This window comes from Anabrus simplex, chromosome 13 (genome assembly GCF_040414725.1).
Source record: "Anabrus simplex isolate iqAnaSimp1 chromosome 13, ASM4041472v1, whole genome shotgun sequence".
Taxonomy (NCBI): domain Eukaryota; kingdom Metazoa; phylum Arthropoda; class Insecta; order Orthoptera; family Tettigoniidae; genus Anabrus; species Anabrus simplex.
Genome location: NC_090277.1, coordinates 77,160,482 through 77,304,660, shown reverse-complemented (window position 1 = coordinate 77,304,660; position 144,179 = coordinate 77,160,482). Strand labels below are relative to the sequence as shown.

Genomic DNA, 144,179 nt, shown 5'->3' with positions numbered 1-144,179 from the left:
GTTCTCCAGTTTTTCCATAAGTACACTACTATTCATTGTGTCAAACACTCTGCTAGATCAATGAAATGGCAAATATCTTCTTAATGTCCTTAATCATCTCTTGGATATCGGTGAGTAGGTTTCCAATGGCCATCAAGGTGGATCGATCATGTTTAAAGCCAAATTGTTCTTCTGGAAGAAGCGAGTCTGCTATGGTACTCAGTCTTTGAGTCAGTATTCTTGTTATCAGTTTAAAGGGCTCTGATTCTAGTGCTATTCCTTTATTTGAGCCAAGTTTACTTGTGTCACCTTTCCCTTTATACAGTAACTCGATGATAAATTTGTGCCAGTCAAGTGGAATATGGCCTCTTTGAACACACTCATTAAAGAGTTCTGTCCAGATGTGTTTCAGATTGGGCAATGAGAGCTTAAAGTGTTCATTGCAGATTCTGTTTAGACCAGGTGCAGATATTACCTTCCTTACTTCAACTGCTTTAAAGCACATGCCATTTTCCATTATACAAGTATCATTTATCTTGAGTGTCGGCCTCATCTCCATGGCGGTTAGGGCTTGCTTTATGTGCTCTTACCATTTTGCCATTGGGACGTCTGTTGTGAAGCGTGGCTTTTTTGTCCAAGCACTTGGTATGGGTCTTCTTCTGCTTCATTTATCATATTTTTGTCCTCCCATTCTCTGTGCTTGTTTTTATTCTGCTTTAGTATGGTCTTGTACATTCTTCTGGCTACCTGGTATTTTAGCAGATCATCCTTGTCCATGGTTTGCCTTACTTGCTGCAGATATAACAGTGTGAAAGTGTGAAGCAAGATTAGATCTCCCCAATTATTATCATATCATTATTATTGTTTATGAGTATAATCTGTTAGTTTCTCAAATATTTCCATGTCTCTCTCCTCTCTTCCAGGCCTATATGTTCCAATAATTCCCACCTCCTTCATATTATCACAAACTAATTTTACCCTTAATAGTTTATCCCTTTCATTAGTAAACCATTCATGTCAGCAATAAGTTTCCTTCGCCAGAATAAACACTCCCCTTCAAAATCTTATATCCTCAGTCTCTGTGATAGACAGCATAACCTTCTGGAAATACCTCTCTATTACCACCCCTCCACTCAACCATGATCAACAATTCCACTCCTATCACACTAATCCCATCAGATTCCATCAATATACTGAATTTTAATGGATTATTCACAACTCTTTGACCGTTTATCAAGAGCAATATCAGAACCCCTTCCTCCCTAATGTTTGATTGTGGCAATTGGGTAACTTAAAATTCCTTACTTTTCTGGTTTGTTACCTGAATTTTACGGTTCTGTTCTTCTGTACCCCTGTCAGTGTCTTCAATTGGCTTTTAAGAGTATGGAAGTGCAATTATATTCTGTGGTACTGTTAACTCTTAAATACTTGTACATAGTTCCCTCTCCAAGAAATTTCTACCCCTGTTAAAGATATGCATACCTTGTGTTAATATTATTAAAGTGCTTACAGATACTAATAAAAATTTGTGAGTTTTTCTAATTTCCTTATTCACACAAGACCATTCTGGATTTTCATGCCTATGGGGTGATTTCATAAGTAAGAAATTTGTAGACTTTAAGAGGGACAGGTTTGATTTAAGATGTTTAATAATTTCCATAAAGACTCACCATTATCACAGAAATAGTAGCCCCAGAATATACACTACCTTGAATTACCCTGACACTGCATTCCCACTCAATTTGCACAGCAAGTCCTCTGCTGTGACTGTCATTATAAATGACCCATAAAGGCCTTACCAGTATCTTCCCTATTAAATTACTTTCACGAAGTCTATTGCGAACTACATCACTATCACTAAAAAAATCATCTTTGCTATATATTTTTTTGCTAGTTGCTTTACCTCACACTGACACTGATAGGTCTTATGGCGACGATGGGACAGGAAAGGTCTAGGAGTGGGAAGGAAGCGGTCATGGCCTTAATTAACGTACATCCCCAGCATTTGCCTGGTGTGAAAATGGGAAACCACAGAACACCATCTTCAGGGATTCCGGCAGTGGGGTTCGAACTTACTATCTCCCGAATACTGGATACTGGCCGCACTTAAGCGACTGCAGCTATAGTGCTCGGTAGGTGGTGGAGTGATGAAGTGGGAGCAGCTTGTAAACTTAAAAAGAAGGTATATCAGAAATGGTCTAAACAAGGACTGATGAAGACAGGGATCTGTACATTATGAAGGAAACTAAGTGATACGAATAGTTGCTGGGTCAAAGAAGAAGTTGTGGGAAGATTTTGGTAATAACCTGGAATGGCTAGGTCAAACAGCAGGAAAACCTACCTGGACAGTAATAAAGGAAGTGAGGAAAGAAATGTAATGAATGTTAGTTTGAGTAAATCAGGTGAAGTAATAATAGATCCCTGGGAATCATAGGAGAGGTGGAAGGAATATTTTTAAAATCCTCTCAACGTAAAAGGAAAGCAACCTGGTGACTTCGCAAACAAGCAAGCTTCTGGGGAGAAGACAATTGTGATGGCAAAATTAAACTTGAGGATGTGGAAAGGATGGTAAATAAACTCCATTGTCATAAAGCTGCAGTAATAGATGAAATCATACCTGAAATGGTGAAATATAGTGGGAAGCCTTGTAACAACTATCAAGGTATCTAACTAATCAGTAAACCAAGCAAGGTCTTCACTGGCATTTTGGAATGAAGGGTGCAATCAGTAGTTGAGAGTAAGTTGGACGAAAACCAGTGTGGCTACACATCACAGAGGGGCTATCAGGATCAGATTTTAAGTGTGTGTCAGGATGAAAAATACTACAAGAACAAACAGTAATATTTATGTTTTGTAAGAAGGCAAATAATGGAGTACCACTGAAAAAGATGTTCAGCATACTGGGAGACTGAGATTAAGGATAGATTATTACAAGCAATCAAAGGTATTTATGTTGACAGTTGTGCTGCAATGAGAATTGATGGTCAAACAAATTCCTGGTTGAAGGTGCTCACAGGGATAAGACAAAGCTGTAATCATAAGCTATAAACTTAATGTTGTTTTGTATTGAATTGCAGTTACAAGAAGAGGATGAACTATAATGGTCCACCTATTCAATACATTCCAATTGCATAAATATTACATAACACCTATCTCTGTGGTAGTAGTTTTGGTCATGTGTCCATCATCAGCTGAGGGACAATAATTAGATAAAACATATAAAAACTATTAAATGAAGTGTTAAGGCACAAGGTGATATTTTTAAAGTGCTTCATCAGATCGATCAATGCAAACATTCCAATGTTACATGATCCAAAATCATGTAGCGGTATTACTTTAAAGACTAGTAAAATTTACAATGTTTAGACTGTAAGTTCAACAAACTGTCTAAATGTATTTTCCATATAACACCATGCCAAAATTGTCATATCTTATAGCTTCCATGTACAAGGTTAAATGGCACGTAAATGGATCAACTGAATGTCTTCGCATTAAGATAAATTAGATTGTAAGTATAGTCCTTGTAAGGTTCCTATGCTAAAAATGGAGCTTTATGTGGTAAAAGTAAAATAGAAGTAGCATACATATAATATATCTTGATGGCTGGAGCATAAACTTCCCACGTCTGAAGCTTAAATGAGACCATCCCTATATGCCGGATGGTTCGATGATAAACACTGCAGTCAAAATGGAATGACAAAAATGATTACGAGGCTCACCTCTAGTTGAAAAGTGCCGCTGTAAAACTCACACTGCCAAGCCAAGATGGAAGCCAAGGAGAGGTTGGGGGAGATGGAGAAAGGCAGAACAAGGGAAAGAGGGTCTCTCCCCATCTTTTTCTTTTCATTCATTTTCTAATTTTGGCTATCATTTTCCAGATATACTTCATAGTCTACAATCCATTATGAACTGTTTCCAGGCTCCACACTTTCTTCTATCCTATCCAATCCCTATGGTCAACTGTTGTTCTGTTTGAGACCTGGGGAGTATTTTTATGTCTTTCTTGGCCCTTAAATTTTTTGTTTTGCTGATGCCTTAATTTTGGTGGTGGTAGCAACTAATGTTTGAATAAGAAATGCAACTAGGCAACCGTCCTCTCTTAATTCTATTCAGAAGAAACAGAAAAGAAAGAAAGAGGTCCAACTCTTACAACTCTTAGACAAATGAAGAGGCAGGACAGTAAGAATGTGAAAATGAACAACTAAGAATACTAATACTGTTGGAGTCAGAAAAGAACAAGAGTTAACCAAAGGAGGTCAGCTAGCAAAGTTGAAAATAAAAAGCAGGGCACAACTAAGTAGAATTAATCCCAGACTTGGCTAAGGATCTGATGGTAGTAACCCCACACTGAAAACCTTTGGGTTCCCTTTTAAATACCTCATATGGCAGGTAGAAGATAATTAATGATGATGAGAATTCAACCACCACTTGAAGATATTTTAATCTGACACCATGTAGGCTGCCGGTACATCAATTTTGAAACTCTGTTTTATTCAAACAGTTTCCTGCTTCTTCTTCTTCTTCTCCTTCTTATGATGCCGTCTCCCTCCGAAGGTTGGCTATCCAATTGATTATGATTACACGCGAAACGGCAGCACGGAAGATTTCTATCGACGTATGCCCATACCACCGCCGCAAGTCTTTCAGCCAGGAATTTATCCGTCTTCCCACAGATCTTTTCCCATCAATCTTCCCTTGAATGATCAGTCGGAGAAGTTCGTATCGTTCACCTCTCATGATGTGCCCGAGGTAGCTGAGCTTACGCTCCTTGATGGTTATGAGAAGCTCTTCTTGTTCAAGATGTTGAGGATTTCTTCATTTGTCTTCTTTTCTACCCAAGATATTCGGAGTATTCTTCTGTATAAGTACATTTCAAAAGATTCAATATGCTTCTCCAATAAAAGGCTAAGCGTCCACCCTTCGAAATCATACAGAAGGACAGGAAAGACATAACAACGTAGCATTCGAACTCTGAGCTGGAGGTTGAGTTCTCGGCTGGTGAATAAGGTTCTCATGGTATTGAACATATTTTTTGCTTGTCCAATCCTGGATAAGATTTCACATTTTGAATCACAATGCTGGTTCACTAGAGTTCCAAGGTATTTGATAGAAGATACTTGTTGGACGATGTTGTTGTTGATGTAAAGGGAGGCCTGTTTTGGTGTTTTTGAGAATACAATCAGCTTGGTCTTTTTAATATTCAAGGATAAACCGTAGGTTTCACTGGTCCTCACGATGTTGTTTATAATGATTTGAAGATCACTAGGATTGCTGGCTAACACAATAGTGTCAGCAAATCGGATATTATTAATGACAAAGCCATTGATCTTGATACCTAGATTAACATCTTTCATAGCCTCTCCGAACACAGCTTCAGAGTAGATGTTGAAAAGGAGTGGGACAGGACACATCCCTGGCGGACACCTCTTTGTATAGCTATGTCCTCAATAGTAGTTCGTTCTATTTTGACCTCTGCCGTTTGATTCCAGTACAGACGGGAAATGATACGAAGATCACCAACATCCACACCAGTGGATTTTAAAATCTCAACAAGTTTTGCATGAGATACACAATCAACTGCGTACAAAATGCAACTAAGCTTGCTCATGGTTTCAAGTCATGGTGGCACGGCGGTCTACCAGTAGCGAGTCTGCCACTTAACTGGAGAATCGGGTTTGATTACCAGTCACGTCAAGGATTTTTATCTGAATATAAGGGCTGGTTCTAGGTCCACTTAGCCTACACGAGAATAACTGAAGAGCAATCTAAAGGTGAGGTGTTGCCCCAGTGTAAAGAATAATGACACATGCTGAACAAGCATCTCCTCATAACCTGAAGGTTTTGGGCTGGGCAGCAGTCACTTGATAGGCTAAGAGCCAACAGGGCCTTAGCACCATAGAGTTTGTTCCAATAGGCATACATAATTAGAGGATGCAAGGATACTTTTTAAAGCACAAAATTACCATTCTATTCACATGATTTTCATATACATTCCACTGCCAAATCAGCATTTAAATGTTTAGAATATTTGTGGCACATACGACCCAGAGTGGCGTTTTCTCTGAAGCACATATTGGGAAGTTTACACCGTACCTCCGCAATTTCTCCCTCATTGCCACTGTAGTGAAATAGAAGAGTTGTAAAGATCAAGCAGGATCACAAGATGTTTACACAACTGTGGTGTCAGTTGACAGTGTGAGAGATACACATGAGGCGGAAGGAAGCATATCTTGTTAGCAGACAACAAACTTTATTCATCTACATAGTAAGATCTATCATACCAGTGACCTCAGTCTTAATCCTCCTTTGAGATATGTCTCATGAGATGCATCTTAGTTTTACTCCTATACCCAATAGATCGATCTGGAACTGTGATGGCAGTTATCTAATGGATTACTGGTTCAGTTATTGTGCATTAGCTGAGCAAATCGAGGGAAAGGAGAGACAGGTAGATATTATCACAAATGATGAAATAATGAATAAAACTGGTGAGCTGAAAACAAATTTGGTGAAATTTGATAGGAAGAAGGGATAGAATGGTATGACACATACTACCATTTGTTCAGTTAGGTTTCAAGGGAAGTTTATGTGGTAAGAACGATAGGGGTAGACTAAAACATGAATATGAAAAATAGATTAGATTTAGAATGTAGTAGTTACATGGAAATAAAAATGTTAGCAGAGGATAGGTTGGGATGGAAGGGTGCGTCCAACCAGTCCACAGTCTGATGACACAATCAACAATTAATATCTTCAAGAAAACAATCCTTTAAACACAATTAATAAGTGTTACATTCCCACAATTTTTTTCTAAGTAATATTTAATATATCTGAAAAAAGAAATTCAGTTTATTCAGTTGCGTCGAGAACATCTACTCTAGTTTAGGCTGTATACATTGCGGTGCATGTCAACTATACAACCGTCGAAATGTAACGCACTAACTCGAAGTTAATACGATGTCAACATCTACAAGAAACTGGCAATCAGGTTGCCAAACTAGAGTTAATTCAATATTTCTGCAAATGGTAGCAGAGAAGGTTTGAGGTTTTAGGTTTGCAGTGAAAGGTTGCAGAAAAGAAAACAAACTACCTAAAATTCCGTAATGAAACGAACCATGCATAAGAAAAAGAATGATAGGAGTTAAACTGCATGAAGTATGGCGATATGTATTATCGGCACACTTTATCTGGATGCATTTGTGTACGGTGGTGAGGAGTAAGGTGGGAGCTGTCCCGGTTCCGGTAGTTCTGCCAACTGAATGAAAATGAAATCTGAATTGAATCGAGAATATGATCGATCGATATGTAATTTCTAAACCGTTATTATCTTAAGCCAACAAGTGTGTCACATACACATTATATAACATTATATAACATTTCTCGATGCGAATCTTCATCCTAGCATGAATTCTATAGTTTGGCTTTGCTGTGTAAACAACAACAGTACTAGTATGTAAAGTGTACGCCAGATGTCGCACAACGATGCTTAAGCAATTCATAGTTTGTGTTTCAAAGGTTGCCAGTACGAATCTCGAAGATTGCTGAGGTCGACCGATTCAGCACTAGAGTGTAAATGCATCCAGATAAAGTGTGCCGATAATACCAAAAACTTAATATTAAATAGCAATGCTGCCACTTCGAAACCGAACCGGATACAGGTAATTTTATTTGGAATTTTAAAACTATTACGGTAGGTACTCTTGGGCCATACAATATACGGACATTTGAGAACCAGAATAAAGCATCACTGGAGTATAAATCAACGACAAGTTAACCAATGGAAATAAATTCTACACAGTGAGAAACATACTGATGGTAATGCATGCACCATTTCACTTGAGATAAAAGATCTGTACCGTTAAGTTTGTTGGGGAAAGCACTGAATTTTGTACGCCAATTAAACCTCTAAAACATCGCACTGCTAACAGTGTTCGAACATTTATTGTACTATAACTACCGAACGTGTATTTATTTTCAGCTTACCGATCGACAAGTGTGAAGAAATACTACCAATGTATTGTAGGTTACCTGAAGTTCGAAATAATAACCGTTTCTTTCTTCTCCTTTTCTTTCTTGATGTTTATGAGCTCGCTTACTGTTCCCCAGTCACTTAGGTCTTGTTCTTCTTCTTCATATTCGCGAGTAAGTTTTGGGCTCTTTTATTTTAGCCAGTCACAAGACTTGAGGTATAGTGAACACGCTCATAATAACACAAACAACACATATAACTGCAGAGATCAGATCGAGATCACATATACGAATGATAACCACTAATCTTGTAGGAAAAGAGAGAAAGAAAAATCGCAAAATCATACACCAGTGAAATCAGGCGAATATGACACCATAGTCCTTCTTCTTCTTCCTCTTCTTCTGCTTCGATATTGAGTGGGCTCGTCCATATTTCGCCCATTGCGGTAGCCTTTATATCTTATACATTATGTTATAATTATAAACATAAATCAGTTGCACACTAGAGTAAGTACATTCTTCTTATAGAAAATACACTCCGATCTGAAATAAATTATATTACGGAATGTGGCCTATTCTTTCTGCTTCGTAGTTGAACAAGTTATAATGCTAAATTATAAGATTAGGTTGATCAAGGAAAAAGATTAGGCTAATTGCATTATTGAATGCAATAGTAGGTTGATATAATAAACAAGATATACTGGATGGAAATGAAGTATGTAACTTCATTAATTTCTGAATACATTTTTGACGAGGAACTTCGTATAATTTACATTGAAAAAATATGATTTGCGTCTCTGTCAATATCACTACATATACACGTAGAGGAGTCTTGAGGATGAAATCTTTGTTTACATTGTGGAGTTAGTGCGTGATTAAATTGTAAGCTTATAATATTCGTTATATGCCTTCGCGTATAATTACCTGTAAAATACCACGGTTTAGGGCATACATATGGTTGAATATTATAATAATATCGTCCTATTCTTCTGGATGATGACTGCCATATATCATTCTACCGCTGATGGCTGTGCTGTTTAATTAAGGGTAGAAAATCATTGAAGGGGGTAGCGATATTAATTACGGAGTCTTTACCTGAAGCCGCTTCTTTCGCCAGTAGGTCTGCTGTTGTATTGCCTAAAATACCGGGGTACGACTACGTATCCAAACTGGGGTAATACAATGATCGTTCTTTTCTAACTCATATAATAATTTTTTGACGTTGTAAACATAACAATTTATGGGTGTGTTGTTAGAAGTTAGCGACTGTAGTGCACTTAGCGAGTCCGTGGAGATCATGACTTTTATGATGGGCATCTTTAATATATAAAAGTGCCTTCGAATGGCGAAAATTTCTGCCGTAAAAATTTACAATGACGAGGGTAATGAAAACTTATTGGAAATGCTAAGATTGGGGATGTAGAAGGCCGATCCTACCCCATTCTTATTTTTTGATCCATCTGTATAAATGTCAGTACCAATGTCCAGCTTAGTCAAACGAACACGTTTACTAGGTGCTATGACAGAAGGATATTTATTAAGAAGATTATGAAAAGAATATATGGGGGTTTAATGATCTTTGATTAATAATATAATATGGGAAGTGGAAAGGCCAGGTGGGGGAGTGCTATAGCCTACTTTGAAAAAAGTTACGGTATGACAAAAGATGCTCACATACAGTAGCTAGAGCAGGCCATGATATATTACGCGCATTATGTCTTTGAAAGTATTCATATAATAGCTGCATTTTGGGTATTATCGCACTTCGTGTTATAGACAGTTTTTCAAAGGTGTTTTTGGTTAACAGTAATCGCCGTATATTCAACGGTTGCTCGCCGACTTCAATTAATAAAGAATCCGTTGGTGTTGTTTTGAGGGTACCAATACAAGGGCGTATGGCACTAAATTGGTTTATATCTAGTTTTCGTACATTGGTCCTAGAAGAAATTTCAAAATTAGGAGCTACATAGTCCGATCTTGCTCGAACTGTAGCTTTATACTCGTATAATGATAATGCGACTGTGGGATCAACTCCCCATTGCCTCCTTACAACTGATTTAATGATATTGATATAATTATTGTTTCTTTTTGAAGTTTATGGAAATGGGTTTTATATTCTAATTTATTATCAAGGAATAAGCCTAAATACTTATGAACGTTACGAATAGGCACCTCGAGTGAGATAGTAAGATGTGTTTGATTATAGCGTCTTTGATGGGTAAAAATCATCGCTGAGCATTTATTGGTGGACAGATGGAATCCATTGTCCAATAGCCAGGAGTTACTGTCCTTAAAGCAAACGTTATGGTTTGTCTACATACATCTATGTTGTCAAGGCTAGTATATATAAGGATACCATCAGCAAATGCTATGATTCTAGCTGATCTTAAAACAAGATGTCCTAAGTCCTGCATATATAAAGCAAGAAAAGTAAACCAGTTGATATGTCACCCTGAGGGAGACCGTGAGCAGTAAATCTAGTTGGAATTGTTTGGCAAGATGCTTTGACGGTCAGTCGTCTGTATATTAATAAGTGCCTCACTAGGTTAAAAAGTTATTGGGAAGTTTGTTATAGTGGAGTTTCCTTAAAAGAAGATCAATATTGGCTTTACCATAGGCTCCTTTTATATCCAAGAAAATGGCTATCAGGGTATGCTTCCGTAACTTAGCTATATTAGAAATATTAGAAATATTATGAACATCATAAGTACTTCCTCCTTGGATGAATGCATATTGAAGTTTAGGGAAACGATTATAGTATTCCAGATAGCAGAGGAGACAATTTAACAGTACTTTTAAAAATACTTTTCTAATACAAGATCCCAGAACAATTCCTCCCTAATTGAGATGGTTGTTATTTTTCTGTATGGGTATTAAGAACAAATCATTCCATTCAGAAGATGGCTGGGTTGAAAGCAGTATACTATTAAAGAAGACTACTGACTATTAGTATATTTTTAGCTGCATACGGCAATGAAAGGATCATTGAATATGTTATGTAATCTGGTCCGAGTGATGTGCATTTTTTCTTGTTAAGCATCTAGTTCACTTAAGTGGATGGCTGCATTAATGTTCCATATTGATTGTTGCTTGCCTGACTATTTAATTGGAACTCTGCTAGTACGATATCTGGTGTTAAATGATTATAAAACTCCTGGAGTGTGTCTGTATCAATAATTTTAGTACCGTAGTTATGATTAAGGCTAGTCAATGATCTGATGGCTGTCCATATAACTTTGGAATTAGATGATACAGTTAATGATGAGATAAAAGGTTTCCAGGCTTCTCTTCGTTTATTATTAATAAGCTGTCTCATTTTGGCAGTATGATTGTTTAAGATTAAAATAATTTTTTGGTGTAAGGTCACGTCGATATTCTCTGAAAAGTTGTTTCCTTGCTACAATCAATTGATGGCATTGGATATCCCACTAATGTATCTTAGCAACGGGATTTACACATTGAGGTAGTTTTTCTAATATTCATCCAAGTATTGTTGTATAATTGTCATCAAGTGGTAATATGATATCGTGAAGACCCCCAAATATTGGAAATGAGACAAAATATAGGAACTGTAAATGTCTTGATTAAAATTCTTTAGTGATCTAGTATAAAATCTATACTTGCGGCTCATCTGAATCAGGTTAGGTTTGCTGATTCCTACTGTAATATAGATGGGATAGTAATCACTCGTATGAGTATCCTTTATAGTTCTCCAAGTCATTTTGTGAGCCAAGAAGATGTTACACAATCATAAATCGACTGTTATCCTAGTAGGAGACCCATCATTCAGGATTACTAATTGATTCTCATATGCAGTATTTAGGATGTTATTACCTTTGGTTGTGTCTGAAGTACAACCCCAAGCTGTATGGTGGGAATTTAAGTCTCAAGCTATGATTAAAGTCGGATATTCTGCAAAGTGTTTAAAAAGTGTATACCACTGCTGTCTGGTAACATAGAGGTCAGGTGGACAATAGATATTAACTAAACATATATTGAGAAATGTTATTCCTAGTGTATATACAAATTGGGGATATTGGAATTGACAGGTACCATTGGTAAGACAAATTATTGGCAATTAATATAGCTATGCCACAGTGTTGCCAACCCATAAATCTTTTCTCCGCTAAATTTTAGTTGAAAATCCGCTAAATTCCGCTAAATTTCGAACCGAAGCAAAATAGCATATACCAGCTGTTTTAATAAAATAGATTAACACAACACTCACCCGTTGTAGAACAGGAGTTCATCACCTCCGCGCATTATATGCTCTGAACCAGATGTGCTGAGTTGAAATCCTGTGGTTTCATATGAAGCCACACGGTACTATTCTTTTTCAAAAAGAATATGCTGGCAGTGCACAGCAGCAAAGACAATACGGAAATTTTCAAATCTATTTCGAAAGTTATTTTCACTTTCATTATTTTAAATGTTTTTGATAAATGCGGAAAGAATTAATGCCAAACAATTTCGCATTTATATTGCACTGCCAATAGACGCACCATCCGTATTTGACATCACTGGGAAGCTCAACCAACTAGTCTTTTAAAGTTTAATTATTTAACTCCTCTTTACGAAATATCTCACTAGTTTTTAACCTTTTCTTTCGACGTACCAAAAGGAACCTGATGTCAAAAGAAACACGTTATCAAATACGACACTACCCGGCTCATCAAGAGTACAGTAACGATTGTAACAAATACTGTACTGACCGAGGCTGTAGGCCAGAGTTGGTCCCGAAAACGAGTGGTAGTATGCAGCATAAGTTCAATAAAACAGGAATAATTACACAATATGCCATACTAAGTTCTATTTTTGTCTCTCCTGGTGATGAAAGGTGAGATTGTTGCCGCTGAATATCTCTAAAAGAAGTTTTAAAATCCGTCAAAAAATCCGCTGTCCGCTAAATAGAAAATGTATCCGCTGTTCCATTTTAAAATCCGCCAAATTTGGCGGGAAATCCGCTGAGTTGGCAACACTGATATCGTAACTGAAGAGTTGTCTCTTCTTGGACCACATTGAACAACACTTAAAAATTTGACATATGCGGTGCTGTGTTATTTTTTCAATACCTTCTCATTATGCTAATTGAAGATCAGATGTTTACAGTCATGGTATTGCTTGTGGCAAATTTCCATAATCGATCCTTGTCATACAAATTTTCTGAACTCAACTGCAACTGAATCTTCCGAGTATAAAGATTATATGGCTTGCATGATTTCACTCCAATGTTCTGTGTAAAACAAGTCAGTTTTAACTGAAGCGCCTCATCTAGTAAGTGCTACCTGAGTTGGATGGGGAATACGCTGCACAATTTTCGTAAATTGAATATTTTAATTTAATTGTTAATGTAATCACTAATTTTGGACATCGTATTTCCACAACAAACAGCCAATATTTCCATAATGATAATACTGGAATTGAATCAGGAATTGTCCAAATGTAATGGCAGCTAAATCTTCAGCATCGTTATTTCAGAGAGTCGGGAGACAGAAACAGATATTTATTAACCCAAGATTGTCAATTTGTTCGGAGAAATTTCTGTTGCCGATTGTGAGAAGAAAAATGTGAGGTGCTTGAGCGATGAAAACTCCAACCAGATGACTACTATCTGGCATGGGGAGATGATTTATACGAAATAAAAAGAAAAATAGCTAAGATATAACTACAGTGGCTGAGCACAAAAGAGTTACAACTCAAAAATGCGTTTTTGATATTGGATAGTTGGATAGTTTGGATGGAGGTGGCTGTTCTGTGGGCTTGTGAAAGAGGTGGGAATTGGATGTTGGGGCAGGGTTTGTTGGGGCTGAGTTGGATGAATCTTCCATGGCATCCGGTGCGTGGTGCTCAAGAGGAATTTTTCTTCAGGGCGACTTCTTCTAGATTCTGAGTTGATGGGCGTTTAGCTGCTACTTCTCTCCTGTAGTTCCGCTGATGCGCTGGCGGGCGTTGAAGATGACGGTGGATGCTCAAGCTCAGGGCACAAAATCCCAGTGTAGTACGAAGGATAGGTTAGAGTCGATGCAGTAGATGATGCGACGGTGGAGGTTGAAGTTATCGAAGTAGTCGTAGTGGTGACGGTGGTTGCCGTGAGAGGTTTGGCGAAGTAGGAGAGTTCAGAGTGTTGAGTGTAAACTCGCCTGAAGTACAGGCCGAAGGTCAATTGGCAGGTGGTTCTCCTGGGGACAAAGTCCAGTCGCGGTGGGGCGGTGGCTGAACGCGGTAAAACGAGCAAAGAGACCGGGGGTGAGACTGTGACAGTAGTGCTGTGTCCTGAGGTGCAACCTCGTTGTCAGTTTCTTAGTCCACGTGATGGTCCATGTTTTCAAACGGCAATAAACCGTTTTGGCCAAGTTCAGCGTAGGTACTGGCTTTGGACAAGACTTTCGAGCATTGCTCTTGTGGCTTTTCTCGTCGAAAGATCTGCTACACATACTACATACGATCCTATATAACTTGAGGTGTACATGTTCACGGTACGAGAGTTAGAACTTGATTGCTCTGATTCATCAGAATTCTGCTATGTTTGATTGCCACTTAACACTACCGTATCTTCCATTGAAACTTCTTCCACCAATACACAGTCTGTCCTGACCTCCTCTGGAGGCCTGCCTAATACAGGCCTCCGCTACCACTCGCCATAAATCAAAAGGAGAACTACGCTTACCTAAAAAAAATGTAAACGTCTATTTCATGTACTAAGAGGTTATACCCACACCAACCATACACTCACACTATGAGAGGCCAGTGACTGGGCTTTCACGTAAGCTTCACGAATCTTGGCAGGTGACGTAGAAAATACATCATAGTGTATTATACTTAAGGCCAACTTTTGTCGCTTAAGTCGCAAATATCATCTGTCATGCACGCCGTTCCACTGCAGATGTATTGAATTATATCCCACTTATTTATTTCTTCTCGGTTTTGCCAACTTAGGACGCATAAGATAACCAAATGGTATAAGTTTCATGTATTTCTTGAGTACTTTCTTGCTAGCTTCATTATTTCACAGTTTTTTCCATCTCTGTTCTGTTCACTTTTTTCCATTTTTAATAAACCTCCCCAGATTTCTACAATGCGGAAGTTATTGATTGGAGATAATCAACCCATGTGAAAAGAGCAGAGGTAAGTTTTAAGGAATCCGAGAAGCATTGAGAGAACAGGGGCTGTGGTTAGGAGTTCCCTGTATGTTGAAGGAGATGCTCACAAGCTGGGTGTGGTACCCTGTTAAATACTCAATGGAAATCCTTGATTTTCCACATTAATTATGTGAAGGTATTCAGTCATTACTGCTGAAATTATTTGTGAAAGATTATAACACATTGTCAAATTTTACAATGAAAGTGTTCATTGCCATAGAAAAAACACGAAGGACTTATAATTCAGTCGTTTAACTGCAGAGAGTTTTGAATATTATTTGCCTTACTTTAGTTCATAACATTTTTTTCTGATTTACGTGAAATTACCAAAATCAGGTCAATGCCAAAGACCTTCGCCGTGGAGAGGAGTGATCAGTTCAGTTATACTTTCGAGAATAATCTATTGCCGTTTTCATATCGTGTTATAACCACGCTGTTCTTTTAAGAAGGAGACATGTCAAAATTTGTTTGTTTTTTTACAAATATGTTGTAGTGTAATATTTATACGGTATTGAACTTGTGTGTTCGATAGACTGAAAAGATTTTAAGTTACAATTAAAGCTGCACTTGACATAAAACTCCATTCACTCTTGTATGTTACATTTTTTAAAGAAGGTAAGTATCAATTTGTAGTTTCTAGTTGATTGTTAATTATATACATACCGTATCTTTGGGGTAAAACTCAGAAAATATTTCTTAAGAGCAAAGCTTAGTTCACTGTTATCAAATGCACGGTGACCTGTACATCAGAAATACATGCATAACACCACCATAGCACAGAGCAACACACTCAAGAAACTGTCGACAGAGGGCGGTGAAGAACCACCAGTCCAGTTAGTAGTGGAGCTGTGGATAGCATGGTCGTGACTTCCATGTTGCTTTGAATAATTTTTGTTCACTGTCGGAGGCACATCCTCTGATGAAGGGCAATGTAATTTGGTGGAAAGCTCGGCTTTGTTAAATAAATATAAGTGGCTTCAATCCAGTTTGCATATTTATCTATTTTAGTATTGAACTTTCTATAGTTTAATAGAATTGTCCAGAAATGTGTAGAAAGTCACTAAATTTAAAGGTATATAACTACATATGCTTTTGCTTTTCTTAATAATTGTGTAATGTAGCGTGTAATTGTATTACCTAGCTTACGTAATTCAAGATGGAATTCCCGAGCAAGACTAGCTCTTTTGTCATTTATTCTTTTACCAGAAAGAAGAACCTCACTACTCAAAATTCGTAGGTATAATCTTTCTGTTGGGCAGAAACTTGGTTTACTGACTAAATGTACAATTAGGATAATTCTTAGATGCCATGCGGCATTTTGCAGGGTCGTGAAAAGGTATTAAATAGTGTGGAAACGTTTGGAATCAAGAACATTCAAGACTGGAAAACCGAGATGGAATCAGTGTGCAAAACGGGCAGTCGAATGTCTTCAAGATATTTATGACATTTGTAAAAAAAGATAAGTTACATTTTAGATTCACTTTGTCTGACAAAAAATAAAGACTTTGTATTATGTTGTTCTTATTATGCTAAATACTCATTTTGAGATATTACAGCTCGATACATCTATTAGTACTTGTAGAATCGATACATAAGTTTGTGGTTTTGTGATTCTTTGTAATTTTGTGTTTTAATATCTTCAAAACTGCATGTTATACAATTATACCATTATAATTTAAATATCTCACTGTAAAAAATATATTTTTTTCCTGTACGTGTATCAGTATACCGGTATTGTAAAACCAATTTTTGTTTTGGGGCAAATTTTTTCAAACGTCAATTAGAAATAGCGTCTTGTTCTTTACTGTTGATCAAATGTTCATAGATCTATGGCATATGAACATGGGGTCACAAAAAATTCTTAACCCCAGAAAACATACAGGCAGAACACCGATCTAAGATGGTTTTCCAAATTTACTCAGATCATCAGACTTGTAGCCTGGATACTAAGTTTCGTTGCCAGAACGCTGAGGCAGATAAGGTGCGAAAGCGATGGCCTTACGGTTGATGAAATAGAAGATGCTGAAAGAAGAATTCTGAAGCTCATCTACACCGAAGCACCGGGAAATGAAGAAGGTGACAGTATGAAATCACTTCGCACATTCATTGATCGGGACAAGCTTCTAAGGCTGAAAATGAACATTACTTGAAGGGAAGACAATGAAAACTTCAGATACCCTATTTTAATGCCTTCCAAACTCAGAATCACAGAACTTCTGATAGAAGAATACCATGTGAAGCATTCACATACTGGAGTTCAGACGTCATAGGGAGGGCTAAGAGAAAAATATTGGATTCTGAGAGTTAGGAAGGAATTTCGTAGAGTAATATTCAAATGTGCTACCTGGAGAAGATTTGACTCAAACAAGACAATGGCTGAGCCTGCACCGCTGCCAAAGGACAGGGTAAATGATGGTTTGGTTTTTGAAGTAACTGGAGTGGACCCTGCCGGACCACTTTACCTGAAGAGTGGTGAGAAGGCATGGATCGTGCTGTTCACCTGCGCAATCTATAGTGCTGTACATTTGGAGCTGGTTCTGAGTCTCTCTATAGATGCAATCCTCCAGGGTTTGAGGAGGTTTATAGCAAGAAGAGGAGGGCATCATCCGATATATAGTAACAATGGGACGAATTTCACCGGAGCAAATAGTTTGATGACGTCACTAGACTGGAGCAAGCTACAGGGAGTTGCAACCATACAGAGAATCAGGTGGACATTCATCCCACCCACTTCCGCATGGTGGAAGAGGGTGGTGCAGGTGATAAAGAAACTGTTTAGGAGGACAATTGGAAGGGCTCGTTTGAACAATGAAGAGATGTCTACAGTCTTGTGCGATGTGGAGAGTGTGGCTAACACAAGACCTCTGACCTATCTGTCCTAACACCCAAATGACTTGGTATTACTGACCCCTGCAATGTTCCTGCAGGACAATCTTTCAGTTGGGGTGGCAGATCTTGACCACCTGGATACTATAGATATAAGGAAGAGAGCAAAGTACGTCCAATGTCTGAGGGAGCAGCTGAGGAGAAGGATTAGGGAGGAGTATCTTAGTGTTTTGGTGCAATATTAGACTGGGAAGGTGCACAAGGAACCTCTGAAGATTGGTGATATAGTTGGGGTTGGTTCTGATGATAAAAGAAGGCTGGAATGGCCTGTTGGTAGAGGTAATCCCAGAACACGATAGCCACGTGATCGTTTTTATTTTATTGTGTAACAAAAATCAAGGTCGTAGTATCTATAGTATGTCGCATTCTGCCCTCTTGTGGGATTGATAAAACTTTACGTTTAAGAGGCTTCGGTGCACAGACAAGACTGTCAGTTGTTACAGTCTTACTGTTATGTTCTTAGATGTGTTGCAAAAATAACCTCACCTTGAATGAAATATTTTGTTGTTACTGTTTCCGTAAAATAAAACGTGCCTGCATTTTGATGCCAGGTAGGTTTTCTGGTTTGAATAGAACGGCAACTTTAAAGCTTGTGTACCGACAGCCTGGAAATCTTTTAAGTTGCATTATGGGAGTAAAGGGTGCCACCTCCATTTGTCAGGCGACAGACTCCTTGGAAACAACTTGGCGAACAAATGAGATTTGATGAGAAGCTATCAATATTCATGGGGCTTATGGAGGAAAGAAAGTGAAACTGGCAGAGTCAGCAAAGTGATTGCATCTGGATGTGTTAAGTATTAATGATATTAAGGGAAGGAGAAATAAAGGAAAGGAGATAAAAAATGAGAAAATTACGATCAGAACAAATGAAAAAATACTGGGCAGATTATAAGAACCAAACAGTTCAACCTTGAAAGAGAAAGTCAACTTGGAACGGCTCAAGTCGTCGAATGTGGCCAGTAAAGTTAATAAAGACACATTGATGTACAAATCTTAGTACAGTACATTTTCGTCTTTGGGGATGGGTAAAGAGGATAGTCTACAGATAAAAAGATTAACTGGTCCCTTGCATTACACATATTTGAGTGGCTCGGCGTCAGAGGTGACTAAGCGCCATCGCGGCTCATTTTGACATACTCATTGTAATGAGTAAGAAACATTGTATTTTATCTATGCCACTTATGACTAACAACCTTACTGTTTCTGTAATGTGCTGCCACCAGTGAGCAAGTCAGGCATTATAAAGACGACTGTAATGTGTGAGCCATACCTGACTAAATGCTGAGATGGTGGTGAGAGTTCAGCGGTATCTGATGTATCTACTATCCGCAGCGATGATAGAACATATCAGCTGGATGACAATACCTCTACTAACGAATCTGGCACGCCCAATGTTTTACACCAGAAAACTGAATGACTCTCATTGCAACAACAAAAAAAGAAGAAACTTTATTTCCACATTACTCACATTGTCAGCAGAATGCAAACAACTCCACAATGAGATTACTAACAGGAAAACATCTATTGCAGGACAAAAGTACAGTGCTTGCAGATTCGACACATTGTTTTTCATAAAGACAGTTCACAGCTTTCTACAACTTTCAAGAACTTTTTCCAATGGCTGTTGATCTGAATAAGAGAACACCTGGTCGTTAAGTGGATTTAGGGGGATAACCCCACTCTCGTATCTTCGATGGTACAGGATAATGACTACCAAAAAACTGACCTATTGGAACTGTTGAAGTATATCCCTCCCATTCATCATCAGTTCTAGAGTAATCTGGCAACAATGGAGGCAACATCAGATCAGGATGAAGAGGGCATATATTATAGTTTAATTCCTGTGATATTGTATGTGCAATTATCCAGAGAGCAAAAGGTATCTCACCAAACATGATGTCTGTCAGAGGGCATATTGTACTTATTTATTTGAGGGCATAATTTGTAGAATTTGTAGTACTGATACGCATACTAGCATAAGAGTAACTTCGGAATAATTTTCATTATGAAAGAGGATACTTTTCTCATTGTCCAGTGTTGTGGTGCCCTTATCGGACTGCGCGCCACGCGCCTACATCTACAGTCAACACGGCAGAGTGCAGCGCTGGATAATGGCGTCACACCAATTTTCATTATAAATTGGCATGCAGGATGAACTGAGTAGAGATGGGTAGTTCGTGAACGAGCAGTTCAAATTGACCTAGTCACTAAAGTGAACTATTGAACTAGGTCACAATTACATTTGGCAGCAGTTCGAAATGAACTAAAGTTCCTGCCGACTGCTCGTTCTCTCGAACGTAAATAACAAACGAACGATATTCCACGTTGCGACTGCAGTGCCTAATAGCGGCTGAATGTCGGGACTTGGTCTACAGGAGAATAACAGATGGTACAATTCTGTATTACATCTTATTTTGTATATGGCGTCTACAACTACAGCCTGACAAGAGGAAATAAAGGCAGAATCCACAAATTATGTTTGCTACATGCACAGAAACTCATATTTTCTAAAGACTTGCAATACATGTGGATGCTCTGCAGTCGGTACATTCCGTGAGTTGAGACCTATACGAACTGTAAAGAAACAGTTCGTAAAGAACTATTTTGTCTGCAGTTTAGGTCGTTCATTCCGTGAGTTGAGACATAATCGAACTGTAAAGATACAGTTCGTAAATAACTTCTTTGCAGTTCAGGTCTTTCGCTTCTGTATAGAAAACGAACTGTAATGACAATTCGTAAAGAACTATTTTGTTTGCAGTTTAGGTCGGTCAACCTGTTTCCTAAATAATTTATTTTGGCTCATAAAATAAAATAATGCAGTACAATTAACATGCGGATAGGTTTCCATAAAATCAAACAGTAGGCCTATGCTTATTTAAATACTTGGAAAGGTATATTAAGCTCACTTCGTAAGAGTTTTTAAAAATTACATACCGTACAGACAAATATTTACAAAATTAAACCTAAGTATTTAAAATATGACTAAATTTATGATAAACAAGAAATAAGAATATGCCGGCATGGTTGTTAGAAAAAACGTGATGGGCATGTTCATCTTATTATGTGCATTAAAAGCCATCGATGTGTATTGTGAAATAACAATTATGTATTTAGACCTAATCAGTGATTTCGTGTTAAATGTTAGCTGCTGTATATATAAAGATACACAGTCGAACAAATTATATACATGACACGGCATAAGCCCAAAAGCCTATAATTATCATGTCTATATATACATGCGCATGAGCGAAGTTGGAGGTAATGGAGATGTGAACTAGTGAACTAAAAGAACTAGTTTTTCGAACTGTTCCTGGCAGTAAACTAGTTCACATTGACCTGATCGCAAGAAAGAACTACTTTTCCCATCACTAGAACTGAGACACATTGCCGTACGCCGACCTGTCTACATCGTACTCCAGCCACGTAGGGTCTCTCCTGTTTGAAAATGTGGTCTGGACAGGTCATGAGGTTTTACCTCTGCACACGCAAGTGTAACCTTGGAAGGAGCCATTCCCTTTTTCCCTCCTCCCTGCCTCCAGCATAATCGTGACATTTTTTATTGTACAGAAGGACTTAATTCCTTACTCGTGATTTCATGTGCTTTAAGCTAGGACTTCCCTTAATATATGTGTTCTGATAACAAGAATATTAGAGAGATTTAAAGCACACTCATAAGCATCATTTTGTAAATAATGTACATAGTTCATTTTCATGGTCACCAGCGAGAACAACCTTTAGTTTCAGTGAATGAATACTTGTAAGCTGGTGAATCAATAAAAATAAGTTAATGTTTGTACAAGTGTTTGCTTTTGTACACAACATCCAAGTGTTTCGATAAATGAGTTTGAAAGCTGCTGTAATTTTAAATCCCTTATTGACGTTATCCTTCATTTACTCAAAATGTGGCAGATGCTGCTCAGTCACCTTCGGTACCCAGCCCTCCATTTCTGCCTTAATAAAAGAACAACAAGATGATATCCAATGAGCTACATTGCCGAGAGAGCTAAGAAATGTGTTAAAGTTGGTGCTGGGATTTTTGAACATGTACTGTAAACTTTTCCAAAGGATGTGGGTTTGTCATTTGCATTGAACTGTTGCATATTATATAGTGTTACATCAATAAGTCATTTTTGTGTCTTTATTCATTTTTGTAAGGTTATACACACTGCCCATTAGATGCAGACTGCTTCCCGAAATACTCACCATTCCTCCTGAAACATGAAAAGCGACTCGTAACAGGACAGAATCGGAGGAGGAAACGAAGGATTTTACCAGAAGCATACATCAGGTTGAGAGAATGTCAAGCAAAATAATTTAATTTTCAGTTATAGTCTTGCTCTACTTGATACAAAGGGATTTAATCAATGTTGCGACCATTTTTTAATTATTTTTAGTTTATCGTCGTAGGTAATAAAGTTTGTTTTATTTCGTATTGAAGAGCAATATAATGTAAAAAAAGAGCTAAAGAGATTTCCAGCCTAAAAAAGTTACATACATTTGAAAATAGTTTCCGTCTTGTTAGTGACCATCATCAGTCAAAATCATAAAATTAATGAAAGACATAAATTATAATAGATAAAAGTTATAAAAAAGACAAGTAGACCTAAAAGTTTGAATGATAAAAACTCATTATGATCATATTTGTTCTAGTGTAAGTTTGAATTATTCTCAACATTTTCTAATTTGAAATGAAATGGCGTATGGCTTTTAGTGCCAGGAGTGTCCAAGACATGTTCGGCTCGCCAGGTGCAGGTCTTTTGATTTGACACCCATCGTTGACCTGTGCGTCGTGATGAGGATGAAATGATGACGAAGACGACACATACACCCAGCCACCGTGCCAGCGGAATTAACCAATAATGGTTTAAATTCCCGACCCTTCCGGGAATCGAACCCAGGACCACTGTGACCAAAGGCCAGCATGCTAAACATTTAGCCATGGAGCACGACTTTTAATTTGAAGAATGTATTTCTTACAAGACTAGGATAAACATTTGAAATATTAACACTGGGAGCATCTTCTTGAACAGAATGATGTTGATGGGAAAGTGTTTAACCTAGTCTTCGAAGATGTGCGTTCTTCATATTAGAAGGAGACGTTGAGAATAATTCAAACTTGGACTAGAACAAATGTGATCATGATGAGTATTTAACATTCAACTCTACTTGTCTTGCACCGAATGTGAAGAACACTCTTATTTAATAAATTGTGCTTATTATAGTCTGGCTCCATGGCTAAATGGTTAGCGTGCTCACCTTTGGTCCCTGGGGTCCTGGGTTCGATTCCCGACAGGATTGGGAATTTTAACTATAATTGGTTAATTCCGTTCGCAAGCCGAACTTGTCCTCAGACAGTCCCAGCATTTCATTTGTCATGTCTATTATAATTTATGTCTTGCCTTAACTTGACGATTTGGACCGACGATGGTCTGTAGAAAGATCGAAACTAGTTTCAAATATATGTAATTATTTTAGATTGCAATAAATGGGTATTGAATAGGTGGAAAACTTTTAGCTCCTGTTTTACATTATTTTACATTAATTTATAGTTTAATGAAGATGACATTCCTTCAATAATATCAAACTTAACTTTTATTAAATAAAATAAATGTGTTTGTACTTGCAGTGTAGTGCTTTCAAGGACTGTAGTATAATGGATGAAGTCTGCTACATCTTGATATGCTCATACGACAAACAGTTTAGAAAGAAACATTACAGTTTGTAGTCTTTAGCGACACATTTTTCGAAGGATCCAGGCTACTGTGATCAAATTGTCCTCAATCAAAGTTGTAGTTTTCAAAGTTTCTAGATGTTGTGCAAGAAACTGCTCACGTGGCAGTATGGGCAGTGATCCCCTGAACATCACACACTTTCGTAGAAGAACCGGCCGGCTTCTTGTCATCTCGACGTTGACGCCAAGCAAACTCCCAGATTCGTTCACCCTCGCCGAATTCTTCCCCGTCAGCCAAAGTGACCGGTAGCTCGCGATGTAATGTTTCAGGCAGGAGAAGACAGAGAGCAGCACCAATCATGGCAAGCATTCCCAGAAGAAGATCAGGAATGGCACTCCAGTACTCGGCCTAAAAACAGACCAAGGACTTGTAGCTCAAGTGTGGCCGCGAGACAGAGGATAGGTAGTGAGTCACAAGCTTTTCTGAGAGAGCAGACTTGGAACTGAGGAGTAGTGGACTTTTTAGGTATATAAGAAAAAGGATTGAGGTGAAGTGGAACTCCATGGGGCTGTAGAACATGATAACAATATAAACATTTAATGTTTCTTGCACTTCAACATAAGTTTTAATTTTCCTTAACTCATTCAAGTCACAAATAATGGCCACATTGTTGACTGTGGAATCAAATTTAATTTGCCCGCCCACAGTTTGAGCGTATCTGTCATATGTATAACCCTTGTCTAGACGCGCAAAAATTATTACGTTACTAGTCGCGCACGGAGGAAACCTCCGGGGTTGAAAATGCGTGCCATTTTCGTCCTTTGAGATGTTTGTTTGCAGTATTCTTTGGTATAATTAAACGAAACCCTTTTAAGTACTTGGAGGTTATTTTTACACAGTTTCATTGATCTAAAAGCAGAATAGTGTAAACCTTAACTATGTTGAATGATCTTATGATATTAAATTCGTGAGACTCGGCATTACCTACGACGATCACATCATATACAATATGAAATTATTTTTCTAAAATAAGTTTAGAGGAACAAAACAACAAGGTCATCAACCTCCAAAATAAAATATATGCAATATAATATAAGGTAATTTACTTAATCGCACACGGAGGAAACGTCCAGGCGATGTCACTCGTCAACACAATGATCTGACACTCGCACACAGGATGCACGATCACGCCGAAATGCTGACAAGACGAGTCGAAATGAACAAGGAGAAAGGTATAGGCATGGGGAGACCCACAGTTCAACTGGCAAGTACAGTACCTTGCAAAATGTAATCGGCCCGGAGTAAATCTCAGTGAGCGACTAATTAAGGGATAAAATAAAAACTAATGCAGATAACTGACTCACATTTCGTATTCATGCCATTGAAGGTTATGACTTACCCACTCCTCAATCCTTGAGAGACTGCTGGCTGTGGTACAAATGTTTCATTTCAAATCATTTCAAACAGAGTGGATCCGTATACTGTAAAATCTTCGCAATTTTGTACGGTCGGTGGTCTATACATTTTACATTAGTATTTCTGAAACCCCACTGTATTCACAAAATGGATAAACATCAAGATTATTGTCTTTGTTCTCCAAATTCCACTTCATCTGTGTCACCAGCCGCGTGTGTTTGGAAGAACCTGGCGCGACAATTTCCCTCTCACCTTCTATAATATTCTGCCACTTCAGTAACGTTCACTGTTGTTATCACTATCCCCAAACTCGGATTAATTTTCCAAAATGACATTATTGCCATAATCACCATCTAACACAATGTCTAAAAGCGCTTTCAATCTCTCGTTGACATTACCACGAAACCGGCTTTACTGCATAATGAATACTAAATACTGATGAAAATAAACTGATATTTAATAATCCCAGTCATCATCATCATTTTCCCTTATCCGGCTCCTGCCAGATTGGGGTATTAATGGCACATCTCCATCTTCCTCTTTCCTTCCACCATTCCGCTTTCACGATCTTGTCCCAGTCTAAATTTCATCTTCTTATGCCACTCTTTACTGATTCAATCCATCTTGTTGTACATTTTCCTCTTGTTCTCTTGCCTGCTAGTCGAAGTCCAAGTCTCAGCTGCATAAGTTAGTATGGGTACATAGTACATTTTGTACATTATCTCTTTACTTTTCCTTGGTACTTCTTTGCTCCAAACAAGTTCTCTTACACTTTGGTAGAATGCATTACTCTACTGTACCCTCCTGCTAATCTCCATGTCCATTCACTTCCTAGGTATTTAAAGCTGTCCACAATTTCCATACCCTGACTTCCAATTTTCACAGTACGTTCTTCTTGTCTGTCCCCTCTCAACAGGCAGGGGGGTATAGCAGAGTAATGCATTCTACCAAAGTGTAAGAGAACTTGTTTGGAGCAAAGAAGTATCAAGGAAAAGTAAAAAGATAATGTAAAAAATGTACTATGTACCCATAGTGACTCATGCAGCTGGGACTTGGACTTACACTAGCAGGCAAGAGAGTAGAATTCAAGCCGGTGAGATGAAATTCCTAAGAAGTATGATATGAAAGACAGAGTGAGAAATGAAGATGTTAGGAAGGAATTTGGGATAGGAAAGCTAAATGAAAGAGTTGAAAAGAATAAACTAAGGTGGTTTGGACATGTAAAGAGCATGGGGAAGAATAGAATTCCAAGACAGATGCTGGAGGCAAAACACGAGGGCAAGAGATCAAGAGGAGGACCTAGAACAAGGTGTATTGAATCAGTGAAGAGCGGCACAGGAAGACAAAATTTAGACTGGGACAAGATCGTGGCAGAGGAATGGTGGAAGGAAAGAGGAAGATAGAGAAGTGCCATAAATACTCCGACCCAGCAGGAGCTGGATAAGGGAAAATGATGATGATGATGATGATAAGCAACTTTCTTCACTAATATTTCTCGTATTGATCGTGGCGGTGTCGGGTTTATTGTATCTCATTGGTCATCATCATCATCTGGAGCACAGGAACATAAGCCTCTCTATTGTTTTCCATCCATCCACCACTTTCTTCTCTCACTGTTGTCCAGTTCCCTCCTCGTGACTCGATGCTCTCCTTTACACCTTTCAGCCATCTGTTCCTCAGTCTTCCTCTAGGTCTCCTTCCCTTCACCTCCATTTCTAACATCTTTCTTTGTATCCTTTCTTCTGTCATTTGCTTAACATGTCCACACCACTGCAGCCTTGATTTTTCTCTTTTCCTGTTATGGTACCTCATTTACCATTTCCCAAACTCTCTCTCTTCTTACTCTGTCCATTCTTGTTTCCCTACTCGACACCTCTGAAACTTCATTTCCACTGTTTGTATTCTACTTTTATCCCTCTCCTTCATCGCCCAAGTTTCTGACCCATACGTCAAAATTGGCACAAAATAAGTCTTGTAGATAATTCCACTATATCTCTGTGGTACATCCGTGTCCCATACCAGTCCTCCCACACTCTTAAAGAATCCATTTGCATACCTTCCTCTTTCATTGATTTCCATCCTGTTTCCTCCATTTTCATCAATTACACTTCCCTGGTATTTAAAGCTTTCAGCTCTTTTAAACTGCTCCCCTCGTAATGTCATGCCATTACACGCTCAGTTCTTGTTTCGTGTCGTTACCAGCAATTCACACTTTTGGCCAGAGAACATCATCCTATAAGATGACACAACTTCGTCCCATACACTCAGCTATCTCTGCACTTCACTCTCACTGTTTCTCCGTATTAGTAGATCATCTCTTTGGTATGGGTTTTAATTCTAAGCACATCTGGGGCAGTAGATGGGAGATTTTGAAACTCTGAAAAGCAACTCTTTTCTCTCAAATGGATTTATTGCTGCTATATTTCACTTCTTCGAATGACAATTTTCTCAAATGTCCAATATTTGAATTACATTTGCTGCATAAATGTAGAAGCGACTGAGACACTTACCATGCCGGAATCCAGAGCTGGGCGACACTGTGATTTTTGTACCTCAAGATATCAGCACCTACTGACATCAGACTCTTTACAGTGATACTACTGTAACTCTACACTGTCATCATATGTGTTGCCTACATGTTTTTGCAATGATTATCAACCCGAGTTAGACATATCTACAACAAAATTGTAGATAGGCTAATAAAAGTTGTGTTTTACCGTATGAGGAATAATAATGCAGATATCCACTATTACAGTAACTCTCCTGAATGTGAGTCGTTCAACTACAGCTACTCTGTTTAACACTAACAAATGCAAGAACTGCCTTCTATACCGGGATACTTAACTGTAGAAAAGTGAAAAGTGCCAAATTTATGAACAGAAGTTACTACAAAAAAAAATGTCTGTAATGCAGTGTTTTAATTATTTATTCCTCAAACATTTCAGAGTTACAAATGAGAGTTTCAAATGGAAGTCTCATGACAGTTGCAATACTTTGATGCTGAAGGGAATTCAAACTTAGACATTAAGGAAAGGTGTTAAGTCCCATAAAATTATTCTAGGTACTCTGTTCTCAGTCACTCTCCACAGATCAATCAATCACTGCTGATCTGCATTTAAGGCAGTCGGAAGTGGCAGATTCCCTATTTGTTGTTTTATAGCCTTTTGTTAAATGATTGCAAAGAAACTGGAAATTTATTGAATATCTCCCTTGATAAGTTATTGCAATCCCTAACTCCTCTTACTATAATTAAATATTTGCCCCAATTAGTCCTCTTGAATTCCAACTTTATCTTCATATTGTGTCATCTTCACTACTTTTAAAGACACCACTCACACTTATTCGTCTACTAATGTCATTCCACGCCATTTATCCATTGTCAGCTCAGGACATACCACTTTCTCCCAAGTCTTCGCAGCCCAAACTTTGCAATATTTTTGTAATGCTACTCTTTTGTCGGAAATCACCCAGAACAATTGAGCTGCTTTTCTTTTTTACTTTTTCCAGTTCTTCTTTGAATCAAGTAATCTTGGTGAGGGTCCCAACACATTGCAAACATACTCTATATAATATTCTTTATGCTCATTTCTTTCCAGGTAAAAGATCGTAGGATTTAAATCCTTCTTTTTTTATTTTATCTGTAATTGAGTTCATTGAGAAACTAGCTTCAAAGAGAGCAGACTGAATGTTACCCTTTTATGAGGACTTCCACCATACGGTCCCTTTCTATATCAGTGAAACATTCTTTCTCCATTACAATTACTACATCTGATGAATCGTATGTGATGTTGACAGCTTTTGAAATGTACAGATTTTTATAGAGATCATTTTGTCTGCCACAGCTTGAATGTTAAAAAAATATGAACTATTCATGGGAATGTTTGAAAGAGTTAACAACCTTTGCTTCTTCGATCATTTTGCATGGGTCACTGGGTACAAATGCCTTTGTCACTGACTTCCGTCTTTCTATCAAGGCAAATTCAGAGTCACAGAGAATATTTATACACATACCTTATGAACTGAAGAGCAATTATTCACAAAATAGGGCAGAATGAACATTTATGCATACACTTACCAAGTCAGGAAAGAGAAACAAAAACAATTGAATGGTGTGTTACACCATTATTAAGAAATAATCAGTCAAATAGTCCGCCTGTGTAGCGTAACGGTTAGTGTTATTAGCTGCCGTCCTCGGGAGCCCGGGTTCGATTCCCGGTACTGCCAGAAATGTAAGAATGACAGGAGGGCTGGTCTGTGGTTGAAATGGTACATGCAGCTAACCTCCAAAGGCGGTGTGCCTGAAAAGAGCTGCACCACCTCGGGATGAGGACACGAGTTTACTACTGCCATCTAGTGGCATAATTTATAACTGCTTGGAATTCTCAGCGGACATAGCCCATTTCACATGTAATCCTCCTCGGTATCCTGCACCTTTCAAACCAACTATCACATTTTTCATTAATTTGACATTTTGCACTGTCTACAATTATGTATACACTTCAACTACGATTCATGTTCATCAAACGAAAATCTGTTCTGCAGTTATGTAATTCATTTTAAGATCATACAGTAAGTTAAACTGGCAAATTTCTGAATGTGAAGAAGAACTCACTAGATAGAGAATGTAGGGACTACAGAAGGTAGCCCCGTAGCCTGCGACGTGCATGGCCGCCACCCCTTGTCCTCTGACCTCTGTGGGAATCAGCTCTGCAGCGTACTGGACCCCCGAGTTGTAGGCGATGTTCACTCCCAGACGACCAACCACCGCCAGTACCATGGCCACGTGAGCGTCTGGAACAAACACCAGTGGTACAGTAGTGAGCTCCATGAACGATGATGGTACGAGGTACAACGAAATGAAACGACAATTAACTTCAATATGTATCCATTGACTAGAATCTAAAATGAATGATGCAGAAAAAATGACCATGAATCCAAAACAATCAGTGGATCCAGTTCACAATGCCGTATTTTCTGAGATGAAGATTGTTGTCATAAGGGGTCCAAAATCCAGGTCACTGGCCTCTCATAACTACACTAATCTCAGGGAACGAAAAATCATGGTGTTCCTCGCATGGTGGTACTAATCACAACTAATGTAGACCTAGGATATGTCACACATAATGGCACCAGGTATAGATAAAACAGACCCAGGGTGCTCCTCACATAAGAGTACTACTCACAGGCAACACAGACCCATGAGGTTCTTCACATAAGGATACTACTCACAGGCAACACAGACCCATGAGGTTCTTCACATCAGGATACTACTCACAGGCAACACAGACCCATGAGGTTCTTCACATAAGGATACTACTCACAGGCAACACAGACCCATGAGGTTCTTCACATAAGGATACTACTCACAGGCAACACAGACACATGAGGTACCTCACATAAGGATACTACTCACAGGCAATAGAGACCCATGAGGTTCTTCACATAAGGATACTACTCACAGGCAACACAGACCCATGAGGTTCCTCACATACGGATACTACTCACAGGCAACACAGACCCATGAGATTCTTCACATAAGGATACTACTCACAGGCAACACAGACCCATGAGGTTCCTCACATAAGGATACTACTCACAGGCAACACAGACCCATGAGGTTCTTCACATAAGGATACTACTCACAGACAACACAGACCCATGAGGTTCCTCACATAAGGATACTACTCACAGGCAACACAGACCCATGAGGTTCTTCACATAAGGATACTACTCACAGGCAACACAGACCCATGAGGTTCTTCACATAAGGATACTACTCACAGGCAACACAGACCCATGAGGTTCCTCACATAAGAGTACTACTCACAGGCAACACAGACCGTGGGTGTTCCTCACATTGTGGTACTAATCACAGATGATCTTGTGGTTCCAAAAGTATCAACTCTTTTGTTTGCCTCTTACAACAGGGAGGGGATACTGTGGGTGTATTCTTCATCTGCACCTCCCACTTACAGGGAGTAAAGTGAATGGACTATTTCACTTTCCTATCAAAGGAATTATGCAATTTGCTGTAAGAAATGCACAAGCAAAAGAGTTCAAACAAAAATTGCATACTAACAGGAAAACAACAAATTACAAGAAATTAAACATGAAAAAAAATATTACCGAGTAGTGAAAAGAAAGTAAGTTAAAACAAGAAGAAAATGAGAAAATTAAGTTCTAAAATTTTTCATGAAAATATCTTGCATAGAAGAGGTTTATTTAATTATAATAAAATGAAAGAAATATATGAACGAATTGATGAATATTTCCCGTTGTGCTGTTCATTCCAGGTTGTTTCCTCTCCACTATTCCACATTCAATCGTGTGGTCTGAACTCCCAGATGACCAACCACCAGCAGTGCGATGGCCACGCGAGTGTTTGTAATAGACATAATATGGCGGTGGCAATACTAGTTGTCAGGGCTGAAGCGAAACTCAATAAACTCTTCTGCTGCGGCACAACTCGTTTCAGCATTCTATTCGTTGCGACAATCGACTTGGTGTTCTCCAACCAAAAAAGTAATGAAAATCAAGACTTCTCTACCCCTGAATTTTCATCCTTTTGGTTTGTCCAAACTAGAGATAGGTCGAGCAAGGTAGCTCTTTCATTTCCACTGAGTGTTCTTCAAAAAAGCCCTTTGGTCTAGAGATGGAGAATCTGATTCATTTAGAAGAACCGATTAATTTGAAATGCTTCACCAAAATGATTGGTTCATTTAATTCGTTCATTCGATTACCACGTGACGGAGAGCCTAAAGTGAACCATGGACTCAGATGAAGAATTCCTTATGTTCTTTATAACTGCTACTGCTCTACAAGTTACAAGGAGTGAAATGTTCAAGGGAATTGCTGGCATTTTAACAAGGGTAATATCCCTTTTTAGAGGTTACAGTCGAAAAATGCTACACAACTGTCCGACTAATCCTTTCCAAACTTACGTAGCTACCACTCGAAACTATACGACAATCAAATTTGAAATTTATAGTAGATATGATCATTTTTGTGGCCTTATTCCATACCTTAGTTCACAGAAGTTCACGAGAACAAGAATAGAAATGGTTGATGATGATGCTTGCTGTTTAGAGGGGTCTAACATCTAGGTAACCGGCCCCTAATAGTACGAAATGAGATGAAATGCAATGACAATTTAAAAAGTACAAAATTCATCCACTGACCAGAATTCAAAACGTGATGATGAAGAATGAATATGAATTTAAAGCGATCAGTGGATCTGACCCGCAATGCCTCACCTGACCAGAAACAATATTACGGAGCAAGAGACTGTTTCCAAAGCACAATCCTGAATTGCCAATGCTTGTTGTCTGAAGCGGTTCAATATCCATGTCAACAGTCCCTCATAATGGCACTTATCGCTAGTAAGGGAGAACCATGGATTTGTCATGTTGCATTACTAATCAAAGGTACCGGTAGCGTAAACTCATGGTGTTCCACATATTAATGTACTACTCACAAGTACTGTACGTCACACAGGTAACGCAGACCTCTGGTGTTTCTCACTTAATGGTACTAATCACAGGTGCTGGAAACCCACAGTGAACCCCACTCTACTGCTACGAATCATAAAACTATGGAGTACCTAGCAGAGTGGTACTACTCGCAAGTAAAGGCGACCCATGGTGTTTCCCGCATGATGGTACTAATCACAAGTAGTTTCATGGTTCTGATGCAATCATCCCTTGGTCGCACCTTTTAGTCGCCTTTTAAGACAGGCAGGGGATACCGTGGGTATATTCTTCGTCTGCGTCCCCCACCCACAAGAGGAAGACAAAGAGAAAAGGAATCAAAAGTAGGGATCCGTCACTTCGAAAAAAAAAAACAGACGAAGACTGGCGAGGGCCACGAAGGTCGTGAAAATGAAAGACTCCCGAGGCATCGAATGCTGTAATACCGTCGGAGTCGGAGAAGAACAAGAGTTGACGAAGGGAGGTCGGACAGGATAGATGAAAGTGAGGAGCCTGGCACAAGTAATTGGAAGCAACACCAGGACTCAGCTAAGGGCCTCGTGGTCGCCAACCCTGGCTCCCAAGTTGTTGAGAGCCCCTGGGGCTCCTTTTAGTCACCTCTTACGACAGGCAGGGATTACCGAGGGTGTATTCTTCATCTGCGCACCCCCCCACAGGGGGGTGAATGGAATTTTTTTTTGCTAGGGGCTTTACGTCGCACCGACACAGATAGGTCTTATGACGACGATGGGATAGGAAAGGCCTAGGCCTAGGAGCCCCAGCATTTGCCTGGTGTGAACATGGGAAACCACGGAAAACCATTTTCAGGGCTGCCGATAGTGGGATTCGAACCTACTATCTCCCGGATGCAAGCTCACAGCCGCGCGCCTCTACACGCACGGCCAACTCGCCCGGTGGTGAATGGAAATGGGAACCTTGAAGTAAACTTAACATTTCGCAACAAGCTGGAAGTTGAGTGTGATTTGAAACGACGTGATAATTTTTTATTTAAAAATATTGTTACCTGTAAGGTTAGGTTAGGAGTATTTGACTTGTGAACCGGATAATCAATGTACCACTTCAAGCGGTCAACACAGACTGAAGCCTACAGTACCAATACCGCACACTGATCACGTTAATGGTACGCCGTCTGCATTGGAGTTGTTATGAGGGTGTTTAGGGGTTGTAGTAAGGATGTAAGGGAGAGTGCATATAAATCTCTGGTAAGACCCCAGCTAAAGTATGGTTCCAGTGTATGGGACCCTCACCGGATTACTTGATTCAAAAACTGGAAAAAGAAAAAAAGAAGAAAAAGCAGCTCGATTCAGAGTGTGGGGAAGGTGGCAAGAATGTACAGACAACAAGAAGTACCCATGTTAGCGGGCTGGGGAGGGAGGAAGACGGCGCGGTGTATGCATGAAAATTGGAAAGAAAAAAAAAAAAAAGCTACAAAGTGGTAAGTTTTTTGATGCTCTCTGAGCGAATTTCCACAGAGAGGTAAAGGTTTTACTAACTTAAGTGTGGTAATAATTTGAGATTTTGATTCAGTACTAGACTATAGAATAAGACTTTCACCAAAGGAACAATATACACATCTATTACAAATAGATAGAAGAATGACGTGATTATGCAATTAAAATCATTTAGTATTTGACTACACACTAAGAAACTAACAGACATTAAAGAGACTGTCAGACGGTCGAATGCACGCGGCAAGGTGATGAATCCTACCTCAGTGTCCAAAAACTTGGCAAAAAATTATACCCCTGGTACCCTTCCTCACAGAACATGCAAAGTCTCCACTACTTGCAGTGGCGCTACCGTTATCCGCGACGAACGACGTTTTGTGCGTATTTCCGCCAATAATTAAATAATTTTGCCATTGATGCTTTCACGGCCCGTAATTGTAGACATAGGCTTTTGGGCTTATGCCGTGTCACCGAAATAAGGGGAAATTCTTTACGTTTAGCAGAGAACTGTGCTCTGCGTCATCAGAAGAAATCTCGACTGTCCACGGGGAAGGCTTCTTAAACAATGACTCTTTAAAATTTAGAAGTGGAAATGGTACGTTCATTCGCCACCAGATGGCTCCCAGGACGTGGCACAGCGCTAGTTTTCGAAGCGGAAACTGACCGAACCATCAGAATCAGTCTAAGAGGTTCACATAACATGTGTACGTAACATATGACATTGACAGGTGTATGAACACTGACACAAGCCTGGAATGAAACATCTGGCGATGAGGAATGTACGAATTTACAAAACACCGAGACGAAATAACAATAGTGAGGGAACAGGGAAGGGAACTACCTACGTAAATTCTTAATGGCTGTCAACCAGGTGTTACTTAATTGATAGCCAGTGTCCCTGTTGAAATTGTTAGGATTTCTACGTATTTCCACAGTTTCTCGTATAATCCTGGACCTGTAATGTCTAGATTGGGTAAGAGCTCGAGCATCTTGGAACATGACATCACGACCCGACGATAGAGCGTGCTCAGCTATTGCCGACTTGTCTGGTTGGTTGAGACGAATATTACGTTCATGTTCCTTGATACGGGTACCAATGGACCGGCATGTTTGGCCGGTGTGCACCTTACAGCAAGTACAGGGAATTTCGTATACCCCAGGATGTAAAACTATTTGTCCTTGGTTTTACTCAGACTGTGAGCAATTTTAGTGGCGGTGTCAAACACGGTTTTTATACTGTGTTTGCGGAGGACCCTGGCAATTCGATCTGTGGTGTTGTGAATGTAAGGCAGGTAGGCAGTTCCCTTCACTTCTTCCTTCTGTGAGCTTTGCTTGGTCGTTTCTCTGGGATGCAGGGCTCTATGAATCTGCAAATCGCTGTGACCATTACCCTTGAACGCGCCTTTGAGCGTGTCCATCTCCACCTGGATATTTGAGGGCTCACAAATTCATCTCGCCCTCTTGGTGAATGTCGTGAGAATGCCTTGTTTTTGTGCTGCATGATGGTGAGAATCTGCATGAAGATAGCGATTTGTGTGGGTAGGCTTACGATAGACGGTATGTCCCAAGGAACCTCCGGTTTCTTTCTTACTAGAACATCCTAGAAAGGAAGGCATCCGTCCGACTCCATCTCCATAGTGAATTTTATTGAAGGATGTTGCTGATTTAGGTGGTTTAGAAATAGATGAAGTTTCTCAGGACCTTCTGTCCAGACCATAAATGCATCATTAACATACCTCCACCATACCATAGATATAAATAATAAAAAAATAGCTGATAAGACAACAGGGCTTTTTCAAATTGCTTTTTTTTAAAAATAATTCCTACATTAATAGTTTGAGAAGGCTAAAATGGAATAAAAATATGTTTTCTCCAAAATGTAGGGGGTAACTGTCCCATATCGCCCCCCTTAATCACCGCTACTGTTGCCATAGATGAGAGATTCACCCTGAATAGAAGTAAGTATTAATATTACAACATACTGTAATGTGGCACTTTTGAAGAAAAATAATATTTAATTTGTTTCAAAGGAAACTAATATTTTCTCATTTTGAGTCAAGACTGCATTTCATGTTCGCTCAGAACAGCAATAAATTCAACAAAGCCTCAGAACATGGCGACTGACAATCAAGAATATTTTGGTCACATTTAGCAGGAAGGCTAAGAAACCACTGCACCTGCCATTCCAGGCTTCCAGCCGAGCACTATTCCCGCGAGAGCGGTGAAGATTCCAGTCAAAAAGAGAGATCCGCTGGCTAGGGCCTTACGTCCCACTCTGTCCTGTAGTAGTAGGATGACTATGCACGATGGTAGAATAGTGGCCGAGCTGATGCTGAACATGATGAATGGGCTCCAGGGAAGTCCATCGACATTCCGGGAGATGGCGTCGTAGCACAGCGTCAGCACCATCCTGTAAAGCAGAACAGACCACGTGTTGGATGAGAACCTGAGGTGGTGGTGGTGGTTATTGTTATACAACTAGGTAACCGTCCTCTGTATAACACGAACCCAGTACAACAGTGAATTGCTCTCAAACTCAAAATATATCAATTGCCATGTTTTCGGACACGCTAATCATGAAAATAACATTGGTTTTTTGTATCACCTAACTTTGTTGACATATATGTATCACATCCTATTTATATTTTTCGAGAGCGGAAGGCGCTATTGTCTCCCTGTCTGCGCAACTTTCTTACTATAGCTCTTGCTTTCATTACTTTAAAGGAATGTTCAAATCCCCACTTGCCTATTCCGTTAATATGAAAGAAACATATATAGTATAGAAACAACTCTTAAGGCTTTGAACTATACAGAAAACGTGTGGCAGATTTGTGTAGAACTACACGTGATATGTATGCTAACAGGAAAGCAGCTGCGATTCACAAAATTTTGTAGTTTTCTCCGCGAGTGGGACAGTCAAGATAAGCATAATCATTATGAAATTACAGGGTGGTTATCAAGAGAAAGTGTAGTACTAGGACAAAATGTGTAAAAACCTTGCCACTTGTTGATGTCACCAAAATAATTTTCCCCCCTTTACATATAAAACTGGGGTTGATGAAGAACTTTGTTAAGGCGATGGAGATACCAGAAAGGGCATTTTAATATTTAAGGGGAAAATTTCCAAGGTTGAGTGAGGCAAAACTACAGGAAGGCATATTTCCAGGGCCAGAAATACGCGATCTGTTACACGATTCTATATTCGAGCGGACTCTCATTCCTGTTGAAATAAAGCCTACCTTGCTTTCAAATCGGTTTGTTGGAATTTTATGGGAAACTATAGAGCAGAAAATTACAGAGATGAAGATTTGTTGAGGGCTTACAAGACGCTGAGATGCAACATGTCCCTCAAGATTCACTTCCTCCATTTGCACTTGCATTTCTTTCAACTGAACCTTGGTTAGTTCAGGGAAAGTTTCCATCAGGACTTACTAGATATGGAAAGGCGATACAAAGAGAAATCCGTGTCCAACATGCTGGCACCGTATCAGAGCCAAGTCTTCGAGGAAAGGTGAGAGGTTTTACTTTATAGAGTCCTAATTGCAACATAAAGACAATTTTAGAATACAGTACTTAACATAATTCTGTTGTTTTGTATTTTGGATTATGGGTGATTTGGGTTGAAATTACACCAAATATAATAACAGAAAATAGTAGAAAACCGCAAATTAACAGCAGCTAACTATATAGCCTATGGTATGCAGCATGTTGCGGGAAGTTCATCATGTTCACTCAAATAACTCTTAGATTCTTGAATATTGTTCATTAACAGTGTTTATTAATAAAGTTAACGAAAACATCGTGGTGTGGACGCACCTTAATGCAGTGTAGCTCTGGGTTCCAGAATGTTAGCACCTCGTCTGATTCGTCTTACAAGGGAAGGGCGCATACCGAGGAATCACAGATCTTACGTTAAATGAGCCAAGAATAACACAATGGCCAAAACATTTCCATGTTCTATTTGCGGAATTTTACGAAAATTGACCTATGATTTAAGTGCGGCCCGCGATGATACCTAAGGTTTCCAATGTGACCCTAGAGCCCTTACAAATTGGAAACCCCTGGCCTATAACATCACCATTACTACTCTCAAGAAGTCCAGCATGATCTTCAAGAACCATGCTTGTGGACCTCAGATAAATGTTTGATATGCCTCACTCGTTTGCCTTCATACTATCTCGTGTATATTGTTGTTGTTGAGGTACTCTTTGTTTTGGGCAACCTGCAACTGTTGCAGGAAGATTGTACAGTCGAACCTCGATATCTCGAATCACCGTGCGAGCTGAATTCAAGACCAACTACAACCTAACAGACCTCCATGCAGAATCCAACATGGCGGATGCATTGGGCCATTGTCTGTTGTGAGACGCGGCTGGATGTTCATTCTTAATAATATAATTAACGCCGATGACGTTCATAATTTTCGTAAATAAGAATTAGTATATGAAATTTAAATCGTGTTTCGTTAGTTAGAAAACACGGAATTATTTAAAATAATACTGTATTCCAAAATCGAAACAAGTAGTCGAACATAACCCTACGCCAGTACATTTGACAATCATAAAATGCAAGTAATTAATATTCCTTGGCAAAACAACAACGCACAACACATTACAAGAAAAAAACAAAACATCCATGACATCCATCCATGATATTGGAGTTGGTCTTACTGAATTTTATTTCAGGTTATCGAAATTTCGAGATATAGGGAATTCCCGCCTTTGAAGATTGCATGTAATCGAATACCGTCATAAGTGTTATTCAACCAAATAAAAACTAACTGGAAGCATTTTGACATTTCAATTACAACTCTCATTATAGCAAGTTGTTGAAGACAGAACACCTACATACAACATTTATTATAGCAAGTTGTTGAAGACAGAACACCTACATGCAACACTTATTATAGCAAGTTGTTGAAGACAGAACACCTAAATACAACACTTATTATAGCAAGTTGTTGAAGACAGAACACCTACATACAACATTTATTATAGCAAGTTGTTGAAGACAGAACACCTACGTACAACATTTATTATATCAAGTTGTTGAAGACAGAACACCTATATACAACACTTATTATAGCAAGTTGTTGAAGACAGAACACCTACATGCAACACTTATTATAGCAAGTTATTAAAGACAGAACACCTACATGCAACACATATTATAGGAAGTTGTTGAAGACAGAACACCTACATGCAACATTTATTATAGCAAGTTGTTGAAGACAGAACACCTACATACAACACTTACTATAGCAAGTTGTTGAAGACAGAACACCTACATACAACACTTACTATAGCAAGTTGTTGAAGACAGAACACCTACATACAACACTTACTATAGCAAGTTGTTGAAGACAGAACACCTACATGCAACACTTATTATAGCAAGTTGTTGAAGACAGAACACCTACACGCAACACTTATTATAGCAAGTTATTAAAGACAGAACACCTACATACAACACTTATTATAGCAAGTTGTTGAAGACAGAACACCTAAATACAACACTTATTATAGCAAGTTGTTGAAGACAGAACACCAGCAAGTTATTAAAGACAGAACACCTACATACAACACTTATTATAGCAAGTTATTAAAGACAGAACACCTACATACAAGGGAAAAATCCGTTGGTCCCTTCCGTTTTTCACCTTCAGGCTCATTTTCTTCCACATAGGTTTCAACAACAATTATTGCTGTAAAAATATTTAGGCCCGGTTTATTCAATCTCAGTTAAAAGATTACTAACACACTGTTTGTTAACATAGCGTTACAAATTTAGCGTTCATTCAAACATTTCCCGGGAATCTTAGCTAACACGGTGTTAACTCTCACAAGAGTCACGATCAGTGAGAATCTAGAAGGCACTGGCAGTAATATACAGTTTGTGAGCGCGCTTCGATGCGCCTTTGTTTGAATTCAGCTGTAAACCAAGGCGCGTGAAGTCAACATTTATTCAAATTTTCTGTCTTGACCGTGAATTTTCTGTTGCTCTATTGTGGTTGCTCACTAATATAAAATGAAACAATATTAAAATATTCATGAAACAAAATGCTCAATCGTCGGACTATGTCGTCTCACTTACTACTTACCTGATTGTTGATGGGCGCCAGCTACAAATAAATGTAACGATGATAGAATGAGGATCTTGAATATCTCTAGGATGTGAGGTAAATGAAATGAAATGGCGTATGGCTTTTAGTGCGAGGAGTGTCCGAGGACATGTTCGGCTCGCCAGAAGCAGGTCCTTTGATTTGACTCCCATAGGTGACCTGCGCGTCGTGATGAGGATGAATTAATGATGAAGACGACACATATACCCAATCCCCGTGTCAGCGAAATTAACCAATGATAGTTAAAATTCCCGACCCTGCCGGGAATCGAACCCGCGACCTCTGTGACCAAAGGCCAGCTAACTATTTAGCCATGGAGCCGGACACCGAATGTAGTTGCAAGGGGTTAAGTGAAACTCTGCGTTGGCTCACATTAGCGCTCGTAGTGGTAGAAAAAGGCAAACTGCTAATCTACTCGACCGGATAACGATGATTAAGAAAATAATTGTAATTTTAAGGAATAAATAAATAAATGAAAGAATATATTCTCATAGTTCATTATATTTTATTTACCTAAAATTCGTAGCTCATATCCCTAGGATATTTTCACGATTGAGTTGCTTGCCTGTGTTTTTTTTCAGGGGTCGTGGCACATGGTAAAATTGTGTCTACGGACGAAGAAATATTAAATCCGCCACTGACAGGTACACAAATTCGGTAGCTTTAGTAATAAGGATTCATCCACAGATCACCATATTTTGTTTCTTTATGTTTCTTTAATTAATGATTAGGGTAAACTTCAAATGTGTCACGCAGATATCGTCCAACAGAGAGGAAGAACATTGTTACGAGAACTGCTTACTGAATGGAACGGAACGTGGGACTTACTGTTCGCGAGGTAGATGTTACTGCGGCACGCACATATTGCGTAAGGAGTTCTTTGAATACCGAGTACGTCATCGACAGCAGGAATGGTAAATTGATATACGTGCTTTGAACAAAATACTCGATAAGTAAGTCTGAAGTTTGTTTGTTGAAATCAACATCGTCTGTGTTTGTGACTAAATGGTTACTGTGACTTTTCACTCCTTGGAAAACATATAATTACATTTCTTCGTTCTTTCTTAATCCGTTTACCCTCCAGGGTTGGTTTTCCCTCGGACTCAGCGAGGAATCCCACCTCTACAACCACAAGGACAGTTTTCTGGAGCGCGAGAGTTTGAGTCAGGGATACAACCTCTCCCAGGTGGCCTAACCTGCTGTTTTGAACAGGGGCCTTGTAGGGGTGTGGGAAGGAAGCGGCCCTGGCCTTAAGTGAGCATTTGCCTGGAGGAGAAATGAGAAACCACGGAAAACCACTTCGAGGATGGCTGAGTTGTGAATCGAATCCTCCTCTACTCAGTTGACCTCCCGAGGCTGAGTGAACCCTTCCATCCCTTGTACCACTTTTCAAATTTCGCGGCAGAGCCGGGAATCGAACCCGGGCCTCAAGGGCTGGCAGCTAATCACACTAACCACTGCACCACAGAGGCGAAATACGAGATAATTGTCACGGAACATTTAGAGTAATTTACGATGTCACCAGTTGGATTATGATTCGAAATTCGTGAAGTAATGTAACGCCAAAAAACTAGGACGCGTCACCGTATTTTCGACCGGGTTCAGAGATATATGTGTATAGTTCTCAGCGTAGTGGGCCGCTAGCTTCCATCCCCTCATTGGAGTCATCAGTGCGCTTAAACTATTCATCCTTCACGTTCCTCAGTTTCAGCCTGAAAGCCATGCTCGACGGACCCGGTTAAAGCCCCATGCATGTTTATGAGTTATGTTTTATTTTACTTGTCACTTAATGTGGCAAGAATGTGTCCGTTTTGTTTTATTTTCGTGTAAAATAGTGCCTTGGTATACATTGAAGTCCAACACATCATGGATAGAAATAGGGAAAGAGAAATCGAAAGACGTTTAGAAAAGGAAGGGACATTCGCCAAATGTTAGGACTGCCTGAAGAAGAGCAGCCTTCTGCGACTGGACAAGAACTAGAAGGACATGGAAGACGTCAAATGTTTAACATCCAATTTATGTATTGATAAAATACTTTTTAACATTATTTACCAGTTGGTTCAACATTTTCTACTAGTTTTGTAACATTAAAAACAATTTCAGCTTAATTTGTGCAATACTTCCCTGACCCGGTCTAAAACACCGTGCGCGCCTCCTCACGAGATTATTTTTACGCGCCCTCTCCAAGGTTAAACGTGGACTACGGACAGACATATTAAATATCAAGGAGTTTAAATTCATGTATAATAAGATTTATCCCGGAATAAGAGCTGAAATTAAGATCGATTTCCAATGTATTCATTAATGAGGAATTTGCGGAGGCCTTGACTGGACCGAAAATCAAGGAAACATGAAATAGTATTATGGTGGTTAATAGCATCTAAATATACAGATACGGGTTGGAAATGGTAAAAATGAGACTGAATTGCCTTTATTGGACAGAAAATAAGATAAATACGATATTATGTGACATGCGTAGTGGAAATATGTTTTTATTTTCAGAGAATATGTATCTTAGCACATCTTAGGTGCGGTATACTACAAGAATTAATAGTAATATACACTGACTGACAGAGCAAATGCAACACCAAGAAGGAGTGGTCAGAACTTTATGCCATCTGCAGGGTAGACTGACGTCACTGAGGTATGCTCATGATGTGAAATGCGCCGCTGTGCTGCGCACGTAGCGAACGATAAATGGGACACGGCGTTGGCGAATGGCCCACTTCGTACCGTGATTTCTCAGCCGACAGTCATTGTAGAACGTGTTGTCGTGTGCCACAGGACACGTGTATAGCTAAGAATGCCAGGCCGCCGTCAACGGAGGCATTTCCAGCAGACAGACGACTTTACGAGGGGTATGGTGATCGGGCTGAGAAGGGCACGTTGGTCGCTTCGTCAAATCGCAGCCGATACCCATAGGGATGTGTCCACGGTGCAGCGCCTGTGGCGAAGATGGTTGGCGCAGGGACATGTGGCACGTGCGAGGGGTCCAGGCGCAGCCCGAGTGACGTCAGCACGCGAGGATCGGCGCATCCGCCGCCAAGCGGTGGCAGCCCCGCACGCCACGTCAACCGCCATTCTTCAGCATGTGCAAGACACCCTGGCTGTTCCAATATCGACCAGAACAATTTCCCGTCGATTGGTTGAAGGAGGCCTGCACTCCCGGTGTCCGCTCAGAAGACTACCATTGACTCCACAGCATAGACGTGCACGCCTGGCATGGTGCCGGGCTAGAGCGACTTGGATGAGGGAATGGCGGAACGTCGTGTTCTCCGATGAGTCACGCTTCTGTTCTGTCAGTGATAGTCACCGCAGACGAGTGTGGCGTCGGCGTGGAGAAAAGTCAAATCCGGCAGTAACTGTGGAGCGCCCTACCGCTAGACAACGCGGCATCATGGTTTGGGGCGCTATTGCGTATGATTCCACGTCACCTCTAGTGCGTATTCAAGGCACGTTAAATGCCCACCGCTACGTGCAGCATGTGCTGCGGCCGGTGGCACTCCCGTACCTTCAGGGGCTGCCCAATGCTCTGTTTCAGCAGGATAAGGCCCGCCCCCACACTGCTCGCATCTCCCAACAGGCTCTACGAGGTGTACAGATGCTTCCGTGGCCAGCGTACTCTCCGGATCTCTCACCAATCGAACACGTGTGGGATCTCATTGGACGCCATTTGCAAACTCTGCCCCAGCCTCGTACGGACGACCAACTGTGGCAAATGGTTGACAGAGAATGGAGAACCATCCCTCAGGACACCATCCGCACTCTTATTGACTCTGTACCTCGACGTGTTTCTGCGTGCATCGCCGCTCGCGGTGGTCCTACATCCTACTGAGTCGATGCCGTGCGCATTGTGTAACCTGCATATCGGTTTGAAATAAACATCAATTATTCGTCCGTGCCGTCTCTGTTTTTTCCCCAACTTTCATCCCTTTCGAACCACTCCTTCTTGGTGTTGCATTTGCTCTGTCAGTCAGTGTATTACACGACGGATTCTAAGGTAAGTTTTGATCACATCAACCAGTATAATTATATGGTATGTTTCCGTGAAAGTGATGTATTTTGGGTTAGGCTAATACAGTATTTGACTCCATGGGGGTTAATATCAAATGTTCAACGGTGAATTGTGCTATTTCAAGATGAGACTCACTTAATAAACAATATCTATTTAACCTGGTTATCGGATATTAATTGATGTGGCGTTGCTAGGTAAATATAGTATTTTCCCAAATACTCAGATGATAAATATAGCATGTCCGACGTCGTGTAGGATCTTCGAAAATATTAAATTCCATACTGATAAATGTATACATCATCAAATATTGGAAACGACATCAAATAAGATATGGTGACATATAGTATAGGCCTATAAACTGCCAAGGAACACTATGACTGTAATAATAATAATCGTATGGCCTCAGCTACAGTGTGCAGACATTTCAATTTGACGCCATCTAGCTGTCTGCTCGTCAATTTTGACATTCCGTTTTACTCTAGGCCCACTAGATGGCAGACCGTGTAAACCGAAACTCTCTTGGGCGTCTGTGGCTGAGACTTAATGAATTTTGGCGGGTAAACACCAAATGTGTCAACAGAGATCTTTTACATGCCGACATCGTACGACCTGGAGTGTCGAATGGACTTTTTTCCGCCCTTCAAAAATCCGACTACCTCTGCCGGGTTTGAACCCGCAATCTTGGGATCCGGAGGCCGACACTCTACCGCTGATCCACAGACGTAGCTACTATGACCGTTATTTTATTCTTTTCAGATTATCAATTAATTTAATGTCGTAATTATGTAGTATTAGGTTGACATTTGGTTGTTCATGAAAAACTTCATTTAAAATAATAATAATAATAATAATAAGAAGAAGAAGAAGATGAAGAAGAAACTTCGCTTCATGTGAATTTGTTTTATGCTCGTATGTAGCCAATCTGATTCTCAGATATGTTAGGAAGACCTATAAAACAAGGTGCTGTTTTTAAAACATTTGGCCCTTAGAAAGTGTTTTAGAACGTACCTATGGTCACATGTGTATTTCCAATTCATTGTTCGAAGTCAAGCTTAATGCCTGTTGCTTTCCCAGTTTGATTCTCAGATATGTTTAGAAATTGATGTCATGACAACAGTGGGCCACCAGAAAAGTTTTAGAATGCATGTAACATCATATTTTATATATTTCCAATTAGATTTAAGGTTATGTTAAATGGCAGATGATGATCCAACTTTTGGGTCAAAACTAGCCCCATGTGTACAAATATATACACTGAGTGGCCGAAAGTCAAGGGAAGTAGTGTCCCATTAGAAAATGTGCCGTGTATGACCCTTGAGCGTCGCGGCTAGCTGCGGCGTAGCTGAGCAGTCTATCACAGACACCAGTGTCGTGAGTATGGCAACACGTCGCGAGTTAACCGACTTTGAACGGTGCGCGGCGCATAGGTCATAGTATTGCGGAGATTACACGCGAATTCGGGCTTCCGAGGTCAACAGTGTCGAGGGTGGATCTTCAGTATCGCAGAGAGAATGTTGCCACCGGTGTAAACCACCGCACGGGAAGACCACAGGTGTTTAAAGAACGGATATCACGTCACCTCCACAAAACCATACTGGGCGCTCGACGGGCTACTGTGAGTTAGATCACCACCCAGTTGAATGTTGGGAGTCAGGAACCCATTTCTACAAGGACAGTAAGGAGGCAACTGCACCGCATAGGCTTCACGAGCCAACGACCAACCCCTGTCCCTTTGCTGACACCTCGACACAGAGCTCAATGACGTGCATGAGCCCGCGAACAACAGCAAAGGACCATGGAAGAGTGGCAGCGTGTGGTATGGTCCGATGAATCCCTGTTCCAGTTGTATCGAGCTGATGGGCGCGTGAGAGTGTACCGTATAGACCCTGCGTGTCAAGAAGTTTGTATCCAGGCGGGAGGTGGCTCAGTTCTGGTCTGGGCGGCGTTCTCATGGTCGCAATTAGGTCGCGTTGTCCGGCTGCAATGAGCGCTGACAGGTGCACGTTATGTGGACATTCTTCCAGACCATCTGCATCCCTTTCTGGTCCTAGAATACCTTCATGGAGATACCATGATTCAACAGGACAGTGCGCCATGTCAGTACTCTGCGGTGGCACGCAGATGGTTAGACGAGCTCTCCAGTGAAGTTGGCCCTTCAGATCCCCTAAACTTAATCCAATCGAGCATTTATGGGATGCTGTCGATGCTGATGCACGCTCTAGGAACCCCGCACCAACTACACAAGACCAATTGGGGGTAGCAATGCAAGAAATGCGAGATGCATGGTTCAACATCCTTCCAGAACGATTCCAACACCTTGTAGATTTGATTCCTCGCCGTAGTGCTGCCGCTTGGAGGGCTCGTGGAGGAGCAACTCGTTATTAACATAATATTCAGTGTCTTCCCATGACTCAGTGTATATATAATACAAGAATTTTCAAAATAAATTGTTATTGAAATGGTGGAACCAACACCTTTACTATAATCGTCTATCATCAATACGGAGCATGAAAATAGTCACTTTGACATCAGACATAGTCACAACGTTCATCAACAGACGGGTACTTACGATTTGAAAATCAGGATCAGGGTCTTGCGGCGCAGGCGTGGAGTGCGGAACAGTCCCAGCAAGCTGCCTGATGGGTTCTTGTCCGTCTTCACCGAGTTCTGAAAGTAACACGATAAGAAATTAAGCTTCAAGGATCGTTTCACCACGTGAAAATTTGACATAACCCTTGAGCACTTACAAGTAGACTAACACAGTTCAATAATCTATTTTACAACTCTACTTATCGAAACACACGGTGTTTCGTATGTGCCACCACTACGATTGTTTTCTATTGGTAGCGGAACATTTTCAATTATTGTGAAATCCTCGGCAGTGGCTCCATTGTCTTCCTTCCTGTCAGTTTCTAGCGTAGTGAGACTAGGCTCTGGCATACTACAATATCTCAGACCTAATTGCTACTATAGACTGAGAGGAAAATGACGTGATCATGGACATGTGGCTTACACATGGTGGTGGAGTGACAAGTCAAAATAAGCAAGATGATCTGTATTAGTGTTGAATTCATAGTTTTTGGGAGCCGCTGAGATGAATAGTTACGCTCTGGATGACATTTAAGTCCAAGTTCAGCCACCATCAGCATAGGGGTTGAGAAGGGGTTAGAAGGAAAATGTCCAAAATGACCGAGATCAAGTACAGGGTCTCTCACGTAAGTTGAGACTGTCGAAGCGGCTTTTTACTCACCGATTGGTGTTCTGCAGTATGGGAGGCCCGCGCATAGTTCTTGACCTTGCAAGCAGCCTGCACGTGTTCGACCACCTGGCAAGCATCAGTCGCCAGTCTGAACAGGTCTACGAACAATATGGAGAAGTGAGGTCTATCTGAAGAGTCAACCCTCTATGCCTGCGGAGAAGAACAAACCATGGCGCACCTCCTGCATTGCAACTCCTGCCCTCTCGTTTGCACCATGTAAAATTTAGCGAAGACCACACCAAATGGTCGAGATCTCGCCAAATTCTGGTCCGATATGATATTGTTACTTTGAATGTACCTCTAGTGTGTTTTGTTTACCACCGAGCTCGATAGCTGCAGTCGCTTAAGTGCGGCCAGTATCCAGTATTCGGGTGATAGTAGGTTCGAATCCCACTGTCGGCAGCCCTGAAAATGGTTTTCCGTGGTCTCCCATTTTTACACCAGACAAATGCTGGGGCTGTACCTTAATTAAGGCCACGGCCGCTTCCTTCCCACTCCTAGCCCTTTCCTGTCCCATCGTCGCCATAAGACCTATCTGTGTCGGTGCGACGTAAAGCAACTAGCAAATGTTTTGTTTACCATTTAGGCCTATCTAATTATTTCTCATTCTTAAGCAATAATTTATATGATGTATTGCTTGTGATACGAGTAAATAAATAAATAAATAAAAAATAAATAAATAAATAAATAAATAAATAAATAAAACTCGATAATTCGAGGTAATTGGAAGGAGAAGTTACGTCGCATTTGGAATAACTCTGACTATACTGAGCAACACAGGGAAAATCGTGAAACATGAGAAATTCGGCAACGATTGAAGCTATCGTTCTGTATTATCATTTCTTACAGTGTTATGGTATGGATTAAGGTTTTTTTTTAAAGTCCTTTATTGACTTCTGTTTATAATGTTGCATCGTTTCTATGCCAGTTATGACTGTTCACACGACCGTTAAGATGAGACCAGAACTTTTACACGCGAAAATACGTTGCAATGATAACTGTCTCACCGTGTTAACAGCTGGGATTCAGACTGGCGACTGATGCTTGCAAGGTCAAGAACTATGTGCGCGCCTATAATACTGCAGCTTATGCATCGGACAATAAAAACGCCGCTTTGACGGTGTTAGTTTACATGAGAGACCTTGTACTTAATACATGATGTAAATATAGCTACTTTTCATTAAAATAATTACTCATCATTATCATAATTTTCATTTCGCCCTGTCCAGCTCCTGCCAGGTCGGGGTGTTGCCTCTCCTTCCACCACCCCTCTTCAGTAATTGTATTCCGGTCCAGTCTTCTTTTTCTTATGCTGTTCTTGATAGAGTTCATCCATCTTGCTCTGGGCCTCCCTCTTGCCCTCTTTCCTTCTATCCTAGCCTCCAACAGTTGTTTTGGCATCCGTTCCTCCTCCATCCTCATAACATGTCCAAACAATCTCAATTTATTCTTCTCTATCCTATCACTCAGTTTTTCTATCCCTATCTCTTTTCTGACCTGAACATTTCTTACTCTCTCTCTCTCCTTGTCTTCCTTACCGTACTCCTCAGGAACTTCATCTCACTGGCCTGAATTTTACTCTCATTTCTTGCTGTCAAAGCCCAAGTCTCTGATGCATACGTTAATACAGTATAGGGTATAATACATCTTGTACATTATCTATTTACAGTTCATAGGAACTTCTCTGTTCCACACCACATTCTGGTAGAACAATTTCCCGCTTGTACCCTTCTGCTGATCTCCTTATTTGACCTTGCATCTCGCATTATTTCACTTCACAAATATTTGAAGTATTCAACAACTTCAAGGTTTTGTCCCCTGATACTAACAATTCCTCCTCCTTCTCTTGTCATAACCAACGTTTTGCTCTTCTCCACGTTGACTTTCAGACCATATTTCTCAATAATGTCATTTAAAGCCTCTAGTTGTATTTGCACTTCTGTATTGTTAAGTTCCATTATTCCTTCCAGGGAATAATATGGTGGTTAATGGGGGTACAAAAAATAAAGCATACAGAGGGAATAATGATGATACAACATGTTCATTTTCTAAAGAAATGGGATGGGCACATCTTATAAAAGATTTTATAGAGACAAGGGAAATACGGGAGAAATTTATGGATGAGGAGGATAGGAGGAAAATTGATAACGAAACTCAATTGTATTCAGTTGTAAAGTTGTTGAACAGAGAGCGGATGCACCCCGGAAAAACTGTTAAATTATTCAACATTGTTAAAGGAATGTCGAAAATTGCATTGATAGAGATAAGAATTGATATATGCTAGTTAGTTAGTTAGTACCAAATAAATAAATAAATAAATAAATAAATAAATAAATAAATAAATAAATAAATAAATAAATAAATAAATAAATAAATAAATAAATAAATAAATAAATAAATAAATAAATAAATACATTTTTAAATTAACATAGACAATATAACTTCGTTGAAGTCTAGAGCTATTAGGTACGCAGATTATACGTATAGCATATAAATAATGAACCGTCCTATTCTATTTAAATTGTACGTTCTGATAACGTAATATTAATATTCGGATGTGGTATGCAGGGACTGAAGGTGACTTCTGTGGTGACCTTTACTTAGGGGTTACGGGTCACGTTTCCGGGGTATCCAAAGGACCTCTATAGCATGTTCGAGAAGTTGTTTTGTTTCAAGTTCTATTTATTAACAAAATGTTTCTAACATTTATTTCAGGCTATTCTTTCTCTGGCCAATTCCTAAATCATCTAAGTGTTAAAAATGGTTTATAATGTTTTCTGGACACCTCCTTAATGCTGATTTCTTTGTGTTTTATAATAATTATTATTCTACATTAACTTTTGTATACTCCACGTATTAAAAATAAGGAAAGACTACAACAAACAATGCCCTCTCCCTGATCTGTGGTTTCTTAGGTTATGGGAGGTTATTGCCTTACCTTATCTTATCTTATCTTATCTCATCATATCTTATCTTATCTTGCTATTTGCTTTACGTCGCGCCGACACAAATAGGTCTTATGGCGATGATGGGTTAGGAAAGGCCTAGGAATGGGAAGGAGTCGGCCATGGCCTTCAGTAAGGTACAGCCCCAGCATTTGCCTGGTGTATAAGTGGGAAACCACGGAAAACCATCTTCAGGGCTGCCGACAGAGCGGTTCGAACCCACTATCTCCCGGATGTAAACTCACAGTTGCGCGCCCCTAACCGCACGGCCAACATGCCCGGTTTTGTTACCGTACCGACTCTAATCACAAAGATATTCATGAATTTGGATTTTTGTTACTAAGTCCATATCAGTGAACTTTGAACTGTTAGAAAATGTGCGGTTTTTCATTTGATCGAGTATTTTACTACTGACGTTTTTATAATTACCTACGTTGACTTCAGTTAGGGAGAATCCCATAGCGAAGCACGTGTACATCAGCTAGTATATGTATGTACACAGAATGTCCCAGGAGGAATGGTCGTTATTCAGGGATATGACAGGAACGATCATTTTAAGTAAAACACTTCATTAGAACATATGCCATATTCCGACATGGAACACATTTAATGTACATTTGTTTCTGGGCTAGTGTCTTACCCGGGAACCGATCTTACTGAGGTCAGGTTGTTCGACATTTTTGTATTTGGATGAAGATTGAGGTAACTTCCAAGACATCCAGGAGTTTGCTTTCGGGTGATCGGCGTACAAAACCACTCCTCTCCTTTTATGAGGCAATTAACACCATAACTGAAAAGATCGATCTCTACCGACGACTCAACGAGAAGAGTGGACATCAAAGCCGTCAATAAGAAAGAAAATAAAGCGATGGTGTTAGATCCTACCATTCGCTTCGAGAGGGACCTGCAACAAGCTCTGGATGTTAATCTGGAAAAACACGCAATTTATACACAACGTCTGCCATATCTCCTCTTGGTCAATGGGATGTCAGAGGCCACCGGTTTGGACCCAGAGATACCCTGCCCAAGAACAGAGCAACTATCCTTCAACATTTAAAAAATCCTTTTTACGGCATAGAGAAACTCTTATAACAGATCATAAGATATTCTCTGCAAATTATACAGTTGCATTTATACCTGAAATCGCATCTCCTAACGACGAATTTTCCAGGAAAAATATTATTTCATTACTGTAATTACATACTAAGTTATGTTGTTCCGGAATCTTATGGTCACCCACACTGGGGGACGGATGATTTATTTTGTAATGAATCTTACAACTTGCGACAGGCCACTCGTATTCATATACAGAGTGTATCCGTGATGATGTCACAAACTTGCAGGGTTGATGGAGGACTGCAAATGGATCAATTTGAGATAAGGAACCATAGTCCGGAAACGTTCCAATGAAAAGTGATTAATAATCGGAGTTGTTTAACGTCCGTCCGTTGTTAACAGCAGCAGAGTACACAGTCGTGATCGGAGATGTACTACCCACGTTCTACACACATCCCACATCCCCTTCGTCCAACATAATGGAGCCCCACCTCCCCCTGTGGGTGGGGGCGGTAGAATAACACCCACGGTATCCCCTGCCTGTCGTAAGAGGCGACTAAAAGGGGCCTCAGGGGCTCTGAACTTTGGAGCGTGGGTTGGCTACCACGGGGCCCTTAGCTGAGTTCTGGCATTGCTTCCACTTACTTGTGCCGGGCTCCTTACTTTCATCTATCCTATCTGACCTCCCTTGGTCAACTCTTGTTCTTTTCCGACCCCGACGCTATTAGGTTTGCGAGGGCTAGGGAGTCTTTCATTTTCACGCCCTTCGTGGCCCTTGTCTTACCTTGGTCGATATCTTCATTTTTCGAAGTGTCGATCCCTTACATATTTTCCCTCTGATTAGTGTTATATAGAGGATGGTTGCCCAGTTGTACTTCGTCTTAAAACAATGATCACCACCACCACCACCTCACTTTCATCTATCCTATCCGACCTCCCGTGGTCAACTCTTGTTCTTTTCAGACCCCGACGCTGTTAGGTTTCCGAGGGCTAGGGAGTCTTTCATTTTCACGCCCTTCGTGGCCCTTGTTTTTCTCTGACCGATATCTTCATTTTTCGAAGTGTCGGATCCGTTCTCTTTTCCCCTCTAATTAGTGTTAAATAGAGGATGATTGCCTAGTTGTACTTCCTCTTAAAACAATAATCACCATCACCACCACCACCACCACCACCACCCCACCTCACTTTGAACTGAGGGTTCATGAACATCTGGATTATACATTCCCTGCAAAGTGGATAGGAAGAGGAGGCCCTTTTTCGGGGCCCACTCGTTCACCTGATCTCACCCTCTCTTGATTCCTTCTTATGGCGCCATGTGAAAAGACTTGTGAATGATACACCTGTTGAGACTGAAGAGGATCTCTTGGCAAGAATTCTCGCTGCCTGGGCCGCTGTTCAAACGACACCGAGGATATTCGAACGGGTACTACAGAACTTTGTGCGACGATGCCATGACTGCATTGACGCGCGGGGATGCAATTTTGAACATTTGTTGTGAATGCAGCAGCTTGCGGAACTTGTGCAGGTAAACGAACATAAATGAATAGAATTTTGCTTAACTTTTGTCTCAATCGTTTCCGGAATAGGGTTCCTTATCTCGAATTGACCCATTTGCCGCCCTCCATCATCGCTGAAAATTTGTATCATCATCATGGGTACAACCTTTAGATTTGCATTTGGGTAGTCAGATCGTACCTGGAACATCTTGACGTGGACCGCGTCAAGTTCTTTGCCGTTGTACTTGGCCACTCTCTGGAAACACTTGAGGGCATCATTGACCCTCCCTTGTTGTAACAACCAGCGGGCACTCTCGGGCACCACGAACATGTAGCCTGGTACCACTGCGTGCATTGCTGCCACCACCAACATGAGCCTCCTCCACGTGTGGAGCCACAGTGCTGTCCAAGGCACTGCGACACAGCCCAGCGAGTAGAAGACTCCAATCGTGAGGTTGAGTCCAGCGGTCCTGAACTGGGGACGCAGATACTCCATCACTGGAACAGACGAGCAAAACTGAGCATGTAATAATAATTATTTATTTTTCACAAATTGTAGATACAATTCAGGGATGGTGAACGAAGAAAGGGCGTAGTCTAGCACACATGAAAGTGCCTCCATCGCTAATTAAAATCACAATATTAAAAAATGACAAGATAGGCTTGAAATTGTCATTAAAATATCACTCTTTGTTTTTGAAGTTTGATGTAGCCACAAAGACGCACGCATGGCATTCTATTAATTCTGTGCATTATCTTATTTAGAAATTATATATACATATTGTACACACACACACACACATCATGAACAAAACACTACTACGATGAAGAAGAAGACTGCTCACTTGCATGTCAACCAACTACCAACCCAACAAAATTCACATACTTCACTTCAAACACTCGGCTAACAAGACTTCCACACAAGTCTCGTTAAAACAACTCAACTCAACCCTCAAGGCTGCCTCTTTATATACATTGCCGGGCCAGGCTTCTAGAAGAATATAACACAGCATATTTTCTCGTAATTTCGAGAGTCTCCAATAACCTATTTACAATGAAAATAATTTTCTATACAGTTCCAGTGACAAGATGCGCCGTTCCTGGACTATTACCATGTGTTGCACAATATTGCAGTGGATTTATACATCATATGTACAGGTAAAAATGCGATGTATACTATTAATTACGTTTCCTTACATTAATAAACTCATATTAATATACATACAGCAGATGTTCCATGACATAACCTCACAAATAATACGGTCATGATTTATACCAAATAAAGTCCGTACATAACTATGTAAATAATAATAACACTAATACTAATAGATATATACAAATTCATAGCCACACTTCACAAGTAATAATAATAATAATAATAATAATAATAATAATAATAATAATAACAAATCATCGTCATCGAGCTCGGTATTTCCATTATTTATCCATGGGTTAGAGGATATTGTTTCCAACTTATACTAGTCCATTACACTTACATCAAGTTATTAAATTGTTTGTTTATAATAATTAGAAATAAAATAGCTTTTTTTAATACTTGAGTATATACGGGCAGTACAATATGGAGATTACATTAATACTTTTTGTTATTGAGAAACACAGATAATTGTAGAATATTTTTACTTGTAATAGAGAAACAGAATATGTTTCCATTAAAAAATCCCTCTGTTTATAGCACGCAACAGAACCACAAAAAGTGGTCATAAAAGGAACACTCCTTGACCTTGGCTGGACAGCAGACCCTTCATGCTACCGAGATCCTTTGTATGAAGTTGTAGTTTGAATAACCCAAGACTCTGTATGCTTTGCACCTTATTTTCCCAACATGCTTGTTCCATTTCCTCTGAATCGTTTTTCAACTGAAATTTGACCTCATAACCAGGTGCAGAGATCTGTACCCTTTATTTACAATCCCGATTATGTGATTACCCCTTATACTAACACCTAGGTACTTACAGTGATCCACACAAGGAACTTTCACCCCATCGACGCAGTTATTAAAACTGAGAGGTCTTTTCCTGTTATTGAAACTCACAACCTGATTTTTAACCCTGTTTATCGTGATATCATTGCCTGCTGTGCATATAACAACAGTGTCGATATCTAGGTAACCATCTTCTCTGAGCAAATTAAGTCGAGACAAAAATGTAAATACAAAGATTTATTAAACAGAAATAAGACGACATAACACATAATTAAGGCGGAAGCATTCTATGCAGCAGAAACACTAGTCATGGGGAGGAAAGGGCAAATGGAGAAGGTATTTGAAGGAAATTGTGCCGCAACTTGTGCCATTTTTCATCTCCAACGGAGTTGTTTTTTGCTATGTTCATGTAGATTTTTCATGAACTGGGTTTTCTCGTACGATATCTGGAGGCCTGCCTTTGATGATATATTGTTTAATCTCTGTACGGCGTATCTGATTTCATCTCTGCTCTTTGTAATGATTGCTAGGTCATCGGCAAAGGTTAAATATTTCACCTTGATTTTCCTTCCCAAATTTCCGATAATCACACCCTTGACATCCTTTTATTATTATTATTATTATTATTAGTATTATTATTATTATTATTAGTATTATTATTATTATTATTTTTATTATTATTATTATTTTTATTATTATTATTATTATTATTATTATTATTATTATTATTATTATTATTATTATTATTATTATTATTATTGTACCGGGAGGTACACCTCAACGCCGCGCATTCAAAATAAGCGCCTTAATGAACTCCTCTATCGATCAAAAGGTGAAATTGATACCACATGAAGTTGGAACTTTAATCAGAAGATGTCACTACTAAAATATTGAGTAATTTCGTTATTGTGAAGATTCCTAAAACGACTGAAATTCTCCTGGTTTTGTTTGCTGTATATCAAGAAGTTTGCACATTTTTCCACAGATGTCACTGCCGAAAAATTATGATCATGCACTCTGGTGCAAGGTGGAAGAAATTATAATTTAAATAAGTTTCATATTCCTAGGTTTTCCATAACTGAATCTATGTTCATTTATTTTTGGGTTAGCAATACTTCCTTTTCTTTCCGCCAGTTTTGAATCTAGACAATCACGAATTGTTGTGATTAATTTTCAACCAACCCCGCATTTCTTGTTCACTTTGAATATGCCAATAAAAATTAAGAGGGTGTGTCCTGATTGGTCTTGAATGCTCTCGAACCTTTCCTGAGGGCATATAAACTACGGCTTTTCATGTTTCCTTGTCAATTGATCATCGTCTTTCTGTGTGTGTGTTAAGGCAGGAGGCGGGGCCGCCTCTTTTTTCGGTCAGCAGAACATCTATAAGGTAATGGCCACATAAATTCATTCTTTCTTGCTACCTCCGCAGCTTTATTCGAGGGGAAGGTCCGAATCTTTAATTATGTAACAATACTTTTCTAGAATGTAACTTTTCTTTCGCTAATGTAAAAACTTCATAAGATCTTTAACTGGAAATCGGGGATAGAGAGTGAGTTACCCTCTCAAGCTCCCCTTCATCTTGCTTTGATGTAACTACGTTTTGCAACCTTTCTGTAATATGTTAAAGATATTCCCATGCGAGCCACCTCAGTAGTTTGGTAATAGCCCCTGTTTCATCGGCCGAGAGCCCTATAGGTTTTAATATTTCATTACCTGGAGCGCAGTGTTCGCCTCCATTCAGTTTGTGTTCGGGCCGTTTTATTTAACCTGTTCTTTTTTCGCAAAGGCTCTGTAGGTTGGGTACTAGATACCCCTGTATTAAGCAATTTCCATTTGTAATTCGTGGCTTGTGAGGCCAGTGATTGTAATAGTTTGATGTAATATTGCCTTGAGCGGGCTGTAAGAAACTAAGTGCCTGTTAGCTCTTTTCAAGTTTTTGTAATAGTAAGGAGTGCCTCTGGAAGGCTAGATATTGTGTTTTTGGAGCAAGTGCTCTTGAATTAGGGGACTTCTGCCTTTGAGTAAATGATTCCTTGTTTGAATTAAAGTTGCGAACTGGATCCGGTAACTCTGGAATTGTAACCTAAGGGCTTGTAGCCCAGAATTGTCAAGGTCTGAATCTTGAATTTTCCAATTTCTAAAATTGTCATTGTACCTGATGTTTCATTGTTATGAAAAATTGTTAAGTTTGAAGTTCTGAAAGAAATATAACCTTCACTTCAAGTTTTAAATTAATTTTGATATTGTAGATAGACCCATTCACCCCGGCACCTTCTTTAACCGTAACAGTTATTATTATTATTATTATTATTATTATTATTATTATTATTATTATTATTATTATTATTATTATTATTATTATTATTATTATTATTATTATTGCTGTTGTTATGATAGCTCCATCTGTGAACTAGACCCGGCAGAGCGAGTCGGGTGTTGGAAGGGCGTACTATTCAAGCGGGCACGAGAACTTACCAATGATGTACATCATGAAGAAGTTGGCGTCTGTCGCCAGCCCGGCGAGGAAGCGAGCTGCTCCGAAATCTGGCAGTGAGGTGACGAACGCCGTGGCCAAGTTCCCCAGCAGTGCGAGGACATTGGCGACCACCAGGGTCGGGAGGCGACCCGTGCGGTCTGATAGCACTCCCAAGGCTAAAGTACCGATAACCGAGCCCACAAAGAACAAGGACTGACCAGTGGCCACCTTCCAAGCGTCTGCACACACCCAGTGCATCTGGAACAGAGCGAAACGGCCGTTTGTTTCTGAAATGTCTAACCTAATTTTCATAATGAAATATAAAATTAATATTATTCTCTTTGTTTATCAATCACAACAGTTATGTTTGTAACTCATTTTAAATTTGAACACCTTATGGACAAAATACAAGGAGAAAGTGGATGCAGTTATTGTCTGTAGGAAGGTTCCCACAAAGCAGGCTGCAGAGTTGCGGCTGTGGGGATGTCAGAACGCGTGCACTGTGCTCCAGACATTAAGGCCCGGTTTCTTCAACAGCTGTTAAGAAGACTTAATAGACAATTAAACAAAATAACCGTTTCATAAAGAATTATTAACATTAACAAACTGTTAATAGTCATCATCATACCGGGCGAGTTGGCCGTGCGCGTAGAGGCGCGCGGCTGTGAGCTTGCATCCGGGAGATAGTAGGTTCGAATCCCACTATCGGCAGCCCTGAAGATGTTTTCCGTGGTTTCCCATTTTCACACCAGGCAAATGCTGGGGCTGTACCTTAATTAAGGCCACGGCCGATTCCTTCCAACTCCTAGGTCTTTCCTATCCCATCGTCGCCGTAAGACCTATCTGTGTCGGTGCGACGTAAAGCCCCTAGCAAAAAAAAAAGTCATCATCATCATGAGTCGTGTAACTCATTGCTGAGCGTCGTGACTTCACACAATATTCTTGATTAAGCGGCGCCCACTTTGACGGTGTTCAGCTTCTCTTAAAGTCTGCTGAAGAGTCAGACCGGTGGTACGCAGAACTTGATCCTTCCTCGTGGTCTTCCGCCTTCCATGATACACTTCTCCAGATTTTCACTATCCCGTCTTACAATTGGACGATTCTCCTTATGACGCAAGAAGAGAGACGTTCGGAATTATTCAGTTCTTGAATAGTAGATGCATTAGTTCTTCTTTCCGTCCAAGGTACGCGGAGCATCATTCTCAAACACCACATCTGAAAGGCGTCGATATGGTACTTATCTCTTGCCTTGAGGGTCCAGGTCTGGGAACCGTAAAGGAAGAGAGGGAACACAGGTGAGTCAACTAGTCTAATCTGTTAATCCTTGTGTTGAATTAACATGGCACCAGCCCTGTGTTAAACCTCTTAACAGTTGTTAAAATTTCAAAATGGTAGCACGTAGAAATCGTAAGTTTGAGGCTGTATTGCTGTAAGAAGACCATATATGGTGTCACAAACTTTCAGGGATGATGGTGGACAGCAAATGGAAGGAACCATGGTCCGGAAACGATCGACTCAAAAGTTAAATCCGTTTACCTGCACAAGTTTCACCACAAGCTGCTGCGTTTACAGAAAATGTTTGAAATGGTGTCCCTCTGCGTCAATGCAGGCATGGCATCGTCGCACAAAGTTCTTTCATACCCGTTCGAATATCCCCGATGTCGTTTGTACAGCGCCGCAGGCAGCGAGAACTCTTGTCAAGAGATCCTCTTCAGTCTCGATAGGTATCTCATACACATGGCCCCACAAGAAGAAATCAAATGGAGTGACTACTGCGCGACAAAATTCGGACACACCGGCGTCTGTTAAGAAAGGACAGACGTTAAACAACTTGGATTATTAACAACTTTTGACTCTAACTACCGTCCCTTGTCTCAAATTGATCCATTTGCCGTCTTCCATCATCCCTGAAAGTTTGTATCATCATCACGGATACACCTTGTGGAAATTGAAGAAGGCAACGGACGACCAATAACAAGAAAATACTTCTTTTTACAGTTGTCACAAGAAACTTTTCTATAAAGATACCTAACCACAGCGTAGAGTGCCGTACACTACAAATGTAGTAAGATATATCTACAGACGAAGCGTCGATATTTCATTTGATGCGTATATCTATCGAGTTTTTATCGATTACATAGGATTACAGCGGCAATTATAGCAATAAATGACATCTCTCGCCTAAGACTTTTATCTGTAGAAACTGCGATCAAGTTATTCAAACTCAAGATAATTCCAATAGTTACTTATGGTTTAGAACTCACGTGTAAATTCTTAAGTAAGAACGACCTGGTAAAGCTGGAACAAGTAAAATCTTTATACTTAAAGAGAATCCTATGTGTTTCAAAATATTCCCGGGCAAGAGATGGCAAGGGAACCTTTCTTAATCGAGGATTTGAGATATGAAATGGCGTTGCCGTGTACACAGCAAAGCATCGCACTATTACAGACTCCATATGAAAAGAAGAGAAATATTCCTATAGAATTCTACGCCACAGGAGCTATGACATCTAATGATTGGAAAAGCACTAACTATGAATTGAGGCGTACGGTTACCCGTTGTGCGGTGCATGGATTTCACTTCAAGGTGTGTACGAATAAAAAATTCCACGGCCCAACCCCAGATTGCAAGTGTAAATGGTGTGGGGGACAGTGTGACATACACTGACTGACAGTGACAATGCAACACCAAGGAGGAGTGGTTCGAAAGGGATGAAAGTTGGGGAAAAAACAGAGACGGCACGGATGAATAATTGATGTTTATTTCAAACCGATATGCAGGTTACACAATGCGCACGGCATCGACTCAGTAGGATGTAGGACCACCGCGAGCGGCGATGCACGCAGAAACACGTCGAGGTACAGAGTCAATAAGAGTGCGGATGGTGTCCTGAGGGATGGTTCTCCATTCTCTGTCAACCATTTGCCACAGTTGGTCGTTCGTACGAGGCTGGGGCAGAGCTTGCAAACGGCGTCCAATGATATCCCACACGTGTTCGATTGGTGAGAGATCCGGAGAGTACGCTGGCCACGGAAGCATCTGTACACCTCGTAGAGCCTGCTGGGAGATGCGAGCAGTGTGTGGGCGGGCATTATCCTGCTGAAACAGAGCATTGGGCAGCCCCTGAAGGTACGGGAGTGCCACCGGCCGCAGCACATGCTGCACGTAGCGGTGGGCATTTAACGTGCCTTGAATACGCACTAGAGGTGACGTGGAATCATACGCAATAGCGCCCCAAACCATGATGCCGCGTTGTCTAGCGGTAGGGTGCTCCACAGTTACTGCCGGATTTGACCTTTCTCCACGCCGACGCCACACTCGTCTGCGGTGACTATCACTGACAGAACAGAAGCGTGACTCATCGGAGAACACGACGTTCCGCCATTCCCTCATCCAAGTCGCTCTAGCCCGGCACCATGCCAGGCGTGCACGTCTATGCTGTGGAGTCAATGGTAGTCTTCTGAGCGGACGCCGGGAGTGCAGGCCTCCTTCAACCAATCGACGGGAAATTGTTCTGGTCGATATTGGAAGAGCCAGGGTGTCTTGCACATGCTGAAGAATGGCGGTTGACGTGGCGTGCGGGGCTGCCACCGCTTGGCGGCGGATGCGCCGATCCTCGCGTGCTGACGTCACTCGGGCTGCGCCTGGACCCCTCGCACGTGGCACATGTCCCTGCGCCAAGCATCTTCGCCACAGGCGCTGCACCGTGGACACATCCCTATGGGTATCGGCTGCGATTTGACGAAGCGACCAACCTGCCCTTCTCAGCCCGATCACCATACCCCTCGTAAAGTCGTCTGTCTGCTGGAAATGCCTCCGTTGACGGCGGCCTGGCATTCTTAGCTATACACGTGTCCTGTGGCACACGACAACACGTTCTACAATGACTGTCGGCTGAGAAATCACGGTACGAAGTGGGCCATTCGCCAACGCCGTGTCCCATTTATCGTTCGCTACGTGCGCAGCACAGCGGCGCATTTCACATCATGAGCATACCTCAGTGACGTCAGTCTACCCTGCAATTGGCATAAAGTTCTGACCACTCCTTCTTGGTGTTGCATTTGCTCTGTCAGTCAGTGTATATCACGCTCTAGTATGTAATAAAAGGACAATATCAATAAGGAAACTTTGTAGTGAATAATAGTACAATTTGTATTAATATGTATCATGCACATTGTGCGCTTTCTATTTATGATATATCGCGTGTGAAAACCAACAAGTTCTGTTGTTGACATCATGGCAGCTAAACGTATTCTTGTGATCGCGAATTCACAAATTAACGACGTTTTACCGAACGATGATACGGAAAGTTTAGTTTCGTTAAGCAAAGACTACGATATAGGATTTGAGAGTGAAAGTAGTGATCGGGACATTGATGTTGCTTTTGATACACGGGAAAATATCGGCCGTAATGTTATTGGTGGTGGGTTTGTGTGAGAAGACATGGATAATTATAGAGGGCAAAGGGAAATATTTATTGCAAATTATGGGTCTCAGAATGCTGCAAAGAACTGCTTATAGCCTGTGTGAAAATTTTCAGTTGTTTTCTACTGTGGAGTTCGTAAAGATGATAGTGGAATAGGCAGTGGCGGCCGGTCAGTACGTGCTACCGGGCTCCAGCACGTAGCTTGGAACTGTAAGGAATATTATTTATGTACAGTACAATTATCCTGGTGCCTTTTCGTTGTTTTGAGTACGATATGAATTTGTGTTTTGTGAAAATCAGGACGGGATCTGTCGAACACCTAGCGCCGTTCTCCCGGGGAACAAGGCTCGTGCTCATGTGAAGTGAGCCCTTGCCTGTAGCCTGAAGGAAGCAATACGCAGGCGCAGCCAAGCTTGCAACACTCCCCCTAGCCGGCGGAGTATACCGTAAACCGGGATCAACTTTCACTGATCCCGTTTATAGTTACTTCCTCTCCCGCAAGGGGGTAGAATTACTCGATGTCTCCTGCTACCCTTAAGTTCACGGCCGACTTGATGCGTCGCTCTAGCTAGCTCCTTGGAGCGCAGCGAGGGATCCAGTCGGCCGTGTTTATGTTGAACGTGGTAAGCGAATCTGCCACTAGAGAGTAGCATCGTCTGGGCTCGAAAGTAAAGCGTAAGTGGAGGCAATCTATCTCACACATGCTTATTAAAATATCCATCTTCCTTTTGTGTCAAAAATAAGAAATTCGTAAGTGAGTCAAAGAATCTTTGACTGACCCTAAATGTTATCCCGCATTACAATGTAATTTACTCTGGTGAAATGAAATAGCGTATGGCTTTTAGTGCCGGAAGTATCCGAGGACATGTTCGACTCGCCAGATGCAGATCTTTTGATTTGACGCCCGTAGGCGACCTGCGAGTGGTGATGAGGATGAAATGATGATGAAGACAACACGTACACCCAATGATGGTTAAAATTCCAGACCCTGCCGGGAATCGAACCCGGGATCCCTGTGACCAAAGGCCAGCGCGCTAACCATTTAGCCATGGAGCCAGACATTTACTGTGGTAATAGGGGAGGTCTCAATGAATCAGTTGGCAGCTCTTTCAGTTGCTTTGTGCGGTTTTTAATCTGGCGGTTATATTACTGGTGCGTGTTTTTTCTGTCATTGTGTTAGTGCTAAAGTTTATACGAAGATTTATCAAATTATTTATCCACTGCAGTGTATGTAAAGTTAAATAAAATTAGTGTTCTTAGTGGGGATCTATATTCCCACGATTCTATTTGCACTGATATAAGTTGCGCCATTAGGTTAGTAAAAACAATATTTCTCCAATGAATTATTTATATCGTAGACAGTTGTCGAAGAATTCATCTGCTTCCAAATTAATGTTGTTTTTGTTTGTTCTGAGTTATAAATTGTGAGAAAAGTTGTATTATTATTATTATTATTATTATTATTATTATTATTATTATTATTATTATTATTATTATTATTAATTTTATTATTATTATTATTAGTATTATTACCAAGTTTGAAGTATGCGTTGTTCATCATGGCAATATGCAGATTTAAAACAGCGTATTTAGTTTGTTTTTTTTGTAGCACGTAGGACGATTTTTTCACGAGCCGCCACTGGGAATAGGCAGATATTTATACTCAACATCGCATGCGATCACACGGTATGTTATTTCCGTTCCGATCGAGGGTAAATGAATGTGTACCGGTTACTGTGTAGGAAATATATGTAGTTTTTGCATTGTGTATGTTCATGAGCACAGTACAGAAACCTGTATTGGGATTTTATTTCTCAAAAAATCCGGGTACTAGCTACTTCTATATTTGGTTCAGCCATATCTATTGTCCGATTTGAAAGCTCAGAAGATTTCTCCACTTCATTTACCTTGGATAATTTCAGTAAATTATGCTGTTTGTGTGTTTATGTAATAATAACAAACTGGACATTTTGGTAAAATCCATTGAACCGGTTGTCATTTACACCCGATTAACTAAAAGCCTGCACTCATAGCATGCTTAGTGCTATACTCCTCCCGCAGCACAGGGTAGCCAGGTAGTGAAAGTCGTCCCACGCTGAGAGGCTAATTACCAAAATCATAATGAACAAGGTAATAGAAGAAATTAAAAATAGGTTGGAGTTTACAACAGATTGAAACTTATCAGTGTCTTCATAGCAGCAATTCTTCGATATTATGCTTCAGACTCTTTTCATGTAATTGTAGGAGATTATGTTCATGTGTGTAGAATTCTGCAGAGTTTCTGCTGCTTTTGCGGCATTGGGAACGCATTACATAAATTTCCCCGCAGTAAAAGAATGCCCGAAAATCATGTCAATTATCACATGTTTGCGGTGTTGTAGGAGCCTTACATTGCACTCATATAAGAATGTATTGAATGTTGAGATATAATCATACGTCTTTGTATTATCCAAGCACACTCGCATACATTCAAATTACATCTATAATAACCTTTGTCTCGTACTCATTATAATAACGCTATTGTTGCCTCTTACTTGACTTGTCTCCGCTAACCATAACCTACAATAATGTCAACCATGAATGACAAATTCTAGTTCCAATATATCGCTCGGAGCTCTGTACGTAAAGAAACAAAAGAAGCTCACTGGCAAATGCGTTCGGAAATCTCACGGAAACGTGTTAACTTGTCTTTAGCAATAGGGTTATCCTGAACTAGTACCAATAGGTAGCGCGCGTGTACTACTCGGACTACGCCATTCCACCTTCATTTGTTTCAGGGCTTGAAGGTTAGAATATCGCTGTCATTTAATTGACTCATTAGTATTATTGTGGTATCCTGAGATTCAATAAAAATGCCGGATTACTGTTGTGTGCCATTGTGCAAAAGCCGAGGCATGCCATTTTCGTTCCATCAGTTTCCGAAAGATGTGAAACTTAGAAAACAGTGGATACATTCTATCAGAAGGAAGAATCTTAAACTGAGCCAGATTACGAAGAATGATAGAGTCTGTTCAGCACATTTTAGGAGCGATGATTATAGAACGACTTTGTTAGGTACGTAGATAAGTATATAAATGATTACTAGTACGCCTATAGTCTATTTAAAATTAAATGTGTTAAAGTGTGTGTAGAGGTACAGCAGAGAGGTACATGCCACTTGCAATTATATTATCGTTCGAATGACTATGAATATTTTGATTTTTTAGGTGAAAGGTCGCGGTTGAAAGTACATGCAGTGCCATCTGTATTTCCCTGGACTCCTGACACCGGCTCAGATGTAACGATGAGAGAGGTTAGGGCACGTAACAGAGGAAAGAAGGAGGATGATCTGATGACAAGGCAAGACACAGCTGTGCTTCTGGACACCAATGACTTACCTATAGCAGCATTTGAAGAGTGTCAGTCATCTAGTGTTAATGAAAATGTGAACCTTCCATTATCAAGCGGTACTGGTAACTTATTTAGGGATGTTGCATGCCAAACCAAAGACAGTGAGGGTGTACTTGATATTGAAAGACTTCTAACAATATCTGGTGCAGTGCAACTCTTCACAGGTTTTGACAACAGAGATCATTTTTATTTAGTGTTTCAAGCCCTGGGAAGGGATAGATTTAGTCTGCAGGTATTTCCAATTTCACCAGAATACTGTTTCTTTTTAACAATGATGAAATTGAGAATGGCAAAAACAGATAAGGAACTTGCTTATGATTTTGGTTTAAATGTAACAACAGTAGGGCTAATTTTTTCTGTATGGATAAATTTTATGTATTGCCAGTTCAAAGAATTAAATATTTGGGTTGATCAGAAGACTGTGAGGGAAAACTCCCCTATGGAATTTAAGAAGCAATACCCTAACACAAGAGTAATTTTAGACTGTACTGAAATTCCAATAATGAAGCCTAAGAGTTCTAGTGCCCAACAGGAAACATTTTCTACGTACAAAAACTGTAACACTGTGAAGGTACTGATTGGAATAAATCCATCAGGATTTGTGTGTTTTATATCAGATGCGTATGGTGGATCAGTTTCAGACAGGCAGTTGTTCATAAAATCTAATATTATTGACTTGTTGGAAGAAGGTGACTCAGTAATGGTTGACCGAGGATTTCAAATTCAAGACCTACTTTGCTCAAAGGGAGTAAGTGTAAATATTCCACCCTTCTTGAAAGGGAAAAGGCAATTCTCCACCATGGAAAATACCATGACAAGGAGAATTGCTTCCAAAAGAATACACATTGAAAGGGCTATAGGCTTAGGGAAAACATACAAAATTCTACAAACAAAGCTACACATAAGCAAAGTTCCTCTGTCAGGTAGGATTATTTTTGTATGTTACATGTTGTGCAATTTCAGGAGATCAATCATGTGATAGGTAGTATGTATTTATTTACAATAAAATGAAGCCTACTAAAGCAAAATATGGTAGGTAGACTATATTACGTTACAAGTGAGCAATTGCTGGAAGCATGATATAATTGTTCATTTAGTGTTCATTTATACCAAGGGCTCATGGACCTAGTTCTCCATTAAAGCTGGAATAAAGTACTCATAGTAAAATTTCTCAAGCTGTGGTAGCATTTCTTGAATAAACTCCTCATTCCTCTCAATGTTTATGATTACCATATCAACAGCTGTGTAGACAGCAAAACTACAGAACTCTCTATCAGTGATAAACAACTGTCCTTGCACTTGAAAATAATAGTTGTGTGACTGCTTTAAATGTATGCCATCTTTGTCCTCAATTAAATAAGGTGCAATACTGGCAGATACTTTGTCATATTCATGGCTTGGCACACCTTTCAGTTCCAGCACTCTGTCATTCCCAATGAGTCCATCACAACTTGCTGCTAGATAGTTTTTGGTGCGATGAATAATCAACCCACATTTGGATACACTATGATCTGTAATTTCTTCATACCTCCTCCTTGCCAGACATTCCTTATCCAAACCCCACTTCATAAATTTATTTTGGTATTGACTACCCGCAATTATTGTATGGGCCAAAGTTTTGGCATCTTTAGTGTGGCATATTCTACCAAAATAACTTGCAGTTAGTCTGTACTTCCTTTCCTTGTACCATAGTGCACATCTGAATTGCCCTCTTGTTTCCCTTTCTATATCTTTTATGGCATCCTCAGAGACAGACACTAACTCAGATAAATAATTTGAGTTCGTGTCTGTTCCATAAAAATGATCATGTGCAACAGACAAGATGTTAACCTTTGATTTGGGAAGTGATGACAAATAAGACAGTTTTATTCCTGAATTTTCAATTAAATGTCTCACATATGATTCATAACCTTCCTCGTTTCTGAGTGAGGCTGGTCTTGGATCAAAACATAACCGTGAACTTGTTGCTATGGGCAGATTTGACACTTTAACGGGACTTCCATGTACTTTCCTTTTTCGTGCAGGCTGGTGAAATGTTTGTAAAACGTCAGTTGGTGTTTCTGAACATTTTATCAAACCAGTTTTGCTGAAGTATTCAAGGGCATAACAAAGGGAAGCAGTATGCTTACAACAGGCTTTGGGTCCAATACCTGCTACACACTCACAACTTGCTGCTAGAATGCCAGAACCACAGCGATCTAGTATCAACTTAACAGTGTACTCTTTGTTTTTGGTGAATTGTGATCTCACAGAAGACAGTACAAATACCCTATCACTCTCAAACACACACTTAATGATTTTAATGAACTTTTCATTAAATAAATTATATCCGGCATCACATAACGACTTGTAATTCTTCACTGGAGCTCCATCGATCTCGGATTTTCTGAAAACGAAGTAGTCCATCAAGTGAATATGTGATAATTTCACATAAGGCAGAAAGGAGACTGATAAATCTTTAAAGTTCATGTCACTTGGAAATATAGGCCTACCGGTACTGGTAACCCTACTTTCTGTTGGTGTCTCCGTTGTCCGATGTATTCCCATTTTCATATAAGCCCGCAATCTAAATAGAACAAACATTCATAAATAATTATAGTGCCAGTGTGTGCGGTACTGATTATATCCCTGCATTTATTATTTAAAATACTTTCGCACAGACAGCGTGTAAAACATCTCTATCGTACCTTTGACAAAGCTCTTGTTTATTACCACCAACTCTCCCTCCTCGCTTCCTCAACTCTTCTTTTAAAGTGTTCATATTCATTTTATCTATGTTCGGATAAATATTAAATACGGCACTATTCGCATCATCCATATTCTCATTCATAACTTTACTATGCATAACCTAGGCCTAATCTCATTCTAGTCCGAGTAGTACACTCATGCCATCTAGCGGCAAAAGTTTGCATAGGATAACCCTATTGCTCCGTAACAAACGCTGGAAATGTGTTGGTGAAAAAGTGGACTTTGAACCGAAGTGTTAAATTAATAACAATTGTTAGTTAACATTTGTTAAGTATGATTTAACACAGAGTTGGAGAAACGGGGCATAAATGTTTCTTATGTGTTGTTTAGTGCTATCTGGGACAGGATTTGTGCTTTTAAGGTGGAACTCAAGCGGTCGCCGGCAACATGGAGCCTGTTGTTGCCATTCCTCTGGCCACTGCTAGGACGAGTTACAGTTCAATACTTAACTATCCTACAGTCAGTATACTACTGTTCAACCCTGGCCAACTTAAAGTGATACAGCCTACGTATTTGAATCAGAAACAAAACTGTTGGTTGTAATTTCATTAAAGAAAACAACTTTGTGAACTTGTAGATCCGTCTCTGTATGCAGTAACAGCTCAACTGTATTCAACAGTAGTCGCGGCAGCTTGTAGGCACGTTACAAGTAACGGATACTAAACTTTTAGATACAAGCATTTGTCGTGATGAACTCTCCTTACTAAACTGTTCATTATGAAGTACTTACAGTTGAACTGCCACTTTGAAACTTCACGACACCATCGTAATGCGCAAGATTCACCGCGGACGGAACCGATGTTTATTATCAGGCCTTGAGACTCGAGACTCGCGCATGCGCGGCGCACGACTTCTCGTCAGACTACTATAGTCGGATTTTTTAAGGGCAGAAAAAAGTCCACTCAACACTCCATGTCGTACTATGTCGGAATGTAAAAGATCTCTGGTGATACATTTGGTATTTGCCCGACAAAATTAATTAAATCTCAGCCATAGACGCCCAAGAGAGATCCAGTTTACTCCGTCTGCCATCTAGCGGACCTAGAGTAAAACGGAACGTCGAAATTGACGAGCAGACAGCCAGATGGCGTCAAATCGAAATGTCTGCACACGGTAGCTGAGGCAGTAGTAGTAGTAGTAGTAGTAGTAGTAGTAGTAGTAGTAGTAGTAGTAGTAGTAGTAGTAGTAGTAGTAGTAGTAGTAGTAGTAGTAGTAGTAGTAGTAGTAGTAGTAGTAGTAGTAGTAGTAGTAGTAGTAGTAGTAGTAGTAGTAGTAGTAGTAGTAGTAGTAGTAGTAGTAGTAGTAGTAGTAGTAGTAGTAGTAGTAGTAGTAGTAGTAGTAGTAGTAGTAGTAGTAGTAGTAGTAGTAGTAGTAGTAGTAGTAGTAGTAGTAGTAGTAGTAGTAGTAGTAGTAGTAGTAGTAGTAGTAGTAGTAGTAGTAGTAGTAGTAGTAGTAGTAGTAGTAGTAGTAGTAGTAGTAGTAGTAGTAGTAGTAGTAGTAGTAGTAGTAGTAGTAGTAGTAGTAGTAGTAGTAGTAGTAGTAGTAGTAGTAGTAGTAGTAGTAGTAGTAGTAGTAGTAGTAGTAGTAGTAGTAGTAGTAGTAGTAGTAGTAGTAGTAGTAGTAGTAGTAGTATTAGTAGTAGTATCATTAAGTTCTACTTTACACGTTATTTTGAACATCGTAGACATAACATACAATTTGACATGAAGGCATGAAAATATTTTGTTTTATTAATTACCTATTTGCAAATAACAGCCCGTATTACGGCTCACCCTGTGCCAGATCGGTACGTGGGAAGGGAGACATTTGAAAGTCTCCATGTCCTAAACCCTCTACCTGTTTACCAATCAAATTGCATTATATACTTGTAATGAAAGTCTCGAACTAATCAAAGCCGATACAAACAGGAGACGCCTGAGGCGGAACTCACACTTTGATTTTGTAATCAGTATTATTGTCGTGCCCTCGTGGACCTTCAAGGAAGAGACGTGAGGAATTAGCGTAACACACCACGTACTGCGGATTTAGGACTACACCTCAGTGTTGTTCAATGTAGTCATGAGATATTTTAATTCAGATGAGTTTGTAGTGGCTCCATGGTGACAAGGAGATTAAGCAAAAAAAAAATAATACCATCTTGCCCCTTAGGCAAGCAATTCAATGCTGAAAACATCCTAGGGATATGAGCTACGAATTTTAGGAAAATAAAATATAATAAAGTAAGATAATATATTCTTTATTAATTCCTAAACATTACAATCCTTTTTTTAATCGTCGTTATCCGGTCGATTAGATGAGCAGTTCGCCATTTTCTACCACTGCGAGCGCTAATGTTAGTCAATGCATTGTTTCATTTAAGATCTTATAACTAAATTCGGTCTGGATATTTTCAAAAAATCTAAAAATGTCTGAGGATATTGAATCAAGGAACACATTACAGAGAGAATTATTTAAATAAGTTCATATGGCTAGGATTTGAATAAAAAAGAAAACTAGGAAAACAAGCGAGTTTTGGCTGTTTTCCGGAACTGCATTTAGGCCGGAAATGATTTTTGAATTTTTTAAAAAGTTTGACAGAGCTATCCAGTACCTACAATTTCAAGGATCTCCAGGCCCTTTAGCCCTTCAAGGTCCGGCACAATTGAGGAAATTGCTTAATTTTACGTTTTTATCTCTGTTTAAATCCACGTAAAGCGAGATTGCAGTTAAGTTTGTATTCACCAACAACATTATCTCGGTTTAAAATTTTACCGGAGATTGGTTGGCCGGTAAATTGTGAAATCTAAGATAATAGCCTTCCAAGATGGCTGCTCGTAGACGGCTGGAATATCTGATAGAGAAATTCACAGCGACAAGTAATATGTTCAAGATTATTCAATTAATACGTGCGACATATTTCGAGGAATACTGATTTTCAGACACATTTTTGGATTATTTAAAGCTTCGACACTCTCAGTGATGTCCATGATAACATAGGTAGGCCTAAAATGAATTCTTGATTATACACACAGTTCAAAAATAATAGGGGAACATATTTGCTAACCTCTGGTATGTGAACGTTCATTTGTTAGATGGGGTTCCAATGATCCTGCAGCATACCTCGAGACCTTAGCTACTCCGGGTATGTAAATTCGAAGTTATACTCCATCTGTAAGCATAGCCATGCATAAAACTGTCAGGTGACCCCTCAAAACAAACTGAAAAACGGTGCGTCCGTGTGTCGTTGTCAGGTACACAGACTACTGCGGTCATTTGAGCACGTTGTACGTCAACCAGCACATCCCATGAGGCATCTTAACGAGGTTCAAGTCGCAAGGGCCGTCACTTCGATCCAGGAAGGATGGACTTTTCATCATGTTGCTGTGGATCTCAATGTCTCTCCATCAGTAATTCAACACTTGTGGAATCGCTACAGTGAGACAGGCCAGTTCAGAAGGAGGGCTGGACAAGGTTGCGGCGTTGTTCAGCAACTGCCAGAGAACTGCAACAAGACCTCAGGAGGGTCACTGGAGTCACCAGACAGTAAGGAACAGGTTAAGAAAAGTGTCCTTACGACCCAGACGTCCTGTTCGAGTGCCCCGCTTAACGCAGCAACATCGCGCAGCTCGCCTTCTGTTAGCCCTTACCCGCGTCAACTGGCAACTTTACCATTGGAGACCTGTGTTCTTCACAGACGAGTCCAGATTTCCCCTGACACAGCGTGATGGACGTCAACGTGTATGGAGATGCCGTGGTGAGCAGTACATGCCAAATGTTGTCCAGAAAGGCTACCGATTCGGACAAGGTTCTGTGATGTTGTGGGGTGGCATCGGTATTGATGGCCGTACGGATCTTGTCGTCGTCCGTGGTAATCTTACCTCTGCGTTGTACATCGAGCAGATACTGCTAGAGCATGTGTTGGTTGCTGCATACGGTGTTGGCCCTCAATTCATACTCATGCAGGACAATGCCAGGGTTCATGTAGCGCGCATCACCAGAGCTGTCTTGCGAGAACTGAACATTCAACAGATGGAATGGCAAGTAGTGAGTTCCATCGAACATGTGTGGAATAGGCTTGATAGAAATGTTCGTGGGCGTCCTGTTCCACCACAGACTCTGCAAGACCTCGAACAGGCTGTCATTGAAGAATGGGACCTGATACCGCAACATGATCTCTGTCGACTTACACGGAGCATGCCACGTAGGTGCCAAGCTGTGACGAATGCTCATGGAGGATATACACCACAATGAAGCTCTCCAACTGTGATAAAAATCCAACCTGGAGGTCTGTTATTACTTTGTTTTCGGCCCTATTTTGACATTTCCGTTTGTGCTCTGAAAATGAACGCGAATCCATCGATGTTATTTTGTAAAGTTCAACGTTAAAGAATAAAGGTTTAGTTGCTAATATACCTGTGTGTGAGGTATTGATTTGTAGAGCATGGCATAAAACATGTTCCCCTTTTTTTGAACTGCGTATCTTGTACGGTACACGACTGGGTGACTTTTAAATGAAGAATTAAGGAATACTGACTTATATTTTGAGTGAAATATACAATGGCCTAAAAGAAGAAGAGTTTCTGTGCAATTTTTTCTGTCACAGAAAATCAGAGAATGAAAGGAGTAAAAGTAGCAGGATGTTATAACTCACCTCACTGATGATGGTCGTGTAGTTCTCCTCGAGACGATACTCCCAACCTGTGTTGCAGTATCGAGTGGGCCAGTCGTTCTCAGGTTGTGGAGGTTCTACACCAGACAGGTTTCTGTCGTACCTGGAACACAGCCCGTCACGAGCGCGGTACAGGGACACGTTTGCCTGGTCCACGTCCGGTAGATGGCAATAGTGCTCCGGCACCAGGCTGATGAACGTTTGGCCGAAGTAGTGGTACGCTGAGAGAACGTTGATGATGGCGAATAAGGCAACTAGCATAACCTGGTAACGCCCACGATCTCCTGCCTGGGACAGCATGTCGTCCACGTCCATGGTGTTTGGATCTGTAACAGTGAACAGTTGCCAAACGTGATGACTACCGTACACGACCTCCCGCCAGGGGCAGAATGTCATCTACGTCCATGGTGTTTACATCTGGAACAGAGTGCCTTGTATCAATGATTTATAAAAGCAGTGGGCCCTGAGAAAAGCACGGTGCCAATTTGTATATTTTGTCAATGATGACGTATAAGGCGCGATCAAAAATTTTCGTCTGAGGGCGTTGCTGCAGCTGACATTCAACTTAGCCGACTCCGATGCGAGTATATAAGCACGGACATGTAGGCAAAGACATCAGTGTTACAGTTGTGTCGTGCCGAGATGCGGTAATATGAACTATGGCGATGTTATTACCAAATGCGTCCAAACAGGACCAACGTGCTATTATTCCGTTCTGTTCTTGGCTGACGAAGGACAAATACCGCTGGACATCCGTCGGAGAATGAAGACTGTGTCTGTCGAAAACCATCGTTCTGGAATCGTGCATCAAGTTCCGTGCAGGTAGCGTTTCGACATTAGAAGCCGGTCGATCATGGAGACCAACCTTATCCATTATGAACAACAACGATTATCACATTGGTGATTATTGTTTTAAGAGGAAGTATGTAACACTAATCAGAGAGAAAAAAATGGAAGGGATCCGACACTTCGAAAAAATCGGCCAAGGAAAGACAAGGGCCACGAAGTGCGTGAAAATGAAAGACTTCCTATGCCTCAGAAACCTAATAGCGTCGGGGTAGGAAAAGAACAAGAGCTGACCAATGGAGGTCGGATAGGATAGATGAAAGTGAGGAGCCTGGCACAGGTAAGTGGAAGCAATACCAGGACTCTGCTAACGGCCTCGTGGTCGCCAACCCATGCTCACAAGTTGAGAGCTCTTGGGGCACCTTCTGGTCCCCTCTTACGACAGGGAGGGGATATCGAGTGTGTTATTCTACGGCCCCCACCCACAGGTGGAAATGCGATTATCATACCTTCGGTCGCCTCAAAAAGGTCTTGAAGGGTCGACACTTCCTGTCGGATGAGGATGTCGGCGATCTTCAACCTGGTGCGTCCGTGTGACGAGTGCCTCAATGCTCACGGCCTATTGGCAACCCAATTCAGGCTGTCGAATGAAACTTGTTGATCGCCTCTTATATAATATATTTTATTGGAGGATCTACATAGTCCAAAGCAACATACGGACATCCGCAGAGCGCATGCATGCACTCTGCCGTTGTCTTAGTAACCACAGGTATGACTTGGACCTATTCATATATTACACACTAGCAAAATACCCGTGCTTCGCTACGGTTTTAAATTGAAAATTATTATTCAAAATTTTATATTTTGGAGAGTCTACTGCCGGCTGAGCCTGTCCTCAGTTCGAACGTCAAATGGTTTTGGAGGAATGATCTAATATTCATTTATACCCCGTACAGAAGATCCGGAATGCTTTAAACCCTCTCTTATTTTTTAACACCTAGAACGTAAAAGCGGCCAGTCTGTGAAATTTTGATTTAGTACGTCGAACAGCAATGGAGTCATTAATTACTTTTAGGGGGTGAATATTTTAAATATTTATTAACATCTAGGATACAGAATACCAACCAATATGTAAAATTTTCAGTTCGTTTCTGAAACGCTTTCGAAGAATGGATATTGGGTTTTTGAGATACTGCCAACGTCTAAACCCCTCAGGGGAGACATATTTTGAAGTGTGCGATATTTTAAACTAGGACATAAAAAGGGGTAAAATTACGACTGTGTACGTCAAGCGTTTTTGGAGGGATGAATAAGCTTCCTGAGCTTTAATTCATTTAACACTTTAGGGGCGGAACACGTTTGAAAATATTTCCTATTTCACACCTAGGGATTAAATTATATTCCGCTATTTGGAATTTTGTCTTCGTACGTTAAACCATTTCGGAGGAAGGAATGAATATATTTGCTTTCTTATCTTAACCCCCATTTAAATTTGTTTCAAAACTTCTTTTATTTAACACCTAGGATATCATTTGAAATTTTAACTTTGTAATTCAAACAGTTTCATCATTCCTCACCCCCAGTCAATACCCCTTAGGGAGGCATTGTTTTATGACCAGTTCTTATTTCAAATATAATGCAGAATTTTATTTGTATAGAGGGCAGCACCGATCTCTGATAAAAATCGATTTGAAACCTCCATTATTGTATGTATTAAGGTTGTGGAATTTGATTACTAATTTGAGAGGTTTAAATCGTTAAAAATTGTACATTTAACGTGCGCAAGAAACGTAGGTACCACTAACGGTGTACAGTCTCAAAACTTTTTCCTCCAGTCGTGTACTAACTTTATTTCGGTTAAACCCCTGCGGTTTTTTTTTGCAATAAAGAAGAGACATCGAATTTTGGTGGAATATCTTGGCTATTGTTAAGGCTTAGTTTTAGAACTTCAACAACTTCTACATGGTCCCAATCTTTATATACGTGAAATATTTTGAATTGTATCAAACTTGACACCTACGACACCTGTCGCTCTTGTAAAATTACAAATTCATATGTTAAACGATTTGGAGGGATGAATAATTTTGTTATATGTCTTTAACCACTAGCCAAAATCCCTTAGGGTTGTATTGTTCTAAGATCACTTCTTATTTAAAATCTATTCAATATAAGGGCAACCATAATGTGAAATTTCAATCTCATACGTCATTCGGTTTCAGAGAAATTAATATTGTTGTTTTCGGATATTAACACCGACCGAATTTTGTTTCCAAACTTGTGTTATTTAACATGCTGTTCATACAGGAGTAATCATTGAGTCATGTTTCAGTTTTGTTCGGAAAAATGTTTCAGGGTAATGAATATTTTGGTTTTCAGGGGTTTACCCCCGTTTCATCCCCTTAGAGGTGAATTGTTTGGAAGCCTTCCTGAGTGGATACCTACGTCTTAATAGCAATTCACCTCCAAAATAGCATTTGTTCATATAGAGTAGTTTTGCCTGGGCGTTGATATACAATCAGTCAGGATATATACGAAGGTCGATCCAAACGGTTGGTAGGACTGGTCCCGCGCTTCTGCTATGCCTAGGCGGGACCGTTAGGAGTGGGGAGAGCGTACTGTTTCGTCAGTAACAGGGGCAGCTCTCCATTGCGTGACGCATAAATTATAAAATTTCTTGCTCGTGAAGGAGTTACAGCGGCGGAAGTTGACTGCACAGTTCGGTGATCAAACATTGTCAAGGAAGCGTGTGTTTACCTGGCATAAAAAGTTCAAGAAAGGACGAGAACGTATGGAAAATCAGCAACATGATCGCCGTCCTCGGACCGGCATTACAGTCCAAAACATTCGTACGGTTAAAGCCATTATTGACGACGATCGACGGGCGAGAGTACCAGAAATTGCACAAGTCGGAATCAATTATGGGACAAATGACCTACAGTTCCGTAAAGTGTGTTCCAGACGGGTCCCTCTAACTGTCTCCAAGCTACAGGAAATGCACTGGACTGCACTTGATCATCCTCCTTATAGGCCGGACTTATCACCCTGCGATTTCCATTTGTTAGGACCGTTTAAAGAAGCTCTAGGAGGGCAACGATCTGAAGATGAGAGCGTGGAAGACTTCGTTCGTAACTGGCTGGTGAGACGACCTAATTCTTTTTATGACGAGAATATCATAAAACTGCCCATACGCAGCGAGAAATTTACTTCGAAAGGAAGAAACTATATGGAAAAATAAATTGTGACTGCCTTGTGTTTTTCAATAAATGAATTTAAATAAAAAATAAAATCCCGTTTATACTTGATCCCCCCCCCCCCTCATATATAGATATATAGAGATAAGTGTCCTCAAAGAAAGAATTCAACTCCTTTTTCACTTCTTTTTACCCACTCCATTAAGTGGACGGTATGCTAAAGAAGAAAGAGAAGAAAGTATTCTACCTCACCCAGCTACTTCCCGCCAAGATTCAGGCAGGCTGTTTCACTCGGGACGCAGCAGTAATCCCATCTATCGGAGATGAAAGGCAGTAGAAGAGACAAAGCACATCACAGCAAACAATGGCCATTATAATGTTATTGCTGATCAATGTTATGAGCTTTCAATAGTGTAAGCCTTCACGTTTAGTTTTCTTTCGACCCTGTGATATTAGGACATCTAATGTACAGTGAGTCCTCCTTTCTATCACGACTCCCTCTTGTCTTATTATTCTAGAGGTCTTTTTTTTAACGAATTTTCTCATTTTTATGTTCATCTTCACAATTTTCCATGTCGATATGGACCCGATAACCACGCGGTTTTACATCTTAAGACAATGTTGACAAAACCAGCGCCAGTTAACACGATCGGAAAATGTATTCTCTATAACTTGTCTAATGTACTACTTTTCGATAGGACCAATGACATAGATATTTAAAAATTAAATTTTAGGACCCTTCCCCTGAACTACTATTTCATGCAGCGTGTATAGAATTATTTATAGCACTGACTGTACCACCTTATTCCCCGACTTAACATAGCGCTTTTCATTGAATTCTGTTCATCCATTTTCTCGTGGCTCCGCGTTTATATGGGCTTAGAAATACAAATTGAAATTCATGAATTTCTCAGTTATCCTAGCCGTACGGTAAAATGTACAAGGAATAAATGATCGGATATTTAATTCTTTATAGCTTCACTTACGTAGTATTTATCGATTGGACCACTAATAGCATAGATATTTCAGAATTCAATTTTAGGCCTTCCCCTAAATTACCATTTCTGTGAGCGTGAATAAAATTATTCATAGCCTAGAACATTGCCTCATTCCTCGACTCTACATACCGATTTTCATTAAATTCTCTTCAGCTATTTTCTCGTGATGCCCGTACAGACAGACAGAGAAGATGGAAGATTAAAAAACGCATTTCCTTTTTACTGTGGGCACAACCGATACAAAAAAAAAACATTTAAAAAATTCTGAGCAGAGTACAGACAAAACTCTTATTATATAATATATAGTCTAGCTGTTGTACCGGTGCTTCGCTATTGGTTACACACTTCTAGATGAATTCGTGTACACATCGTGAATAAGATTTCATTAATTTGATGCTTGATGGAGCCCAACAGCTAGGTCATCGTCCCTTTATTTTATTTTTTACAATATTGCACCAACACAGATATATCTTATGGCGACGATGGGATAGGAAAGGACTAGGATTGGGAAGGAAGTGTCCGTGGCCTGAATTAAGGTACAGTCTCAGCAATTGCCTGGTGTGAAAATGGGAAACCACGGAAAAATATCTTCAGTACTGCTGGCAGTGGAGTTCGAACCCACCATCTCCAGGATGCAAGATCACAGCTACGCGGCCCTAACCGCACAGCCAACTCGCCCGGTCAGCCGTTTATTAAATTGCATAACGTAGGTATTTAAGAATTACATTTTGGGCGCCTTCCCCTAAACTACCATTTCATCTAGCGTGAATAAAGTTATTAATAACCTATCTGTAGTGTTTTATCCCCGACTTCACATACCGATTTTCATTACATTCTTTTCACCATTTTCTCGTAGCTGCCTCTGTGGATTAGTAGTAGAGTGTCGACCTCCGGATCCCAAGATAGCGGGTTCAAACCCGGCAGAGGTAGTCGGATTTTTGAAGGGCGCCAAAACGTCCATTCGACACTCCATGTCGTACGATGTCGGCATGTAAAAGATCTCTGGTGATACATTTGGTATTTACCCGACAAAATTAATTAAAATCTCAGCCATAGACACCCAAGAGAGATCTGGTTTACTCTGTCTGCCATCTAGCGGATCTAGAGTAAAACGGAACGTCGAAATTGACGAGCAGACAGCCAGATGGCGTCAAATCGAAATGCCTGCACACGGTAGCTGAGGCCATACGATTATTATTATTATTATTATTATTATTATTATTATTATTATTATTATTATTATTATTACCATTTTCTCGTGGCTTGAAATTTATATGGACTTGGCAAAAAAAATCGTAATTCATGAATTTCTCAACTATCGTAGCCGGTACGGTCAAAATGAATAAGGCATAAATGATCGGAAATGTAATTCTATACAACTTTAGTTATGTAGTATTAATCTTTTCTTTTTTTTTTTTTTTTTTTTTTTTTTTTTTTTTTTTTTTTTTTTTTTTTTTTTTTTGCTAGTTGCTTTACGTCGCAGCGACACGGATAGGTCTTATGGCGACGATGGGTCAGGAAAGGGCTAGGAGTGGGAAGGAAGCAGCCGTGGCCTTAATTGAGGTACAGCCCCAGCATTCGCCTGGTGTGAAAATGGGAAACCACGGAAAACCATCTTCAGGGCTGCCGATAGTGGGGTTCGAACTAGTATTAATCGATAGGACCACTAATAACATATATATTTGAGAATTACATTTTAGGCCTTCTGGTAAACTACCATTTTCACTCAGCGTGAATAAAATTATTCATAGCCTAGATTGTAGGACCTCATTCCTCGACTTTACATACAGATTTTCATTAAATTCTCTTCAGTAATTTTCTCCTGATGACCGTACATATATACAGAGATGGTGGAACATTAAAAAGTGCATTTCCTTTTTACTGTGGACACAACCGATACAGAAATGCCATTTTAAAATTGTGAACAATGTACAGACAAAACGCTTATACACTATATATATATATGTGTGTGTGTGGATGGGTGAGAGATCTGAGGTGCATAACGAGAATAAGGTAAGCCCGGGTCGCATCCAACAACACACAATGAGAACTAAATGGAGGTGGACTGATCACAACTTGAGAAGACGGCAAGACAAGGAGATAGCTAGAAAGAGATGAATGGTAGTGGATAGAAGATGCTGGGGAAATTTCGTTGAGGCCAATGTTCCCCCAAATAAGCAAACGAATTAAGTGAAGTAAGCTTCGCTACATGGAGAATGTAACAGTAAGCCGTGGTGTAATGTTTAACATGACCGAGTGTAGGAATGCTGAGTATCGCGTACCAGTTCTTATAACATCGACGATGAGTCACTTTCCTAGCAGCAGACGACTTGAAACCTGAGGCGTCCTAACATCGTAAAATCTTAGAAATTAAAAAAAAAAAAGAAATGCGTGCTCTGTATTCGTCATCGCTAAGAAATTTCTCAGCAAGGGACAATAATACATTGCTCCGAAAATCTTTAACCAACCTGATTGGAGCAGCGTCAGCGATGACACATCGATGTAATGTTACAGCGAAAGTTGAAAGCCGAGATGAATATATTAATCTCGAAGACTGAGAAACCAGCTCCAGGCAAGGAACAGTTCCAAGTACTTAGGGTCAGATTTGCTGACGGCATGGTGGCCCTAGCAGAAACTGAGAAAATGATGAATAGCTTGCTGGAACAATTGAGCAGACCGTGTGAAAACTTTGGTGTGAAAATTAACAGAGAGAAGACTAAGGCAATGATCATAAGTAAGAAGCAGGATGTAACAGCAGAGATAGTTCTCTCGGTAAAGAAATAGAACAAGTGTGTGCATTCAGATATTTAGGAAGCACTATTAGAAGTGAAGAGCAGGGCCACTGAGGTTACTGACGCTTTGTATTGAGCGTTGCTCTTTGTGGGTCTGAGACTTGAGAGGACTAAAGAAGATTGAAATATTTTGAAATGTGGATATGGAGAAATATGGAGAAGACGAACTGGACAGAAAGGAAAATACTGGAAACCATTGGAAAGACAAAGAAGAATTAGTTAGTTCACTGTTTACGAAGGAATTGTTTATTAACACAGGCACTGGAAGGGAAAGTTGCAGGGGGAAGATTGGGAGGAAGAATGAACTATCAGATAAGGGACAGTGTGAAAATTAATGGAAGGCACTGGGAGACTGAACGGATGGCAGAAGACAGATTGGCTTGGAAAATGCATGTGAAAACCTGCTGATGGTGATGATAATAATGATGATCATGATAAGGATCCACTATGTCCGCTGATGGAAATTAGGTTTAGAAATTACCTGCCGAATTCAGACTGCTTGGTCTAACTGGAAAAATTCAAGCAGCTATATTCTATGGTACCTCACAACACTTCCAGAAAATTCTCATCCTAAAAACGGCTTCCGCGTGTTACAACGTTTAAAACAACCTGACACAGTGGTGGCGATAAGGACCCCGCAGACCCCCCATGGCTTGTGAGGGGCCCATGACTGTTTATTAATTCAGTGACTGAAGAATGATTTTACATATCGATAAAGCTACAGCAGAGTATTATTTGTATTACAGAGGGTTATTGCAAACTTAGACCGTCGTAGTGAAGAGCTTCTTACGTCAATAGAAGTACGGTAGTCATTTCTGAAAGAATGTTGATTTCCCAACCCGTTCTAATAATAACCATCCCTTGCTGCCACTCACAACAATCAACAAGGCTTTTGGAGTAATTAGCCAGTTCTGAGAACCAGCAGTCAGAGAATATGCGATAGCAAAGACATACTCCTTATCTAAACTGTGTATAATCCTCGACAGTCAGTGCAGCTATGTAGGCCTTAGATGGACGGTTGAATTGTAAATAGTAGTAAATTATTTGGTCCTAGGAACGAGATTATCTCTTAATATTGTGACGGTCAGCCTCTTTTGGTTTCTGTAATTAGAATGTCCATTTGTTGTGTGTGTGTTCGTGCCATATAATTTTTATTCCTTCTGATTTGGAAACTAAATTGTGTGACTTATTTTTATCGCCGTTGTTGTTCATTATTGCGGGGGGGGGGGGGGGGGGCGAGCTTATTAGCCCGCCACTGACCTCTTGACTGGACCACAAAGACCAATAAGTACCAGTATCAGCCAGCCCTTAAGGACTCCCGGACGGTGTCCTCCCTAGAGAACGAAAAGGTTCTTTAATTTATTTTCTCTCGAGATTTGAAGTCAAATATTCGAATAATGCTAAAACATTACATTTCATTGTAAAACTGTACATTCTCATCAATAAGGAAGACTGTTCGGCAATATCAAACTTAGGTGACTGACTTTCAGCGCGCAGTTCACTGGTAAATGTTTTAACGTTGAAGATAAAGCACGGACGCTCGAGCTCCCGTCCGAGGATACAGTGTGGGCGAGGGGTTTAAGATGTAAGGTGAAGCGCGCTGGTGGACATTGTCGGGGGGGAAGAAGAGTGTGGAAAGAGGCTTTCACCTGGGCGGAGCCCGTAGCAGTGTAGCAGTAAAGATGTCCTTACAAACCGCTATACGAGCATGCGCCAGTCAAATCTCCATGGTCGCATGCAATAAAATTAAATAATAATGTATGACCTTGTTTGCCATATTATTTAAATATTAAGAAGAAAAATAATAAATATATTGATATGTAATACTTTAGATCAGTAATTTTTATTCAAATTGGGCCTCGGCTTGCATCCCGCATTTTGCGAGGGTTGGCAACAGTGAATTAGTTTGTTTTCGCGCCGAAGACTTGAATGAGTGCTATGGTACCGGTCAGAAGCAAAGAAAGAGTTGTGGGACAAAGTACCGTGCCCCCCCCCCCCCACCTGAGAGACCACCGGCCGCCACTGATAACTACATGCCTGACAATCTGCAATGAGCGAGACACGCAGAACTCCGAGGAATAACAGTTCACTTTCTATGGATCAAGGGACATGCCGGAATCGAACACAATGAAACAGTAGACCTCCTAGCTAAATACAGTACAACTGTAACCAACTTCAGAGCGATCCCACTCCCTTACACAGATTTTCTCCCCCATTATCTGTAAGCTCAAAGAAAATGGTCAACGGAATGGCATACATAGGATCTGCACAAAAGAAGATATTATACCGCAATTCAAGCTAATATCTCTAACAAACTATGGTTCGACACCATCAAACAAACTCACCGGACGTCACATCACATCCCTCATACGCTTGCGACTCGGACACGGATGTTATGCCGACCATCTCTACCATATAAAAGTGTTGGACTCACCCATGTTTGTCGCAGATTTGAACCTCGTTGTATTTGTTTGTTCAAAGTGCCGTGCTGAGCGAACAGTAATGCTCTCAAAATTGATTAAAATTGGAGTTCCTTTTCCAACATTCGCGAGAGTTCTTCTTTCTCCTGTAAACCAGAGAGCATATGTAATTTTAGCCTAATTTCCAAAAGTAGTGATTTAAACATATAATTTGTGTCTTTCCTACCTCTCTTATTTAATAAAAGATTTGTGTTGACTTTTATCACGTAAAGGAAGTGCAACTCATGAATTGTGAATGACAGAACATCCAGGGAGTGTGTGGTATGAAAGAGACTGTCACGGGTAATACTCTCTGTCATTTTTTTAATGTATCTGTCATATGCTCACCAAAGTACCTGAGAGTTATGCTGGATCGCACATTAACATACGAAAAAAATTGCCAAAACTTAAAACAAAAGATAACCGATAGGAACAACATTCTACGCAAATTGTCAGGAACAAGTTGGGGAACACAACCACAACCAATAAGAACATCACCTCTAGCTCTATGCTACTGTGCAGGAGAATATGCCTCCCCGGTTAGGTACAGGTCAGCTCATGCGAAGCAGGTCGACATCGCTCTCAACGAAAGTTGCAGGATCATTACTGGATGCTTGAAACCTACACCCACTGAGAAGATCCAACTTTTAGCTGGTATTGCTCCCGGTGAGATTTGTAGGGAGGTAGCAGCTAACAAAAAAAGGATCCAATCATCTACTTCAGAAGCAAATCCCAGCTACACAGAGGCTAAAATCTAGAAAAAGTTTTCTCCGCACACCAGTTAACCTTAAGGGGAAAGCAGAGAATGCTACGGTCAAAATATGAAAAGAAAGAATCAAACACCTTTCCAACTGGATAGAGCCGAAGGAAAGTCTTCCATGTGGACACAAGGAGAAGTGGACAGTATGGAAAGCCCATAACAGACTCCGCACAGAAGTCGGCAAAACAAAACTAAATTTGCAGAAGTGGAGTTTGTCAAGCGATTCATCACTTTGCGATTGCGGAGAGCAGCAGACCATCCAACATCTATGTCAGTGTGTTTTACGTCGTTCAATGTGCCCTATGAAAGACTTGATTGCAGCCTCCCCCAAAGCTCTTGACGTCGCCCAGTACTGGGCAAGAATCATCTAGCTTTATCTGTAATTGTTTGTTTAATAAGCCTGTATATTTGTACAGTTGTATATTTGTATCATGTTCTTTAACATCTGTATGTAAAGTTGGTAGTTCTGACACGAATAAAGAAGGATATGTAAATATACATTGTTGTGCGATTTGTAAATTGTTAATGGTTTGATGGCTGATGGGACCAAAAGCCAAATGTTTCTTTAAAAGTTCAACTATGATGTTAATATATAGCTTATGTAACATTTTGTCGCTCTTGAAACTTACCACCACAAACCATGTCCTCGAGCACACTACAGCAGTGCGGGCTGTACCTGTCACAAGTGGACACTGGCTCCAACAGGATACCTTGTGTCGCCGCCCGGACGTGAAGAGAACAATACTAACAATTAAATTAAACACATACCTGCTACTTCAAACACACGTGCTGGCAGCTTAGACAGTGGCACTGTGTGGGACTCAACTGATAACATTGGCGAGGTACTTCCTGAATGTTACTGGATGCCAGTAGTTTTCAAGTTATAAGAAATACGCTTTACACGCACCCGGTCTTGAGTTAAGTCCGGTGGGACTTGTACCGAAAAATGGTCCATTATTGATATCTCCCTTATTAATCCTCGTATCGAAATGATGCACATGAGAAAAAAGGTTTAGAAATTGATTTCCAATAAGACAGGTAGATTTGTATTAAGTTTAGTTGTGTATATTTTGTAGGAGTACAAAACCACAGTTTCGGTTTCGTATAAACTCCCAGTCACTTCAGGAATTTAGATACAATATTGGGTCTAAAACCTGCCTATGGACAGGTGGATTCTTCATATGAAGTTTGGTAGAAATATATCCAGCCGTTGCCATTGATGCTTTCACGGCCTGTACTTAATAGACATGATATAGGCTTTTGGGCTTATGCCACGTCAAGAAATCAAGGCGAAATTCTTTACGTTTCGTAGAGAACTTTGATCCTTATCTTCAGAAGAAAAGCTCGGCTGTTCACGAGGAAGACTGTCTCTCCTGGAATGTGGACATTTCCAAGAAGTAAGTTTCTTCAGTCCTCAGATTGACAAAGATTCTCAAGTCTCCGTATTCATCTTCACTTAAATTTGAAATAATATTCAATACGAATGCGTGAATGCTTCAAAATCGTCAAACATGTAAGAAAATGACTCACAAAGTATAAAATACTCTAATAAATTCCATAAAATGACGAAATAATGACGTATAATTTTAGAAAATGACCTAAAATGTAATAATGCCGGGCTGAGTGGCTCAGACGGTTGAGGCTCTGGCCTTCTGACCCCAGTTTGGCAGGTTCGCTCGTGGCTTACGTCTGTGGTATTTGAAGGTGCTCAAATACATCAGCCTCATGTCGGTAGATTTACTGGCACGTAAAAGAACTCACGCGCGACAAAATTCTGGCACCTCGGCGTCTCAGAAAACCGTAAAAAACGTAGTTCGTGTGACGTAAAGCAAGTCGCATTACAAAAAAGGCGAAAAATGACCCAATAAATTAGCATTTCTACGATGTGCGAACTATTCCTTTCCTCGCCGCTAGATGGGGGCTTCATGCATTGCATTGGAAACAGCCTCTGGATTTTCATTTTCATTTTTCATCCCCCCGTATATTGTATTTAAATGGACCCCTGCGTAATTAAAATGTGTTCATTATTAATATTATTTATTCGGTACGCTCAATTAAGGAACGTGTTTGAACTTATTACCATTTTTTTTTTTGGTTCCTCTTCTTCTCTCTCCATCTTCTCGCTGAGTTCCTTTTTCACGTTGTTCAGTCCATCTTGCATTTGGTCGGGTGGGCTTTATAGAAAATTTGTGTTTGTGAAGTAAGATTCTGAATTTTATTCTATCTTGAATGGTTTTTCTTCATGAATGCCAATTTCATTTAGGTCTTCGCTGATTTCTTTTCGCTAATTATTGGGATTTTTCATTGATAAGGCTAAGTTTAACATTTTCTTTGTGAGCTTGTTATTATCCATTCTATATAAGTGGCCATAAAATTGTAATCGCCGCTTCCTGATTGCATCAGTGATTTTTTCTGTAACTTGATAGATTTCATAAGATTTCTTTTTCAGCCAAATTCCATTTCCGCACTTTGGTCCTAACGTTTTCCTGGTGTTTTTTCTTTCTAGCTTTTCTATCATCTTTATTTGAGATATGCCCCCAATTATAATAGTTTTTTTTTTAGTTGCTTTACGTCGCACCGACACAGATACGTCTTACGGCGACGATGGAACAGGGAAGGAGTAGGAGTGGGAAGGAAGCGGCCGTGGCCTTCATTGATGTACAGCCCCAGCGTTTGCCTGGTGTGAAAATGGGAAACCACGGAAAACCATTTTCAGGGCTGCCGACAGTGGAGTTCGAACCTACTATCTCCCGAATACTGGATACTGGCCGCACTTAAGCGACTGCAGCTATCGAGCTCGGTGATATAATAGTTTCAGATGCATAAAATACTTCTGCTTCTTTTTTAACTATATTATTATTATTATTATTATTATTATTATTATTATTATTATTATTATTATTATTATTATTATTATTATTATTATGGTTCGGAATTTAAGGAAAAGTCATATTTCTTTCCTGAGCTTATTTTACCCGAAATTTGATAAATAAGTGAGAATGACGCGCCGCTGACCTCGTTTAAAGCAATTTGTTGTTGCATATAAAAGCATATTTCGGCCATGTTTTGCTTATAATTTCAGCATTTCTTTTAAAACTGTGGAGACGCTAAGAAGGTACGTGTTATCTGCGTCGAGTTCAAACACAGGATTTTCAAATATTGTAGTAGATATATTTGTCTTTCTTTTCCCGGAACAGACAGGTAGCAGGTTTAGAACAGTGGTATTACCTTCGTACCCCCGAACTACGACTACATTGCTATTATACATGAAATAACAAATGATTTTTGCTGGATACCAACTAATACTACGCCTCCGTGGCTCAGGCAGCAGCGCGCCGGCCTCTCACCGCAGGGTTCCGTGGTTCCAATCCCGGTCACTCCATGTGAGATTTGTGCTGGACAAAGCGGAAATGGGACAGGCTTTTCTCCAGGTACTCCGGATTTCCCTGTCGTCTTTCCTTCTAGCAACACTCTCCAATATCATTTCATTTTATCTGTCAGTCATTAATTATTGCCCCAGAGGCGTGCGACATTTCATTTCAATTCCTATCCTTGCCGCGAGATGGGGACTTCATTCATTCCATCCCTGACTCAGTCACTGACTGGAAAACAAGTTGTAGGTTTTCATTGTACCATATAATACTAACTAGAAGAAGAAGACTGGAAAAATGCATAATTCACGCGCTACACAAGAAGGGAGACAGAAGAGATGTAAACAATTACAGAGGAATCTCACTAGTATCGGTTGCATACAAAATTCTATCCCAATGTCTTCTTGACAGAGTACAACAGTAACTAGAACCACAAATCGGAGAATATCAGGCAGGGATCAGACCAGGTCGATAGTGTCCAGAGCAAATCTTGAACCTAAAGCTAATCCAAAGACATCAGAGAATCTCTAGCAAAAATTTAGTCTGCACCATTTGTTGATTTCGAAAAAGCCTATGATTCAGTGGATCGCAAATCACTCTTTCAAATATTGAAATAACAAGGTTTAGACATGGAAACACTTTCAGTCATAAAACAGACACTGACAGACACGAAGTCCAAGGTTAAATTTATGGGGGAAACCTCAGATCCCTTTGAAATCAAAACGGGAGTAAGACAAGGAGATGGACTCTCGCCTTTACTCTTCAACTGTGTCCTCGAAAATGTGATACAAGAATGGCGCAAACAGAAATTGGTCCCCAAAATTCACCAACCAATCACTTTAGGCAGAGGAAAACAAGCGAATGATTTCTTAGCAATTGCGGATGACCTAGCAATACTAACCCGAGACATTTCAACAGCCCAAAATCAGATTGAACTTCTGAAAAAAATTGCGGAGAAAGTCAGCCTTCATAAATCTTTTGAAAAGACAGAATACATGATCTACAACAAACATACACCAAAATTCATGGAAACAAAATATGGACAAATTAAACGAGTATCACAATTTAAGTACCTTGGTGAAGCAATTCATGAAAATGGACTCGAAACAAAAGCCAAAAGATGGAAACTGCACATCGACTAACCCAAAATATCTATAACAAAAAAATGTATCTCCGAGCATACAAAACCGATACATTACAATACAGTCATTAAACCAGAATGTCTTTATGCATCAAAGACGCTAATTTTGAACAGGAAAGCAGACATTGAAAACAATGAGAAAAAGGAACGAAACTTATAAGAAAAATTCTAGGCGAAAACTCACCAACGGACAATACCAAGGTAATGGTAGGCTCACTTGTCTCCTGCCAGTCAGAATCGAGTTGGGCATTTTTCATTATGATGGCAGCCGCTCACTCTCCGCCTGCCTTTTTACATCCTCGGAAAGACTGTCTTTGTGGTTTTCCCATCTGAAGCCAAGAAAGGTCATTACAATCACGTCAGAAGGAAGGTGTCCAGCTCCATGGCTAAATGGTTAGCGTGCTGGCCTATGGTCACAGGGATTCCGGGTTCGATTCCCGGCAGGATCGGGAATTTTAACCATAATTGGTTAATTTCGCTGACACGAGGGCTGGGTGTATGTGTCGTCTTCATCATAATTTCATCCTCATCACGACGCGCAGGTCGCCTACGGGAGTCAAATCAAAAGACCTGCATCTGGCGAGCCGAACTTGTCCTAGGATAACTCGTCTTGATATGCCTGACTTAGTTATATTGTTTTGCCTTGAGAAGGGCATTATAGTATGTCACAGTTCGTAGTCAAATTCATCCATTCTGATGTTATCGTGCTGTCTGTTTGGTAAAAATCTATCCACATATTCGCTTTTTTATCCTTTGGCAGTGGTATTTTGAATCGCAGTTCTTCTATACAGAACGGTTGTTTTGTGAACTCAGAGGTTAGTCTCGAAAGAGCGTGTTTTTGCCAGGCAGAGAACGTTTTAAGATACATAGCCTTCACTCTTTCTAGTGTAGCTATGTTATCCTTCGATAGGTGTTCCCAGATAATGTCTAAGGCGTATGTCATGTTGGAGTCTGTTTGTACGTAGACGGTTTTCTTAGCAGCATGTGAGTTATTAGGAACGCTCTGCCATCTGTCGAATACATTTGGAATCTGGGAAAGGTTAGAGAATCAAATAGTATCTAGCAGAGAACAGTATTCTTCCGCGATCAGCATAAACTCTGGCTTGAGAGATAACAATCAAACATGGCTACAAGCAATGACATTGCTAAGGAAGAGTATCACATATACCAGAATATTAATATATTATTAGTGTTAGTCGCTTAGCAACCTGCTAAGTACAGAATGTATTGCGGGTTAGGGTAAGCCTTCGCCTGCAATTATTGGAGTGATCATTTAATGATTTGATTTTATGATTACTCAAAGTTGGCTGAACTTAGAGACCTATCAATGTCTCAGGATTCCCCGGCAGGTAATTCTGGAGATAATAAAACAAAAATGAAGCAAGTCGGTCCAGTAGAACGGACGGACGGATTAGTGAAAACTGTTTTAGTAAACTCTTTTAATACGTAGATGAGCTGGCTGAATTCTTTGCTGAGCTACTCGCCAAAATCAGCTAGAAGCAACGCTAAACTTGGGTACCCGTTGAGACGACCGCTAGTGGTGCGCGTACCACTGCAATATAGCAGGCTAATGCTTCGTTTTTTGTATTTATTTAGGAAAACTGAGTGAGAAATGCACCTCAAGACTATGACACTGAACGAATGTTGAATTTTTTAATGTACTCTAGATCTCTGTCGGTTTGTATAAACAAATGTGTCTCGTGAATTATCGCTGATCACGTTTTCTTACTTAAGAAGTTTAATGTTTAAAATTCATAAGTCACTGACCGGTGCGAGAAATCTCGCTTGTTCATGAAGTATGTGGTGGAGTAGCCCCCTGGTGAACCAAGGAATACACAAGTCAGTACAATATTAGTCTTACTTACCACTTCAAAACTTTGAGTGCATTATTATACTGACGAATGTTCCAGAAGTAATTTTTGGTTTTACTGCCATTGTTTTTTTAACTGATAATGACAGCATATTATAATGACATAAAACAGGCGTCCCAGCGGCTAAATGTGAAGTGGTCAGCAATGATGGCGCGTATTTTCCTACAACAACAGTATTTGCAAATCGCACACTTTTACAATGTTTTGAACTTATTTTTTAAAGAGATTATCGATATTTATGAAATGACAGTGCAATTCGTCACTGCTAATGTCTATTATCTTCCTTTTGAATACTCATTTGTCACGATCGGTTGCTTGTGAGCGTACTTCTGAATTAATATATGATATTTCATCAGTAGTGGCGATTGGGAATTGTAAATGGGGGAAATGTACAGGCGGAATATAGCGGCCGGAGTTGGAGGCATATACATCATATACAGTTTATTAAATTAAGTGCGATAATAACAGGTGTTTTTTTTTTTTTCAGATTTTGATACAATAAAACCTTCGTCAAAGGAACAATAATTACACATGTACATGGAATTACGACGTGGTTAAACAATTAAAATTTGACTACGCATTAACAAGGGGTGGCTATGCCACATGGGTGACCGATTCGATCCACACGTGTAGGGCAAGCAGTAAGGCACAATTCTTAGCCGTTTCCGACAAATTAATTAATAAAAATTCCAGTGCGCTTGTGTGGAAGCTATTTTCGCAAAAACAAAAAAAAAAAAACAAAAAAAAAAGGCAACGACCTCGTGAGGCAGAGGCAAGTGCTCTGCCTCATAAGCGCGGGATCACTACATTGCATCCCACCGATGAACGATTTTTTCAAATATTTCAAATCTCTCACAAACTAAGGTGTCTTCAATAATATTCATTGTCAAATCAATATTCCAATAAATTACTTTTTAGCCGAAAAAGGGGTTTTGAAAACATCAAACAAAAACGCAAAATACGACATTTATCACATGCGCAAGATGCCTCAATAATTATTGTTTCTCCTGCTTCTATGACCAATATCATCCTAGTTAGGGCAGTAATTCGTCGCGCGAACTGCACGATAAAAGGTAGGGTAGAATAACTTGTACAAGATACTGGGAATAAAAGTCTATTAATTTTCCAAGCAACTCTTGTACGATTTTTTCAGAACCCCTTTTATGCTTAAAAAAATAAGTAATTTGTTGGAATTGATTCGAAAATGAACATTATTTAAGACACCTCAACTGTGAGAGATCTGAAATATAAAAAAAAAAACGTCCATCAGCGGGATTCGATCTACGAAACTTACGAAGCGGAGCTCTTGCCGCTGCGCCGCGATTTCGTTGTCTTTATTGCCAACATAGCTTGCACATGAGCGCACGGAAACGGCTGAGAATTGCATCTGTTATCCTCCTGGTCATGCCCTACACATGTGGATCGAATCGGTCAGTCATGCGGCATAGCCTCCCCGTGTTAGTGAACACGTGTCCTCCTCCTGAGGTGGTGCACACCCCCCAGTGGAGGTGAGCTGCATGTACCATTTCAACCCCATACCAGCCCTCCTGCCATTCTTAAACTTCTGGCAGTACCGGGAATCGAACCCGGGTCCCCGAGGATGGCAGCTAATAACACTACTCTAAAGAGACTGCCAGACTGACGAATGCGCGCGGCAAGCGGGTAAATCACATCTCAGTGTACCGAAAAGTATACCCCTGCTACCCTTCCTCACAGCATGCAGTCTCCAGTACTTGCTGTCAACCACGGCGAACGACATTTTGTGCGCATTTCCGCCAATCATTTTGTTTATAATTAAATAAATGAAAGGGAAGAATTAGCTGATAAAAAACAGGGCTTGTACAAATTATGATTATAAACAAATAATTCCTACTTTCAGATAAAATGGAATAAAACTATGTTTTCTCCACAACGTGGGGGGGGGGGCTAATCACACTACATATTTTATCGTATTTTAATAATGATGAAAATTTTATTGTTTTAACGTCCCACTAACTACTTTTGGCCGTTTTCGGAGACGCCGAGGTGCCGAAATTTAGTCCTGCAGGAGTTCTTTTACGTGCCAGTAAATCTACCGACACGAGGCTGACGTGTTTGAGCACCTTCAAAAATACCACCGGACTGAGCCAGGATCGAACTTGTCACGGAGTCAGAAGGCAAGGGCCTCAACCGTCTGAACCACTCACAATTGCTTGCATGTTTTGTACTTCTTTAGGTCATAAACTTATGAACAATTACTATTATTATTTTTCCCCCACGCAAAAGTCGTATCTACGCCACTGGTGTGACACAGCCCCCTCCAGGGTGCAGGAAGAGAAGAAGACTACCACAGTACAGAGCAACTTACACTTACCGCTCCACTGGACAGAGTAGACGACACTACCGAACGTTTCTTATCAGCGACCAGCCCTCGACTGACCGCCTGCTCAGCTTTAAACCCTAGGAAATGTGAAATATCACTCCGCCTTTCCTTATTGGTTTACATTCCTGTCGCGCACTTACAAGACAATAAACAACTTCCTGATACACGCTCTGAGTGTCGACCCATGCACCCGCATTATTATTATTATTATTATTATTATTATTATTATTATTATTATTATTATTATTATTATTTCCGCCTCTGTGGTGTAGTGGTTAGTGTGATTAGCTGCCACCCCCGGAGGCTCGCGTTCGATTCCTGAATCTGCCACAAAATTTGAAAAGTGGTACGAGGGCTGGAACGGGGTCCACTCAGCCTCAGGAGGTCAACTGACTAGAGGTGGGTTCGATTCCCACCTCAGCCATCGTGGAAGTGGTTTTCCGTGGTTTCCCACTTCTCCTCCAGGCGAATGCCGGGATGGTACCTAACTTAAGGCCACGGCCGCTTCCTTCCCTCTTCCTTGCCTATCCCTTCCAATCTTCCCATTCCTCCACAAGGCCCCTGTTCAGCATAGCTGGTGAGGCCGCCTGGGCGAGGTACTGGTCATACTCCCCAGTTGTATACCCGACTTAGAGTCTGCAGCTTCAAGACACTGCCCTTGAGGTGGTAGAGGCGGGATCTCTCGCTGAGTCCGAGGGAAAAACCGACCCTGGAGGGTAAAAAGAAAAAGATTATTATTATTATTATTATTATTATTATTATTATTATTATTATTATTATTATTATTATTATTATTATTATTATTATTATTATTATTCGCGATTGGGTCGCTTAGGACCGCGCGGAATCAACACTTTAGCCTTCCTGTTGGCCCAGTATTCCTTCATGCGCAACGATTGTATCTGTTTGCGTTTCTCTGACCATGCATGTTGTGTAGTCTCCTCTTCTTCCTCGAAACCCTGTGTGTAAGTGATTTTGCTGATTTCATTCCCGTCAAGTAGGTTTGGTGATCATAATGCCTTCTGTGAGCTTGTACCAGTTCGGTCTGGCAGCATTGTTCTTTACGAATGTGCGTTAGCCTGTTCGGGTCCATTCTTTCTAAGTGTCCCATGAATTGAATTCTTCGCGTTTACGTCCAACTCGTTGGCTGAACGGTCAGTGTACTAGCCTTCGGTTCAGAGGGTCCCGGTTTCGATTCCCGGCCGGGTCGGGGATTTTAACCTTAATTGGTTAATTCCATTGGCACGGGGGCTGGGTGTATGTGTTGTCTTCATCATCATTTCATCCTCATAACGACGCGCAGGTCGCCTACGGGAGTCACATCAAAAGACCTACACCTGGGGAGCCGAACCCGTCCTGGGATATCCCGGCACTAAAAGCCATACAATTCATTTCTTCATTTCGCATTTGCATTGTGTCTCTGATTTTGGGATTTTTATATATATTTATGTGTTAGGCCCAAGAATTTTTCTCAATAGTTTACGTTCTTTCACTTCTATTTGGTGTTTTAGTGTTTTGTGTTGGAGATTGAATGTCTCTGAAGCATAGAGTTCAGATTTGATTACAGTTGTATATTGTCGTATTTTGCACTTCCAGGAGAGGCCCTTTTGGTTGTATATATATTTTTTGTTAACTGAAAAGCAATCTCCATTTTTTTGAGTGTCGATTCAATAGATTTCTTTTCGTTACAGTTTACTGTAATCCATTCACCTAAATACATAAATTCGTTTACTCTAATGATCTTGTTATTACCAATTAGAAGTTCATTTGATGCGATTTGTTTATTCACACGAGATTTGTAATCCAATTTTCGCTGCTTGTTCTTGTAGTAGTTCAAGTTATTATTATTATTATTATTATTATTATTATTATTATTATTATTATTATTATTATTATTATTATTATAATATAATTCGCTGGGGCCATCAAGGGCCACGTTAAGTCTTGTTGCATTTGACACTGAACTTGGCCTTCTTTAGAGCCCAAATTTCCCTCATTCTTTGTGAGTGGGCCTGCTAACGCTCCTCTGTCCAAGGGGCACCGTGTCTTCTCTTCGGCTGCTCGTCTCGGTTTAGCCCGTTCGTCAATATTTTCTTGCGGAAGAGATCTCTGTTAAGGGCGTCTTCAGCTGAGATATGGAGTATTTGCAGGTCTTCTTTAGTATTTCTAAACCAGGGAATTGTGGTTTTGGGGTTTGAATAAAAAAAGTGAAAGATTTCTTTAGTTAACGTTCTTCCGTCCATTCTTTTCAGATGACCGTAAAATCGTGCCCGTCTTTTTCTGATTGTGTCGGTAATTTTCTCTATTTTGCTGTAGACTTCCTTGTTGGATCTCTTTTGATGGATTCCATTTCTGTACTTTGATCCCAAGATTCCTCTCACAATTTTGCGTTCTCTTTTCTACATTTCTTCAAGGAGTCCTTTGTTGGCATTTAGAGACAGGGTTTCGGCTGCATATAGAACTACTGGCTTCAGAACTGTTTCATAGTGACGTATCTTGGTGTTTTGGGAAAGGCATTTTTTGTTGTAGATTGTGCGGGATGTTTGGTAGGCTATTTCCAGTTTGCGTACTCGCTCCTGAAGTGCTTCTTTGTCCAGTCCATTTTTCATGATGATCTCACCCAGGTATTTGAATTTGTCTACTCGGGTGATATCCCCGTATTTTGTATGGAATTATTATTATTATTATTATTATTATTATTATTATTATTATTATTATTATTATTATTATTATTATTATTATTATTATTATTCATTTGTTACAATCTTCTTTACGTAGCACCGACACAGATAGGTTTTATGGCGACGGCGGGATAGGAAAGGGCTAGGAGTGGTGAGGAAGCGGCCGTGGCCTTAACGAAGGAACAGTCCCAACATTTGCCTAGTGTGAAAAAGGGAAACCACGGAAAACCATATTTAGGTCTACCGACATGGGGTTCGAACCCACTATCTTCCGGATGCAAGCTCACAGCTGCGCGCCCCTATCCGCATGGCCACCTCGCCCGGTAAACATGCATTTTGTACTCCATATAGATATCGTGGTCATCCTGGTGTTCTTCACAGTTGAAATCTTTGCATGGAACATACGTATATACTGTGTGCTGTCATCTACCAAAGCTCCTCGCGATATCTCGAGTGTCGCTTGAAAAGGGTTCCTTTTGAGATGCAGTGTTGCCAACATTGTAAGAGCGAAATCCGCTAATCGACTATGCCATTTCGCTAGATTCTTCAACATTTATTTTAATCTCTATAAATTAAATAACATGTGGCTCCTGGAATGAACCTGGGGGAATTCCATGTGACTTCGGACAAAAGGGAGTGAAATGCGTCGTTGCCAAATAACATATTGGATTTATCAAGAGAATCCAAACAGCCTCTTTCACTCCAACTCCAATACGTAACCAGCACGAGGTGTCCCTGCTAAACTGAGCAACCCAGTGGAGGTTGGGTAACCAATCCCAGCGGAAACTGGGTCAGTGCTGGGGGCTTCAGGGCTTACAACCCTGATAGTTAACAACTCGTTACCTTCGAGTGACCTAACCTAATCACTTGTGTGATAGACTGTATCAAACATGAAGTACAAACTTAATGAACATAATACCTCAGGTGGTAGACAATCCACAAGTAAGTCATCGGATTCTGGGGGACCTACTCCTTCATGTGACCCAGTCGGATCTAAACGAAACTTGAGACGAAATATTACGTATCTAGCCACAATCAATATAAATTCCTTGATCAAGACCGGAAAGCTTAAGCATACACTGGATGTACTGAACGACAAGAACACCAGTAAAGCAGCTCTCCAAGAGACTAGGTTTCCAGACCAAGAAGCCATAGAGTCTCAAGGATATAGAATATATAAAGGAAAACCTGGTAATAGAGTAATGGAAAATGTACCATTCCTTGGGACTGGGTTTGCAGTACACCATCGACTGGTTACAAGCATACTTGACTTTTCGTCACCAAACGATAGAACATCGGTGCTTCCCTTCAGATGCAAGAATAGGGGATACTCTGTGATTAACTTCCACGTTCCTACCAATAACTCTAACAAGAAAACCCCAGAAATGACAAACCAGTACTGGGATGCCCTTGAGGAAACCCTAGACAAGTACCAAATCACCATACGACTATATTGTTAGGAGATTTCAATGCCCAGATCGGTAGAGAACAGAAATACCGGAAGATTGTAGGAAGATATCCTGCCCATAAGAGTACCAACACTAATGGGAACGCTTAATCAGTGTGTGCACCAAGTACGGATTACTTTTGATGTCTACAGCTTTCAAACACCTTCCCAGAAAGGCAATGACATGGCGATGCCCAAATAGCATGATGGGTGAATTCCAAATCGACCACGGAGCAATAGACAAGCTGTACCACAGGGGTATTATGAATGTCAAGGTGATACGAGGAACCAACATTGATCACTACCTGTCTCTGGTTAAAACGAACCCGAAACCACTAATAAAGACCACGGGTATGTTAGAAAAAAACACGAGGATCCCTAGGTTTGATATTACCAAACTCAAAGAAGACAGCACTAGTTACCAAGAGAGACTGATTCATAATACCAACAGGATTAACACATGTACAAAATGGGATCAACTTAGGGATGCCATAACAGTAGCGGCTTAGGAAACAATCCCCAATAGACCTAAAGGGAACAAGCATCCGTGGTGGTCCAGCGAATCTGATAAAGCTATAGAAGCTAGGCGGCTAGCGTGGATCAAATGGAATGTACATAAGAACGAAGCTAATTTACAAGCCTTTATTGCACAAAGGAAAACTACGTCGAGCATCATAAGAGGGGCCAAGAGGAAGCACAACCAGGAACTGATTAAGCAAGCAGAGGAGGATTTTGTAAGGAACAACTCTAGAGATCTATACAAGGGCCTCAAGCAACAAACAACCCAATTCGCTTCCCCTGCCTTACATCTCCAGAGACCAGATGGATCCCTGTGTCTTAATGACAGCGATTGTACCAAGACCCTAGCTAACTACTCCAAAGGACTCTTAAATGCAGAAGAACCTATTGAACATCTCCAAGTTACAGAACCAACTAACCCTAATACTGAGTTTATCCGTCCTCCAACCTATGAAAAAGTCAGATATATAATTAAATTACTCAAGAATAATAAAGCTTCTGGGGAAGACGGGATAGTAGCTAAAACATGCCGGAGAATACACCTTCAGAAGCATACATTTTTTTTGCTAGGAGCTTTACGTCGCACCGACATAGATAGGTCTTATGGCGACGATGGGATAGGAGAGGCCTAGGAGTTGGAAGGAAGCGGCCGTGGCCTTAATTAAGGTACAGCCCCAACATTTGCCTGGTGTGAAAATGGGAAACCACGGAAAACCATTTTCAGGTCTGCCGATAGTGGGATTCGAACTTACTATCTCCCGGATGCAAGCTCACAGCCGCACGCCTCTACGCGCACGGCCAACTCGCCCGGTCAGAAGCATACATAAAGTAATTCTGGACATATGGACTAGTGAGAGGCTCCCAGATGATTGGACGTCAGCCATTATCCATCCAATCCACAAGAAGGGAAGCAAAACAGATCCCAGTAACTACAGAGGAATATCACTCCTTGCTGTTACCTATAATATATTTTCCAAGATTCTGGAACACCATGTAACAAGACAGTTGGATAAAGAGTTAGGAGAATATCAAACAGGGTTCAGAGCATGGAGGTCCTGTACCGAGCAGATACAAAATCTGAAGACCATCCTTCAATACAGCAAGTCAAGAGCCCGACAATGGGTAGCTATATTTGTCGACTTCCAGAAAGCATACGACTCAGTAGACAGAATTACTCTTTATAAGACATTAAGAGAACTAGGACTTAACGACAAGTTCAATAGGCTGGTGCAAGCCACCTTGCACAATACCACAGCCAGAGTAAAGTTTATAGGACAACTCTCGGAGAGTTTCGCCATTAAAACAGGGGTGAGACAAGGAGATGGCCTCTCATGCATATTATGTAATTGTGTTCTGGAAAAGATCATTAGAGAGTGGATGAGATTCCTTCCAGAGAACACTGGATTACGGAAGGGGATTAAAGCCGACAACCTAAGGATACCATGCCTAGCCTTTGCAGACAATCTGACTTTATTGGCAAATGACATACAGGAGGCTACTACTCAGCTCCAAACACTGCACTCATTAGCGGATAAAACGGGTCTTTTGATCAACATAGGAAAGACCGAGTTTGTTACTAACATCAAAGATGCCCGTGGAATGATGCGAGTCAGTGATAATATCTACATCAAGAGAGTCAAAAGTGTAAAGTACCTTGGGGAATGGTTCTCAGAGGATCCCAGCGAAACAATGGCTCTTGAACACAGGAGACTCAAACTAGATAAGGCTTACCATGCCTGTAGAAAACTATATGCTTCAAACAATCTGTCGATGAATGTCAAACTAAGACACTGCCATGCAGTAATCGGACCTTCAGTCCTCTATGCAGCAGAGTGTCTATATTTAACTAAGAAGACCCCACTAAGAGCCCTCGAGGTACAAGAAAGAAAGTTCCTGAGACGGATAGTGGGACCAAGAATTTTACCAGATGGAAGCCGATGGTATCAACCAAATCGTGAGCTATATAAACACCAAGAAAATCTCATAGATGCCATCAGAAGAAGGCGACTGGCTTTTTACGGACACCTATCCAGAATGGACTCAAATAGGTTATCCCATAGGATCTTCAAGGCTGCTAACAAGGGCAAAGCTACTGGATTCGTGTGGATGAAGCAAGTGGGGAAGGACCTTTCTGATCTCCATATAAATCAAAATGACATAGTGATCGGAGTAACTATCATACAACTCTTAAAACTAAATTGTTCGACTACGAGGTGCCGTGTGATCAGCACGAAGAATTCTCTCGGCCGTTATTCTTGGCTTTCTAGACCGGAGCCGCTATCCTGCCGTCAGATAGCTCCTCAATTCTAATCACGTAGGCTGAGTGAACCTCGAACCGGCCTTCAGATCCACGTAAAAATCCCTGACCTGACCAAGAATCGAACCCGGGATCTCCGGGTAAGATGGTGGTGGTGGTGATTATTGTTTTAAGAGGAAGTACAACTGGGCAACCATCCTGTATATAACACTAATCTGAGGGAAAAATGGAAGGGGTCCGACACTTCGAAAAATGAAAGTTTCGGCCAAAGGAAGACAAGGGCCACGAAGGGCGTAAAAATGAAAGACTCCCTAGCCCTCGCAAACCTAATAGCGTCGGGGTCGGAAAAGAACAAGAGTTGACCAAGGGAGGTCGGATAGGATAGATGAAAGTGAGGAGCCTGGCACAAGTAAGTGGAAGCAGTGGCAAGACTCAGCTCAGGGCCCCGTGGTCGCCAACCCACGCTCCAAAGTTCAGAGCCTCTGACGCCCCTTTTAGTCGCCTCTTACGGCAGGCAGGAGATACCGTGGGTGTTATTCTACCGCCTCCACCCACAGGGGGACTCCGGGTAAGAGGCAGGCACGCTACCCCTACACCATGGGGCCGGCAAAGTAATTAACAACACGGAGTTAAAATTCCCAAAATTCTGACACATTGGTTGCATGGGTTTAAAAATCACTACCATGTTTATTATCCTTCTCTCTCAATCCGTTTACTCTACAGGGTCGATTATTCCCTCGGACTAAGCGAGGGATCCTACCTCTACCACCTCAAGGAGAGTGTCCTGGATCGTGAGAATTTAGTTCAGGAGATACAACTGAGAAGGACCAGTACCTCGCCCAGGTGGGCCTCACTTACTATGCTGAACAGGGGCCTTGCGGGAAGGGGGAAATGTCAGAAGTGATAGATAAGGAAGAGGATGAGGGAAGGAAGCGCCCATGGCCTTAACCCTTTGTTGCCTGACGGTACTTTAAAGTACCATCTCATATTTCATGGCTTTGGAATTATTCAGTGAATCCTACCCTTGTATTTTCCTCATGGTACTTTCAAGTAACTAATTCTTCAAACAGAGATATTTCATTTTTGAGGTTGGTATTGATGAAAAACGCGGGATATCGTTTTATTCTTAGGAATGTAGTCATAGTGTTACCGCTGTAAACAAATGACATTTTGATTGATTATTTCTTAGCTCCTATTGTTACATTCGACCTGCAAGTGATCTTAGTGCATGTAAGTATGCTTCTGTAATGCAATAAAATACTCAAATTGATGAAATTTGCAATTGGTGTGGATATATAGCTAGTAAACGGCGAGGTACTTAGAAGCACTGTCAGGCCATGTGGAGGGTCTCATGTTAGTCATATCCAAAACCAAAAGTAATGCTTTCCTTCGATGGACATTTGTGTTTTTCTATGGAAAGACAGTAAAGGTGTGTGCTTAGCGTCTAATTTCCATGGAACAGAAGCCACAACTGTTTCTAGGAAACAGAAGGATGGAAGTAATGTTACTGTTGATTGCCCGGTTGTTGTGCAAGACCACAATGCACACATGGGTGGAGTGGACCATGCTGGCAGACTTCGAGGCGTATATGGTTTAGACCGTCGATCCAAAAATGGTGGCATAGATTATTTTGGGTAATGATTGAGATAGCATTTGTCAATGCCTACATCATATACTGTAATCTGCATGAAAAAGTCCCTCTAATGGCATTCCGGCGTAATGTGGCCCTAGGACTGATGAACCAGAAAGAAATTCCTCTTCCAGGAAAACTTTCACGTGATATGAGGTCACCAAAGTCACCAGAGCAAACTTGTCTATCAAAAAGGAGGAAAACAGAATATTCTGTGCCCAGTAATATCAGACTAAGTAATCGTGGAAATCATTTTGTTGTTTTTGTAAAAAACCGTGGTTGATGTGAGGTGTGTTCGAGAAAGAAGGTGCAGTCAAGACCGCATTCAAAGTTTACTACATGTAGTGTTTTTTTTTTTTTTTTTTGCTGCAATGAAAAAAAGAACTGCTTTGCAGAGTAACATAATGTGTCAGCTGTATAGGATGTATGAAAGATGTTCTATATATGAAAAATAATATTAGGAAACTCCACTCTTATTACACATATTTGCTTTAAATTTTGCTTTTACATTTTTGTAATAGTTTTAGGTATGAAAAACATGCTCTACTAATATTTTGAGACAATAAATGTGATATAATTCCAAAATGTGAACATTCTTATCTACCCAAATATGAAGCCTTCTATATGCCTGACGGTACTTAAAAGTACCAGGCCCCAAAACATACCAAAAATTAAAAGTATGATTTGAAAGAATTAGCATTTACTATTTGAACATATTCCTTTAGAATAAGGTGAAAAAATCAAGTATACTTATTATTTTTCACTATTCAGGCAACAAAGGGTTAAGTTAAGTACAATCCAGGCGTTTGCCTGGAGGAGGAGTGGGAAACGACTTAAAACCTTCTTTTTACAATTTGTTACCGACACACATAGGTCTTATGGCGACAATGGAAGAGGAAAGGCCTAGAGATGCGCAGGAAGCGGCCATAGCCTTAATTAAGGTACAGCCTGGAGTGAAAATGGGAAACCACGGAAAACCATCTTCAAGGCTGCCGACAGTGGGGTTCGAACACACTATCTCCCGGATGCAAGCTCACAGCTGCCCCCCCCCCCGCCTAACCGCACAGCCATCTCGCCCGCTCCATTGAAAACCACTTCGAGGATGGCTGAGTTGGGAATGGAACCCTCCTTTAGTCAGCTGACCTCCCGATGCTGAGTGGACCAAGTTCCAGCCCCCGTACCACTTTTGAAATTTTGTGGTAGAGCCGGCGAGCGAACCCGGGTCTCCGGGGATGGCAACTAATCACACTAACCACTACAGCACAGAAGCGGGCCCATTATTATTATTATTACAATAGAACCCATCAGTCCGGACTTCACTTAATTCGGACAGCCGTTTAATAATAATAATAATAATAATAATAATAATAATAATAATAATAATAATAATACATAATGCATCAATGTACTTACAGTGTAAAGATGGGTTACGACTGCAACGTTGTAAAGTACGTAGGAGCAGTTCGTTGAAACTGTGAAAGCTCTGAAACGGATGACTATGACCAGGATGAAGCATGTGATATTATTAACCCTAAGCTAAAACTTAGTGAAATTAAATATCATGGAATCATTGCCATTAAATACGCTTAAGATAATATGTCTGCATATTATGAACATTGAGGCATCTGAGTGAGGCGTGAGTTAGTTATTAAAGAAATGAATGTCAATGGAAGGCAACAAAAGATGAGCAGTTTCTTGAGACCAGTAAGTGTGTCAATGAAGGTGCGCCTTGATGTTCTAATTCTGTACTGCACTAGTTCTGTATTTTGTACGGCCTAATACTGTATTGCATTGTATCTTGAATACTAAGTAGCATTTGAATATCTTACATTTAAAATACTCTACAGTACACGTTCTTTTTACTGGACAGAGTGTTGGCTCAATTCATACGTTATTTTGTTTTATCCAGACTTTCATTAATTCGGACAATGTAGAGCCTCAATTAGTCCAGCTTAATGCGGTTGTTATGCGTTATTATCTTAATGGGAGAGATTTGGAACCAACCAACCAACCAACCAACCAACCAACCAACCAACCAACCAACCAACCAACCAACCAACCAACCATCTGAATTAAGGGCGGTCGCGCAGGTGGCAGATTCCCTATCAATCCTTTACCTCCCGTTAATAAACCTGCATTGTAGGATTTCACATTCTGATAATAAATTACTAAACAGTAAGAAACGAACCCTAAGCCATCCCATCCTAATAAAATTCTAATTCAATTTGGTCTAATAATAGAAAACATTATAGATAAAACAAATATAAAAACCACAATAATAAACCGATTACTTGCCAAATCACCATGACCTCATATTTGTGGATTTGCCTGGTGGGATGTAGTGTTTACAGTGCACTATGTCTTCTGGTATGAGCTAGAATACATTTGTTACTTTCACTTACCTCTCCCCTTGGCTTTGACAATATGAAGGTGACGGAGGTATGAGCCACTTCCTCTTATGAATGGTGTGAAAATATTGCCCATAGGGTCGCTTGGTGCGTGCGTTTCAGTGGGCTTGGCAGACTGATATGTAATAGCAACTTCTGGCCCGGTGAGGAAAGCAACGGGAAACTACCTCACTCGTCATTTCCCCAGTATTCCACTTCAGAGTGACAACTAAGCTATCTATGACAGCTGTTGGTGGAGCTGTGAAGGATTAAGCCAGCTTCCGGGTTGAATACCCGACATACATACACCTCATACTTACATTTACATATAATTATTTTCCTAGTTTTTTCTTAAACATTTTCAATGAACTTCGAAATTTATCACCATTTCCCTTGATAATTTATTCCAATGCCTTACTCGTTCAATAAATGAATATTTGCCCCAATTTGTGCTTTTGAATTCGATCTTTATGTTCATGTTATCTTTCCTTCTTTCAAAAGCTCCACTCAAGCTTATTCCTCTAGTTATGTCATTACACGCCAACTCACCACTGACAGCTCCAAACATAACACCTCGGCTCCTTACTCCCAAGTCTTCCCAGACCAAAGACTTCGAACTAATGGCAAGAGGTGACCTCCGATGAATTCTAATCTTAAGTCGACACACGCACCCAGTCCACGAGCTTCACGAATTTATCAATGAAGGTTAAATTCCCGACCATGTCGAGAATCGGACCCGAGAACCTTTGGAGCAAAGGCCAGCGCACTTATCATTTAGACATGGAGCCGGACATTATAATTTTTTTTTTTTTTTTTTGCTAGTTGTTTTACGTTGCACCGACACAGACAGGTCTTACGGCGACGATGGGACAAGGAAAGGGCTAGGAGTTGGAAGGAAGCGGCCGTAGCCTTAATTAAGGTACAGCCGCAGCATTTGCCTGGTGTGAAAATGGGAAACGACGGAAAACCATTTTCAGGGCTGCCGACAGTGGGGTTCGAACCTACTATCTCCCGAATACTGGATACTGGCCGCACTTAAGCGACTACAGCTATCGAGCTCAGTGGACATTATTATTATTATTATTATTATTATTATTATTATTATTATTATTATTATTATTATTATTATTATTATTATTGGAAGAGTTTACTAAAAACAGCTTTGGCAAATCCGTCCGTCCGTTCTACTGGGCCTATTTGCTTCATTTGTGTGTTATTCTCTCCGAAATTACCTGCCAGTGAATCATGAGACATTGATAGATCTCAAAGTTGGTTACGTCTCAAAACTCACGAGTCTCAAAACCTGCGGGCTATAATTAGAAACAAATAGTATCAAAACTCACGACTACAAACTGGTAGCTAAAGTAAACATTCTAATGAGTCTCAAAATTCACGAATCCGGACAGCAGGTGGTTGCGATGACTGCAGGAGGGATGAGGTGCGCGGTGACTCACGCTGCCCTTTAACCCATGTTTTTCCACCGACTTAGGGCAGTCACCCTGGTAGCAGATTGCCTATCAGTATTTTATCTAGTCTTTTCTTAAATAATTTAAGAGCCCCTGTGGGCCCTTTTTAGTCACTTCTTACGACAGGCAGGGGATACTGTGAATGTTATTCTGCCACCCCAACCCACGGGGGAAAAATAATGGTTAGTGAATGAAAGAGACCGAGGTGTATTATTATCATTATTTTTTAAAAAATTCTGTTGTCTTAAAGTTAATATAATGTATTTGTTACCATTCACATACATTTATAATACTGGCATGTGGCTTCCGGGATGGTCTGGTGCAGGTCTTTAGAGTTGACGCCGTATAGGTGACCTGCACATCTGTGAGGATGAAGCCCTACCGAAGATGAAGTCTAATGCTGAAGACGGTACGAACACCCAGTCCCCGAGCCATAGGAATTAACTAATGAAAGTTAAAATCTCCCACCCGACCGGAAACCGAACTCGGGACCCCTTGAACCAAAGGCCAACATGCTAACTATTTATGCATGCAGCTGGATGACAAAATTAAAGTAGGTATATTTCCCGTTGCTAGTTAAAAGAAACTGTCAGTTGTTAGTACTGGGGATTAGATCCATAATGTGCGCGTAGAGGCGCGCGGCTGTGAGCTTGCATCCGGAAGATAGTAGGTTCGAATCCCACTATCGGCAGCCCTGAAAATGGTTTTCCGTGGTTTCCCATTTTCACACCAGGCAAATGCTGGGGCTGTACCTTAATTAAGGCCACGGCCGCTTCCTTCCAACTCCTAAGCCTTCCCTATCCCATCGTCGCCATAAGACCTATCTGTGTCGGTGCGACGTAAAGCCCCTAGCAAAAAAAAAAAAAAAAAAAAAAAGATCCATAATGCGACCAGAAGGCGGCATTTACTTGAATAAGGAATTTTATTTAGAGATATTAGATGTCAAGCCAGTTAATTCACTCATTTAGTTTCAACATTTGGAGATTCATTTGTAAAAAGGCGTATTTCTAATTTTCGTAAGCGTTTATCTATTCGGTTACTTCAGTCGGTTATCTACCAGACACATTTAAACCGAAAAAAGTATCCGTGTCGGATCCTATTATTCTCGCGATATAACTGAATGATATTTGAAACTCATTCGATTATTTTATTTGATTATTCACTGAAATCAGCACACTGCACAGAAACACATCAATTTAAGCCAGATGTACAGTGCTTAATAACATTCATTGAAACAATCCCTCGGTTCAGAAAAATTATTTATTCGATTATTTAAATAATAGGATGGAAGTTATTTGATTATTAAAAGTATTCGATTAACTCTTCACTAATAGGGTGGACATTTAACCATTCGTGAGTTTTGAGACTGGCCCAGGTAGAGAAACTTGTTCTCACTAATCCTCTTCCTGGAATTCGTGAGTCTTGAGACTCGTGAGTTTTGAAACTCGTGCGTTTTGGCACGACACGCTCAAAGTTCATCCAACTTTGAGTAATCATAAAATGATCACTCAAACAATTGCAGGCGAAGGCTTATCCTCACCCGCAATGCATCCCGTACTTAAGCAGGTTGCTAAGCGACTAACACTTTCATTAATATTCTGATGATTTTCATCCTTGGTAATGTCATTGCATTGCAGCCATGTTTGATTACTACCTGTCAAGACACACTTCCTCTGATCACGACAGAATAGATACTATGATTCTCTAACCTTTTCCAGCTTCTAAATACATTTAGCAGATGATAGAGTGTTCCTAATAACTTACATACTGCTAAGAGAAGAAGTCTACTTACAAACAGGTCCCATCACGACATACGCCTTAGACAATATCTGGGAACACCTATCGAAGTATAACCTAGCTACACTAGAAAGAGTGAAGGCCACGTATCTTAAAAAAAGTTCTATGCGTGGCAAAGAACGCTCCTTTGAGACTAACCTATGAGCTCACAAGACAACCCTTCTATACAGAAAAATTGCTATTAAATTACCATTGGCTCCTAGGACACAATACCAAGCTTTACGTCAAGAACTTCACGATAAAAAAGCGAATATGTAGATAGACATGATGACGTCAGAATGGATGAATTCTGACTAAGAACTGCGGCATACTATAATGCGCTTTTTATTAAATGTTCGTAAAAACATTGAAAAGGACAGAAAAACAATATGAGTACTACAGGAATATCAAGACGAATTGCCTGACCTACTTATAGAATGCTGAGGAGCATCACGAGTCCTCTACTTATTATTATTATTATTATTATTATTATTATTATTATTATTATTATTATTATTATTATTATTATTATTATTGCTTCAGAGGGATGTTTAATAATATGCAATAGTTAGGACCAAGATATACTCATATTAGTCCGAAACATTGGTAGGTTTACTGTACAATACAATATAATATGTTCAATCTTCCAGCGTTTCACCTTTAGAGGAAAATAGTTAACGATGCCCACAGAATATCACTGCAAAACATACAAGTTGTTGCGTTACAATCGCAAATGCGATTAAATAGCTTTTTTATGTGTGTACTAGTAGAAAAGAAGCGCTTACCCGGCGTAGCTTAGCAGCCGCACTCCACACACTGATCGCAGTTACGTGACTCGCCTTGGCACTGACATTCCTACCCAAAGTCCTTCCGCTATCATTCGCTACTCTGCATTGTTGTGCAGTCCAGGGGCGCAGTCCGGGGGTGGGGGAATGTTAACTATTAAGACTTCTATAAAATAATGTAGGGTGCATACTGTGAAACTAGAAATACTAAATTAAAACTTTCAAACTAACACAATTATTTCATTAAGGCACACTTGTATTCATGTCGATAATTACAACATTGACATTTACAATAAGATACAAAAGTTGAAAATTGGAAAAGCAGCTGGAATTGATAAAATTTCTGGGGATATACTAAAGACAATGAGTTGCGATATAGTACAGTACCATATTTGAAGTACTTATTTGATTATTGTTTGCATGAAGGAGCTATACCAAATGAACGGAGATTAGCGATAGTAGCCCCTGTGTATAAAGCATAAAGGTGAAAATTACAGACCAGTCAGTTTGACATGCATTGCATGTAAGCTTTGGGAAAATATTCTTTCTGATTATATCAGACATGTTTGCGAAATTAATAACTGGTTTGACAGAAGGCAGTTTGGGTTTAGGAAAGGTTATTCCACTGAAGCTCAACTTGAAGGATTCCAGCAAGATATAGCAGATATCCTGGATTCAGGAGGTCAAATGGACTACTACTACTACTAAGTGAGTCCCCGCACTAAGAATGCACACTGCTCATTCAAAACAGCCCAGAGTAACGATCGAATAGCTGAAATACTATGATGAACCAGTGAGTTACGTACCAGCAGTACGCTATCAGAAAATGTATGAACCAGAGGAATAACATGCTAAAGAAGAAAGTTTTCTAACTCCCCAGCTATTTCCCGCTAATATTCAATCAGACTGTTATACTCGGTACGCAGCAGTAATCCCATTTATCGGAGTTGAGCGGCAGCGTAAGAGCCATCACCACAAACAACGGTCAATGTAATGTTATTGTTGATCAATGTTATGCGCTTTCAATATTGTAAGCCTTCACATTTAGTTTTCTTCCGACTCTGAAATACCAGTCTTATCAAAGTCGGTACGGTAAAATTGAATAAAAGATAAATGGTCGGAAATTGTATTCTCTATAACTTTTGTTATGTAGTACTTTTCGATAGGACCAATAACATAGGTATTTAAAAAATACATTTTAGGTGCCTTCCCCTAAACTACAATTTCACTCAGCGTGAGTAAAATGTCATAGCCTAGATTGTAGTGGCTCTTCCCCCGACTTCACATAATGATTTTCATTAAATTCCCTTTAGCCGTTTTCTCGTGATGCGTGCACAGACAGACAGACAGACAGACAGACAGACAGACAGACAGAAATCACGGAAAGGTAAACAAATGCATTTCCTTTTTACTATGGACATGGCCGATACAAAATAAATTCAAATTCTGAGCAATGAACAGACAAAACTCTTATTTTATATATATATATATAGACGTATAATTCTGTTACCATGTATTTTTTTTATAGCTAGTTCCATTCATAATCGATTTTGGCCAACTATCGACCACGTAAATACACTCATGGTCATAAAAACACAACACCTTGAAACACTAGAGATAGGAAGTTCATATTGACGCGATATGTTCATTAGTATGTTCTGCAGAAACGTCCGACTCGTTGGCTGAACGGTCAGCGTACTGGCCTTCGGTTCAGAGGGTCCCGGGTTCGATTCCCGGCCGGGTCGGGGATTTTAACCTTAATTGGTTCATTCCAATGGCACGGGGGCTGGGTGTATGTGTTGTCTTCATCATCATTTCATCCTCATCACGACACGCAGGTCACCTACGGGTGTCAAACAGAACGACCTGCACCTGGCGAGCCGAACCCTTCCTGGGATATCCCGGCACTAAAAGCCATACGACATTTCATTTTTTCTGCAGAAACGATTAGCACTTCAGTCACCTAGGTTCAGCATGTGTCCTGTTGCCTAGTTTTCACTTGATCCTCCATGGGCACTGATAACTTGTTCCATGCGTGATGGCATCGACGCGTATAAGGTGTGAATGGCGTCTTGGGGTATAACCATCCATGCTGCATTCACCTGGTTCCAAAGTTTATCTTCGGTGGTTGGCATTGGGTCACAGCGCCGCACCCGTCGTTTCACCATATCCCACATATTTTCGATTCAAGTTCGCTGATCGGGCAGGCGAGGGCAACAGTCTGACATCCTTTGACAACAAGAAGGCACGTGTTCGTGCAGCAACATGTGGTCGCGCAGTGTCCTGCTGAAATATAGTGTCTGAGGTGTTGTGCAGAAAGGGTATGGCTACGGGTCGCTGAATGTCATTCACGTAGGTCAAACTGGTCACAGTGCCACCAACTGTGATTTGTGGTTGTACCCAATAGTACCCTACACCATAAGGCCTTGAGGTGGCGCTGTATGTCTTGAGCGAATGCAATCAATGTGATGCCTCTCCCCCTGTCTGCGGCGAACCAAAATGTAGCCATCATTTACAAAACAAAACGAACCTGGATTCGTCCGAAAACACTAGCTGCTGCCATTCCTGTCCCCAGTGACGTCGTTCCATACACCATTGTCTAGCATGTTTGTGCACATTAGTCAAAGGTGGACGGAGAAGTGGATGACGAGCCAGTAGCCCCGACCGTAATAAACGGCGACTGACTGCCTCTCCTGATAGTGTACGATGTGTTACACTGTTCCACTGTTGCGCCAGAGCCGAGGAGGACGCAGATCTGTCCCGCAATGCCATTCGGAGAGGTGTCGATCTTCTCGGGGTGTGGGCTGGGTGGTGCGATCAGACCCATCTCACCGTGTTCTACGGCCTTCTGCGAACCACACTTCGTCCCACACGAGCAGCAATTTCACGGATGGATGCATCACGTTCTCTCATGCCAATAATGCGCCCTCCTTCAAACTCACTCATTTGACGGTACGCTTGTCGTATACGTCTGCGGGGCATCCTGCACGTCTGCTCAAGTCACACTGATCCATTACCTTCGGTTTATAGCGACAGCGAGAGCCACAGGTACATCTTACCAGTCGGTGGTGGTGCACCTATACATAGATGTGGACCTTGAATCTGAGGGCCGAAATGGTTCAAATACTAATCATTTCTTCAGAATATACTAATGCATATGCCCTATGAATATGAACTTCCTATCTCTAGTATTTAAAGGTGTTCTGGTTTTTATGAACATGAGCGCAACTCTTCGTGACTTCAGTTTTCTCTGGCGGCGGTATTCCTTCTTCTGTTGCTTACAGCTTCTTTCTGTTCAGCCGTCCAATGTTGTTTCTACTTGGTCGCTTGTTTCCGGCTCTAGGAACCCCTGCGTCTTGTTTCTGAAAGTGGTTCTGCTGTGGTTCTCTTGATCCATGATGTTCATTTCTTGCAGATCCCCTTCTTGGTGTTAACAAACCATTTGTCGTGAGAATTGCCTTTCCTATTGGGCTTGCTGAAATTGTTAAAAAAATTTCTAGTGAGTCTGTCGTCAGACATTCTTGAAATGTGTCCAAAGAATGTAACCCTTATTTTTCGTATGGTATCTGAAATCCTGCTGCAGGTTTTATATACGTCTTTGTTACTACGTAATCGGTATGCTCGACGGGGTGAAGGTTTGGAAACTTAAAAGTGGGGAGGTGGATGTGAGTTAGTGTGGTTTAGGTGACGTGTTTGTCTGTAGTGTGCTCGAATTGCCTGTTTAATAAACGGCTAGCCAGGGAACGAAGCAGTTGGCGCACTTGGCCCGGTCCCGAGGCACCTTACAGTCATTGTGAGAACCACCTCATATGTTGCAGCGGGTGGGTTCTGAACAAGATTTTGCAGAATGATTTAGCTTCAGGCAATTAAAGTACTGTGTAACTACGGATGGGCGGGAATGTGTGTGCGTTTTAGTCTCTGTGGATGTGGTTTTATATTTGACATATGCTGCTGCATTAAAAAGTTACGAGAACATAGGTGACAGTGTTCAATCAATCAATCAATCAATCAATCAATCAATCAATCAATCAATCAATCAATCAATCAATCAATCAATCAATCAATCAATCAATCAATCAATCAATCAATCAATCAATCAATCAATCAATCAATCAATCAATCAATCAATCAATCAATCAATCAATCAATCAATCAATCAATCAATCAATCAATCAATCAATCAATCAATCAATCAATCAATCAATCAATCAATCAATCACTACTGATCTGCATTTAGGGAAGTCTCCCAGGTGGCAGATTCCATATCTGTTGTTCTCATAGCCTTTTCCTGAATGATTTAAGAGAAATTGGAAATATATGGAACATCTCCCTTGGTAAGTTATTCTAATCCCTAACTCCCTTTCCTGAAAACGAGTATTTGCCCCAATTTGTCCTCTTGAATTCCAACTTTATCTTCATATTGTGATCTTTCCTGCCTTTAAAAACACCACCCACACTTATTCATCTATTAATGTCCTTCCATGCCATCTCTCCACTGGCAGCTCCGAACATACCACTTAGTCGAGCAGCTCGTCTCCTTTCTCCCAAGTCTTTCCAGCCCAAATTTTGCAACATTTTGTAACACTACTCTTTTGTGGTAAATCATCCGGAACGAATCGAGCTGCCTTACTTTCGATTTTTCCAATTCTTGAATCAAGTAATCCTGGTAAGCGTCCCATACACTGGAACCTTACTCTAGTTGGGTTCATACCAGAGACTTACATTCTCTCTCCTTTACATTCTTATTACAACCCCTAAACACCCTCATAACTATGTGCAGAGATATGTACCCTTTGTATACAATCCCATTTATGTGATTACCCCAGTGAAGATCTTTCCTTATATTAACACCCAGATACTTACCATGATCCCCAAAAGGAACTTTCACCCCATCAACGCAATAATTAAAACTCAGAGGACTTTTCCTATTTGTGAAACTCACAACCTGACTTTTAACCCCGTTTATCATCATCTCACAACATTACCGAGGTCATTTTTCAGTTGCTCACAATCTTGTAACTTACTTATTACTATATGCAGAATAACATCATCCGCAAAAAGCCTTTCTTTGATTCCACTTCTTTACTCATATCATTTGTATATGTAACAAAACATAAAGGTCCAATAATACTGCCTTAAAGAATTACCCTGTTAATTATTACAGGGTCAGATTAAACTTCGCCTACCCTAATTCTCTGAGATCTACTTTCTAGAAATATAACAACCCATTCAGTCAATCTTTTTTCTAGTCCAATTGCACTCATTTCAGCCAGTAGTCACCCATGATCCACCCTATCAAATGCACTAGAGAGGTCAATCGCGATACAGTCCATTTAACCTCCTGAATCCAAGATTATTTGCTTTATCTTGCTGGAACGCTACAAGTTGAGCTTCAGTGGAATCTCTCGTTCTCCTCAACCTGATGGTTGGTGGGTAGCATGACTGTCCTCGTCCAACGACCTGCCGAACCGCCTTCTATCAAACCAGTCAGTAATTTCGCAAGCATGTCTAATACAATCAGAAAGAATGCCTTCTCGTGCAATTCATGTCAAACTGACTGGCCTGTAATTTTCAGCTTTATGTCTATCACCCTTTCCTTTAGACACAGGGGCTACTATACCAACTCTCCATTCATTTGGTACAGATCCTTCGTGTAAACAATAATCAAATAAGTACTTCAAATATGGTCTTCAGTATATAGTATTAGTATATCCCCCGAAACTTTATCAATTCCAGCTGCTTTCAACCTTTGTATCTTACTGTAAATGTCATTGTTGTCATAGGTAAATTTTAATACTTCTTTAGTATTATTCACCTCCTCTATCTGGACATTATCCTTGTAACCAACAATCTTTACATACTGCTGACTGAATATTTCTACCTTTTGAAGATCCTTTCATGCAAACTTGTTCATTACTGATTCCTGGAATGTCCTTCTCGGAACCTGTTTCTGCCTTAAAGTACCTATATATACCCTTCCAATTTTCACTGAAATTTGTATGACTGCCAGTTATGCTTCCCATCATGTATTCCATTTATTTTTTGCTAGTGGCTTTACGTAGCACCGACACAGTTCTTGTGGCGACGATGGGATAGGAAAGGCCTAGGATTTGGAAGGAAGCGGCCGTGGCCTTAATAAAGGCACAGCCCCATCATTTGCCTGGTGTGAAAATGGGAAAGGACGGAGGACCATCTTCAGGGCTGCCGACAGTGGGATTCGAACCCACTATCTCCCGGATGCAAGCTCACAGTCGCGCGCCCCTAACCGCACGGCCAACTCGCCCGGTCATGTTATCCTTTGTTGACTTCTTTGCTAGATTCCGTTTTCTAGCTTCCGCACTTGGACGATACACTCTTTAAGAGGAAAAGGCGCTGAAATTTATGCCGATCCATCCTAAAGCAAACTTGTGGATACATAACAGAAAAGGACTGTCAAACTCTGAATGTCATGCAACATCTCGGCAGTTCAATCAATTCCTGGTAGATGCCCTCAACAAATCCGCTTCCATCGTGCAGACTGTGTTGAGAATGAGTCAGGGTACTGCCGCAAAAGAGAACTGCTCTGGAACACCCGCCATCACAGAGTGAAAGTAACCTTAACCTCTTCACTGAGAGATTTGAAGTGGAGAGTCTATGAAGAAGTACACTGTATGTCTTCCACGGGGTGCAACAGCAGACCATCCACCAGCAGACTCGGACAGCTGTTATTATTTATCCAACCATCCGGTTCGAAAGTGATTTATCCCAGGCCAAGGAAGTTGACCAGGAAAAGAAAAGCATTTATCAACCATGCACCCCATGTCCGTGGTGGATATGCTATTGGGAAGCAGAGACAGTGTGCCGAAGTATACATGGGGAATCTTGAAAAAGCTTAGACTTCAGCACACAACTCTGGAAAAAAAACATAGTGGACATTTTAAAAGATTCGGTGACAAACTTAAATCATCTAGGTATTTGAAGCGATTCATGGCTTAGCGGGCAACAGAAGCCACAGAAGGATCGACTCATTGCTTGCAAGAATAAGAAGAGATGTTACATCATCGACCCCTTAGTTCGCTTTGAAAGCCATAAATAGCAGCCCTCATATGTTAACCACGAGAAGAGGAATATTTACCTACCAACAATTCCTTCCTACAGGGAGAAATACCAGCTAGAGGAAATGGTCATAGTGGCTCTGATGATTGGAGCTCGGGGAACAATTCCCGTTTTTGCCGCCAATTTCTGGAAACAGATGTCTCTGCCAGTTACAACGTTAGGGGAGATTGCCATCATACCTTTAAGGGGTTCACTGTTACAATTAGGTTACCTTCGAAATTTCTCAAGTATATCTATTTCTCTTCTAAAAATAAATGTAAAAGCACACTTTGTCGCAAGGCAGCCTCTGCATGAGAGGAAGTATTTCATAAAACAAAATAAAATAAAAAATACTCCTAAATGATAAATGTTCTGGTATTTCCTTTATGTACAATAATTTTAATTGTAAAAATGCAGGATCCTTGTCGTCATTCACGGTTTGTGACCTGTCTTTTCAAATATATATATTATTGTACCGGAAGTACACCCGCCCCGTGCATTTAAAACTGGCGCCTTGTAGAAGGTCATCTAGATCGTGAAATCTGGAACTCATTTTGGAAATAGTTTGAACATTTCTCCACAGATGTCGCTACTATCAACTTATGTTGCGCCCTCTGGGGGTGAAGATGAACTATTAATTTTCAAAGTAATTTTGTGTATCGAGGGTTCCTGAACTGAATTGTTTATAGTTTGTGTTTGGTGTTCAAAAGTTATCAACACTTCTATCTCTTCCGGCCAACTTAAGATGTTGGCCAATGAGAAATTTTGTACATTTATTTAACTAACCAATCACGGTTTTTTTATATTTATTTGATTGTCCAATGAAAATTGTGGGTGTGTCAGGGTTTCGACCCAGAAAAATCTGGAACCTTCGTTTCCGCTATAAAAACTGGCACATTTCGGACCATGTTGTCTTTGTGACCGCTCCCGTGTAGAGTGTGTAGGTAACGGAGGCATGGGGAAGCGCTCCCTCGTCCATCTTCCGGAGGTCCACCAGCTCAAGGTCATGGCAGATTCTGTAACGGAGGCAGGGGGAAAGGGCTCCCTTGTCCATCTTCCGGAGGTCCACCAGCTCAAGATAATGGCAGATTCTGCTTAACAACGTAATAGTCTTTGAAAGCTAACTTGAGGGGAAGGTTTCTAAATGTAACTTTTATTTCTTATTGTAAATTTCAAACAAGTCTAAAGAACTTGCTCGAACTTAGGGAATAAGGAGTGAGGAACCCTGTTTTATTCCCTCTCAACTTGATATTGAGCTGACTATGATTTTGTAACTTAAATACTTTTCTCCATCTAGTCAGCTCCGCACCATAGGCGTGGCCTCTGTAACGTCGGGCCATAAGCCCTAATAGGGTTTTTAGTATTTCTTGTGAACTTAAAGGAATGCAAGTGTTCGCCCCCTAACATTTTTCTTTTCGGTCAGTAACTCTAACCTCTCCTTTTACCAAAGGCCATGTTGAATGGGTGCTTGTTACCCCTGTTAAACTCAATTTCGTTCATTTCATTTTAAGACAATTAGACTGTTAAGCCGAAAAGACAATGGATACTGTTTGTTTTGTTAAATGTAGGTTGTGCCTTTGATAGAACTGGGACTTGTAAATTTCGAGAATAGTCACCTTAAGTGTAAAAACTGTAGAGCAGACAAGCTCTTCCACTGATGTGAGATCCGTCTTCTTGACTGTTGGTTGAAAGGAGCAGTAGTGCTCATGTAGGGAGCTTCAAGCTCAGGTTGTTAATTGGTTATTAATTTATTGTTCTGTATTTTCCTAACATTGTTACCCTAGCTCACGAGCTAGTTTTGTACCGGATTTCTTATTTGCTTAGCGAAGTGTAAAGTTTAAATATTTAAAAAAGAAGAGAAAGGAATATAGCTCAAACTTTAAAGTTTTAAATTAATCTTCTGACTTTCCTATATCCACCCTTTCATGCCCGCACCTTCTTTCACCTCTGTGAACCACTGCATCCCCGTAACAATTATTATTATTATTATTATTATTATTATTATTATTATTATTATTATTATTATTGTTATTATTATATTAAATGATGCATGTGATTGAGAGAAGTATACTTATTTAACTTTCTGTTTTGTTTTGTGTGACTGCTATCTTATGCCGTAATTTTACCGGAAGCATCTCAAGAGATGTCGCAACAGACCACACACACACACACACACAGGAATTGTGTGAAGAAGGCCGATGCAGTAACCTTTGATGACCTCGAAATTCCGATAAACAACAATAATTTGAAGAAGAAATACATTGGAACGATAAGACACTGCAATGAGTTGGCGGAGTTTATCAGACGGAAGTTCCGTAGTGAATGGAGCACATTAAGACAAGAACTTCACTGGGAGAGTTCAAAGGGTGGGATGGGAATTGGAGCCACAATCTAATGAGGTGATGTGTAAAGCCGCACGTACTATCCACATCATGATTTGATCTATGAGAAAAAGTTCCAAGTCCGCGAAACATTTAGTAATACTTCTGTTTATGGGGTGAGGAGTAAGTAGGGAGCTAGCCCGGTTCTGGTAATACTGCCAACTGAATGGAAATGAAATCTGAATTGAATCGATAGTATGATTGATCGATATGAATTTTCTAAACCGTCGTTTCCATGTAGGAGTTCCAGGTTGTTCCTGTGATGTATCTTGATTTTCCTCGCTCATGTTCAGGCTTAACCTATATTTTGACTTTGCTGTGCAAATAACAACAATATTTAAAGTATTGCAATTCCAGATGTCTCTCGGCGATGCATAATGGTTTCATATTTTTTGTGTCAGAGGTTGCCGATAGGAAACTCGAAGATAACCGAGGTCTGCCGATTCAGCACTAGGGAACCAAAGTATCACTATAAGTTTCGCTTACAATAAGCAACTTACGAGTCCAGTTAAGGGCCCCACACACCTTCAATTTATCGGAAAGATTTTCACGTGTGACGTCTCGTCTGGTGATAAACTGAGCAAACTGTGCAGTTTACACCGATAATCTCACGGATCAGTCAGTCAGTCAGTCGGTCGGTCGGTCGGTCGGTCGGTCAGTTATCGTCTGTTCGCCACCATGGAAAGAACAGAGCTTACAAAGAAAGAGGTAACTATAATTTTCATTGAGGCTTACCCTTCGTTGCCCGAGCTGTGGGACGCCGAAAATCTGTTTTACTCCAACAGAGTGAAGAAGGCCGAGGCGTATGACAGCCTCATTGAAAAACTGCGAACAAGTGAACCTAATCCCACGAGAGAAAGTGTTGTTAAAAAAGTTAATAACCTTCGTTTTACGTTCAGAAAAGAGTTACAGAAAGTGTACGACTCCAAACGGTCTGGAGCTTCCTGTCTACGTTCCGTCTCTGTGGTACTATAATGACCTTCCCTTCCTGGTTGACCGAGAAACTCCTGACCAAAGTCTATCGACATGTAAACGAGCATTCAACATACAGCAACCTACCACCGCGTACCTTTGCAGATATATAAGTTTCCAAGGCTAAAAATAAATATTGCCAAACACTGCCTTCTGATTAATGGCGGGATGACGACGTTCCTAACTCTTTTGTTTCGCTCACTGTCCCCTTACTCCATCCCGTCTGGTACATTCATACTTCCTTTCATTTTGTAGCTGGACAAATAATTCATTACTAGGAAGATGCGTTTAGCTGTGCCAAGACGTGTTACTGTTGTTCCTTCCTTCTTCTGCTTTCTAGATAATGCTGACGCCTCACCGTCCGGTGTCCGGCTCCATGGCTAAATGGTTAGCGTGCTGTCTTTTTGTCACAGGGGTCCTGGGTTCGATTCACGGCAGGGTCAGGAATTTTAACCATCATTGGTTAATTTCTTTGGCACGGGGACTGGGTGAAGGTCTATGTGTCGTCTGCATAATCGTTTCATCCTCATCACGACGCGCAGGTTACCTACGGGCACCTGGCGAGCGGAACATGTCTTCGGGCACTCCCTGCACTAAATGCCATACGCCATTTCACTTCACCGTCATGTAATTCCTCAGCTGTACACACCAACTGCGTGCGCCTCGAAACAGCCATCAAGTCCAGGTAAAACGTTTCTGACCTGGCCGGGTAAAATAATTATACGTAGAAAACAAAAATTCCCGAAACAAACTATCATTTAATTTCTTCGACTGCAAATGTTAAAAACATAATGAATTCAACAGGATTAGTTATTAACCTTGGTAGACGACACTTGGGTAAAACTCGGATAACGACATATTGTATTCTCTATTTTCATTGTTATAACAACGTATTCTGTGCATGAAAATGTAATACTACTACTACTAATAATAATAATAATAATAATAATAATTGTTGTTTAAAGGGGCCTAACAGCTAGGTCATCGGCCCTTAAGAGTTTGGGGAAGAACGAAATGACACTATAATTGAAACTTCAAAAGGTATCCACCGACTAGGACCTAAAACGAATGATGACAAACGACCATGGATCCAAAAGAGTCAGTGAATCCAGTTCATAATTCGTTATTTTCTGGGCTGGTGTTTACCTAAAGGGGTCCAAAATCCAGCTCACCGGCCCCTCATAATTGTACTAATCACTGGTAAAACAGAACCATGGTGTTCCTCCTATAGTACTATTAATCACAGATAACGTGGACTCATGGTGTTTCTCTCATTGCGGTACTAATCATGTATGTTGGGTATTCAGCCTGAAGACTGGTTTGATCCTCCACAGTTCAGCCAACAGCTGTCATAGATAGCCTAGGCATCACTGAAGAGGCATAGTAGGGAAATGAGGAGTGAGGTAATTTCCCGTTGCTTACCTCACTGAGCCAGAAGTTGCTATTACATATCAGTCTGTCAAGCCCACTAAAATGCATTCACCAACTGACCCTATGAGTGATATTTTTACACCATTCATAACAGGGACTGGCTGCATAAGAAATGGTATTACTAGCATTGCTCATACCTCGGTCACCATTATTGTCAAAGCCAAGGATGTGACTAAGACAGGTCAATGAAACCCACGGTGTATCACACATTATGTACCACCCACAGCAACACAAACTCATGGTTTTCGTCACATACTGACACCAATCACAGGCGACGTAGACCTATCGTGCTTCTCATGAAGTGGTACTACTCATAGACAACGCAGACCCATTCGAAACACAGTGGAACTGACCGGTGGAATGAACACTATGACACTCTTATCACAAACAACGCCCAGGCCCGTAGTGTCCTCAGATAATGGTACTGCTCCTACGTAACTAGATCCATGGTTTTCCTCGTACGGTGGTACAAGTCGTCGATCCATGGTGCCCCACATGTAATGGTACTAATTACAAGTAGTCTCATGGTTCTAATGCCATCATCTCTCGGTCGCCCCTTTTAGTCGCTTCTTATGATAGGTAGAGGATACCGTGGGTGTCTTCTTCGTCTGCGTCCCCTACCCACAGGGGATAAAGAGAGAGAAAAGAGAAAAAAAGAAGAGATCCGACACTTCGAAAAATGAAATAGCGGACAAAGAAATACAAGGGCCGTGAAGGGCGTGAAAATGAAGGTCTCCCTGTGCCTCGAGTGGTCTAATACCGTCGGGGTCGGAAAAGAACAAGAGTTGATCAAGGGAGGTCAGACAGGACAGATGAAAGTGAGGAGCAATGACAGGACTCAGCAGAGGGTCCCGTGATCGCCAACCCACGCTCCTAAGTTGTGAGCCACTGGGGCGTCTTTTAGTCGCCTCTTACGATAGGCAGGGGATACCTTGGGTACTACTCTACCGCCCTCACCCACAGGGTGGAAAACTGCTCTCGTTTACCGTGTCAGAACCTCCAATTCGTGAGAGAGCAGGGCCAAGCTACTGGGTCGCGGCAAGGAGAAACATTGACCTTGATGGTAGAACACTGTTTTTATGTCGTGCATTGGCGAGACAAATTGCAGCGCATATCGTCCTTACGTAACAACAGTATGCTAACAATTTGCTGTGACAGGTAAGATTACTAAACCGTGGTGTTCATCTCCGATACGGGACTTAAAGACGTCTGACCGGAGAGCAATTTGGAACCTAGTTCTGAAAATGAACTTCGTCGCGAAGTATAAAACTGAACACAGTTTACACGTGTAGTTCAAATGTAGTCGGAGTTCATAAAAGTGGACGTTGCAACATCGCAAAACAAATTAAATAGGAAATAGCTTTGCCCGTTGGATAATACTTAGACGGTGGGATTGACCTGGCCGTGACGCTCAACAAATGAAGTTTGCAGCATGTACTGGAATTTCTTCTTCCTCTTCTTCTGCTTCATCTGTTCACCCTCCAGGGTCGGTTTTCCCCTCAGACTCAGCGAGGGATCCCACCTCTACCGCCTCAAGGGCAGTGTCCTGGAGCTTCAGACTTTGGGTCAGGGATACAAGTGGGAAAAATGGCCAGTACCTCACCCAGGCGGCCTCACCTGCTATGCTGAACTGGAACCTTGTGGAGGGATGAAAAGATTGGAAGGGACAGGCAAGGAAGTGGGAAGGAAGCGGCTTTGGCCTTAAGTTAGGTACCATCCCGGTATTTGCCTGGAGACGAAGTGAGAAACCACGGAAAACCACTTCGAGGATGGCTGAGGTGGGAATCGAACCCACCTCGACTCAGCTGACATCCCCAAGCTGAGTGGACCTCGTTTCAGTCCTCGTACCACTTTACAAATCTTCGTGGCAGAGCCGGGAATCGAACCCGGGCCAATTACGTTAACAACTACACCACAGAGGTGGACGTACTGGAATTTCTCCATATGCTTTTCTTGCAGCGAACCCCCTCTCCACGGCACTTAACGCCCTTGAAATGGCTTTGGCCTACCATGCGACCGCTGCTCAGCCTGAAGGTCTGCAGATTACCGGGTGTCGTGTCATCAGCACGACGCATCCTCTCGGCCATTATTCTGGGCTTTCGAGACCGGAGCCGCCATCTCACAGTCAGATAGCTCCTCAATTCTAATCACGTAGGCTGAGTGGACCTCAAACCGGTCCTCAGGTCGCGAGAAAAATCCCTGACCTGGCCGGGAATCGAATCCGGAGCCTCCGGGCGAGAGGCAGGCACGCTACCCCCACACCACGGGGCCGGCCTTGCAGCGAACACATGCGAAGGAAAAACGGATCTCCGAGTTCGCTCAGTCAACCCTCGTCTGTTCCCGACGGTAGACCCATTAGATTTGCGAAGCCTAGTGAGTCTTTCATTTCCGCGACCTTTGTGGCCGTTCTCTTTCTTGTATTCATTCTTTGAAAGATCGATAGTGTTAAGAAGGGGCGATTGCCCAGTTGCACTAGGCTCGTTCGGTCTTGTGTGGTTTAATATCACGTCAGGATGAAACTGTTGTCACTCAGAGCCCGTCACATGTCCGTCTTTACGGTACCTGTTAGCTATGGCGATAAAGGTGTTAAATCATACATTTGGTCATAGTGCTTTTATGGTCACAGGACAGCTGTCAGGAAAAGGTTAAGCAACTCTGCATGTCCATAGCTACCTCATGTTTCATACGTAGCGCGAATCGAACAGGGCAGTCCCCAGCTGGCAAATAAAGCACGTCTGAATACATTAAATTTTCTAGAGAAGTATTTGGATCGATTCGTGGAATAATCGCAGTACTGTACTTATAATATTCATAGATTTAATGCTAGGTACAGAAAACAGTGTTGTTCTATTTTAAAAACAAAGTTATAAACATTATCTCAGAGGATATTGACGCCATTCTATCTTGAACGGTCCATATAATATGCAGAACAACCCTCTACACCCCAGTAATGAGACATCTTAAAATATGAACGAGATAATTTAATATCGTAAGCGATTCATAGAGGTTATGTTGTGGAATTATGTTTCACTGCATTATAAGGAGCATAATATAGCTTATAACCTACGGACAACTATAGCTAACAATGTATTGGTTAGTCTTTTATGTATTTTCTTATGATTTATCGTAATAACACGTGTAATATTATGTTCAAATCAGCTGTTCTTGTATCTCGAATAGAAAACGATTCCTTGAACCGAGATCAAACAGTTTGATCGGAGAAATTTCTCCAGTCAAAGTTAATCCTAGTTCAGTGCGAATTTGATCTCAGATTAACGTTTATACAACAAAAGAAACCTAGTTTAGCGTGAACTGAGATCAATTTCGTCTCTGATCTAAGATGAAACGGTTTATACAACCGACCCTTAAAAGATCACTGCAAGTCATATTTAAAACCCAAAAGACTACAGCGATATGTACCACCGAACTGTCGGAATCCGGATCCGAAACTCGCGGGTGCAAACTTGGCAGAGGCAGTCGGATTTTTGAAGGACGGACACTCCATGTCGCACCTTTCGTGTTTACCAGATGTTCGATCTGTGGCTGAGTTTTAGAGTAAAACTGGACGTCGACATGGATATGCAGAGAGTCTGAATTCATGCATTTCCGTGTCCGGTCAGGATTTCTATTTTAAAAAAAGTGCAGCTGCGATGGCCTTATTGTTTCCTCTAAAACGCATCTTGTGATGTGCATGGGTTATCCAGAAGGGGCTTGGGTCTTGTTCACACGAGGTGTTGGCACAAGGCAGTTCAACAGGTAAACTCATATTGCGTGTAACTCGATTGGAGGCTGTGATATTAAAAACTTCCCTAAGTTCGCCAGCAGGAAGGAAAGGAGTTCAGTATTTATCCTTGGGATGAGTGCTATTATCATCAATATTGTTATTATTATTGTTATTATTATTAGCGAATTATCTCAATACTGGAAGACGTTAAACAAATAACTCAATCAATTCTTCTTGTTCCAATAGGCTTTCATTCTTTCCGAGAAAGCTTGTTTACGTTCTTCCGACCACTTTGGTCTGTACTGCTTTTGTTGTCGTTGCTCTGATGTAGCTTCCCAGTTGTCTACTTTGTGTTTAAACGTTCTAGAAACGTCTGTTGAACTAATGTTTGTGTTTTTCAGGTCCTTTCGAAGTTCTTCAAGCCAGGGTGTTGAGTTCTTAAGCGAGGTTACATAATCCTTTTCGTCTTTCAATTTTGTGGTAATCTAGTGAGATGGCTGACGAATTTCATTCGTCTTTTCGTAATGTCATTTTCGATGTTTGAGAACTTTTCTGTTGTTTTGCTTGACTGTAACCTGTAACCGTCGTGGGTGTATCTTGCTCCTAAGATTTTCCTAATGACCTTCCTCTCTTCCTTTTTGATTTCTTCTACTTTTTCCTTTCTATTGAGTGACAATGTTTCACTTGCGTAAAGGAATGTTGGTTTTATGGTTGTGTTGTAAAGCCGAATTTTTGTATGTCTTGACATGGATTTTTTTGTTGTAGATGTTTTGGACTAACCCCAATGGTCTTTTTATTTTTATTTGGAGACGACTTTGTTGTGAGATCTTTTGAAGGCCTGTCACTTCGATAAATTCTCCCAGGTATTTAAACCAAGTGACTCTGTCGATTGTACCATATTTTGTTCTCTGGCTCATCACTATTATCATTATTATTTTGCGGCCGTATTGGACCACTGTAGTAAATTTCTGCCCGGTCTTTTATGACGTGGGTTCGAATCCCCGTCAGGAAGTCGTAAAATTTAAGAAACGAGATTTCCACTTCCGGAGGTGCATATGGCCCTGAGTTTCACTCAGCCTACACCAAAAATGAGTACCAGGTTAATTCCTGGGGGCAAAGGCGGCCGGGCGTAGAGCTAACCACTCTACCCCATCACGTGCCGAGGTTAACAATGGTGGAAGCCTTTAGCTTCCACTCCTCCCAGGGCCTTCATGGCCTCTACGGAGGTGACTTTGCTTTGCTATCTGATCTTCGTTTTCGTTCTTCTAAAAATAACATTTTACTAGTTTCTCTTTTATCAGTGTTTTAGTAGGAAACTAATTTTACTATTCTTCAATGTATTTACTTTGTTTGATTTATTCTTTTTTGCTAATGGCTTTAGGTCGCACCGACACAGATATATCTTATGGCGACGATGGGATCGGAAAGGCCTAGGAGTTGGAAAGAAGCGGCCGTGGCCTTAATTAAGATACCGTACAGTCCCATCATTTGCCTGGTGTGAAAATGGAAAACCACGGAAAACCATCTTCAGGGCTGCCGACAGTGGGATTGGAACTCACTATCTCCCGGATGCAACCTCACAGCCGCGCGTCTCTAAACACACGGCAACTCGTCCGGTAATTTATTTTTTAAATCCTCCATTGTTATGTCTAATATTTTTATCAACACAGGTTGTTGTTTTTGTTTCCAAAGCTTCCCCAAAATTCTGCGTATTGACCTGTCTTGAGGTGTTCTCAACAGATGATATTCTCTTCTTTCTTATGAAATCCGCTGTAGGTTCTATTTCCTGATATACTGCTCCATTTGAGATGATACGCCATTCTTCATCTTTGTTGGTACTTCTTATTAATGCATGTTCGTACTATTCTTTCTATTTTTAAAATTTTGTCTATGTTATTCTTTTGCCTTAGTTTAAATAATGTTTCACTTCCATAAGTTATTTCAGGTTGCACTACAGTCTTATAATGTTTTAATTTTGTATTTATTGACAAACTTTTCTTGTTGTATGTATTTCTGAATACTTTTGGGGCTTTGGATAATTTATTTGTTCTCTCTGTCCGAGAAATATTTTTATTTAATTTTTTTCATCACTATTATTATTTATTTAATTAGTTTGTTTCGACCCATAAAGGATCACATTAAGCAAATTATGATTTATTGTTGTTATTTTTCTTGTTCTTCTAGAATTCTTTGAACATGTCGCTATGTTTAGCTCGACATTCGTCAGTCCATTTTCTTCTAGATCTGCTGGCCTTATTTTCTGAAGCAACTTCCCAAGTGTAGATCTTATGACTGAAAGTTTTATGGTCTTCGGGTCTGTAGGTGTGAAGCTGGCGTTATTGAGATCAGTTTGGACTTGTTTGATCCAAACCGTTGTCGCCTCTTTAATGTTTATGAGTACATCAATATTTTCTTTGTTAGTCGTTTGTCATCTAGCCTCATAATGTGTCCATAACATTTCAATAGTTGTTTACGATAATCTGTTTCAATGTTTGAGTATTTTCTGTGATCTCGAGCAATTGTAGACGATATCCTTCATCTGTAAGTTTTGGGTCTTTCAGCTATCTTGATATTTTCGAGATCCCTTTTATAATTGAGGCTTAAGGTCTCACTGGCTTAGAGTGTTTCACGTTTGACGACCGTCGCGTAATGTCGACTTTTTGTTTTAATGTTCACGCATTTTTTGTTGTAGATGTTCGCGGTTTTCCCATATGCTTTCCGCATTTTGAGTTCACGTGTTTTTGTGCTATTCTTTCTGTACCTATATGTTCAATGATTTCACCTAAATATTTGAAATGATTAACCTTGTTTATTGTGCCGTATTATTATTATTATTATTATTATTATTATTATTATTATTATTATTATTATTATTATTATTATTATTATTGTCATGGCTGTTGTCTGACAGGGGTTGCCTGGCTGAGGCGGTAAAGGCGTGCTCGGTTCGCTCGGAAGGACGTAGGTTCGAATCCCCATCAGGAAGTCGAAAAATTTAAGAAACGAGATTTTCAATTCCGGAGGAGCATATGGCCCTGAGGTTCACTCAGTCTACACCAAAAATGAGTAGCAGGTTAATTCCTGGGGGCAAAGGCGGCCGGGCGTAGAGCTAACCACTCTAACCCATCATGTGCCGAGGTTAACAATGGTGGAAGCCTTTACCTTCCACTCCTCCAAGGGCCTTTATGGCCTGTACGGAGGTGACTTTGCTTTTGCTGTTGTATAGTTGTTCAGTAAAGAGTAATGAGCCATCGCTGCACAAATCCCATCGCTTCCATAAGTTAATTTCTTTTTCCGTTCTCTTTACAACATGCTGTACGTCGCACCGGCATGGATAGGTCCTACGGTGACGATGGGATAGGAAAGGCCCAGGAGTGCGAAGGAAGCGACCTTGGCCTTAAGTAATGTACAGCTCCAGCATTTGCCTCCGGTTCGATCCCAGTATCTCCCGAATGAAAGCTCACATTGCATATACAATGTTCGGGCGGTGTTTAGCTGGACGTCGTATAAAGTTTGAATATTGGTTCAAAAATTGAAGTAGAAGTATCTTCCATGCACCTCTTTGCTTGCGCGCCAAACGTTAGTCAGCTGTCGTCTTCCTACACATTTCACAGGTGCATGAGCATGACTTGTCCACAGATATGAATATCGCTTTCGGTGGAAATGAAATGAATAAGCGATACGCTACTGTACGAGGAAGTGTAGCTTTGATTATAGTGTTGTTACGGGGAGTGTAATCTAAATAGCTTCAGCGAAGGGAACCTGAAATTACACTTCTGTGTAACCGAATGAGTTATACGGGTCATTCTGGAGATCATAGGTTCGAAACGCTTCACCGGCAGCCCTGCAGAGTGTTTTCCATAGTTTCCTCATTTTTACACCACGCAAATACTGGGGCTGTTATGAGGTCCACGGATTTTCCTTCCCACCCCTTGCCTCTTCCTTTCTCATAGTTGCCGGAAGCTTATCTGAATTAGCGCGAGGAGTATCTCACACACAACCTACTGTCCAGCGCCACTTGGCAGCAAACGTAACAACTGAATTCCTTCCAGTTGATGTGTGACGGTCCTTTGATGATGGGAACAGTTTATTCTGATATGGATGTAGCCAAAGTGACCTAAAATTCCAGAGAAATTATCTTAAATATGATAAAAGATGTCGGTTGCCAAGAACTGTAGCCAAGTTGACAGTTACCGGATTACAAGTAATGAAAAAACTCGGCAGAGGCAGTCGGATTTTTGAAGGGCGGACACCCCATGTCGCATATTTCGTATTTACCAGATGTTCGATCTGTGGCTGAGTTTTAGAGTAAAACCGGATGTCGACATTGATATGCAGCGAGTCTGAATAAGGTTATTTCATTCATGCATTTCCGTGTCCGGTCAGGATTTCTATTTTTTTTAAGTGCAGCTGGGATGGCCTTATTGTTTCCTCTAAAAACATCTTGTAATGTGCATGGGTTATCCAGGAGAGGCTTGGTTCTTGTTCACACGAGGTGTCGGCACAAGGCAGTTCAACAGGTAAACTCATATTACGTGGAACTAGATTGAAGGCTGTGATATTAAAACTTCCCTAAGTTCGCCAGCAGGAAGGAAAGGAGTTCAGTATTTATCCTTGGGATGAGTGCTATTATTATTATTATTATTATTATTATTATTATTATTATTATTATTATTATTATTTCTTATACTGTTATAAATTTAGTTGCCGGATTGTCCCTTGTGTCAAGCTCAAGAAACAAGTCCCTTTTATTATCTCTTAAAAGCCAAATCATGTTTTAAACCGTACCTCCCAGTACATTTCAAAATGAATTGCTGCGATTTCGACCCAGACGACCAACCGTTTTTCCCGGAATGTTTTCGTATGTATACATAAATGATTTCTAAAGAAGTGGAATCAGAGATAAGGCTTTTTGCGGATGATGTTATTCTCTATAGAGTAATAAATAAGTTACAAGATTGTGAGAAACTGAAAAATGATTTCGATAATGTTGTGAGATGGACAGCAGGCAAAGGTATATTGATAAAGGGGGTTAAAAGTCAGGTTGTTTCACAAATAGGAGAAAAGTCATCTCAGTTTTAATTACTGCATTGATGGGATGAAAGTTCCTTATGGGAACTATTATAAGTACCTAGGTGTTAATGTAAGGAAATATTTTCGTTGGGGTAATCACATAAATGGGATTGTAAATAAAGGGTACAGATCTGCACATGGTTATGAAAGTATTTAGGGGTTGTAGTAAGTGTGTAAAGGATAGGGCATGTAAGTCTCTGGTAAGACCCCAACTAGAGTATGGCCCCAGTGTATGGGACCCTCAGCCGAATTACTTGATCACAACTTGATTGCGATGATTAAGAAAAGGATTGTAATTTTTAAGAATGAATAATGAATATATTCTGGTGCTTTATTATATTTTCATCATCATCATCATCTGTTTACCCTCCAGGTTCGGTTTTTCCTTCGGACTCAGCGAGGGATACCACCTCTACCGCCTCAAGGGCAGTGTCCTGGAGCTTCAGACTCTTGGTCGGGGGATACAACTGGGGAGAATGACCAGTACCTCGCCCAGGCGGTCTCACCTGATATGCTAAACAGGGGCCTTGCGGGGGATGGGGAAGATTGGAAGGGATAGACAAGGAAGAGGGAAGGAAGCGGCCGTGGCCTTAAGTTAGGTACCATCCCGGCATTTGCTGGAGGAGAAGTGGGAAACCACGGAAAACCACTTCCAGGATGGCTGAGGTGGGAATCGAACCCACCTCTACTCAGTTGACCTCCCGAGGCTGAGTGGACCCCGTTCCAGCCCTCGTACCACTTTTCAAATTTCGTGGCAGAGCCGGGAATCGAACCCGGACCTCCGGGGGTGGCAGCTAATCACGCTAACCACTACACCACAGAGGCGGACTATTATATTTTATTTTCCTAAAATTCATAGCTCATGTCCCTGGGATGTTTTCAACATTCAGTTGCTTGACTGAAGGGCTAGACGAAACGAACGGGCTGACCACGATGTTAGAGGGACTGGTTGCTCTTACATTTGTCACTTTCATATTGTCGAAATCAAGGATGAGACAGACAGGACAATGAAAGTAACCGCATACCGGCAGATAGAGGCACACGGACAAAATACGCTCTTCTCCTCTAACCTTCAGTTATCGTACTTATGTAATCAGTGTCACACACTCTGTGAAACATTTTTAGTTTAACCGGAACATGACAAGAATTGAGGATGTTGTCACATTTACTCGCTGTAACAAACAAACAAACTATATATCATCGCGCCTGTACTTCACACATCAAGTGATGTAATCTCTGAATAATTTGTAGTTTTACAGGAACACGTTGTCACCTCACTCACTGCAATACATTATCGTGAGAGACAAGGTAGCTATTTCCAGTGAGAGATGAGTGAGTCCACCCCTGGTTAAACGTGTAGAAAACAGGTAAATATCCCGGTTTCCAGACTTACTTATGAATCATCTACTGGAGCACCTCAAACTGGGCAATCAGTATCATCGGTTGGTGGTGGTCGGTTGTCGATTTCAGAATTTATTTAAAGAGCATTGATATTTTACCAGTCGTTTATCCTTCGTTTTTAGAATGCAGTGAAGTTGCCGACGGACATTTTTAGCGGAGAACGTGTGAGTGCCGCTTTACCCAGAGGACGGGGGTGATTTACTCGCGAGTACTAAGAAAATGCAGAGATCTCTTTAAAAATTCACTGTTACAACGAAGTTGATACGTGGTGAGAACTAGAATCCCACTTGAACTGGTGAAAATTGTTCCACAGCTATGGAGTTCACCAAGACCATCAAGGAGAAGCCTTTGTTGATTTACAATGGACATCAGTACATTGTGGACTGTACTAACAAGGATCAAATAATTTATTACCGCGTAGATTTCAAGAAAAGTAAATGTAAAGGTATAATACTACTACTACTACTACTACTAATAATAATAATAATAATAATGTCACCGGGCAAGTAGACCGTGCGGTTAGGGGGAGCAGCTGTGAGCTTCCTTGCGGAAAAAGAGTGGGATCAAATCCTACTGACGGCAGCCCTAAAGATGTTTTTCCGTGGTTTCCCATTTTCACACCGGGGGAATGCTGGGGCTGTACCTTAATTAAGGCCACGGCCGCTTCCTTCCAATTCCTGCGCCTTTCCTATCCCATCGTCGCCGTAAGACATATCTGTGTCGGTGCGACGTAAATCAAATAGGAAATAGCAAATAATAATAATAATAATAATAATAATAATAATAATAATAATAATAATATCAATTTACGTCCAACTAATTACTTTTACAGTTTACGAAGACGCCGAGGTGCTGGAAAGATTGTCCTGCAGGAGTTCTTATACGTGCCAGTAAATCTACAAACTCGAAGATGACGTGTTTGATCACCTTCAAATACAACCGGACTGAGCCAGGATCGAACCTGATAACTTGGGCTCAGAAAGTCAGCGCCTCAACCGTCTGAACTACTCAGCCCGGCTGTAAACGAAGAATAACAACAAAAGGTAGTATGGTGTTAGGCGAGGCAAGTCATGTTTACAATCCGGATGAAGCGGCGAATGAAGTGAGGGAAAACACATATGTGCGAGAAAAACAGTGAGTATGATATGAACAATTTACATCGAAGAGGTAGGCCAGCTCTTCAGTCCAGGCTATGAAAAGTACTGTATGTGTCCTTTAATACCAGAGTATATGAAAATCGAGGCTGCGTGCAAGTGTCACTTCATGCAAATGTCACTCCGTGCAAGTGTCACTTCATGCAAATGTCACTCCGTGCAAGTGTCACTTCATGCAAATGTCACTCCGTGCAAGTGTCACTTCATGCAAATGCTACTCCGTGCAAATCTCACTCCGTGCAAGTGTCACTTCGTACAAGTGTCACTTCATGCAAATGTCACTTCGTACAAGTGTCACTTCATGCAAATGTCACTCCGTGCAAGTGTCACTTCGTACAAGTGTCACTTCATGCAAATGTCACTCCGTGCAAGTGTCACTTCATGCAAATGTCACTCCGTGCAAGTGTCACTTCGTACAAGTGTCACTTCATGCAAATGTCACTCCGTGCAAGTGTCACTTCATGCAAATGTCACTCCGTGCAAGTGTCACTTCATGCAAATGTCACTCCGTGCAAATGCTACTCCGTCCAATGTCACTCCGTGCAAGTGTCACTTCATGCAAATGTCACTCCGTGCAAATGCTACTCCGTCCAATGTCACTCCGTGCAAGTGTCACTTCATGCAAATGTCACTCCGTTAAGTGTCACTCCGTGCAAATGTCACTCCGTGCAAGTCTCAATCCGTGTAAATGTCACTCTGTGCAAGTCTCAATCCGTGCAAATGTCACTCCGTGCAAGTGTTCCAACCCCGTTACAACAGTTTAGCTCAGATTATTTTCAAATATTTACTGTAGAGACTCAAAAGAATGAACTTTACATTCATTAACTTTATATTTACCTTATGTTGTAGCAATGGAGAAGAGATCTTCCATATTTTATACGGATGAAAGTGACCTTTTTGTATTTGCCTGGGTTGTTTCTCAATGAAATGAATACTAGGGTAATCATTCCCTCGGGAACTTTGAGCAGAAGAACCGGGAACAATGGTTCAATGATTCGTTTAGCGCAAATGCCAGGTTATTGGAGCGAATAGTTCATGAGAAAGAGGGCATATACTTTGGCGTGTTTCATCGTCCATTGTTTGGCCGCGCGAACCATGCCCACCCATTCGTCGTGTTATGCGTCCACTCTCGCTTTGCTTAATTTAGTCTGGTTTAGTGCTGTTATCTGATTTATTCAAACATAATTACTTCTCTATCATTCAAACTGCGCCGTGTCATGCCCTTGCGCCACGCCTTTTCGTATTTCAAAGTGACGACGAGTCACGTAATTACAAGTCGTAAGAGGTTTTATGGCGTTGAAGGTATTGTAGCAATTCTCACCACATGATGTCAACATTCAAATCAGTGAAAAGGTGGCAATTTATAATATTAATCTGCATAAGGAAGAAACCTGTAATTAAACATACATCCGCTAGAACATAGTATAAATTTAAGTCTCTATGCTCTGAAATTGTCAGACCTCTTTTCGCATCAAACACATTTGAAAGGAAGAAAAAGGAACACTGATTTGGACTGATTCATACGAGGAAGGCAGAGATCTTCACCATCAGAAAGATACCGGGTATATGCATAAATCTTTTACCGTTTCACTAAGAGATGGCGCCAGCGAACAGTACGCAGTATGTGAATTTCACACATACCTCAGTTCGTTCGTCTGACATTAACCTACCAAGACACACATGTTGAGTCCGCCAAACACTAGCGTCTGTGCTGTACCGTTCAGTGATCATATCGACGTTTGTGTCTGAAAGAGGACATTTGCGGCACGCATTGTTTTTCTTATTTAATCAAAAGGGAAAGGCTGTGGAAAATCATCGTTTGCTGGTGAACACGCTCCATGGATTAGAACATGTGAGACATAGTTTCGACAATTTAAACGTGATGATTACAATGTGAAAGACAGTGCGCTCTGGTAGATGATAAAAGTGCGAAGACGAGCAATTTCAGGCGTTACTAGATGATAATCCAACTAAAACTCAACGCTATCACCAACCAATGATTAACATAAATCACGCGCTGATCGAAAGACGACCGGAATGGGCCAGAAGACATGGCAAAGTGATTTTGTTACAAGACAATGCGCCGCCTCACACAGCAAAACCAGTAAAGGACACCTTGAAATCGCTTGGATGGGACATCCTTCCGCACCCGCACTCTCCCGACGTGGCTCCATCTGACTATCACCTCTTCGCATCAATGGGGCACGCGCTTACAGAGCAGCACTTCAGTAATTTCGAGGAAGTTGGAAAATGGCTGTGCTGCAAAAGACAAGCAGTTTTTCCGGCATGATATTCATAACTTACCTGAAAGATGGGCGAACTGTGTAGTAGCCGATGGCCAATATTCTGAATAAACAAAATTTGAATTTTCCTTGAAAATTATGTGTTTTTTTGCCACAAAACCGGCAAAATCTTATGCATACACCTGGTACCATTTTCATATAGACACCTTTAAAACTTGACAAGCTACAATGCAATGAAGTTAGGCCTGCAGGGGTCTGTACCACGCATGGAGGTCGGCAGAGTGTGAAGAAGGGGTGGGGAAGGTGTATGCGTCAATGGGGTAAGTGTAAATTTAATGTAAGTTAGACTGATAACGAAATGAAGAAGTGTATTTCAGTCGATCACCACTGATCTGCGTTCAGGACTGTCGATCATGTGGCAGATTCCCTAGTCTTCTTCAGTGACGTTCAGTCAACGCAAGCAAAACCGTGACAGCTTGGGCACTGCACGCAGTAATCAAATTAAACTTGCAGTTTATTTAATGCTGAAATGTGTCTGAATCTCTGTGTAATAATAATTAAAATATCTGTGACCTCTGTAAGTTGTAGACGCTTGTAGAAAGAGGACATATAAGCAGTGGCCTAGCATGATTAAGTAAAGGGGTAGACAGAGATTTGTTTTTTTATTATACCTATTTTAATCACTCATAGCGCCTTCACTAGAAACTGACGTTAATGAAATAGACAGCATCAAGTTAAACAGTCGTGTTGTTCCCGTATACCCACTCCACAGTTCATAATTATGAATGTAAGCCAATAGTTGCAGGGATTATAATACCGTAACTAACATTGGCGAGAAAGAAAATGCATGTACTTGAAGGGTTTTGATTAATTTATTATGTGTAAGTTTGCTACACTTCGTATTTGAATATTATTATATTATTATTTTACTTTCAGACATGTCTTATAATAAAGTAAATTCAAATTAATTACGTTTAAAGCATGTCTGAGATAATATTATAATTATTTCGTGTGGCTATTTCTAGCCGAGTGCAACCCATGTAAAGCAGAGGGTGGGCGGCATCTGCTATGTGTAGGTATCTGCGTGTTATTGTGGTGGAGGATAGTGTTGTGTGTTAGTTGCAGGGATCTTGCGGTGTTGGGGAGAGCACAAACATCCAGCCCCCGAGCCACTGGAATTAACCACTCACATATGAACTTTGCTGTTGTCAACTTAAAAATTCGGCTTTCAGTAACATACTCATCATGCATATGTTGACTGAAAGACAACACGAAAAACACCCACAAAACATCACAGACCCATCTTCGGCTTGAACCTGACCTTGCACACATCAGGATGAAATGTTTCATTTCGCCTTCGGTACTCTCGACGACGACGTGCTTCATTAGAATACAGGCAAAAATATGATTCATTAGACCAGACGTCATCACGTAGTTGCTCTAGGGAGCAGGTGTTACTTGCTCAGCACGGGACGGCTGTTTGTCACGTGACAAGAGAGCAGCGGACAGGCGGGTTGCATACCGTGCCCGTACTATACCTTTGCGCCACTGGCCTGCACTTCCCCTGCTTGCTCGCTAAGCTGCTCTCATTCCTCGAGAGCGGGGAGCAAACTAGCTCCGAAGGCATTTCGCTCTCGATTGACGATGCCTGCATTAGATCACATTACGTTCCGCCAGTCAGCTTCTGGCCCATTGAAGACGCGCAGCTTGATATGCCTCTGCGAGCAATGGACTCTTGCGATGTGTCCGTCTCCAAATGTTCATTGCATGCAGTTACCGTCGCAATGTTCTCCCGCAAACAGATTGGGATCGAGCTTAACTCACTGACTGCAGCAATTTCTGTCGGGCTTGGAAGCGATTTTCATTTACAATCCGTGAAACGTGTCTCCGGTACATCTCAGTCACTACCACAGTTCTGACGTCGAGTTTCGTGGCCACGTGTAGTACACCACTTCACGCACAGTATGGCTATGGGCACGGCCAAACACCATTGCCACTCAGTCACAGACTTACATCTACCCATGCTGACGTACACTGTGCGCTTGATAGATCAATGTCTCACTGATCGCTACTCCCTTATGCTCACGTGGAGGCAGTTTTCTTGCTAGTTGCTTTACGTCGCACCGACACAGATAGGTCTTATGGCGACGATGGGACAGGGAAGGGCTAGGAGTGGGAAGGAAGCGGCCGTGGCCTTAACTAAGGTACAGCCCCAGCATTTGCCTGGTGTGAAAATGGGAAACCACGGAAAACCATCTTCAGGGCTGCCGACAGTGGGGTTCGAACCTACTATCCCCCGAATACTGGATACTGGCCGCAATTAAGCGACTGCAGCTATCGAGCTCGGTCGTAGAGGGAGTGCGCGTGCGGTTGAGCACGAGACTCGTTCGGTGCGCCATCTGTACAGGCTTGGCGATCCATCTGTGAGTATGGTATTTTTCAGGGATTACAATGTTTTGTAAGTTCATTCTTATATTAACGCTTCAGGGAGATACGGTGCATTCCTTTGGATGACGCCGACTGCAGAAATTTTCGAAGCATAGAAAGTGCTCACACCACGAGCATCGCGTGAAGGCAGGTTTGCCACAGTTACATTTCTAGGTGAGAATTCCACTCGGGAAAGGAACGTCGTTAACATTTCTGAAGATTTCACACGTTGGCAATAAGTAGTTGAGGGTAGCTTCGTAGTCACAATCGAACGCGATTGCTCGCTCTTTCGCTGCATTGTGACGTATGCTTGCTACGTAAGCTGCCCGGTTGTACTGGGCTAGGCTCAACGGGCGCGCAGCTGAGCACCTCTGGTATAAACTATATTTTTACCCACGGTTTTTCATGTCGCAGTGTTAGCCGATTCATCCTTGCCTAAATACGACCCTCTTCATTACCCTGCTGCTGGTGCTGGTGATTATTGTTTTTTTTTTTTTTTTTTTTTTTTGCTAGTTGCTTTACGTCGCACCGACACAGATAGGTCTTATGGCGACGATGGGATAGGAAAGGCCTAGGAGTTGGAAGGAAGCGGCCGTGGCCTTACTTAAGGTACAGCCACAGCATTTGTCTGGTGTGAAAATGGGAAACCACGGAAAACCATTTTCAGGGCTGCCGATAGTTTTAAGACGATGTAGGACTGAGCAAGTATCCTCTGTTAACAGTAATCACAGAGAAAAAATGAAAGGGGTCCGACACTCCGAAAAATGAAGATATCAGAAAAATACAGACAAGGGCCACGAAGGCGTGAAAATGAAAGACTCCCTACGATTCGCAAACCTAATACCGTTGGGGTCGGAAAACAACAAGTGTTGTTCAAGAAAGGTCGCATAGCATAGATGAAAGTAAGGAGCATGAAATCATTGTGTAAAGTTTCCCCTTGATGTAGGGGTAGCGTGCCTGTTTCTCGCCCGGAGGCCCTGGGTTCGATTCCCGGTCAGGTCAGGAATTTTTCTCGACCTGAGTGCTGGTTCAAGGTCCACTCAGTCTACGTGATTAGAATTGAGGAGCTATCTGACGGTGAGATGGCGGCCCCGGTCTCGAAAGCCCAGAATAACGGCCGAAAGGATGCGTCGTGCTGACCACACGACTCCTCGTAATCTGCAGGCCTTCGGGGTGAGCAGCGGTCGCTGGGCAGGCCAAAGCCCTTTCAAGGGCGTTAAGTGCCGTGGAGTTTGGTTTTTTGTGTGTGCCTACTTTCAAACTTACTTATATATTTTCAATTCCATTTTAGGCCCACCTTTTCAACTCCTGCCACAACCTGACATCCTTCTTGTGCATTTAAAATCAAAAATTCCGCCTGTTCATTGCCCTGCATAAAAGCGAAGCAGAAGATTTGTACTGAATTTTTGGGAATGACGATGTTGTCCAATAACCAGACGTTCAACGAAACTTTTGTGTGCTACTGACATTCATACCATCATTTTCAGCTTAAGAGGCTGTGCTATTATCATGGATCTACATTTTAATGTTCTGATCGACATTTCTTTAAACACAAATGTTATATTGACGTATTCGTAATCCGAATCGTATTTTAATTTTTAATGTGTGTTCTAATGCCCTTTTTATATTTTTTATTTGTATTGTGTAAAATTGGCTGAAGGTTTCCACAGTAATGAAGGAAACATGTCCCGATAAGTATTAATATTGACTTGAGGAATAAAAAACAAAATATCAGTATTGAAAACGTGGAGTTTTTGATTGAGAATCTCACAAGAAAGTCAGAAGCCTGGCACAAGCGGAAGCAATGCCAGGACTCACGTAAGGGCCCCGTGGTCACCAAACCACACTCCAAAGTTAAGAGCTCCTTTTAGTGACCTCATTCAACAGACAGGGCATACCGTGGATGTATTGCAACCCACAGGCGGAATCTTTCTCACCCTTTACTGTCTTCAACCGAAAGGCCAGCAGCTTCTATGCGCCACTTTACAAGCTCAGCATTCTGTTTTAATGTCCCTTTGTTCTATCGTCACCTACACTGGGTCGTAAAACTGAAATCGAAGTGCAGTTCGATTGTGTGCGACATGAAGTGGTTTACGTAAGGATCTCTATATCCTGAATGATACTGGGAATTAGTCACGTTCGATCTGAGATTAAGTACACAATGCGATACCTGTGGACTTTGAGGAAATATAATGAAGGTAAAGATAAGCTTGTGGAAATGACATTTCAAATATTAAGACATACCTTCCCCTTAAATGTAAGCAAGGATTTCTCCGAACAGGCCATGAAAGCCTTTCGATAAGCGGGAGATAAATTCTTCCTCTAACCATAAACATGGCGCGAAGTGAGAAAGACCGCTTAGGTGAGGGGTTTCTAATTACTGAGAGCTGGAGTGCCACATTGCAAACCTTAGGCTTGATCGCGGGCCACACTTTAACTCTGCAAATAGAACAGAGATACCAGCATGGAATAATATGCATAGTTCAATTGAAATGAAGGTTTAATACATGTAATTTCTTAAAATACTATTTTAGAATTGCATAAAAGAGTGAAATTAAACATAAACATTACCCAGGACAATTGAATTTACAAGGAGAACACTCAGCAATGTCACTTCATTTGAATTAATATTTGACGAATGACAAAAATGGGGGTAAATGCCTCAAGACAAACCGAAATTAATAATGTAGTCAAAAGAAAAATTAAGGAGGACAATTTAGTAGGAGTAGTGTGAAGGGAACAGTGATATTCAGTTGTAAGAACCTAGAATCCCGACAATGCACTTCCCTGAAAATTTCTTCGAGTGCTCAGAAGAACGAAGAATTGAAGCCGCTTCTTACACCAATCACAATTAATTTATTGCATGCTACGTTGCATACAAAATGTCCACAGTGACGTTGCTATGGATCCCATAGCCATTTTTATAATGTGAGGACTTATTTTCCGCCAAAGTGAGGATTTTATACTTTTTTAAATTAAAAAAATCTATTCAGACCAACAGGAGATAATATAAAAGAATAACTTAGTTGTATAAAGGATATAAAAATCAATACATTTCTGACGGAACAATGAAATATGTTGTGTAAATTTTCAACACATTTCTTAAAATATTTTTTGTTAGAGCCCTCGCGGGCCGCTATTTAGAAACCCCTGGCGTTAGCTCAATGTTCGGCCGCCTATGACTCCACTTAAATGTAAGCAAGGATTTCTCCTAAGAGGCCATGAAAGCCTTTGGATAAGCGGGAGATACATTCTTCTTCTAACCATAAACATGGCGCTAAGTGAGAAAGACCGCTTAGGTGAGGAAATTTCTTTCGTTTTTTTCTGACAGGGTATCAAACCTACGTCCTACCGATGGAACCTACCACGCCTCGGCTAGACTGTGAAGAACCACACTGCGATATGAACAAAATTCCAAACAATTTTCATGAAAATATTATGCGTTGAATACGTTTTTAACAATACGAATGACAGACAATGCAAATAAAAAATATTTGTAATATTTTGTCATCCTAATTTACAGATTATCTTTTCTAGAGGAACTTGAAGTTATCCCAGGAAGGATGATGATGTTGATCGTGATGTCGTTTGATGTTTAAAGGGATCTAACAGCCAGGTCATCGGCCCCTGATGGTACTAGGTGCAACGAAATAAAACGATATTTAAAGCTTCAAAATGTATACACTGACTAAAATCTAAAACAATGATGAAAAAATTACCATGAATCCAAAACAATCCGTGGATCCAATTCACAATGAAATTTTCAGAGATCCCCTCATAATCCCCTCATAACAGTTCTCATTGGTAAAGCAGAACCATGGTGTTCCTCACATAGTAGTACTAATCACAAGTAGTTTCATCGCTCTAATTTCAAGATCTCTTGATCGTTCCCTTTTAGTCGGTTCTCACGACAGGTAGGGGATACAGTGGGTGTATTCTTCGTCTGCGTCTCCCACCCACAGGAGGTATATCCCAGGAATGAACTACCGAGGTATTATTATTATTATTTCTAATATACCATTATTGTTACCCCTAACTGCGTTTAATATTATGAATAGACATATCGAACATGTAATACGCTGAAGTTATAAGGTAACTATGACCACGACAGCTGGCCCCGTGGTGTAGGAGTAGCGTGCCTGCCTCTTACCCGGAGGCCCCGGGTTCGATTCCCGGCCAGGTCAGGGATTTTTATCTGGACCTTAGGGCTGGTTCGAGGTCCACTCAGCCTACGTGATTAGAATTGAGGAGCTATCTGACGGTGAGACAGCGGCCCCGGTCTAGGAAGCCAAGAATAACGGCCGAGAGGATTCGTCGTGCTGACCACACGACACCTCGTAATCTGCAGGCCTTCGGGCTGAGCAGCGGTCGCTTTGTAGGCCAAGGCCCTTCAAGGGCTGTAGTACCATGGGATTTGGTATTTTTATGACCACGACAGACTACGGGCATGCGCTATACAACCAGTGTCGTCCGATTGGTGGAAATTTCCTTTTGGCTTAGGGGAAAATTACTGAAAGCTCGCAGTGAGTGAAAGAAAAGTAAATATTTTTTAAATTGTTTTAAATGTAGAGAAATTTTATGTGGATATGCTTTAACTTCTGACATATCATTTCCTAGTGATATAGTGTCTGTATTTATAGTTATTCATAGGAAGTGTAATGAAAAAATGAAATGTCGTATGGCTTTTAGTGCCGGGATATCCCAGGACGGATTCGGCTCGCTAGGTGCGGGTCTTTCTATTTTACACCCGTAGGCGACCTGCGCGTCGTGATGAGGATGAAATGATGATGAAGACAACACATACACCCAGCCCCCGTGCCATTGGAATTAACCAATTAAGGTTAAAATTCCCGACCCAGCCGGGAATCGAACACGGGACCCTCTGAACCGAAGGCCAGTACGCTGCCCGTTCAGTCAACGAGTCGGGCATAGGAGGTGTAATGTAAGGAATCGGTGATTTGATGAGAAGATAATTCCAACAATGAGTGAGAGTTTCTATTTCAATTATTGCAAGGACCTCCTTTCTGACAGCCTTCTTGTTTTACATCAGGCCATGGAGATTACTCAGTATTAATTGTTTTTTTGCAATTAGCTTTACGTCGCACCGAAACAGAGAGGTCTTGAGATCTTATGGCGACGATGGGATGGACAAGGGCTAGGAGCGGGAAGGAAGCGACCGTGGCGACGGAAAACCATTTTCAGGGCTGCCGACAGTGAGGTTCGAACCCACATTTCCCGAACGCAAGTTGACAGCTCCATGAAGTAGTTCTAACACTATTCGTAGGAAAAAAAATGGTGTAGGGAATTTTCTTAGAAAAAGGGGAAATTCTCTTGCTGTAGTGTAACCTGTAGAAGATGAATAAATCCAAGAATGTAATATACCATGTTAAATATAAGGATACAAATGCTCCAAAAATTGACAATAACATCAATGTAAATATAGTTACCCAAGATTAAGCAACTAAACTACGCACATAAAAAAGTGATGCATCACTTCCGTTCCAAGATCGACGGACCAGTGACGCTGAATGTTTATATTACATCAAGAACACTGTTCCTAGATGTCACTAAACCTGCCCAAGGATGTAAACAACCATGCATGAGCAGGGCCTAATAGACAGCCGGTCAGTTCCAATCATTCCACCAGGAAGGAAGTACACTGCTCGTGTTGTCTTTAGTTCCCCCACGCTAGAAGGTCAATGCACCAATTTGATCGTATCCGCATTGTTCCGTTGTGTCAGGAGGGGCTCTCATCAGGGGAAGTGTCCAGACGTCTCCGAGTGAACCAAAGCGATGTTGTTCGGACATGGAGGAACTGTTGATGACATGCCTCGCTCAGGCCTCCCAAAGACCATGACTTCAGTGGATGACCGCTAACTATGGATTTCAGCTCGGAAAAGCAACGCCATCATGCTGAATATTGCGTTTCGTGCAGCCACAGGACGTCGTGTTTCGACTCCAACTGTACGCAATAGGCTGCATGGTGCGCATCTGCACTCCCGACATCCATGGCAAGGTCCATCTTTGCAACCTCGACACCATGCAGCGCGAAACATGCTGAATGGACCCGTCAGAATTGGCATCAAGTCGCATATCCCTTCAACCAGACAATCTACGGAGATAAAGCATTCGATAGCGTAGTAGGATATTGCATACCGACAGGAAGGTTTTCCTGCTTGTCTTTCCTATTAAACGACGTGACGTCATTTCTAGTGGAAGGATATGATCGAGCAATTATAAGTGATTCCTGGAGTTTTAACACGATATACTAATAACATCCGCCCTGTTGTCTGGTCTACGCGAAGTGTGGCTATCGGCTGCACCACACTGAGCCACGTGCTGATACGTAAACCGGAACAGTAAAGGACATATCATTAGCCTTGTTTGTTCATGAAAATGAGACACCTGGCGGTCCCGTTTCGCGTCATCAATGTTCAGGCAGCGCGGTAACCTTGGCAAAATATCCATGCTTCTCCGTGCCTGTTTATTCGGCGCGGATATGAGCACACAGTCGCGGTCTGATATATGCAAAGCAAAACAAAAGCAAAGTCACCTCCGTACAGGCCATGAAGGCCCTTGGAGGAGTGGAAGGCAAAGGCTTCCACCATTGTTAACCTCGGCACGTGATGGGGTAGAGTGGTTAGCTCTACGCCCGGCCGCCTTTGCCCCCAGGAATTAACCTGGTACTCGTTTTTGGTGTAGGCTGAGTGAACCTCAGGGCCAGATACACCTCCGGAAGTGGAAATCTCGTTTTTTTTTTTTTTTTTTTTGCCAGTTGCTTTACGTCGCACCGACACAGAGAGGTCTTATGGCGACGATGGGACAGGGAAGGGCTAGGAGTGGGAAGGAAGCGGCCGTGGCCTTAATTAAGGTACAGCCCCAGCATTTGCCTGGTGTGAAAATGGGAAACCACGGAAAACCATTTTCAGGGCTGCCGACAGTGGGGTTCGAACCTACTATCTCCCGAATACTGGATACTGGCTGCACTTAAGCGACTGCAGCTATCGAGCTCGGTAATCTCGTTTCTTAAATTTTACGACTTCCTGACGGGGATTCGAACCCACGTCCTTCCCGGCGAACCGAGCACGCCTTTACCGCCTGATATATGAGTAACAGTAAATTCTATATTTCCTGTGAGGGGGAGAAATCCACCCCTCAGTTACTCAGAGCTGGAGTCCCACAGGGAGGAGCACTTTCTCCCACCCTTTACGGCCTATATGTGAACGATCTTCTAACACGTCAAGGAGTGGAGGTCCAGCAATACGGGGATAAAAATGCCATCCACACATCCATGTGAAAATATGACAATGCCGTGCTCGCAATGAAACAACGGATCTTATGTTTCTGTGAGTGGTGCGCCCGAAACAAGTGAAAATAAATCCAACTATAACCCAGGCAATTATTTTCACCGAGTGTCGGCCCAGATCTGGTCAAGTTAATATTAATAACTAGCGAATGTACCCGTGCTTCGCTGCGGTATTCTACATTGTAATCGAATATCGAAGTAAATAGTGTACATGCAGTAAATAAGATTGTTTTAAAATTGAATGTCTCTTAGCGTTATCCGAGAAACAGCAAGGGGAGGTCCCTGTTCGTTGTTTCCAATGTAAAGTGTTTGTTACGGATTTGTGATATAACGGCAGGCTCACTTGCCTACTGCCATTCACAATCGAGTGCAGGCCCCATTGCCTACTACGCGGACAGAATCGATTCGGGGAGTTTTCGTTAAAACGGCAGCCCCCCTTTCCTACTTCCAGACAGATTACAGTTGAGGAGTTTCTATTATAATGGCAGGCAATTACCTTACTATCACTCGAAATTGAGTTGTGCAGTTATCATTATAATGCCAGGCCCATTTTCCTACTGCCAGCCAGCTTACTGCCAGTCACACCAAGTTGGTGAGTTTCCATCAAAATAGCAGGCCACTATGCCTAATGCCAGTCACATTTTACATGAGGACATTTCTTTATAATGGCGGGCACCCTTGCCTACTGCCAAACACAATAGGGTAGGGGAGTTTTAAACAAAACTGCATGCTCACTTGCCGGCCCCGTGGTGTAGGGGTAGCGTGCCTGCCTCTTACCCGGAGGCCCCGGGTTCGATTCCCGGCCAGATCAGGGATTTTTACCTGGACCTGAGGGCTTTTTCGAGGTACACTCAGCCTACGTGATTACAACTGAGGAGCTATCTGACGGTGAGGTAGCGGCCCCGGTCTAGAAAGCCAAGCATAACGGCCGAGAGGATTCGTCGTGCTGACCACACGACACCTCGTAATCTGCAGGCCTCCGGGCTGAGCAGCGGTCGCTTGGTAGGCCAAGGCCCTTCAAGGGCTGTAGTGCCGTGGGGTTTGGTTTGGTTTTGGCATGCTCACTTGCCTTCTGCAAGTCAAATCGAGAAGGGAACTATTCATTACAATTGTAGGCCTTCCTTACTAATGACAGTTACACAGGAGTTGGAGAAGGAACCCTTTCCTACTGCCAGTCAAAGTCGGTGTGGGGAGTACTGATTACAATAGCAGACCCACCCTTTCTCGATCGCTAAAAATCGACATCAGTGAATATATATAGATCGACATACGAAAGTATATGCGTGTTTACAATATTGAAGACCTTCATTTACAGATTAACTGCTACTAAACGTACGTCATATCGACAAAGGATTATACCATAAGACACGCCGGATTTAGTGGCCTAAATGGCTGGTCCTATGATATGTCATCTATTCTTGGGTCGGATAATTATGTGACAGCTACGTACATAGCATTTGGCTCACATATGGCTACTGGGTGGGCCAATTTTCGTGAAGAGTTTGATGATTCTGTATTTCATATAAGTAATTGAAAGTATGAATTATGCATGTGAAAATTCCAAATTGACTTAACGTCGATTAATAGAGAAAAATCAAACGTAAAAGGGATGCAGATACGGCAAAAAGTCATAAGACCAAGGTTGTAGATCATTCCAAATTGAACGGAGATTGTGCAATCCGTTATGTGATAGGAATTTCCGAAGGTCTGCACCATCATTAAAATTGCCTGCATATTTCGATATTCTTCGGGGATAAAAAGTGAAAAATTTAATGATCTAGGATGTTTTCCGTTCG

The 144,179-nt window shown here is 40.9% G+C and overlaps 1 protein-coding gene across 3 annotated transcripts; it reads right to left on the bottom strand.

The window, feature by feature from the left end:
- Nucleotides 1-23,600: 23,600 nt before the first annotated feature.
- LOC136885116 (organic cation transporter protein) lies at nucleotides 23,601-107,271 on the bottom strand. Of its 3 annotated transcripts, none has more exons than XM_067157576.2 (8): nucleotides 107,198-107,271; nucleotides 72,501-72,844; nucleotides 57,305-57,563; nucleotides 53,087-53,385; nucleotides 46,701-46,798; nucleotides 36,173-36,405; nucleotides 29,673-29,851; nucleotides 23,601-24,052 (listed from the first exon to the last, which is right to left on the bottom strand). In XM_067157576.2, the coding sequence occupies exons 2-8, from the start codon at nucleotides 72,831-72,833 to the stop codon at nucleotides 23,801-23,803; spliced, it is 1,653 nt and encodes a 550-aa protein (XP_067013677.2). In that variant the 5' UTR covers nucleotides 72,834-72,844; nucleotides 107,198-107,271; the 3' UTR covers nucleotides 23,601-23,800. The 3 variants fall into 3 exon arrangements, with proteins under 3 accessions (XP_067013677.2, XP_068086293.1, XP_067013676.2); XM_068230192.1 differs by lacking the exon at nucleotides 107,198-107,271 and adding an exon at nucleotides 92,241-92,289; XM_067157575.2 differs by lacking the exon at nucleotides 107,198-107,271 and adding an exon at nucleotides 82,720-82,843.
- Between the last annotated feature and the right edge of the window lie 36,908 nt (nucleotides 107,272-144,179).

What these genes read in the sequence shown, in the direction of transcription:
- LOC136885116 (XM_067157575.2), bottom strand. An exon ending in ACACGACCATCATCAGTGAG is followed by an intron (nt 57,564 to 72,500) that starts GTGAGTTATAAC and finishes GCTCTGTTCCAG; the next exon opens with ATGCACTGGGTGTGTGCAGA. An exon ending in TCCACGTCAAGATGTTCCAG is followed by an intron (nt 46,799 to 53,086) that starts GTACGATCTGAC and finishes TGTTACTTTCAG; the next exon opens with AACTCGGTGAAGACGGACAA.